Source organism: Tiliqua scincoides, chromosome 5 (assembly GCF_035046505.1).
Source record: "Tiliqua scincoides isolate rTilSci1 chromosome 5, rTilSci1.hap2, whole genome shotgun sequence".
NCBI classification, from domain to species: domain Eukaryota; kingdom Metazoa; phylum Chordata; class Lepidosauria; order Squamata; family Scincidae; genus Tiliqua; species Tiliqua scincoides.
The window spans coordinates 117,790,392-117,933,398 of record NC_089825.1 but is presented as its reverse complement, the minus strand read 5'-3'; the positions used below and the strand labels follow the sequence as shown (position 1 = coordinate 117,933,398).

General features: G+C 46.1%; 4 protein-coding genes and 2 pseudogenes across 5 annotated transcripts; 4 read left to right on the top strand and 2 right to left on the bottom strand.

Annotated features, from left to right (window-relative positions):
* Window positions 1-27,247: 27,247 nt before the first annotated feature.
* LOC136651631 (claudin-9-like) lies at window positions 27,248-27,904 on the top strand. Its single transcript, XM_066628211.1, has one exon. It carries the CDS (start codon window positions 27,248-27,250, stop codon window positions 27,902-27,904), a length of 657 nt encoding a protein of 218 aa, XP_066484308.1.
* A 12,279-nt stretch (window positions 27,905-40,183) lies between these two features.
* On the bottom strand, window positions 40,184-40,828 carry LOC136651595 (claudin-4-like). The gene has a single exon (XM_066628148.1). It carries the CDS (start codon window positions 40,826-40,828, stop codon window positions 40,184-40,186), a length of 645 nt encoding a protein of 214 aa, XP_066484245.1.
* A 25,517-nt stretch (window positions 40,829-66,345) lies between these two features.
* On the top strand, window positions 66,346-66,465 carry LOC136654446 (5S ribosomal RNA; annotated as a pseudogene).
* Window positions 66,466-68,333: 1,868 nt separating this feature from the next.
* Window positions 68,334-87,068, top strand: SRRM2 (serine/arginine repetitive matrix 2). 2 transcript variants are annotated; one of them, XM_066627857.1, is made up of 15 exons: window positions 68,334-68,350; window positions 70,690-70,965; window positions 71,467-71,568; window positions 71,733-71,912; window positions 73,245-73,322; window positions 73,517-73,579; window positions 74,087-74,113; window positions 74,487-74,537; window positions 74,632-74,721; window positions 74,833-75,025; window positions 75,149-80,070; window positions 83,161-83,424; window positions 84,212-84,337; window positions 84,476-84,592; window positions 85,972-87,068. In XM_066627857.1, the coding sequence occupies exons 2-15, from the start codon at window positions 70,727-70,729 to the stop codon at window positions 85,979-85,981; spliced, it is 6,462 nt and encodes a 2,153-aa protein (XP_066483954.1). In that variant the 5' UTR covers window positions 68,334-68,350; window positions 70,690-70,726; the 3' UTR covers window positions 85,982-87,068. The 2 variants fall into 2 exon arrangements, with proteins under 2 accessions (XP_066483954.1, XP_066483953.1); XM_066627856.1 differs by lacking the exon at window positions 68,334-68,350 and adding an exon at window positions 68,667-68,824.
* A 39,643-nt stretch (window positions 87,069-126,711) lies between these two features.
* On the bottom strand, window positions 126,712-137,685 carry ELOB (elongin B). The gene is made up of 4 exons (XM_066628553.1): window positions 137,552-137,685; window positions 130,656-130,790; window positions 128,684-128,792; window positions 126,712-127,081 (listed from the first exon to the last, which is right to left on the bottom strand). Exons 1-4 carry the CDS (start codon window positions 137,552-137,554, stop codon window positions 126,969-126,971), a joined length of 360 nt encoding a protein of 119 aa, XP_066484650.1. The 5' UTR covers window positions 137,555-137,685; the 3' UTR covers window positions 126,712-126,968.
* LOC136654920 (5S ribosomal RNA) lies at window positions 128,343-128,456 on the top strand (annotated as a pseudogene).
* Window positions 137,686-143,007: the final 5,322 nt, after the last annotated feature.

The following is a 143,007-nucleotide window of genomic DNA, read 5'->3' as shown; positions in this document are numbered from 1 at the left end:
GGTGGGCGGTGAGCAGGCCTGTGGGCGGACAGGCGACAAGCAGGAGGCAGGGTCAGGACCTGGCAGTTATGCCGGATCCTAGCCCCATTCCCACACAGCGTGGAGAAGCTTCAGGCTGCTCTGTTCTGCTTGGATCTGCGCCACCTCTTTAGGTGGCATAGATCCAAGTAGACCCATTGGGGCTGCTGCAATGCTCCCCAGGGTAAGGGGAATTTTTTCCCCTTGCCCCAGATCAAGCCTCAGCCAGCCCCAAAGTTGTACTGGATACAGCACAGGCCCGCCGGCCTGCCTGCTCCAGCACAAGTTAGAATTGCGCTGTAAGGCATACAGTACATCACCAGGGTGAGGTCATTCCTAAAGCTGTGTGCCCCTCTAGTCTTTCCTTGGCTCCCTGGCTTGGGCACTGGCACCTCTCAAAACATTAAGCACCTTTGAGAAACTGAAGGATGGAAAACAGGAGAGGTGACCAGGTGATGTTAAGTCAGCAGAATAATCCAGACCCATTGTCCAAATAAACACACTTGTGTTTGCACTGCTAAATGCGTCCTCATGTTCTGCCCTGTGGTGGCAAAGGGATTCGCTGTTGAATACAATCACCCATACACACACTGGGCTCCTTCGCGTTGGCAATCAACACAGCCTTTCTGATGTCCATATTTACCTGCAGTTGGAATCTCCGCATGGACTGGGGGGAAAGGTGAGTGAGAAAAACAACAGGTGAGAATCATGCGTACTTTGGCATAGCACTTCAGAGGAGTCTGAGCATTTCGTGCACATCTCATGCATCCTATTTACATTCCACCTCTCTCTCATCATAGAGCTCAGGAAGTCATCCATCTGAGCACTGGCCAGATTTGGATCTGTTTAGTTTCAGTGAAGTGGCTGTTCCACACACTCATGGGCCATACCCTGGGATCCTGACAGCAGTCATGTGAAGCCTGGTTTCTTCCACACCAGGGGCTTTTAGCACTGGGAAGAGGCACTGCTGTTCCTTAATCTGTTGGAAGAGGAATTAAAATGGTGTTTCCCTCTAGCATTTCAGATAGCATTGGTTGGTTGGTTGGCAACCTTCAGTCTCGAAAGACTATGGTATAAGCCTACAGCACTTGGTATTCCCAGGTGGTCTCCCATCCAAGCACTAACCAGGCCTGACCCTGCTTAGCTTCCAAGATCAGACGAGATTGGGCATTGTCATGAATATGTGCAGTTCAGGCCTAGTAACATTGCAAAGCCTGAACCAAAGTAACTCAGTAACATAGAAGTGGCTTGAATCCTAGCTGAAAGGAATTTACAACTCATGGAAGGTGATAGATGTAGCTCCTCAGCAGCCAGAGAGGCGCCTAGGAGTTTCCAGTGGGGAGGGGGAGAACTAGGAGGACTAGCATCCAGCCCCACTTCGAGAAGATTCTGACCTCAAGTGTTTCTGATTGGACAGTTTAAAATGGGTACAGAGTCACCCCATCCTGGTAGCCTGTGAAGTATAAAAAACAAAGCCCAAAGGGGTGTCTTGCCCTTTGTCTTCGTCTTTGGTCTTTGTCTTTTGGCTTGGGTGCACATCCTGCCCCAGGCCAGGACCATGTGGCCTCATAGGTAACTGAGGATCTACAAAAGAAGCTGACCCAGGTGAGCGTTAGGAAATAATAGAGATAGCCAGTTAGCTTTATTGTTTTATGCTGATATGTTCCTAGAAGTTTTATGCCTCTAGCAATTGCTGCCTTTTGTAACTTTTTGTAACCCTATTTACTTAATAAAGTAAAAATCCTTTTACCATGTTGGTTCATTGTCTGTTGGGGACAAAGGTTCAGAATCCCGCCTAGCCGTTCAGCAAGCTACCAAAAATCCTCATTGTGGACTAGAAACTTGAGGACTGAGACTTTAAGTAAAGAAAGTGCTCAGTGCCTACAAGGGATATAGTTAAGCCTAAAGGGTCTCGGTGTCCCTGGACTGAGGCACTGGCTCTTACAGGGTGGTGGCAGTACTACCGAACAGGGATCTTTGAGGGCTCTAGGGTTCAGAACCAACAACTCTGAGCACCCAAAACCCTGGGAGTGAGACCAAGTGTACGACAGGCATGTGCAGGGTAACAGTTGCTGTCAGATAGCATTATTGGTCCCATAAAAGTCTGTCTCCATGGCCACAATCCCATTATACATTTACTCGCAAAGAAGTCCAATTTCTCTCTGCAACTAACACTAAATCAGTTGCATTTACTTTTTTTAGCAGCTCTTTTGTTGCTTCCTGATCAATTGCTGTGCCCCCAGCACTCTGGAATTGTTCTTAATTGGGTCCTGTTGCATGCCGCAAATGTTCCCAAGCAAGGGATGGAGCTCAGAGGAGAACCAAACAAAACACTTGTCAGACAGCTGGAGACAAGGACTTTTAGGTCTCAAAGGGTCACCTGACCATAGCCTGGCTGAGGTCAGTTGACAGTGCTCAGCCTATCATTGCCCCCTTAGAGTAGAGGTCTTCCAAAGGTGGGTCAGGACCCAGAAGTGGGTTGCATCCCAACCTCACATGGGTCTCAGCAGTACTGCTGGTGCTGCCATTTTATGTTGAGACTCCTGCCTGAACAATTTGAAGAGTAACCTTCCATAGCTAACAGTCCTGGATAAGGTACATCTCAACAGGGACAGTTGCTGCCTTGGCTTCCCTAGTCTTCAGTGGGTTTCTCAGCCACTGTCTCCTCCTGCAGAACTTCCTCTGTCTTCCCTTGCTTCTTTGGTTGCCATGGCACTCCTTGCCATTCAACTCCTTCCACTTGGCCTGGAAGGAAACGGCAGGGCAACAGAGTAGCAGAGTACAGCGCTGGGTCACTACTGAGTGGAAGAAGAGGAACTTCCATCTTGCACTAGCATACCTCTCTTGCCTGCTGGGCTTCTGAAGGCGGGTCCCACACTGCAGACTGGGGTTTCATGTCAGTCCCAGCTCTTGACAAGTTGAAGACCACTGCCCTAGAGTTTGCTCCATGAAGGTCTGGCTTGCTCAGGAGCTGGGTGAGGTTGGTTGCAAGAGGGAAGGTGTTGGAGTCTGGCCACTGAGAGATCTAGTGGAACAGTGGTTTTCAGACATTTAGCACTGGGATCTACTTTTTAGAATGAGAATCTGTGAGGGCCCACCGGAAGTGATGCCATGACTGGACGTGACATCATCAAGCAGGGAAATTTTTAACAATCCTAGGTTACAATCCTACCCACACTTACCCAAGAGTAAGTCCCATTTACTATCAATGTTAAAATATACATAGTAGCTTGTTAAAAGTACAGGTCTGTAATACTTCCCCAAATGCAGTCACATACCATGGTACCATGAAGTCTAATGTATTAAAAAATAAAATATTCAAATGAATGGGGACCCACCTGAAATTGACTTTTGACTCATCTAGTGGGTCCTGACCCACAGTTTGAGAAATACTGTAGTAGAAGAATCCGCCCCTACCCAGTACCTTACAATTCCAGTTAAAGGCTCACCAGGAGGCCACCTGGTAAGTTCATGGCAAAAGAAGAAGAAAAGGGGTCTTTGAGAACCACTGCTAATGTGAATGGACAGAATGAGGCAAAGTGGATCAACAGCAGATCAGGGTAAGGAAGCTTCATATGTCTGTGCCTGCATCGCTCTCTGTGAAAGACGGTGCATGTTTACATATTACAAATGTTTGTTAAATCTTGATATTGTACCCATCTTGTATTGCTTCTCTCTCTCTCTCTTGGTGGGGAGAATGCAGGCAGGTTTCTGAAACCTTTCAATTTATTTGCTGTTACACATGGCAAATACTAAACTGAAATTATGGAACAAAAGTTACCATGGGCGAAGAAAGTGCAGAGGGAGAATAATAATAATAATAATAATAATAATAATAATAATAATAATAATAATAATGATGATGATGATGATGATGATGATGATGATAACAACAACAACAATAACTAGGTATTTATATTCTGCCTTTCTGGTCATCTGATTACTCCTCTGACTTTATTCAAGGCGGTTTACATAGGCAAGCATTTCTAAATCCCTCAAGGGGATTTTTACAATCATAGAGGTTCTCTCTTTCAAGAACCAACAACATTTCAGAATGGATCTTCCTGGTTTGGTCTCACTTCTGGCTTCCAGTTCTCCCACGCAGGCTGACAAGCAGCTCCATCTCTCACATGGAGGGCAGCCAAGACGCTTCTTGCTCACACCAAGAGCAGGTGGAATCACTCAGCTGGGCTTGTCAGCTGCTTCAAGGTCTCGCCATTCTCAGCTGTTCAGGGAGCTGCTGGTGTCCTCGAACTGGCAACCTTCTGATGTTATCTTTGGGCTAATGGAGGCTCTACCCTCTAGACTAGACCATATATAAAATGAGCACTGCTGTGCAGAGATGTCTAACAGATATCTTTGTGAATATGTTGAGGGGGCCTTCATCAGCATGATAAAGTTATGGAAGCCTCCTATGGTGAAGTGATGGAAGCCTGATTGAGGAGGACATGTCCAGGTAATCCAGAGGTGGGAACCAAACAGCACGGAAAAAGGCAAGTTGCACTTGTCACTTGGCTTCTCATATTTGGTGTGTAATTCTTTCCGTAAAGATTAGAGCATATATCAGGTTGCCAATGCTGGCAGGGTCATGATAGATTGATGTCATCTCTCCTGCACAGCTTGGCAAGATAGGTGGGAATAGATTCCACCCCCCCCCCAGAGCAGGCAAACAAAAGACCATGGGGGGGGGGGGAAGGAAGGAGGATATAAAATGATGGCATCAAACAAACAGTGCCTGTACAACCCCAGGGACAGTTTCATAGACCCAGAATAACTTGTCTGTTTCTCAACAACCTGCCCCTGCCCCGCCTAAACAGTTAACATTCTTTCCATTTAAGCAGGTTTTTTTTGCAGAGTGACGGTTTCAACCCCTGGCCTCTGCATACCTGAATGAAGAAATCGTCACATTCCTGTTTTTGCTGATTTGGCCAAGTCACAAGTGTGTGCTGTGGGTGTGCTACAGCGATCACTGTACAACAGGGTCAAGACTGAGCTTTTTATCGCATCTTTTGCCTTTGCTGGTTTATAGATTGGCCTATAACTAAGCACCAAGTGCTAATGTTAAATTTGCCATTAGTAGACAGACTTAATGTTTCTTTGAAAGAGCTGTTGGGTGGGGGCCCCCCTGTGGATCAGGACTATGGTGGAGAGGTTTTAACTCTTTCCCCCAGCCTTGATCTCAATCCATAGGGTGCCAAAGGGAGTGTTTTTCCCCTAGTGACTGTTGGGGCCCTGAACTGAATTAGGGTCAGGGCAGGGGGTATGTTAAAGCCCCTGCAAGGGTTCAGAACTGCAGGGGTCCTTGATCCAGCTGCTATGTGGAAAGGAATAAAGTGTCAACACTGACCAGAGCTGAATGTAATAAGTAGTTTGGCCCTGAAATGGTTTGTGGCTTGCTGTCAGATGAAGATTTGTGTGCCATGCCCAAAGTGGCCCTTTTTGCAATGCAAACAGGAAGAAGAAAAACCAGGCACAAGTTTTAAATGAGGTGATTGTTAATGGTTCGGGCAATTCCATAATCCAGTATGTTGTTTTGTCCTGTGTATGTAGTAATTTTCCCTGCTGTGATTAGGCAGGTTGCGTGCTTCGTTGCAATGGCCTATGGCAGAAAACCACAAAAGTGATTGAGCTCATCCGTAAAGGACATGCTTCTAACTGAAGAGCAGTGGAAGAAAACAAGGTGCCCTGGGCTGGGTCCAAAGAACTGTGAGTGGAAACAAAATAGCCGCTGGTGCTATTCTGCAGGACACTTGCTCAAGAGTTCAAGCACTGCCATAATCTGGGCTGGCCCATTCGTGAGGCTGCCACCTCAGCAGCAGCTGGACAGAGGGCATCCACCGCCACCTGACCACTTGTTTTCCCTGCTCCTGCTCCTTCCTGAAGTTCTAGCCTTCTGCTCTCTTTTCCTGTACACTTCTTCCACTCCATCCCTCTCTTCCTTTTCCAGTCCAGGGACTGTGAGGAGCAGAGGTGGGCACATCACCACCAGGTAAGGGGGGGCCGCAGGTGGCGCATGGCCTCAAGGGCTGGGAGGTTTTGGGTCAGCCCTGGCTGTAAAGAACAGGTTCACTGGTAGTTTCCATTCTTTTGTTTGTGCAGGAGAGTGGGCGAGCTCTGCTGCTCCCAGGCCCTGTCTGAATTTAGTGTTGCTTTTATCCAGAGCCTGAACTACCAGGGGTGGGAGAGGAAGCAGACCTCTTTTGCTTTAGTAATGGTCCCCTTGACTACTGTTGAAGACTGTGTGCAAGGCTGACCCAAGACTGCTCAGCACCTGAGGCAATGTGCCAAATGCTGCCCCTGCCAGCCTCTGCTCCTTCCACTCCCTGGACTGGAAAAGGAAGGGGGACAGAGCAGAAGAGGAAGTGTGGAGGACAGAAGCTTCCTTTCTTTTCCAATTCCGGCAGTGGTGGAGCAGTGGAGACAGGTGGACAGACTGAAGGTTGGCACTCCCCACCAATCTGAGGTAGTTACTTGGAACATCTGAAATTAATTGATGGGCCATCCCTGACTGCCTGAGGGATGTGATTGACAAGGAACGAGGTGAGGCCTGTGAATTTCATTAAGGGTCCTCCTGCCTCTTCTCCCATAATCTGAGTACTATTTTTCTCCTACAGCATTTTAGTATGAGGTGTAGGAACAGCCCTCCCAAGAGTGGAAGATGCCTTCCAGATGCATGAGGGCACCTTTGGAGCCAACCAAAATAGCCTAGAAGCAGTGAGGACCAGATCAATAGGTTCAGGCTTTAATTTCAGAGAGAGAGAGAGAGAGAGAGAGAGACAGACAGACAGACAGACAGACAGGCAGATTTGTGTCAGAGCTGTGGTGCAAGGAGAGGTGTGATCCAACCCTTTTCCCCTTCCACAATTTCACAACTAAAATGGTCACCAAAGCTATTATTTCATATGTTTCCCCCTCTGCCACTAACAACAGCTTTGGTGAGGCAATATGAATTCTGGAACCAACCCCCACCCCTATTTCCCTACACAACAGCTCTGATCTAAATCAGGGTTCTCTTCAACTGTTTTCATACAAAGAAAATTACGGTGGGAGTTCCAACCATGGAGAGCCAACATAACGTGCAATTTGGCCTTTGGATTTTTACAGCCATGGGACTAGCTTTACAAAATGGAGTCCTTTCTGTGTTCTGAAAAGGAAGTGGTGATGGCATCCAGATGTTTTTAAAAGGGGATTGGACAGATTTCTGGAGGAAAAGTCTGTCACAGTTTACAAGCCATGATGGGTATGTGCGATCTCCTTGTTTTAGAAGTAGGCTACCTCAGAATGCCAGATGCAAGGGAGGGCCCCAGGATGCAGGTCTCATTGTTGTCTTGTGTGCTCCCTGAGGCATCTGGTGGGCCACTGTGAGATACAGGAAGCTGGACTAGATTAGTCCTGGTCCTGATCCAGAGGGGCTCTTCTTCAAAGAACTTTTGGTCAAAGAAAGGAGTGGGCATGGAAAGGGAGCTCGGATAAAGAAAACTCTGTGAGCCAAACTAGGTGTGATGTGGGAGATCTGTGAAAAGGGTCGCCCACAGTTTTAAAAAATGTTCATAGGAGCTGAGAAGAGGGGCAGATTTGGGTAAGAACCACAGTGCTGAGGAAAAGGAAAGTTTGCTCTATAGGGCAAATAGCAGCTATGGGGCAAGTGAGAGTATCTCAATTGGGAAAGCAGTGTTGGGGAAAGGGTTAACCCCCCCCCCCCCCAGTTAGTATTGCAGTTCTCTTGTGGCTGCTATGGATTTTTAAAAAACAACCACCATAAGAGATCCTATCTACAGATCTCCGATGTCACATCTACATTGGCCCAGGACTTTGGACCTCTGTCCCATTGATGTCAATGGTTAGTATCAAAAATCTACAAGTGCAGCAGAATGGAATCACACACACACACACACACACACACACACACACACACACACACACACACACACACACACACACACGTCAGAGTGGACTGTACCACTTCAGACTGCAAGAGGGGGTGCTATTCTCTGAATGCTTCATCACGTAAAAAACTAGTTTAAAACTAGTAAACCGGAAAGGGAGGAGAAGGAAACCTTTCCCTGTTATGTTACTGTCACTATGATTAGCTTTCTACATGCAAGCACTTTTGGGGGGTTATCCTTCAAGGATGCGATTTTCCCCCTCCCACCCACTGCCATGGCATGGTCGATTCTGTGGCACATGTACAGCTGAAAACTCTGCACACATCCTCATGTTCTCCTTCATGGCCTCTGCAGTCTGAATCCCCCAGCCCTTGCTTTCCAGGATCTGATTTGCTTGGGCTTTTAGGAATGCTGGAGGGGAGTCCACTTTGAAAAGTAAAGAAAAACAAAGCATTATAACCCCTTGGCAGGAAAGGCCTGGTTGAGAGTTTGCTTCCCAGCCTCCTCCATCCCCACTGGTCACACCATCTCTTTCTTCCCTGGCCAAGTTGTGCATCCAGATTAATCACCAGCTCCCCCTCTGGGGTGACAAGCCAACCTTCCTCTCATTTCTGGCTGTGTCCCTTTTCATACCCTCCTATTTGCACAGCTTTGCTCTAGGTTCCCCCCCCCCCACCATCATGATATCAGTGGTTCCCAAACGTTTTAGCACCAGGACCCACTTTTTTAAACAACACTGTTTTGGGACACACCTAGGTTCGCCGGACTTTTCAAAAAGGAGATCTAGAAAGATCTAGAAATATTTTATTTATTTATTAGTAATAATTAGGAAAAAAAGACTCTCAAACATTTATTTCCCTATATTTACACATGCCTGCGAACTACAGGAGCTGAGCTCTTCGCAGGGTAGTTAGCAGCTATTGTATCTGATTTTTGAAAAGCCTCAGGACTTGAGGCAATTAGTTATCTGATCTTTCCATCACCCTTTGGTGAGCCACCAAAAATCAGGTTGCAAGCCACCAGTGGTCCCAACCCACAGTTTGGGAACCACTGTATTGATCTATTATTGCTACTTGTTGTTCAGTATGATGTGCTTTCCAGTTGGGACTCCCCTCCCTCATGCAATGCTTTGGGGAGGGAAGAGAGCACTATGCTTCCCATTATACAAGTGAAAGACTGAAAGGGAGAATGCGTCATGGCCAAGACTGCACCATGAGTCTATGGCAGAGGTAGAATTTGACCCAGTTGCTCCAACTCTCTATCCCAGAGGTGTCAAACTCATTTCATACAGTGGGCTGAATAGCATTCATGGCACCTGCTGAGGGCTGGAATTGACATCATCAAGCAAGAATGATGAAGCAATGTCATTAAAGCAGATGGTGGCCAGAAATAAGCACTTTGTTCTCACATAGAAATGCATTAGCTGCAAATGACATGAGAAAATGTGCAAATCTTGATCATATTTTCAAGATATGGGAGAGCTCACATCATACAGGCTGCCCTTTCAGCAGTGCCACAGCGTTGCTTGGCAGCTCAGAAGCTGAGAGGTGATCTGCAAAGTGGTGCTGCTGAAAGGACAGCCCACATAATTCTTGGGCTCTCCCAGTAAGCAGCATCTTCCTCTCTTACCTCTCCTGGTTCGCCCCTTACCCCATAGCGTTCCTTGTCTTCTTAGACTTCCTTCCGTCTCTCCCTCTCCCTCCCAGAGATTTGGCAGAAGCAGCACTGCTGAAAAGGCAGTGATGGGAGACCCCAATTATTACAGGGGCTGGATAAAAAGCTTCTGGGGGCTGCGTTGGCCTGCAGGCATTATGTCTGACACTCTTGCTGTATCCACTAGGGACCTATCCCTAGTGGTGATGACTGAAATTACCATTGGGAATAGAAGCAAGCTTTGCCTCTTTTCTTGACTGGGAAAATCAAATCTATTGTTCATTTGCAGATATTAACTCATTTAGATGCATACCTTTCCCCACTCCCATCACTGAGTAAGAATTGTTGCACTTGCAGATATCAGCCTCAGGGTCTAATTGCCAAGGCTTCTTGTGTAGTGTCATGGGTAGAATGTTACACAAGGACTGAAGGGATGGCTCCGTTCACATCACTGCTTAGCTGTGAAGCTCATAAGTGACCTTGGGGCAATCACCAGTCTACCTCATTCTGTGGGGTAAGACACCCTGAGTTCAATGGGGGGGGGAAGGATGGGGTTCAAAGGTGGATAATAACAGAAGAGCACATGTGTGTATTTTGCACTGATACCCTCCCTGCAAATATTTGCTGCAACATCAGGGGAGGGGGTGTGATTTATTTTGGGGGGGAGTAGTCATTTTGAGGAGAAAGGCTTAACCTCACCTTCCTCCCTTGCTGTGCCCCCAATCTGGATTTGGACCCGCCAGTGTCAGCCTGTCTGTTAATGATCTATTCTTAGAAGTGTTTGTTTCCGGTGAGCATGTTAGGATTACAGCCTAAGTCTTACTGAACACAATAGGCTTACTTCTGGGTAAGGTAAATAGCACCGTTTGCAAACACCTCTATTTCTCATTAACGTGTAGATTGAGTGGATAACAAAATTGTTTTTCAAAAAGGCATTTTTGAGAGGCAAAATGAGGGCCAATGTAGGGATAGTCATTCACCAGGACCAGAAAAGAGGAATTGTGCCAGACAGATTGTGAAAGCTGGGAGAGTGTGTATCCAGCACAAATCATTCCAGGCCAGGAGGGGCCCTGAGTTGTCATGGCCATGCTGCAGCCAAGCCAGCCCACAGCTCTCTCCTACTTGCCGCCTCCACCGCTATCCCCCCAGTGAGGCCCACTCCACAGGCCCCACTTTTTATATTCTGCCCACAAGAATCTCTTTGTGTCTACAGATCTCGGCCTCCATCCAAGCTAAACTCCGGAGCATTGCGTGATGCTCTTGTGTGAATGTTTAGGTTGGGTAATGTCTGATCCCATGACCCTGGGAGTGGTCAGTTTTACTGCTGCCCTGTGCCATCTCCTGGATCTGCACGTTCTCTTTGCGGAATGACTATAGGACTTGCTGTTTGTCTTCCTGTGGCGGTTTGCACTTGAGTGGGGGGGGGGCAGAGAACAGTGTTTTGCAGAGGGAGAGGATGTGGTGAGACATAAGAGGGTGTGAAATATATATATTCTCTTCTTTGATGTCCTGCCTTGATCTTTTGTTTTTATTCTTGGGAAGAGAAGGCAAGAGAACTGCATGTTAAAAAAGAAAAGTCTCCAAAACAACTAAAGACATAAATGGACAAAAATCCCAAAATGAAAACAGATAAAAACTGCTAATAAAAATAAAGATCAAGATGTATTATTACTGGAAATCTCTCTCTCTCTCTCTCTCTCTCTCTCTCTCTCTCTCTCTCTCTCTCTCTCTCTCTCTGTGTGTGTGTGTGTGTGTGTGTGTGTGACAGAGAGAGAGAGACTTTTTATGACTCCCTTCCTAAGCAGCCTTTATACTATCAGTTTCCTTTGAAGAAAAGAGTAGAGGGCACTTACGGTGTTTACACAATAAAGCTGACTATAGACAGACCTATAGGAGGAGCAAATATTATCACCTATGAGCGCAGAGACAGGCAGGTAGGCAGGCAAGTGTTTGTGCCTGTAACTTTTCTTCCCGGTGTATAGCAACCTGAGGCAAAGGGATTTGAATTGGGACTGGTGCTTAGGGGGGAAAGAGGTTAGAAGACCCTCCCCCATGCAGATAGGTGTGGCTCAAGGTGCATGCCAAGATGGCTTTTGGCAATGACTGCCCATTAATGCCCCTTTCTGCCTATCAATGTCAAGGCCACAGGATGGCAATTTTTCACCGTTTCTATCTCACAACACTCTGACAAGGCAAGGATAATGTCCAATGTCCGTTTTTTTACAATTGACAAGGCACTCTGCACTGCTGGTGGGGAGCTTACATCCCCCAATGACCCTATTAATAAATAACTCTCTCCAAACTTCTGAGGCACACCTGTAGGCCTTTCGCAGCACACCAATATGCAGTGGCATACTGGTTGAAAATTGGTGCATAAAGGGATAAAAACTTTGTATCAGAACATGGCACAGAACAACTGCTTCCTGTGCGATGTTTAAAACAAGCCATAAGAACTCCCATTTGTGAACACAACATGAAAGTCAGGAAAGGTGATGATTCCTGCAGAGGTTGGGCCCTTCCAGCAGTAGCTTATGGATCAAAGGCCTGATGGTGGGGAAGGTGAGTGAGTGAGTTCTGTGAGGACTAGGTGACAGATGCTGCCCAAGAATATTTGAAGGACTGAAAGATATTTTCTTGCTATAGAAGCACATTTTCACAATTTGTTTGAAAAAAATGTGCACCTTTTGTATAGCTTCAGCATTTTCAATTTCTTAAATATGCAAACATTCAGAAAGTTCAGGATTTTGAAGTTGCGATATTTGTCTTATAAGATAAAAGGCCAGGCAGAAACCTGCAACAACCAGGTTAGCTTCACTACTAAATAGACTGGCTTAGAGTGGCTGGTTTGCTATAATCTTCTGCTTGTTCAGCACTTCAGACACGACAAGCTGCACCTGCTGAAGTTTCCTTCTCTACACAATTGTTAATGGTCCAGGATCCCTGAAGTTGAAAGGTTGGCCATCCCTGCTCTAGTGGCCTCTGGAGGCCAAGCAATGGCTGTAATTATGGATCTGTTAGTTCAGACACACATCAAACCATGGTTAGCACACATCATACCAAGGTTAGCTTGAAAACTCATTTCAAACCAGGATTTCTGGATCTGGTTTACCAACCATGAGCCACTAACCATGAATTTGTGGGTGTGAATATCACCGTGAAGGTTCTTTAACTGTGCACTTGGCTTTGACCGGCTGTGTAATAAACTAAGGGATTGAGAAGACAGTACTACCTTCTACCACTAGAGAGCAGGCAAGCACTGTTGATGTGCCTGACACAGTCTCAGATACCAAATGCATCCCTTTGCTTGAAGGAACAATTTTCTCTTAGAGCTGATGAGTTACAGCAAAGTCTGCTGCTCTGATGAATCCTTGGCTTATTGTTTTGTTTCTGCTTTGTTCATCACTGTCCTGGTACCAATCCTTGGATTGGTAACTGTTTAGTCAGTTGGCAACCTTCAGTCTCGAAAGACTATGGTATTGCGCTCTGAATGGTGGTTCTGGAACAGCGTCTAGTGTGACTGAAAAGGCTGATTCGGGAGTGACAATCCCTTCCACACTGGGAGCAAGTGCAGTCTGTCCCTGCTCTGTCTCCCTGGCTATGGGCCTTCCTCCTTTGCCTCTTTTTCTCAGTCTGTTGGCCAGGTGTCTCTTCAAACTGGGAAAGGCCATGCTGCACAGCCTGCCTCCAAGCGGGCCGCTCAGAGGCCAGGGTTTCCTACTTGTTGAGGTCCACTCCCAAGGCCTTCAGATCCCTCTTGCAGATGTCCTTGTATCGCAGCTGTGGTCTACCTGTAGGGTGCTTTCCCTGTACGGGTTCTCCATAGAGGAGATCCTTTGGGATCCGGCCATCATCCATTCTCAGGACATGACTGAGCCAACGCAGGCGTCTCTGTTTCAGCAGTGCATACATGCCAGGGATTCCAGCTCGTTCCAGGACTGTGTTGTTTGGAACTTTGTCCTGCCAGGTGATGCCAAGGATGCGTCAGAGGCAGCGCATGTGGAAAGCATTCAGTTTCCTCTCCTGTTGTGAGCGAAGAGTCCATGACTTGCTGCAGTACAGAAGTGTACTCAGGAAGCAAGCTCTGTAGACCTGGATCTTGGTATGTTCCATCAGTTTCTTGTTGGGCCAGACTCTCTGTACCTTATAGACCTGTTTATAGACCTGTTTCCTTCATCTACAATTGAAGTCTCAGTTTTTATGCTGAATTTGCCACAAGGAGCATGGAATGCAGTGTGGGCTTACCAGTGGTATAGCTGGGGGGGTGCAAAGTATTAAGTTTTTCAGGGAGTCTCACAGTGGCACGTAAAAGGCCCCTCTCCCTCCCCTTTGGAGCCATTCCGGGTGGTAGTAGCAAAGCAGAGGCCAATGGAGGCCTCTGTTTTGCTCCCAAGACCTGGCATGACTCCAAAGGGGAGGGGCTGTTTGCACACTGCACTGAGGCTCTCTGCAAAACTTAGTGCTTTGCACCCCCTCTAGATACACCACTGGGCTGTACTATCTTCTTTTCTGTAGCACAGGGTTGACCGACCCTGAATAAATGCTCAATTTTATTTAGTAGTTATATACCACCATTTTAGAAATATATACAGAGTAGTTTATAGTGATAAAACAAATAAAGTCCACCATCACACAAAAACAGTATGAAAGAAAAAACATTCTCTAAAACCAATACAATATCAGAAACACACTAAAACTGTAGATTAAAACATATCAAATCAGCATCACCCATATTTTACTTTAAAGCTAGTTGATGGCAAAGATTTACAAACTGGTTTATAGAACCTGAACTCAGACTGTCTTCACTGTCCACATAAAATCCAGTTACCAGTTGCTTTACAGTCCCTAGTCCTCATCCCTTCCTGTAACTAAGCCTAAAACTGAAATACTATATATACTTACCTGGGAGTAAGTTCTATTAAACTCAGTGGGACTTACTTCTCAGTAGACATGTAAAGGCTTGCACTGCTAGTAAGAATAATTGAAATAATTGCATATCCTTCCTCTTCTCACCTCTCCCTTCATTCCCTGTGTTGAAAGATATATTGTAAGCCACTTGGGGCAGGGGCCTATCCTCTCATTCTTTGTAAACAGCTACACAGATGGTACTATATAACCAAATTCAGCACCTGAAGCTGAATTTATTTTAAACTCTTGATTACATTTTGAACCCTGGGAGCCAGTGTGGCATAGTGGGGAGGTGGGCCTTGTTAGATTAGTACCGGAGAGAACTGGGTTTAAATAATCCCTACTCAGTCATGGAGCTGACTGGGTGAACTTGGGCCAATTATGATCTCTTGATCATAGTTACCTCACAGGTAACCCATTTCACTGATATGAGGATAAAAGCCAAGAGGAGGGAACCATGTACGCTGCCCTGAGCTTTTTGGAGGAAGGGTGAGATTTTTTAAAAATGTAAGGAAATAAAATGAATGTTTTTTTTTTTTTACCTTTACCAAAAAGTGCAAACAGCCCCCTGGCTTTTAAATTGGTGCAAGACAGGCAATTGCACAATCAACAAACAGAGCCTCCTGCAGATGATGGAAAAACTTCAGCTACTTGCCACATAGAGTGATGGGAGAATTGATCCATGGCGTGTTAACCCAAGTATCACAAGCATGTCGCTATTTTCATTCGTGAAACACTGGATTCTGTGAAGCCATATGGGGACATTCTTACCTTCTGGACCACACCACCTTTTGGTGAGGGTGGAATAGGACATGAGCTCATCCTGGCAAGCACTTCAGAACTTGTCTGAAGTCATTCCCCATTTCCTGCTACAGCGGTCAGTCGTTGATGGGTTGCCAAATGCATCCCTAACCCACTCACTCTACCCCAAGTGTTCATTGGCTCCCCTGCCTGAGCTCCTGGCTCCATTTCCTTCCACCACCCTCCCTGTCCCCCAAACTCATAGGCTTCTCCTAAAACATATTGGGGGGGGGGAGCAAAGAATGTTTGGGACAGCTGAGCCTCAATGAAATATTATTGCTGTGTCTAGCTGGACCTCTGCTGAGGAAGGGAAGAATTGATGCAGAAGCGTCCTGGCTCCCAGTTTCTTTCCAGCCTCAGTACAAGATGCTGGTGTTGACCCAAAGGCCTTCATAGATCTGTTGGTCTGGCCCTGTAGAGTCTCACCCTAACAAAATTGGAATCAAACTAGCAACTTGGGGCAGCAGAGGCACTTTGGAAAGTTGTCAGAGAAAGGGCAATTATTGTTAGGAATAAGAAAGGATTAAACTTCTTTCCTCTGGCACTGTTGTCCTGACCCATATTTCCTTTCCTCGGGGCTATACTTTTAAGGGAATGGGTTTGACCCTTGATGCTTCTGAGGGAGAAATGGTCTTTTCTGCTCTTGCCCCAAAGCTATAGAAAGACCTAGAGAAGTTGGGCAACACATCTTTCTGTTTGATGTTACAGTATTATCATTGGTTTTGAATTGTCCCATATTTTTCCAAATCTTAAATCATATCCTTCTAACTTCAACAGTTTTTTGTTTTGCAACAATATCCATTCTTTAAGCCACAGAAAACAACATGATGCATAATAATGCATAAAATTTACTTTGAATGTTAACATTAAGGAAAATATATATAAGATGATCTATCGTTGGTATGTGACACCAAGTAAACTAGCCAAAATGTATGAAACTATGTTCAATAGTTGTTGGAAATGTAAGAAACAAGAGGGAACATTTTACCACATGTGGTGGACGTGTTCAAAAGTTAAAAAATATTGGTCACAAATTCATGCACAGATACAGTTGATCTTATCTGTTGAACAAATATACAATTGAAGCCAGAAGTATTTTAATTAGGTATGACAGATGAGTATGTGGAAAGAAAAAATGAAGTTTTATTTTTGTATATGATAAGCGCTGCCAGAATACTTTATGCTCAAAATTGGAAGACTATGAATATACCTTCGGTGGAGGAATGGTGGATAAGACTTATGGATTATGCGGAGATGGATAAATTAACAATTTTGCTTAGGGAAAATTCAACAGAAAACTTTTTGAAGAATTGGAGTCCAGTTATTGATTTTTTGAATCAGAGAGAGGATGGGGATTTGAGGTATTTTGGATTTGAAGATTGATTTTGATTAGTGGTATAGATTAACATTTGTTAATGTTTGGACTATATGTATTTGGATTATAAGTATGGGAATGTTTTGGCTTCGCTCGTGCTGCTTTATTAGAATTTTGTCTATGTATGTATTAGTTTTTCTATTTTATGTTTATTATAGTTAAATAAATAAATAAACAGGGGAAAAAAAAGAATTGTCCCATATTTTTCAAGACTCAGCTGCCTTGAGTATCTGAAGAGGCATCAGATAAATGAAAGGTGGGAAGGAAAAAGAGGCAAATAAATATTGGAGGGGGAGAATTAGGCCTGTCAGGGGTTGTGCCCACACTCACTGTTTTCTCCAGTATGGACAGCCTTCATTTGATAATGTTTTATGGGGGATCCAGAGTGTTTGCCCTGGGGGCTGGGGTTAAGAATAGGCCCTCAGTTTGGCTGTACTTGTCGTAAGAGGCTCATCTGAGAGAAGGAAAACTCTGATCCCAAACCTCCACTGCCTTGTGGCTACATCCAGTTGTGGAAAAGGCTTCAGGAGACAACCTCGAGGCAAAATCCGGAGCCTGAGTCCCTGAGGCAGTTCATGGCTGAACACAGTCACGTTCTGGCAACTCCTGGGACACCGCTGAAACCAACCGTATTGGCCTCTGCCTTTCCATTGGACCATTTCAGCGATGTGGAGAGGGGGGATTTGCTGCATGGGTAACAGCCTATCCTCCATACCTACTTTACCCAGGCTTCGCGCACTGGAGAGGACATTCTGTTCCAGAACCACCATTCAGAGCGTGACACCATAGTCTTCCGAGACTGAAGGATGCCAACAAAATGGGGGATCCAGACTACATCACTGCTAAACTGATGCATTCCAGTGTTTTCCATGTTGTCCTTCTGTCTTTTTCAGGCTCCTGAGAAAGTAAGCAACATTTCTTGGAACAGAAAGACTGGCCAGTGAGGGGCAGCATCCAGCTTCCTCCATTTGCTAGATCTGTTTCTGCCCTTCAACTGCAACTTGCAAAGGGGCTCACCTTCCCTCCCTCCCAGCTCCTTAGGATTTTGGCTTCCAGCCCAGGCCATACCCCACAGCAATTAGCATCTCCTTTGAACATTCTCCTCTTTAGGAAGAGTGTGGGAGGTCCCTCCTGCCAGCTCCCTTGTGTCTCCAATTATGTAGAAATCCTGTTTTTTTCCCTTCTCAGGTCTCCCTCCCACCTAGCAGGTTTGTGTATTGCATGCCAGCAAGGAGCTTTGGTATAGACAGGGAATCATATGAACCAGGGCCTATTAGGGCTCTGTCCCAACTCTGTTTTCAGTGCCAGGAGTCAACCTAGAACCATACAAATGAATGATAAGGGAGGTATAGCCCTCTGAGCATGTGCAAAGTGCCCAGTCACTGTGAAATCCCAAGTTAGAGGGATGATGACACGGGTGAGCCTAGAGGTGTTACAAATTTGGAATTCCCTCCTGGGGGAACTAAGAACTACCCCCTCCCTAATGGCTTTTCGGTGAGGGCTTAAAACATTTCTGTTTAGTCTTGTGTGTGTGTGTGATGTGTCATCTAACTGTCCCCTGTGCCTCTGTATGCCCTTATTTTGTTTTTATTATTTTATATATTGTGGTGTGTTTGTTTTTGTTTAAAGTCTGAAATTGTAAGCTGCCTTTGGCATCTGCTCTGGCAGAGCAAAGGTGGGGTATAAATAAATAAATGTGTGTGTGCTTTTTTAAAAATTTGACAATATCTGTATATTATTTTTCAACTATAGTGCTTCTGGGAATATGGAGAAAGGAATGGCTTCCAAGCAGTCTTGAGCATAGGATATTTAAAAAAAAATCACACATTGCCAGCAAGCATGTTTCGAGAACATTTCTCTTACTCATGATTATAATCAATCACTTTTGGTCCCTGTACATCTCAGATTGGGGGAGGGTTGGCTTCCAGGTTGAAAGGTGTAATTTCCAGAGTTGAACCCCTCCTGGACCTCTCATTTTGGAACTGTACACAGATTAAGCAGTTGGGGGGAGGACTACAATCAGGCTTTTGGCAGTGTTTATGACATTTTTATCCAACTTTTCCTACAAGGAGCTCATGCCCCTCCCTTGCCCCAGTACATCCAAGAGTGTACTGGCCTCCTAGTGCAGAAATTCTATTTAGCAATCATAACTAATAGCCACTGATAGACCTCTGTTCCCCAATAATTCTTCAAATCCCCTTTAAAAGCCATCTAAACCAGTGACCTTCACTACATTTTGTGGCAATAAATTCCATGGATTAATTACACATTGTATGACAGTGGACACTGCACCGAGGCGGGTAGATTGCTAGGACAAAGAAGAATTACCGTACACATTGTATGAAGATCTCTTTTCTTTTGCCTGTCCTGAGATGACTACCTATCAGTTTCATTGGGTGACCTAGTATTAGTAATACTAATATGTATTAATACTTTTATCAGGATTGCTTCTTTATGACAGAATTGTTGGGAGGGCAAAAGGAGGGGAGGAGGTATGAACAACACCCTGAGCTTTTTGGAGGAAGGAGGTATAAAAAAATGTGAAAAAATAAATAAAAATGTTCCAGTTGGTTCTGACAAAGGTGTTTTTATGCTACTGTCATTTTTGGATTATGTGCTAAAAGATTGTCCAGGCACTTTTTGCATGCTCTAGAAATATTTTGCCCTACACACAAACGCACACAGGCACCCTGCACATGCTCAGAGGAAGCACTCACTCTGACTTTAGAAATTTTTCAAAACGAAATATGGCAACACTGGTTGGAGAGTACAGTGTGTAATTCATCTGTGTGGTCACCAGGTGGTGCAAACTTGTGAGACTGTGGGGCAGTGGTGGTGGGGGGGAGCAAGGTGATAGGACACTTGATCTCTCCCAGGTGAGGTGGCCCAGGCCTCCTTGTCTCTCTTCATTGCCTGCCTTTGTTCTCGGGCCCAGTCTGTCTCCCATGGCAACGTGATCTTATCTGCCTGCTAAACTGGAACATGGGCACTGGTTGCGCACAGCGCACGACCTAGAAAGGGAGCTCTTGACGGTGTCTCTTCCCACCCTCCTCCTCCTACCCTCATTCTTTCCTCCCCTTTGGCCTGTTCCAGGAGGATGATGATGGTTTCGGGTAACCCTCCACTGGGGACTGGGCCAGGTGAAGTCAACTGTTGAGACGCCAAGCAGAGCCCAGCCAAGCCACTATCCTGGTTAGCAGCGCTTCCAAGGAGCCGCCTGTAATTTGTCTCTGAACCTGCAAACTAAAAACAAAGAAGAAACTCCTGGAGCATGTGCAGAGTGTCTTCCCCACACTATGATCCGAGATTTGGGATGAAGGATGTGACTTGCAAACTTAATCTGATGTGGGAACTCACCAGCTCTTAACCCTGTCACAACCGGTCTTGTGTCAGTGCTCAGACTTGGAACATGAACAGTCATCTTGGGAAATTTCAGAGCATGTGTAAAGTGCACTTCCTTCATCTTTGCAGGAGACACAAGCAGTGTGTCAACTTGGGTTGAGATTGTTCAGAGCAGAAGTATAACTGGGCAAGCCTGAGTCCTGGAACCGTTAGGGGGAGAGATTAATTAACCAGGAATTATTATTATTATTATTATTATTATTATTATTAGTAGTAGTAGTAGTAGTAGTAGTAGTAGTAGTATTAGTATTTATATACCGCTTTTCAACGAAAAGTTCACAAAGCGGTTTACAGAGAAAAATCAAATAACTAAATGGCTCCCTGTCCCAAAAGGGCTCACAATCTAAAAGATGCAAATGAATACCAGCAGACAGCCACTAGAACAGACAGTGCTGGGGGGAGGTGGGCCAGTTACTCTCCCCCTGCTAAAAAAAGGAGCACCCACTTGAAAAAGTGCCTCTTACCCAATTAGCCGGGGTTTTTCTTCAGAGGGCTTCCAGTTCAGGCAGTGTTTTCTTCTTTAAGAACATTTAAGAGTCCTCCTGGCTCAACTTTACAACATTGGCCACCCAGATGCTTCCAGAAAACCCATAAACCCAGGGCATGAAGGCAATAGCCCTTCCCCAGTAACTGGCATTTAGCGGCACGCTGCCCTTGAACATGGAAGTTCTGTGAGAGCCAATATAGCATAATGGCTATGACTCAGAAAATCCCTTGTGCAGATCTCACTTCTGCCGTGAACTCACTAGCTGGCCTTAGGAAAGCTATTCCTTCTCACACCCCTATTTGCAACAGGTGGACAATAATACTTAACAGACAGTGTGTTTGTAAGGATTATGCAAGAGACAGTGCATGTGAAATGTTCAGAACACTCAAAATGTTACACAAACACTATGTCCTATTATTTTTACTCCCATGACTAATAGCCACTGATAGACTGATCCTCCACAAATTTATATAATCCCTTTTTTAAGCCATCTAAGTTCGTGGTATCAACCCATCATCAGGTAGCGAATGTCATAAATGAATCATGTGGCATGTGAAAGAGTTCTTCCTTTCCTCTGTTCTCAATCTCCTGCCATAGACTTTCACTGGCTGACTCAGACCCAGTCTCTCCCACACCATCTTCAACACCCTGGCTAATCCGATGTCCTGAAAGAGAAACAGCCTGGGGCAAGATGAAAGAGAGATGCCCCCCTCCTCCAAGATGAGCCGTTTCTTCTCTGGGCAAAAAATGGCCTGGCCTGCTTCCAAACCACAGACAACAACTGGTTTCTTGCGGAGCTAGAGAGCATTGTGGGAATTCTCCCTGCCCCAGAGATCTCCCCTGGTTGTGGGGAGGGCTTGGGCTGGGCCTGCCATCCCTCTTCTCAGCTTGATAACTGAGTGGAGTGGAGGGAAAGGGCTGCAATGGGGAAAATCCAGGATCCAATGTACTTGTGGGAAAACAGGTACATTCTACCTTGGTCCAGGTAGACCCAGTTCTCCCTAATAATAATGCAACAGTGGGGGCATTATAGATTAATTTTTTTAAATGGTGCCAGCATGGCTGCCCCCGTCCACTGCTAGGGGGGCCCACAGAGGCACTTGGCTGAAGCTCCCCATCAACCTGGCACTGGCATCACTTTTGCGGGTTTATGAGTTTTTCCTTGACTGCTTTCACTTTATGGGTGGTTTTATGGGCAGTTTTTTTTTTTTAAATATATCTGCCGTTCAAAACATGCTTTGAGGGATAGATATTTAAAAAAAAATAAAACAAACTAATAAACTTAACTGCAACAATAAAAAAGGCTCCCTTCCCTGATTGGGCTGCTGACAAAGAGAGAGCTTGCGGAGGAACCAGGAGTGGATCTTTGTGTGATTGGACAGAAAGCTCCGTTCTGGAACTGGGAACCAATTATTGCATTGGGCATGTGCCCAGACCCTGGTTTCTAATTCTGAATGTATGGAGTTTTAGGAAAAAACCCAAAGAAGATCCTTCATGCCTGTCTGTCCATTCCCACTCCATTCTCTCTGTGGTATTCTGTGCTTGTTGACGGCAATAGTCTGTCGTCTATGGATGTAAAACGAAGGAAGAAATTGTTCTTTTGCTTAAAGATATACTAGAAAAACACCATTGTCCTGCAATATATGACCAAGAGTTCAAAACAGACAGCAGCAGCTGCAGTGAACAGTAAAATGGTACCTAAGGATGAAATATAAAGTGCGATAGTTGTAAAATAATTATTTTATTTATTTATTTAAATAATTTCTGTCCACCTTTTTACCACACATTGGGGCACCCAAGGGGGCTTACAACATTAAAACACAATACAAAGTAAAAGATTAAAACAATATTAAAACATTAAAACTTAAAGCAATAAAGCAAATCAAATGCCAATGGATCACACTATTAAAATTACGTTCATTAAAAAATCATTAATTAATTATACATAACAGTGCAATAAAAAAATTAAAACAAATATGGAATATAATACAAAACCCTAAAGCAGCGAACTAATGGCCCAATCCTATACTTCCCAGTGCTCAGAGGAATACTGGCATCAAAATGGTGACCACTCTATCCTGCGGGCGCTGGGAAGCCGGCAGATATGTCGGGGGGGGGGAGGGACTGTTGTCCCCTTCCTCCGAGGAAAGCCCCAGGCTCCACAATGGGGCTTCTCAAGTCTGTGCCCGTTATTTTGCTGGTGCAGACTTGAGAACTCCTGTGTTAGGTTTTTCAGCCCAACATGGAGGATAGGATCTGGTGGGGCAGGGCTCTGCTGGTCCCCCCCCCTCCCAGGCTTGGGGAGTAATACTGTGCTTTCATTTACGACACCCAGAGCCCATGCCGGAGCTCAGTGCTGGCAATAAGAGCTTTTGGGATTGGGCCCTAAGAAGGGAAGGCCAAGCGGAAAAGAAAAATCTACAGAAATGTAACGAATAGAGAAATGGAGGAGGGCTTTGAGCTCTGGAGTATAACACCAGCAATTTTCATAAAGGACATTTTAAAGGGATATCCTTAGGAAGCAAAACCAGAAACAAAACAGGGATACTGATTATCAGGGATAATCCTGATACATAGGAATAGTTGAAGGGTAGGTCAATGTATGTACAGAGGGTGGAAAAGAGCCCTCAACCAGGTGTTATGATTGACAGGGGAGATGCCATAACTCAGTCAATGGTAGAATACCTATTTTTCCTGGGCTAGAGTCAGGAAAGACCCCCCCCCCCCACAGTCTGAGACCTGGGAGAGCTGCACCAGTCAGGGTAGTAGACTGTACTAAACTGGATGGCCTACTGATCTGACTCAGTATTTGGCAGCTTCCCATGTTCTTCATATGAGGAAGCCCTCAGGTTTTAATTGTTGGCATAAGAACGAAAGTTACAAAGACAAGGTGTCCTTATTTTTATCTGTGGCATGTTGGAGGTGGGGCAGAGAGGATAAAGTGGAATTGTTAGTTTATTGTTATATAATAAGCAGTAAAACTCATGTACATTTTTTTTTAAAGACTGCAACTCATACTTACTTGGGAGTAAGCTGCACTGAACACAGTTGGTTTTATGTAAGAGTAAATCTACATAGGCTTGCACTGTAAATGGATCCCATGATTCAGGTTAGAAGTGGCTGGCAGGGCACAAAAAGGTGAATTGCTTTAGAGCAGTGATCCCCAAACGTTTAGCACTGGGACCCACTTTTTAAAACAATACATTGGGACCCACCTAACTTTAAGAGATTAAAAAATAGTTTTACATTACCAGCCACTCAAGACTCTGTTTTTATCCTTTTTATTGGGGGGGGGGGGGGCACTGTCTTCTGGAGCGTTTGTTGAGCTCACTGAACTGCACAGGCACTCTAGGTAAACAGTCTGCTATGTGTCCTGTATCTCGGAGCGCCAGTCCAGGGCAACAAGGCCAAAGGGCGAGGCAGCCTAAAGGGTTCTTTTTGTCTCCAAGTCAAACTGAGTCATGTTCCCAAAGTCTGATAAAAAGGAAGCTGAGCACACATAACTTTGAAATAATGTGATAAGATGGCAACCGCAGCTGATAAGTGAGATGTTTTATTTATTTATTTTTAAAACCAGCTCAGCTATAAATTTTCTTGAGTAGTCCTGCTTCAAAAAATGACACCATTTTCTTATAGAAAAAGCAAGGAGCCCTGGGGCTGCCTGCTTCTGAACTGCCATAGGCCAAGGCTGGCTCAGCTCAAGAGGGTGTGAAGGTAGGTGCTGGGGGCATCAGAGTTCAAGAGGTACCAGGTTAATCATCAGAGGGGAAGGCATGCCCCAACAGAGGGCTGTTTTGTAATGTCACACATGGATCTCTCTAGCTCTGCATTGTTTACATTTTTTGACAGCAGCTCAGCTTTTCAAGGTATCAGACAAGGACCTTTCCCAGCTGTACCTGGAGATGCCAGGGATTGAACCTGGGACCTTATGCATACAAAGCAGGTGCCCTATCACTGAATTACAACCGCTTAACTGATTTAACTAAATGGTTAACCAAATGGGAGGAAGTCCCATTAAACTCAACGGACTGAGCAAACCTGCATAGGATTGGGCTGCAGATAACTTTTTTGGGTGGCTTGTACCTAAAGCAAATAACAGAAAAAGTAAGTAGGCATTACAGAAATGCTAATTATGTGTATTATATTATACAATAATATAATAATGATATTATTCCAACCCTTCAAGGAGCTAAGGGGTGGTGCATACATGGGAAGGCCCACAACAGATTAGTAATGATTCAGAATATTCTCAGCAAGCTCAATGACTGGAAGGGCAGGCTGTGCACGACATGGTACCTTTCGTGTTCACATGCACGACATGGTACCTTTCGTGTTCACATGCACGACATGGTACCTTTCGTGTTCACATGCACGCACATGTATGTGCGTGTTGAGCGTTGGGAGAGAGAGAGTTAGGACAGACAAAAGAAAATATTTCTTTACTTAGCGTGTAATTAGCGTAAGTCTGTGGAACTCCTTGCCACAGGCAGTGGTGATGGCATCTCACCTAGATACCTTTGAGAAGGAATTGGACAAATTTCTGGTGGAAAGTTCCATCATGGGTTACAAGTCATGACAGGCATGTGCAAGCTCCTGTTTTTAGAAGTAGGCTACCTCTTCTAAATGCCAGATGCAGGGGAGGGCACCAGGACACAGGTTATGTCTTGTGTGCTTCCTGAAGCATTTGGTGGGCCACTGTGAGATACAGGAAGCTGGACTAGATGGGCCTTTGGCCTGATCCAGTGAGGCTCTTCTTATGTTCTTAGGGCTTTCCTGTTTCAGTGTCACAATACTGTCAGGCAGGTTAAACTGAAAAAGAATGCCTGGTCCAAGGTTACCCAGCAAGCATCCTGGCAGAGTGGAACATTCGCTCCAACTCTTTAGCAGAGACAGTGTCCATTTTCTGGTCCTTGTCCCTGGTCAACCACTGTTCCTGTTTTGCCTTTGAGGAATGTTTTATGACAGTGTTGCTAGCATGAGTTGCTAAGTCTTGTCATCCTTCAGAGTTTAGCCCCCTCCCTGGAGTCTCTAGAAGTTTACACTCACAGGTGAGCATACACATACATGTGTGTGCCCGTGAACATGAAAGATACCATTTTGTGCACAGCCCTTCCGGTCATTACGCTTGCTGAGAATATTGTGAATAATTGCTAATCTGTTGTAGGACAATTCCTTTCTTCTGTGGTACCTTTAATGACAAGGACAGACACTTTCCCTGCTTTTAACTGGTGAACAGACAATTGCAGAATGGATGAATAAACAGCATACCAAAGGTGTAGAGAACAAGACTTCAGGATTGGGGCAGGGAGCCTTGGTAGGAGAATTGGAGCCCGATCCTATCCAATTTTCCAGGGCTGGTGCAGCTATATCAATGGGGTATGTGCTGCGTCCTGCAGTGGGGGGGTCAGTCACATGGGCCTCCTCAAGGTATAGGGCATTTCTTCCCTTACCTCGGGGTTGCACTGGAGCTGGAAAGTTGGATAGGATTGGGCCCTTGGTGTGCTACAATGAGCATGCCTGCATTTGTGCAGTGTTGGCAGGTATGTTGGCGAGTGAAACCCAGCTCTCCCAAATCCAGGTCCATCCATTCCATGGCACTGGCTCTCAAAGGCTAAGCATGATGATGACTGTTATTCACCTGTCTCAACCTAGTGCGAGCCGCATTCATAAAACAAGCATGACGTGTGTGTCCGTGCAGGAGTGTGTGTTTATTTCAAGAGTCCTCACGGTGCGTGCAGTGTTCCTTGCATCACTCTGGAATGCAATCGGCCAGGGTAACAAATATTTAATGGATCTCACTTCTTTGTAATTCTCTCTGAGAGAAATTTGAGGGCACTAATTCCCCCCCCTTCCTCTCCCTCCCTCTCTCCACCCCTGGTTGTTTTTCTCTGCTTCCCCTCTCCCCCTCCTTTCTCCTGTAGAACGGGCAGCTTCCCAATGAGCCAACAGAAAATAAAGAAATATTCAAACTCCCTCTTCAACAGCACCACCCAGCCTGTTGTTACCATGGAGTCCCCAATGCCCTGCTCTCCTTGGCCTGCCTGCCCCTCCCACCCACCTGTTGGGGGTTCATATAACCCGCCCCTAAGAACAGGCTCCCACGGGATCCGTCCAGAGAACAGCAGGTACCTGTGAGGGTGAACAATTCAACAACAAGCAGCCTGTTGGAAGCACAGAGAAGATGGTAGATCTCTCCAGCTCCCGTCTCCTGCTTCTGGCTGGGCTTTTCTACTTTACTAGTTTCTCACCTGCCTGTTCTTAGACCATCCTGTCTCCAGTCAAGCTAAAAAAAAAAAAAAGTGATATCTTACGGATGGTCCCACCTCATGAACCATCTGTTGGATGCTGTAAACCGCCATCTTCTGGGCTTTGCAGCCAGGTAACCCAAGAAGGCCTCTTCTGTAGCGATACTGCCAGCTGATCCCGCAAAGAGAGTTGATTACACAGAGGAGCGCCATCAGAATCCCTTCTTCTGGTCTTGTGTGTTGCTGGAATATTCTTCCAGGACTTATAGCCTGAACTTGCTCTGCTGGGAAAGATACTGATGCCTGGTGTTGAATCTCTCAATTTGAAGATTGCTTTTTTGAATTCGCATCCTTGTCTGCGTACATAGAGGACAACCTGTCTTTCAGCATTACCGCCCCATAATACTTGCTCCCTGACCCTCCCTGAGGGTGGTGGTAGTGTGCCTCCCAGGCTAAAGAGTGAGGGCCATCCACAATGGCCTCTGCAGGGCTGGAGATCTTGGCCATGGCCCTGTGCGTTTTTGGCTGGATAGGGACCTTGATCTCGTGTGCCTTGCCCATGTGGAGGGTCACGGCTTTCATCGGCAACAACATTGTTGTAGCACAGATCATATGGGAAGGGCTGTGGATGAACTGTATCGTGCAAAGCACTGGCCAGATGCAATGCAAGATCTATGACTCCATGCTGGCCCTGCCTCAAGACCTCCAAGCTGCCCGGGCCCTCATGGTCATCTCTGTGCTGCTGGCCATCCTGGCCCTCTTGGTGGGCATTGTGGGAGCCAAATGCACCAACTGTGTGGAAGACGAGGGCGCCAAGGCTCGCATTGTAATCACTTCCGGCTCAATCTTCATCATCGCAGGGCTTCTCACCCTCATCCCCGTGTCCTGGTCTGCCAACACCATCATCCGCGATTTCTACAACCCTCTGGTTGTTGAGGCCCTCAAGAGAGAGCTGGGGGCTGCCCTGTATGTCGGCTGGGCAGCGTCTGCACTTCTCCTTCTTGGTGGGTCACTGTTGTGCTGCTCTTGTCCGCCACGAGAGGACCGCTACCCACCCCGCATTGCGTATTCTGCCCCAGCCAGATCCACTGCACCTCCAGGAAGTGGAATTGACAAACGGGACTATGTATGAGTGGCAGCCTTAGTCATTGTGTTGGTGGAGTAGGCTTGCTGGATGTGCTATGCCCAAAACCTGAGAGGAGTTGTCAACCCAAGACTATATGATGGCCACAAGAGAACATAGCCAGTTCGTCTGGGTTGAGATGTGATATCTGGCAATTCTGAAGTGAGTGAGTGAGTGTATGAGAGAGAGAGAGAGAGAGAGACTGTTTCTTTGGTTCCAGTCCTCTCTTACTTTCCAGCATTGATGCAGCTGTGCCAATGGGCTGTGTGCTGCATCCTGAAGTTAGCAATAACTTTTGTTATTATAAGCAATAACTTTTGTTCCCTTACCTTGGGGCTGCATTGCATCAGCACTGGAAAGTTGGATAGGATTGGGCCCTGAGTGTTTCTGTGTCTGGGGCAGTGACTGTTGTCGGAGACTGAGAAAAATTGAACAGACATAAATGTAAGAGAATGAAAAACAATGATGACAGCGATGTGTGCAGCCGCAAACTCAAGGCGATTGTAAGGACAGACGTGTGGCAGTTGAGTGAGCTGAGAGCAGGACAGTGACAAGTTAATGGCTAAAATGGCCGCAGGAATAAGGGCAGTGAGGAAGGTACCTGTGAAAAGCAAGATCAGACAAAACAGCTGAAGATAACATGGCCGAAACTGGAAGCAAAACTGACCATTTCATAATGCTCATTGTGTACAGTTGGACAGAGTTTGCTCAAGAATGGCAGGAAGTGATGGAAAATGGCAAGCCAAAGTATGTGGGGAATTAACATTGGGGTGGGGGGAAGACTAGGGAAATGGATACTTGGTTGTTTGGAAGAGTGGGGGAGCTAATGATGTGTGTGTGTGGGGGGGGGGGGAATTCAAGAACAAATGGGATTTAGAAAAAACAACCTGAGTCTCAACCTGACATAAGGAACAATCAAATCATGAGGAAGTGGAAATTGGAGGGAAGGACAGACTTCACCACAGGGCTCGATGTGTGCCGCCTGTATAGGAATGACAGAACTAAATGGAGAGTTAGAAACAGAGGTTGGCTTAGTGAATGCAGCTGGGGGGATGTAGCAAGAGACCCTGACCTGGTCGTGCCTCAAACTATTTGCTCTCTGGTTAATAATTTGTGAAGGATTTGGCTGTTCCCAGGGGTCTGGACAAACAGATAGAGCTGCTGCCCTCCTTACTGCTCCCTTCCTGTTGACCACAGCCGGCCTCAGCCAGCGCTGTGAGGAAAGTCCCTCTCGAAACTATGCATGTTCCGTGGGCCCCATTCCCTTCACAGAGCTGAGAACAGAACTAAGGTGTCCTGGCTTCCAGCCCTGTCTTGGGGACAGAGCGGGACCCAATCTAAACGGTACTCACTCCATGCATTAAAAAAAAAAAGACCACCACAAAAAGATCGTGAATATTTTGTGGTGAATTTCTGGGGAAGAATGCCATACGTGATAACCGTATGTGATAAGGTAGCCAAAATAAGATAAGATCAAAAGCATTAGGTGAATTGTCAACTCACCACAAGAGAGTGTATTATTCAGTTGAGGACTAAGCAGGGATAAAAGCAGGGGGATCTCACCCCTGATCCTATGAAATTTTGTTGTTGCCCTCCTCAGAAGTTTCCGGAGAATTGTGTGTGTGTGTGTGTGTGTGTGTGTGTGTGTGTGTGTGAAAGAGAGAGAGAGAGGTAATTTCCCTACCCTGAGTATAAAGGGGGCACATGGGAACCTTTTTCATCATCCCTTCTTCCCAGCTCAGAATACTGGGTTGTGTTACTGGAAATGTCGTTATTCAGATAAAGAGAAATATTTCTAATCTGATGTCTTGGCCTTCATTTTATGAAATGGAGGGGTACTGGTGGTGTGAGGGGACTGTGGGTCTTTTGTGATAAGAGGGGAGTGGCGCAGGAACAAGAGTGTCCATGTATACCGTGGACATACCGGTATACCATGGCGGGAGGTGGTGGAGTGTACCAAACAGTGCCTCATTTCCATCAGGAGTGATGCCAGGACTCAAGACTGCATGGGGTCACCTACCGTTTGACGCAGCAGCCTTTACTATTTCACTCTGAAATGTGCAATAGTTCTAGCATCCGGTTCAAGACTGGTTCTAGTACCGCATCTGAAAAAAGAATCTTTGCACATGGCTCAAAAGCAACCACTTCTTATCTCACCTCAGATGTGCCCTGCCATTCAAAAGATACTCCAAATTAAGTCCCCAGTAAGGTGATGCTCCAATAAAATGCTGGACTGCTGGTATACAGGACAGCTGGGTGCCCTTTCAAAAGACAATCTTAGGCCCCAATCCTAACCGACTTTCCAGTACTGTCACAGCTTTGCCAAAGGGGCATGTGCTGCATCCTGCAGTTGGGTGGCACTCATGGAGGCCTCCTCAAGGTGACAGAATGTTTGTTCCCTTACCTTGGAGCTGCATTGCCCTTATGTTGGTGCTGGAAAGTGGATTAGGACTGCGCCCTTAACTACGTTTTGCACCTGCCGCCCTCAACAGTAGCCTTCACCATGGGCAGGGCCGGCTCAAGACCTCCCAGCATCTGATGTGGCATACCACATCATGCTGCCCCGTTAATTGGTGTTGTGTCAGCCTCTGTTCCCCCAGGGTTTGGAAAGGGGACAGAGCAGAAGAGGAAGTCTGGGGGAGAGGAGTTCACACCACTGTCCTTTCCTCTTCACTGCCTTTCCTGCCCCACCCCCTCTTATTTTTTCAATCCAAAATATGCAGATGGAGGTGGGCATCCCTTGCCAATCTGCTGCCTGAGGAAACCATGTCAGTCAGCCTCCTGAATGGACTAGCCCTAATTACGGGTTATGTTTCAATCCACCCTTCTCCAGAATCTTCTAGTTAACCATACCATTTTATTACTGATTAAATCAAACCCACACCGTTATCCTCTCAGCTTCAAAGCACAATTCCCAAACATAGCTGTATGCCTCTAAACAGTTCCTTTTGCGGCGACCTGAAAGTTGACATACGCTCCCTCCCCAGGTGGAAGAGTATACTTCTTGCTTTGATGTTGGGAGGCTGTCGCACTGCGCTGGTTGTAGTTCTAGGCTCAAATTAAGCAACCTGGAGAGCATGCCAAGGAGCAGTGCCCCTTATAGGGTGGAACACTGTGCTTAAAAGGGAAGAAGGAGTGCAAATGCTCTTGGTGTACAAAGAAGATTCAGAGCATAAAAGCGTGTGCTGAGCGCATGAAGGAAGTGGAAATGCGTGGAAGTGCATGGAAACAGGCATGTAATGAAACAAGGTTATGTTGGGGTGCTCGAATGAAAGGAATGGAGGGCCCAAGCCCTCCTGACAGCATGCCAAATGCTGCCTCTTCTTACCCAAGGATGTACCAGCCTCTGGTCCTCCCACTGTCCAAACTTTTAGCTCAGCACTCTCTACTCCTCTTCACTGTATTTTCTTTTTCTCTCTGTCTTCCTTTTCCAATTCAAGGAATGAAGCCGCAGCAGGGGTGGCAACAGAGATGGGCATCCCCCCCATCCTCTGTCTAAAGTTGCTGCTCCAGTTGGCCTCGTAGTTTGTCTGACCCACGGCCATGGCTGTGGAAAGTCTAGCTCGCAAGGAAGAGAGGACAGTGCATTAGTGAATGCTGCTGTATATGTGGGCTAAAAGCCACAGTTTGTGAGTGAGAGAAATGAATTCTGCTCATGCTCAGAGGTGCCCTCCTCTCTATTATTATACTTCATGGTAGAACTTTGGCACTGATAAAAGATTTGCTGGGCTCAGCCCAGCTCAGATTAAAGCTGGCATTCTGGATGCAAAATACAGGCAGATAAAATTTACAAAGCAAAGTGTGCAACATGCCCAGCTGGCTCTTTATTGCTCCATCCCAATGTGCCAGGAAACCAAAGTCCTGTGTGCTCCAATAAAGATTGAAGCCTTCGTGATGCCACCTCTCCTGACCATGAAAATGTAAGCAGGAAGTTCATGACACTCCCATACCAGCCCACCAAGAAACATAAAGCCTCTTTACCCCAACAGAGACTGCTAATGAGCTTTCTAGCAGGGGCAGAGGCATCTGTGACACCCATTCTTTTGCATCACTCCCTGGCAAATTCTGGGACTTCTCCCTGTGAAGAGCAAAGAGAAAGAAGCACAGAATACTCTAGCTTTCCGCAGCCTAAAAGAACTCCACCAGTACTTAGAAACAGAGGCTTAAACTCAAGATGGAAAATTATGCCCACAGGATGCTCAATTCTTGATAGAGAGATTCTGTGGTGAAAGACTCCCTAGAAGCCTCAGCTTCTGAGATTCAGGCTTTGGCACAACACCAGGTGTATGTGTTGGTGAGCTGTATAAGGCAGCTAGGCAGTAGAAAGACATTTTGCACATGCTCAGAAACACTCATTGCATCTTATGGTTGAATACTGCCTTCAGAACAGGTTCCCAGATTGAGCCCTGTGGACCAAATTAAGACTTACTTGGACAGAACTAACAGTCTGAGATAAGAGATTATTTAAAGTAGGATACTGCACCCCTAGACAGCCTTCTGTCCTAATGGGGGGAGGGTTCATTTGGGTCAAACATGCAGCAATGAAGATGAAATTGTTTGAAGGGGGGGGGGGAAGAAAGATTAATCATTTAATCAACCACACCTCACCTTTAAATGGTTAAATGAAAACCGAATAATCCTTGAACAAGGCAGGGCATGAGTTTATATGGAATGTGTTGCCTGCATTGTATGCCAATAAAGGTTCTCGGAATTTGTGTTGTCTGCATAACCAGCCAGAGGGTCCCCCTTCAAGGGTTACCAGCCCCTGAAGTTAAGAACCTCTCCCCTTGAGCGGACCCAGCTGGCAGCTGTTCAGATGGTGAGGGGAACAGTTTGGCCAACTTCCCTCCCTTTCGCAAGCATGCAGAAGTGCGGACAGGCACTCCCCCCCCCCAGTTTTCCTGGATGTGGGCCCAGAAGTCAACCCTTGAAAGGCGAGATCCCTGCCTGGCTTCTTGGAGGGGTATGAGTACATTCCGGTGCCAGGCTGAGCTTCCCACAGCCAGACACCTAGGGACAGGGAAGCTGGTCTCCCCTGGCATACCCTGGAGCCTCCTCTGTCAAAATTGGCATGAAGTGGGATGGAAAAGGGGAGGGCTGTGTTGCAGGCTGTGATGAGCAGGCTGTTGCAATGGGTTTTCTGTGAAGAAATAGGTGGAGGGTGCAGCCCCAAACTTAATCCAGCAGGTCCCCTCCTCACAAGATACCAACTGTACTTTTAATGTCTTCTCATCCAGCAATTATAAGACACCCTCCCCCAATATTGGCTCCTTTAAAAACCCAGTAAATCACAGTCCTGCAGTGCAGAAGGTGCATGCCATATTATTTACACCCATGTGCCTAATCTCCTATACAGTACTTTTCCTCCGCTCTCTACCAATCCCCCAAACGTGCATTTTCATATTATAATTTCAGCTGGTGCGAAGGTTGCGGACATCACTTCTCGTCTAGACAGGCTGGTAGATAGTGCTGGGGAGGAGGTAGCGGTTGTGGTGCATGTCGGCAGCAACGACGTGGGCAAGTGTAGCTGGGAGGTCCTGGAGGCCAAATTTAGGCTATTAGGTAGGAAGCTGAAAGCCAGAACCTCAAAGGTAGCGTTCTCTGAAGTGCTACCTGTTCCATGTGCTGGGCCAGCTAGGCAGGCGGAGATCAGGGGTCTCAATGTGTGGATGAGATGGTGGTGTAGGGAGGAGGGATTTAGATTCTTTAGGCACTGGGGAACGTTTTGGGACAAGTGGGCCTGTACAAGAGGGATGGGCTTCACTTGAACCAGAATGGAACCAGACTACTGGTGCATTACATTAAAAAGGTGGCAGAGCAGCTTCTAAACTGATCCCTGGGGGAAAGCCAACAGGAGCAGAGGGGCATCCGGTTTGGGACTCCTCACCCCTATGGGACGAGGATGGGGTAGTTAGAGAACAACAAAGCAAAGACAGAGTAGGAGAAGAAATTGGGAATGGTAGCACAATGGGATGTGATAGACAGTTTGGCACAATGAGAGGATTCTGGGATAAAGGAGCTAATAAGCAGCCCATCCTGGGGCATTCCATGTACAAATGCTTTTATGCAAATACCTGAAGTCTCCGAGCAAAGATGGGAGAACTGGAATGTCTGGTGACAAGGGAAAACATTGACATAGTGGGCATAACAGAAACCTGGTGGAATGTGGAGAATCAGGCATGTCAAAAAGGTCAACAGGCATGTGGATGCGGGAGAACCCGTGGACATTATATATCTGGACTTTCAGAAGGCGATTGACACGGTCCCTCACCAAAGGCTACTGAAAAAACTCCACAGTCAGGGAATTAGAGGGCAGGTCCTCTCCTGGATTGAGACCTGGTTGAAGACCAGGAAACAGAGAGTGGGTGTCAATGGGCAATTTTCACAATGGAGAGAGGTGAAAAGCGGTGTGCCCCAAGGATCTGTCCTGGGACCGGTGCTCTTCAACCTGTTCATAAATGACCTGGAGACAGGGTTCAGCAGTGAGGTGTCTAAGTTTGCAGATGACACCAAACTTTTCCGAGTGGTGAAGATCAGAAGTGATTGTGAGGAGCTCCAGAAGGATCTCTCCAAACTGGCAGAATGGGCAGCAAAATGGCAGATGCGTTTCAATGTAAGTAAATGTAAAGTCATGCACACTGGGGCAAAAAATCAAAACTTCACATATAGGCTAATGGGTTCTGAGCTGTTTGTGACAGATCAGGAGAGAGATCTTGGGGTGGTGGTGGACAAGTCGATGAAAGTGTCGACCCAATGTGCGGCGGAAGTAAAGAAGGCCAATTCTATGCTTGGGATCATTAGAAAAGGTAATGAGAACAAAACAGCTAATATTATAATGCCATTGTACAAATCGATGGTAAGGCAACACCTGGAGTATTGTGTCCAGTTCTGGCCGCAACATCTCAAAAAGGACATAGTGGAAATGGAAAAGGTGCAAAAGAGAGCGACTAGGATGATTGCTGGGCTGGGGCACCTTCCTAATGAGGAAAGGATAAGGCGTTTGGGCCTCTTCAGTCTAGAAGAGACACCTGAGGGGGGACATGATTGAGACATACAAAATTATCCATGGAAAGGATAAAGTGGATAGAGAGATGCTCTTTACACTCTCACATAACACCAGAACCAGGGGACAGCCACTAAAATTGAGTGTTGGAAGAGTTAGGACAGACAAAAGAAAATATTTCTTTACTCAGCATGTGGTTGCTCTGTGGAACTCCTTGCCACAGGATGTGGTGACGGCATCTGGCCTGGATGCCTTTAAAAGGGGATTGGACAAGTTTCTGGAGGACACAGTGGGGCTGTTCTTATGTTCGGCTGCTCAGCTTTGCTTCTCCAGATTCTCCACTCATTTTCATTTGCTGTCCCCTGTATTGTACTTGAACACTTTCCTTGAATACACTTGGTGCCTCCCTCCCTTCAAATCCCTGCTCACAGCCCACATTTTCCACTTGGTTTTTGACTTATTCCCTCTTAATCTTCATTCCCAACTGTAGCCAAGTTTCAATGAGAGTAATGGCATTTGCCTACATTCCTCCCTCCCTCCCTCCCTCTCTTGTTTTTGACTGTATACTCCCTGGGGCAGATTATCTGTCTGTTTTGCCTGTATAAAATGGGTGTATGGACAGAAGGTAGATTTATTTGCAGTAATCCAGCTAGCACTGGACTTCAGGGTTACTGTTGAAAAGACAGAAGGTCCTGCAAGCTGAAAGAATGTCCATCTCCCACGGCCCACCCAAGACTTCCTGGCACCTGACATGGTGTACCAAAGGCCCCCACCTTACCTGGTCATGTGGCAAGCTCTAGACTGGAAAAGGAAGAGGGGGATGAAGCAGAAGAGGAAGCACGAAAGAGAAGAGAGTGGTGGGCTAGGGGTTTAAGCCAACACTTAAGCCGACAATTCCTCTTCTCCTCTGTGCCCCCCAATTTTCCCAAATCAGGAAGTAGGAATGAGGAGCAATAGTGGAGGTGAGTGGGTGGATGGTCATGAGGATGCCCCACCAAACTCTTATCTGGCAACTGCCTCAGTCAACCTCATGGATGGGCCAGCTGTGCCATCTCTGCTGTAAAGTGCCACTACACTGGTGGCACACTAAATAATATTATTATTATTATTAATAATAATAATAATAATAATAATAATAATAATAATAATAATAATAATAATAATAATAATAATACAGGTATTTATATACCGTCTTTCTTGGTCGTCAGATTTCTCCTCAGACTTTATTCAAGGTGGTTTACATAGGCAGGCTATTTAAATCCCCGTAGGGATTTTTACAATTGAAAGAAGGTTCTATCTTCCAAGAACTACAACATTCAGATGTTTCTTTCTGATCTGGTTTCACATTCTGGCCTCCATCCTCCCACGCTCAGAGCAGATGGAATAACTCGGCTCAGCTTGTCAGCTGCTTCAAGGTCGCACAGTGCAGGTGTGTGGATGTTATCTGCAGGCAAATGGAGGCTCTACCCTCTAGACCAGACCTCCTGCCCCCTTTTAAACATCGCCATGCTTAAAAGTATGTACCATTAACAGAGAATATTGACTTCCATTCAATTGTATCTTAATTCATTTAAATGCCCGCAAATTTAACACTGCCCATATTCTAGGTGGGTGAGGAGGAAAGCTTTAGATTGGTCAACAAAAACAGCCATCAGGAAAAGAAAACAAAGCCAACTGAACAGCAGGTGGGTCACCCCCCCCCCCAAAAAAAAAAACCCTTCCAGACCTAGGAGCAATCTCCAAAAGCCAGTTTGCACCCAAGAAGCAGGATGTCTATACAGCATAAGGAAAATACTCCACCCGTCAATCAAATCCCCACATTCTAGGTCCCCGATACCTTGATTTGCTTCCTTGCTTATTTGCTTTGCTCATTCAAACTGCACCTCATCCCCCACCGCTCGCTCCTCCAAACCTTTGTCATGCACAAGTGTTTTTATCCATTCCCTTGTTCTATACATCTGCCACCCTCCCCCCTTTGTATTTTCACATGGAGTTTCTGCAGGGTCAGTAGCATATGCATCTATGGGATATGTTGAGACACAGAAAAATTCTTCCAAGTCAGAAGTTTTGCTTCTCAGTGAGAATTCCTGTGGGTTTTCCTCATCTGCTATTAACTACCAGCACCTCCCTCTCTTAGGGCCTTGTGAAATGGTCACTTATCAGCTCTCTCACCACCCACCTCCTGCTTCAGTTTGTTCTCAAATCATGTCCATCTCTTGGAGATGGTTACTATGTGAGATACCTGACTCAGACCCGATCTGTAATAAGACCTGAGCCAGCTCCCTTTGAACCATGCCTCAACCCTAGAACTTGTTCTCACTGCAGGACCCTATCCTAGGATAGGACAGTTGAGGTTAGCTCTGAACATCTGCAGAACATTCTTTTATGTTTATCAGATCTTCATGCAAACTCAGAATAAAAGCTTCTAAGCTAGGCTGAAAAGGATACGATCTCAGTAGAGAACACAGTGCCAATATCCCTTTGTTTAGAAGTTATGCGTTACCCTACCTCTCTCTTCACTGCTTAGTGTTGTCGTAAGCCAGGATAACTAAATGGAACCTCCACGGCAATCTCTCCCTTAAAGCCAGATCTAAGGGGATCAAACAGGAAAGGGCCGCTTTCTACCTATGTTGCTTGACAGCTTCCCAGAATTACCTGACAAACAACTGTTGAAACCCAGCCTGGACTACATGGACCTTTGGGTCTGGTTCAAATAAAGTACACAAGTGCCTAGTGAATTAAAATTCTTCTCAGCCACTACCCCCTCTGAAAGACAGGTTGAAGGCATCTTGAAGTGTTTCAGCAGCTTGGAAGAGATGTGGAAGTGTTATTCCTGCTCCTGAGCTTATGAAGTTTGAAGGGAAAGCATATTGCACACATCCAGAGCTACTGCATGTTCAAAGACTGAATCCTGCCGTTGACAGCAAGGCTAGACTGCCATTAAATGTTTAGGAGCAAGTTTCTAGCCCTCAGTGCTGTATGGAATACTTTGCCTATTTCAGGCAGGTAAACAGGAGTTGTCAGCTAGTTTAGAAGAGAATAGCTAGTACCCTGTGTAAGTTTTTGCTCTTCCCCAGAGGACAATGTTGTGCAGGGGGAACAAATCCACCATTGATTTTTTAGTTAATACCTGGAGGTTAAGGGAGGCAAAACCATAAATCTTCTAGCACTTTGGAAGCAGTTAACAAATTGCTGAATAGGATACAAGTCTAAATGAGCAATTGAGAAAACCCCTTTGGACTCCAAAACCAAGAAAGTGCTCCTCTTACCAGTGGGTCATATTTCCCCTTGGTGGCCTGTAGGGTTTCTACCCCCTTTTAACTTGAAGACTCAAAATCAAATGAAAATGCCTGCCCCTCCAACCCCAAATGGAAATCAAGTCATTAACCCTTTACTTCCCCTACCCTAAAAGCCATCCAGTGGTGGAGCTGTTGCAGACTCCCATAGCTTTAAATGGGAGTTGCTAGCTTTCAGTCTAGCCCCATTTCTGTCCACCCTCTTTAGTTATCAGCTGTACTTCTTTGCAAGCTAAAGGGACTGTTAGGGGACCAATGGTTAGTCACAGGTTTCACATCCTCCCATTTCCATCAAAAGAAGGCCGTTTCAGCATGCCCTTCAATCTCCTGCACACCTGCCTCCACTGCACCTCCTCCCAAGATCAGATTGGAATATGGAGGGGAGGGGCAGAAATGGAAGCATGGCACCATTATAGTCCATTACCCCCCACACTTCCTCTTCCAGAAGAGACTGTCACGTCAGAGACAAGGGGCAAGGATTGGCACACCTTGTTCAGCCCTGGAAGGCCTTAGGACAAGCCCAACTTTGGGGGTTAGCAAGAGCCCAAGTTTCCCACAGGTTGCCCAAAGTTGCTTTAGTTTTGACAGAGTTCCTAGTTTGAGATAAGCTAGGATGGTGTAGTGGCTATAGATTTAAAGTCAGAATACAGTTCTATGCTCAGATGCCTGCTAAGCTATACCCTCACTGTGTGACCTTGGACTCATTATCACGCCTAAGCCTACCTTATATCCTATCCTCACAACCACCCTGTGAAGTAAAACAGAGGAGGGGAAAATAGCTCCTTTTCTCAAGTGGTGCTGAACATGGTCAAGTCATTTCCCAAGGGAAAGTTCACCAAGCTGGTACAGGATCTTGGGCTGCTTGCTTTGGAGCAGAACGCAGTTCTTGAGCATGAAGACCTTGTTTCTGGAAGTAGTAAGGCTTGCAACAGCTGCAGTTCACATGGTTCAGCACCTACCAGGAGCTCCTGTTCCTCCTCCCCCTTGTTGCTGCCACCTTGCAGTGGCAACTGGGCTCCAAAGCAAGGGTGAACTATGCAGTCAAGGAAGACTACCTGTAGTTGCCATCACCATGATTGCCTGCCCTCCATTGGTACCATGGCAGATCCACCATCCATCAGAGGGTCGCACCAAGATCCTCTAAAACCTGAACTGTCTTGTTGAACCCTTTTGCAGTGGGAATCCCCACCCCGGCAGACTGCAGCAAAAGAAATCCTTCTGTATATGTCTCTATAGGGACTGTACAGTACTTGTTCTAGGGATCCAAGAGGTGTTCTGGAATTCAGCTTAGATTAAGCCTTATAGACACCCCCCCGCGTGCCACACACACACACACACACACACACACACACAGGACAATTGTTATGTACAAAAACTAAAATTTATTCAATCATACTAAAAAAGAACTGGCTTACAATATGAAATGCATGCAGGTTAACTTTAACAGATTAACATCAAGAGCCTGAGAAGTCATAAGCCCTTTGCTTACAAGTATTATACAACATATCACAGCTTTGATTAAAAGGTTTGCAACACCCGTCGTCTTCCTCCTGCCACCTCCCCTCCCCCCCCCCCCCACAAAGATCCTATTGAACAGGACCTGACCTCCAAGACATTTTTGGCAATTTCACTTCCCTGTTGAATCTCCCAGGTTGCACTCAGAAATTCTCATTTCTCAGTTACCTGGAGAAAGGACTTTTGAGATCCAACACCCCTAACTATCTGCATCAACAAGGATGATGGCTATAAGTCCAAGGTGTTCTGCCAAAATCAGACTTTGAGGTGGGGAGGAAACTAGCTACAATGACTTGGTAACAGTGAAGAATACTGATGGGCCACACATGTTGGGATGTTTTGAACAAGATGTTCAGTTCTCCGTAGGGATGTTAGTTACATGGAGCACTAGAAAGAATGCAATCCTGTCCCCAGGGGACCCAACAGCAGTGTGTTTTGTGGAGGATGTCAACTTTTGTTTCCAAGGTGTGGCTCTCAGACATAGTTCTTGCTGGGATAATCGCTTCGGGGTTGAGAAGGAGCTGCTGTATATCGAGCACTGTAGTTGTTGCTCTCCTTCTTGGGGCAATTGCAGCACAGGAGAGACCCTCCAAGGATCAACAAGGCAGCGGACGCCCAGCCGATGTAGAGGGAGGGCCCCAGCTCTCTCTTCTGGCTTTCAACCACCAGTGGGTTGTAGAAGTCGCGGATGACAGTGTTGGCTGACCAGGACACAGGGATGAGGCAGAGGAGACCTGCCACAATGAACACAACACCGGCAACAACAACAATGCGTGCCTTGGCATTCTCATCCTCCACACAGTTGGTGCACTTGGCCCCCACAATGCCAATCAGCAGGGCCAGGATAGCTAGCAGCACACAGATGACCATGAGGGCTCGGGCAGCTTGGAGGTCCTGGGGCAGGGCCAGCATAGAATCATACACTTTGCACTGCATCTGACCAGTGCTTTGCACAACACAGTTCATCCACAGCCCCTCCCAGGTGGTCTGAGCTGTCACAATGCTGATGCCAATGAATGCTGTGACCTTCCACATGGGCAGAGCACACGTGAGGATAGACCCAATCCAGCCTATCACTGACAGAGCCATGCCCAGGATCTGGAAACCAACGGAGGCCATTGCTCGACAGTCCTGTAGAGACAGAGGTAAAACTTTGGTGAATACCCAAGAACTCCCCCAAGCAACAGTTGTTACCCTTAACATTTCAATGCATCTATGAAGCTGCCTTAGACTAGTGTACTATAGCCCTTCCTGCTTTTTATGGCAGGGCATGTATGAATAATACTGGGAGTCAGTTATGCAGATTGTCATCAGGCAAGCCCAGGCTTCTTCACTCACTCTGATGTGCTGATGGTCACTAACAGCTGACTTTAAAGAGACCAGAACCATCCTGAATGTACCTGCCCATCAATTGCCATGAGTCATGACAGCAAGCAAAATAGAGCCTCTGCATCCAGGAGCACTATTCCTAAGCCTATCAAGCCCAAAAGGACAAATAGGGTCAATTAACCATCTGTCATGCCCCATTAGTTGCTAGGAAGCTTATATCTAGCTGGCTGCTGTCAGAAGACATCAATGAAGAACTACTCTTGATTTGATCCAGCGGGGCTCTTATGCAGTGCAAATTGTAGTCAAGGCAAAGGCCATTGCTGTTGCCTTTGGAGAGATTCAGTGTTCATACACACTCACCCCGGACTTTACTTATGAACAATTCAATCTTGAGAGGATTCCGGTAGACCTTTTCACAGGCTACAGAGGCCACTGTGTTAAAGGCTCCCCTTGTAGAGCTGGTTTTCGCTCCCCCCCCCCTCGCTCAACACTCCCCAGCACAGGCAGGATTAGCAACAGTCACAACCTGTTTTTTACCCTCCCTTGAAGGGGACCCTAATTATTCAGTTGTCCACCCATTTGTCATGGTTAAATTTTAGGAGAATATCCCTTCAGGCTAAAGTGTCACTTGCAACAAGGTTTTGTTAGCCCAGCTGCATTTGCTCCCATGGGGAAAGGACTTTCCTCTCACCTTGGAGACCAAGTAAAGACCCAGTCAGTCCTTGCTACAAGCTACATAGGTAGTATATTGTCCTTAAGAGTTACATCTGTAGCATAGAAGACTGTATGTTGGCAACCTTCAGTCTCGAAAGACTATGGTATTGCGCTCTGAAAGGTGGTTCTGGAACAGCGTCTAGTGTGGCTGAAAAGGCCAATCCGGGAGTGACAATCCCTTCTACACTGGGAGCAAGTGCAGTTTGTCCCTGGTCTGTCTCCCTGGCTATGGGCCTTCCTTCTTTGCCTCTTTGCCTCAGACTGTTGGCCAAGTGTCTCTTCAAACTGGGAAAGGCCATGCTGCACAGCCTGCCTCCAAGCGGGCTGCTCAGACCCCTTTGACACCCGAAATAGAAGACTACCTGTTTGGAAAGTTACAAGACTCTCGCCAACACTGAACCCAATACCTCTACTCCTAAAGGTCCAACTACAAAGACTGGAGTTGTTTGTGCTTGTTCACATGCAACACCAGACCAAGCTTTGCACAAGTCCATTCTTTCCCTCACATGTTCCAATTCAATCAGTTACATCTGAACTGGCAACTATGGCTTGTGCTGCAGTAGTGAAAGCAATGGTTTTCACTTTCCAAACAAGAAAGGAAAGCCATGGCTTGAAGCAGACAGGCATGCCTGGATGCAAGAGATGGCGTAACACCACCTAATTGTCTGGGCCTAGAGGCAGAAACTTCTTGAACCAGAAAAGCATGCAAGAGAGCACCAGGCTTGTTCTCATAGCACCAAACCATGGTGTGGTGTAACATTCCAACTCAAGGCTTTGTGCTGAGAACCGGGTGAGAGTATGGTATAATGGCTAGAGCACTGCAGAGATGGGGGAAAACCAAGCTCCTTAGACATCCTTAGCCAAGGACTCTCAGGGCAATTCAAATCACACAGGTTCAGGAGGACACATGCAGCAACTTGTATGCCACCCTGCACTCTGTGCAAGGAAGATGAAATAAATGCCCTTTTATACCAGTCAATAAGAACCTAAGCAGCAACTAGGATGCTAGAATTCTGCTATTCTGAAGCCATACTTTCTTAGGCATTCCAAGCACTCAGCATTAGCACAGCTTGCTAGATATGTACCCTATTTTTCTGGAATTCCCTAGCTCGGAAGACATCCATGGGTTGTCAGAATTTCTATAAGCAAATCAGGAGAGAACTGTTGGCTCTTCATAAGCCCCACCCAACTCTGGCCCCAGCTTTACAGCTCTAGCCCCAGGCAAGCAGCTGCCTGAGATTGTATCTAAAGCCCTATTTGTACAGATTTTGCCAACTCTTAAAGAGTCAGGAGGGAGGGGGGAATCAAAAGGTGGTTGATACCATACCAAGTTGTAGCAAGTGCTCTACAATGTCTCCTAAATGCCCGATACTCCCACCTGACTCAGACAGGAGTCAACACAGAAGGGGTAGGCAATACTCCCAAGTATGATTCAAACAGGAGGATAAGCTCCTGACTCATCAGGTCATGCAACTTCTCCAGATGAAGTCTAAATAACATTGGGCCATATTTCTTCCTTTGCAGGAGAGAGACACACACAGACACCTCCTGCACAATTGTCAGGTACCTAGAATAGCAGCTTGTTGCACAACAGCAAGATCTGCTAGCAAATAAAGTTACCTGCCCCGTAGATGACCTTCAAGAGTTTCATCATCTGCCCCCAGGACTGCAAGGAGTCATCCAGAGTTTGCAACCTCTGGCACTTGACAACATTTAGGTAGAAGGAAACCTTGCTGATTTAGCCACCCATTGTAAGACAACATGTCATCTGCCCAACTGCCATAGCTCATGTTTTACACCATCTTGGAAATGGCCACTTCATCCCTACATTAGTCATGCTGCCTATTTAAAGTCCCTTTGACCCAACTTTTGGACCATGCTACCTGTTGAAATAGTTGGCAGGGAGGAGGATATAGACACATAGTTGAGGTGTGACAGGTGATCTCAGGCATCTATTCTGAGACTCCAGCCACACAGACAAGAGGAAAATTCTGCAACACCTGAACCACCAAAACAAGTTTTTGAGAGATGATTAAGAGATGAAACACACCAAGAGGGACATAACTCACAGAAAAAGTATTCTATGAGAAAACAAAGTCCTAGCTTAATCCTCAGCTACTGCTCTCACCACCAAGTCATCTGCATGTCTTGGACAGTTGCCTACATTTTTGTATAGGAGGGAGCCATGGTTGAGATGCCACCTCCCATACTACACCTACAGGAAAATACTTCTTTGAACTAGATACTTCTTTGAACTAGATGTTAATGCCAAGGAAGTTTTTCGCACGGTGCAATCCTAACCTTTTATGTCAATGCTTTCCAGCACTGGCATAGCAGTGCCAATGGGACATGTGCTGCATCCTGCAGTTGGGTGTCACTCATGGAGGCCTTCTCAAAGTAACGGAGGCCTTCTCAAATGCAAAGAGCTGCATTGCCCTTATGTCAGTGCTTTCCAGCACTGAAATAAGGGATTAGGATTGCACCCCCAGTCTCACACACATTACCAAATGGCTTGGCCTTGTGACTTAAACTGGAGCTCAAGATCCAATCTCCCAATGTTTTAACCACAGGAATCTCAGCATGATTGAACAATGGTACTGGGAGAAGGGATTTGACCCTATAAAGGTCCAATCAGAGTGTTTAATGTACTCTGCATATGCTCCAGAGGCACCACCCATTTTTGTTTTATTTCTTCCACGGTTTTGCCCCAATTCAGATGAATGCACAATTTCAGCTCCAGACCCTTGCTCAGAGGAAGCCAGGCCCATGTCATCTCTCCAGCAAGATCTGGATCTTAAGACATTTTTACACAGAGCTAGAGTATTGTTCATTACAAAGTCATTTATTCCATAGGTGGTACTTGGGTGGTGTCCATTGGTATGCATGGGACCCCACCACCTGGCAGCAAGACCAGCAATGCAACAAGCAGCAGAAGGCTGGAGGCTTAGTGGGTGGAGCTCCAGTATGCGCTTTTCATTCAAAAAAAAGCTCATTCAAAAAAGCCCTGCATCTCATACTGGCATTTGTTGTGTCACATCTAGTCTACCAGTCCATGACTAGCTAGCAATGGCATCCTCACCAGTTACTTCTGGTGGCATTTCCAATAGGTGGACCATGTAAAGTAGTACAGGAGGGACAAATATAGGTGGCTTAAATCTTTGGAAGGGCACACAGAACCACCAATGTTCATGCACATTTCAACAGCATACAACACATGCATGACAATGATGCCTGTATTTCCTTCTTGCCTCTGTTGGCTCATTATCCCAGGAAGCAAGATGCAGTTCTGCTAGAAGCTAAACTCTGCTGCCGCCACCCATCTTTTCCCCAAAACCACCACCCTTATCCGAAGAAGCTGGGTTGCTTGCAGTTTAGAGGGGAGTGTCACTCTCTCCTCATACATTTTTAAGCCTGAGCCATGATATTGTGCAACACAGGCTTCAACAGGTGGATCAAAACCCACAAGTGGGTCACACCTTAAGCTACAACCAATTTCATATCACCCTTGTATTTTTTTAAGAGACATTTTTACTGCCAGGATAGACTTTCAGGGCTAAAGGTGGGTTCTAGGTCTGGAACATTACAGGTGTAAAGTAATATAAATTTTATTACTATAAGCCTTGGTTTATAGTGACTTCTTGCTAATACAGGAGCCACCTCAGCAGCAGAGTGCATGAAGGTGGTCAAGGTTCAATCCCCGGCCTCTCCAGGGGCTTTCCCAGCCTACCACCAGCAGTCCTGAAGGTCTTCTGCCAGGCTAGACAGTGCCAGCTAGATGGACCAGTGAACTGCATGACTCAGTACAAAGCTGTTCCCTGTGTTCACCCCCCCCCCCACTTTTGTGGATTTAAGTAAATTAGTTTACATCTCCCTTGGAATGACCCTTGTTAACATAATTACAGAACCCCAAGAACACCAGCTCAGAAGCAAGATGCTATCTCCAGGAAGCCTTAGGCTAGGTTTCCATTGCCTGCCCAAGGTCACACCCCTTTATTCCATGTTAATCCAGGGTCAGTGCCACACCTGGTTTTATAGTCCTATTTAGAGGCAAACTTTTGTTCCTTACAGTAGACTGGGAGCAGGGAAAGAAGGGAACTTACTCTGCCATTCAGAGGGTAACAGGGTTGTTAGAAGGTCTTAAGGATCATCAGTCTCACTAGGGCCCCTTGGTCAACAGGGCAGTATTTTGCCCAAGACAAAAGGATTACAACCCTTTCTCAACACCAGCCATGCTGCAATGCAACATGGTAATATGTTGGTAATATGGTATGAAATGGGGAGTCTCCCAATTTTTACAGCCCTATTTTGAAGAAACATCGTATGCCATGTTACTATCACACAGATTGTTAGTCACCAGAGCACATCCAACCGAAGAGGTCATAGTACATGCAGTGCCACCTGTTTTGCAACACCCTACTTCAAATTTGAGTGCCAACACAGTGTGTGGGATGCAGTCTCCCCTTCCATCTTTCCAGAAGACAAATTTTGGGGATCAGACCCTTTTGGATCCTCAAAGGGCCACAAAGTTAGGTATCTCAGGGCCTGAACCCCTCTGTGTTTTAACCTGGGAATTTCAATTTACCTCCCACTTGCCTAGAAAGTATATATGCTAAAGATCCACTTCAAGATTTAATAGCAAAGTCAACATACACTCCAGCTTATTACCCCTCACCTTGCCTGGGGTGTGTGTGGGGGGGGGTTTGCATTCCCACAACCACATTAAAGTTTAGCAGAAGCTGCTGGCTAACTCACCCCTTGGGGAATCCTCACTCACCCCTTGGGGAAACAGAGGTGGGAGAATCATTACCTTGGGGGTAGAGGGAGAATAGCCCCTTTCACCCCACCTCTCAGGGACCCCCTCCTCACTATCTCCCTCCCAAGGACAAAAAGCCACGTGGTCACTGAGCTGCTGTGCTGGGAACAAAGGTTTTCCCCTTGGCCACCCACGTACGCCTGGGGCGGGGCTGGGGGGGAGAAGAGAGAAAGGGGCCGTGCCTTTGGCTTTCCGCCCCCTTTCAACCGAAACTACCCCCTCCCCCAAAGTGAAGAGGGTTTCTGCCATCCCAGCTCAAGACCCAAATTGCCAGTCTCCACCCAGCCCCCGCCCCCAGTAGTGGACAGGGTGCGGCTCTCTTTCAGATGGGATGAGAAAGCGCAGTGTCCCATAGATCGCCCCTCTTCTTTCCCCATAGCAGCTCCCCAGGGAAAGCAGAAGTTGGACAACTCCAGTGCGCCAGATTCAAGCGCTCCTTGTACCCAACAGGCAAAGAAACACCGCCAAGGGTCACAGTCTATCCCCGAGGACCTCGAGGGAAGGCGAACACGCGTTCCGATCTGCTCGTGTGAAGTTTCACACGCGCTCTGCAAGAGGTCCGAGTCAAGATCAGCCTCGCCAGGACTGAGCCAGGGCTGTCGCTTGGGGAGGGGCCAGGGTGGGCATTGCAATGAGCCAGCACTATGCCCACCCGTCGCATTTATGGGTCTCCGATGTTTCTCCATACATACCCTTTAGTTCTGCACACCAGTGTAGACACACAACATAACTGCCCACCCTGAAGAAAACAGTCACCCGCCCCGAGAATCCTGACCTGGGTTAAGCCCACCCACAAACCCATAATTGATCTATGCTCAAAATAAACCAGTCCCCTACTTTGCCCACTACAAGTGGAAGAGCCCAGACCTGGGCAAGGGCCAAGTTGAAGGAAGAGGACAGGAGAAGAGATCTACCTGCCCCCACCCCTTTTAAGTACACTCCAAGGCATCCGGGCTTTGCTTTCTTTTCCCACGCGTGCCTCCCAGAGGATCCCAAGTACCAGACCCACTTTTTTTCGGGAGGGGGAGAACGTAGACTAATTGGAGTTGATTAACTCTTCCTTAGCTCCCAAAGCAACAGCAACCCTTTCAATCTCCAGTCCTTAAAGAGTCCAGTTAACCTCCTTCCAGACAGAGCCCTGCATACCCAGCGCCGCCCGTCCCTCCCGCTTACCTGTGCAAGGTGGATCTCGGGAGCAGGCAAGGTTCTAGTCCTCAAGCAGGCAGGTGGCTCGATTCTAGCAGAGCAGATGAATGGTGCTGTCCCTCTCGGGCTGCCTATATACCTTCCTCGGCCCCTCTCCAGTCCCCACCCATCTCATCCCCGCGATGACGTCACCGACAGGTGAAACTGGTGACCTGGGAGAGGAAGCGGGAGGGAGAAAGAGTCCCTGGACGGGGGGGGGGAGATGAAAGTAGACAAAGAGTGGCTGCCCCACCCACGGGGAAACTGGATCCTGCTCACGTTAGCAACGGGCTGCTGCGTGGGGGCAGGTTTCACCTGGCGCCATCCTTGAGCACGTTGAGAGCTCAAGCCTGGCCATACGTACTCGAAAGTAAATCCCTTTGTAGTCAATGGGGCTTACTCCCAAGTAAATGTGGCTAGGATCGCAGCCTTACTCGGGTAGTAGGACTGCAGTCCTAGGTATCCTTTCCTGAAAGTAAGCCCCACTGAAGACAATGGGACTTACTTCTGAGTAGAGAAGCATATGATTGTGCTCTAAGGCTGCAATCCTATCCGCACTTACCTGGAAGTAAGCTCCAATGACTGTAATGGGCTTCCTTCTGAATAGGCTTGGGCTCTGAGGCTGCAATCCTATCCACACTTCTCTGGAGTGACTATTGACTATTATACCACTGACTATAATGGGGCTTACTTCTGAGTAGACATGCATATGATTATGCTCTAAGGATGAAATCCTATCTACACTGGGAGTAAGCCCTACTGCCCATAATGGGACTTACTTCTGAGGCTGCCATCCTATCCACACTTTCCTGGGAGAAAGTTCCATTGACTATAATGGGGCTTACTTCTGAGTAGACAAGTTTAGGATTGGGCTCCTAGACCCGTGAGATTAGTGGGGTTTACTTGTGAGTTGAGCCGACTTGATTTGCTCTGTGCATCGCTTTGCGAACTTTTTGTTGTTGTTGCAAAGCAGTCTATAAATATTCTTAGTATTAAACATATCCAGGATCGGGCTGAAAGAGCTTGGAGTCTTCCAACAGGAGTGTCTTTCCTCTCCCACTCTGCCTTGTTGTCCTTGTCCCCAATGGGGGGACAGATCATGGGAGGGGGGCGAAGGAAAGAGAAATAGCTGGACTTGGAGAAATGCCGAGGCCACCACATCGAACGGAATATAAATCCACCCGGAGCAAATTAATAGTCCTTCATTTCGGTCCCGCCCTTCCTCCGAAGAGCTCAAGGCGGCACACAAGGTTAGCCCTTGTAGACTAGGCGGGGCAGGGAGTGACTTGCCCATCTTCTAGGCACACTGACCTAGAACTCAATGGGGCTTACTTCCGGATAGACGTGCATAGGTTTCTGATTCCAGGTTCTTTCAGTTTTGATTTCCAATAAGTCTCTGCCCCGCATTACTGAGGTTCACTTGATCTTTTTTTCAGGCGTTTCCCCAAGTGTTCTTAGAACTCACACTCTATTTGCTAGAAACACTAATTTTTTCCCCCCAGGATGGAAGTTTGGGTTCATGATGACTTAAAAGAGATGAGCAGGCAACTTTCAGAACAGGGAACCTGATCTGTGTTGACTTCCTTACAGTGAAATGCCCTCCTCACATATATTGGCCCTGGCCCCACATCTCCTTTGGGGTCTTTTTTGCCTCCGTTGAAAAGTGTCTCATTTTTACAAAAGCCTTTGAATCATGAAATTGAAGGTATATCAGTATTTTTAGGTATTACATTTCTGTTTTTGCCTTCCTCCAAGGAGCTCGTTACGCTGTTCTCCTCCTCCACCCATCTTACCTTCACAACAGCCCTGTGAGGTAGTGAGATTCATGAATGAATTTGAACTCAGGTCTTCCCAACTCTAATATGAAAACACTATTCCCCAAACTCCTAGTTCCCGTCCCTGATAAAACTAAGCATGCAACTAAGAGCCCAATCCCTATGCATGTCTACTAAGAAGTAAATCCCATGATAGTCAATGGAGATTACTCCCAGGTGAATGTGGATAGGATTGCAGCAGGATTAAACCAGATAACTTTGGAAACTCAAAAAGGAATGCACAAAAGCAGAATACTTCACCTACTGCTGTTCCTCAGCAATTGCTATTCAAAGTATGTACAGTGCCTCTTATCTTGGAGGTTCTATTTAGCTGTCCTGGTTAATACCCGACAATAGACCTCCCCTCCATCAATTTAGGCTGCAGTCTTGAACACACTTACTAGGGAGTAAGTCCCATCGAACATAGTGGGACTTTTTTTTTCCCAAGTAAACATGAATAGGATTGCATGGTTCATCTGATTTTAAAGGCTAGTGGCCATTGCCAGGTCTTGCAGCACTTAATTCCATACGTTCATTTCACAGTCTTTGTTCTCAGGAATACACATGGGAGTGTAGGGTTGAAGTGGAGGCCTTTGGGAGTTGTGGATTCTTGAGTTACTAAGATAAGGAGGTTAAATAGAAAGAATGAGGACCAGGAATCAGTGCTCCAGGGTTCCCTTGGAAGAATCTGTAGTCTGTATCAGACAACCTTTTGGTATAGTTAAAAAAAAATAACCACCCAAGAAGAATAAAATGCTCTTATTTATTTATTTATTTATTTATTTATATGCCACCTTTCCTATGTCCAAGGCAGTGTACAATTAGAAATAAAAACACAATCATAAAAACAAATGTATAAAAACTGTTAAAAGGAATTTAACAGTATAAAAACAATGGAATAAAAGCAAGGGTAGAAATGGTCCCTAGGAGGTTGCTCTTCTCTCCTCAAAAGCCAAGCAAAATAAATTTGTTTTTAGACCCCTCTGGAAACCATATAAAGAGGGGAACTGTTCAAATATTCTGGTAACTGATTCCAGAAATGTGGTGCCACAACAGAAAAGGTCCTGCACCTAGCTGCCATCCCATGGGCTTCAGATGGCCATGGTATCCTTAGCAGGGCCCTGTCTGATGACTGAAGGGGACATGCAAGATTATATGGGAGTGTTGGAGGAATCTCTTAAACCAGATTTCCTCCATTAGGGGGGGAGCAGAGTCGCTTCAGCAGCAGAACCCCCCTTTGCTGGGAATCAACCCCAGGGAGCCTCCCACACCCGGCTGACTGCTAGTCAAGAAACACACAAACAACATTGGCTGGTTGAAGTTGCAAGAACAGATTCATTTACTCACAGTTCCAATGGTAGTACGGTTACAGCATCTGATTTAGGAATCAGAGGTACTCTGACGTAAAGATAACAAGGCCCTATAGCTGCCTCGTCCTGCATGCCTTGTGGTCAAGATGGCGGCGCCAGCAGATCCCTGCTGCATGCCATCTTGTCTCCTCAGTTGTGGTGAGGAAGAGGTAAGAGAGAGGGAGGAGGGAGTGCTCAGGAGTTATATAGGGTCTGGATCACGCCCCTCCCACATAGGTCATCCAAGGTGGACAGGTAAACTGCAAAGGACACTGGGTTATGGCTTAACCCTTTTTAGGACAGTCTCCTGCCACCCCTTGAGAGCATACAAATTCCAACAGGGAGAAGGTGATACTTGAAGTATCCTGAACTTGTGCCATATAGGGCTTTAAACATAATCACCAACACCTTGAATTTGGCTTAGAATGGAATGTGCAGCCAGTGTAGCCACCAGAGCAATGGCATGGCATGGCCCCAGTGACTGCAGCTTCTGAACTATTGTCAGGGGTCTCCAAACTTTTTGGCCAGAGGGCCACATCAAATACCTGGCATGGTGTTGAGGGCCAGAAAAAAATTTAAACATAAAATTTAAATAAATAAATTAGGGATGGAACTTAGATGAGTGAATAAATTAATGAATGGGCTCATTCAGTCAACCTCTCTGGCCCTCAGAACACCCTCCAGACACAACCAGAGCACAGCTCTGGTCCTGTTCAGTTGAGTGGGCCAGAGGCTTTCAGAGGACGAGGCTGCTGGATAGAGGCTTGCCGCTGCATCTGACCCCCAGGCCAGGGTTTGGAGACCCCTGGTCTTGAGCATAATGCAAAGTGCTCACCTTTCACCATTGGGTAACAACAGTGGATTGCCTCTCATGAGAGGTTGGAGTTAACTGCTTTTGAGTTAGAAGAGTACTTCTCATTTTAAACATTAAGCAACTGGAGGACAGGTTCCGGTTTTGAATGGCTCAGAAAACCAGTGTCTTAGGACCAGGCATGGGATTGGCTAGTTGAAAAACAAGGAAGTAGGTGGTTGTGTGCTACTCCTTCCCTGGTGTCCTCTGTCCACCTCACTCCGCATGACAATGAAGCATTGAAATGGACACTGCCAGATCAGGGCATTTCACACCTTCTCCAATTCTTCTGAGTTAGGGAGAGGAAGGAGGGAGGAGAAAAGGAGCCAGAAAGTGTGGGATGGGAGTTGCCACTTTTGAATAAAAGGAGGTTCTGTGCTCCTCACAATGGCAGAAATTGACAGGTGAAGGTTCCTCCAGTGTGCTCATGTGGTACTGAGAAAAGCCTCATCTGGGTTTTTTCCCCCTTTCCTTGCATGCAGCTGTTAAAAGGACAGGAAGTAAGCCTTAGCAGCTTGAGGGCTGGGAGCTTTGTATTCTGTGCAATTTGTACACAGCCATAAAATTGATTGTGATGATGTCATCATTTTCCCTTGCTGTCATGTGCATGGAACTTGATGTGGCGCCATCTCAAAAGCCCCCTGTTCTGTGTGACCTTTCTCTTAGCATTGAGCTGCATGTTCATTGCATAGCATTGAGCCATGCAGCTTAGGGGGCTCACTGAATTCACCAGGGAGTAAACCCCACTGAATTCAGTGAGATTTACTTCTGAATAAACTTGCAGCAGCTTAAACTTCATGGCTTTTCTTGAAAATTGCTTTGACTAATAGCTGGCTAGCATGAGATTTGGAGTACGCAACCCCCATTTTCCAACAAGGCTATGTGATATATTAGCTTGTCCAAGAACTCCATTTGACAACTGGGACCCTTCTCCGTGTTTCCCAGCCTAGCAGAGATGTGACTGGTCTGCCTAAGAGTCAGGACCTTTTCTATTGTGGAACCCAAACTGTGGACTCAACTCCCTTAAACAGCTGCGCCTGGCCCCATCACTGCCACCCTTGAGCCAAAAGCTCTATTCAGGTGTTCAGAAATCATTAGTGCTGGACCCAGGTACAGCATTCTTGCCCCTACATTGCCATGCTGTGAAACTCAGGCTGGCAGCATGCCAAATGCTGCCCCAAGTGCCAGCTTCTGCTCCTCCAAGTCTCCAGCATTTTACCTCAGCACTCTCTACTGCTCCACATTTTGCTTTCTTCTTTATTCCCGTCCTCCAGGGAGTAGTAGAGAAGGAGGATCAGTGAAGGCAAGTAGGCAAACAGAGATGAGGGCCCAACACCAATCCGTTGCCTGAAGCAACTGCTTCATAAGAGCCAGGATGGCGTAGTGGTTTGGGAGTTGGACTTAGACTTGGAAGATCCAGGTTCAAATCCCCCCTCAGCCATGAAGCTTCTTGGGGAGTATCTATCTATCTATCTATCTATCTATCTATCTATCTATCTATCTATCTATCTATAAAAGAACAGCCCCACTGGATCAGGCAGTTGGTTTCATGGATGGGCCGGCCCTATCTGAAACACTACTGATCCCTGCCTACTGCAAATAGCATTTGTTAGTCTTTCAGAGCACATCAGCCTTGGGGTTGGGTTTTCAGCCCTGCTCTCATGGATGTTATACTAGGGAACAGCATCCATAATCACTGAATGTCTGAACAGGGCTGAACCGCGAAGACTATTCCATTTCAGCAGGCTTGCCTCTGTGAGGAGTGCTTTAACTTGCTTCTGTTTTAAATTAGGCTGCTCCGACTTGTGTTTAATTTTATGTTTTTAATCAGAAATGTTTCTTTCTTTTTGTTTGTATAACTGTGCAGAAAGATCTCATAAAAGTTTTATTAAGAAACACAACCAAGCAAACTGGCAGTAAAGGATCTAGCCAGCTCTGGTCCCTGTAAGGGCTTTTTGATATGCACAAATTGGCAGCGGAAGCTTTCCAAAGGCTGGAGTTTACATGAGAATGTCTGCAACCTAAAGGGTAGCCTTTGAATTGTAGGGGTTGGTCACCTTACCTTTTGTAACAGCCTCCCCTCACCTATTGTTTTTAGAAGGCTGGGGGAAGGGATTGGTAAAAGAAGGGAGATTCCTGGGTTTTATTAAACACTTCCCTACCTGTCTTCCTATATTTGAGTGGTGATAAAGGAACCAGTTTTAAAACAAACCCTATAAGTCTGTAAGCAATCCTGTTATACAAGGTAGATTGGAATCTATTGGTAGAGGTGTTTGCTTCCTGTGAGGAAGATAGATTTTCAGCCCGGCAGCTCATTCCTAACCTGCTCTGGAACAGGCCGGCTGGCTGACCTGTGCTGTATCCAGTGCAGGGTCTGAGGTGGATCCCGCACAACTTGGAGTAAGGAGATTTATTTCCCCTTATCCTGTGTTGCACAGCAGCCGCCTCAATGGGGCTACTCAGATTTGCACCAGTGAAATTGCTGGCTCAAATCCAAGCAGCCTGGTGTAACACTGGGCTGCTTGGGAGGAGGGGTTAGGATCTGGCCTAAATGCCAGAGACCAGGCCTATCCCCCTCCTGGGGGTCTGCCCACTGTCTGATCTTACATGAAGTTTTGGGCATGAGTTGATATTCCTGCTATTTTCGCTCTGATATAGTCCATTTGCTTTCATGGCTGTTGTTATTAAGACGGGTGGCCTCTTTGACATGTAATGTGCAGTTCTCATAAATCTGTTGGCTGAGCTCCTTTTTGCATCACAATTAATATAAAAGGTAAATAAGAATTTTTTTAGCTTTATAATTATTAACTGGGTAGAAACAGAGAGTCCACTGGATTAAAATAAGTTTAATGTTCATGGTGAGTAAATATATTTAAGAATTTAAATGCTTCCTAAATATTGCGGCTCTCAATCATCTCTCTTGTGGCTGTCAAACATCGGAAGTTTATCGCATGTGGCTCTTCCATGAAGCAAGTTTGGCCACCTCTGTTGTTAAGCATTTGCCGTTTTGTTGTAATGTTAGTGTAGTGTAATGAAATGTAATGCCATTTTGTAATGTAATGATTTGCTGCTTTGTGAATCAGTATGATTAAGTAGCGGGGATTGTGACATGTGAATATTTTGAATAAAACTGGATGTGTTCCAAGAAGAAAAAAAAGGATGGGAAGGTTGAGAGCAGCAGCTATGAGAAGCTATCAGTTTCTCAAATGGTATCTGATGTCACCTTCTTTCCATTTCTGAATGTACTATTAGGCCCCTATATTGCCTGTTTTCAAACTGCTTTCAAAAAGAACATGGAATTATTCTCAGTTTCAGAGAAATGGGCCTTTCCTAGATAGTTCCTGTTTCTCTGATCTAACTGCACCTGAAAGTATTCTCCTTAGCAACCTGTGTAGATTGTTTTTATGACCTCTGGTTTTATGGAAGGTTTTTATGGCTGATTTTATTGTTTTAGTATGTTGTTTTATGTAAAAGCCACCAAGAACTTTGCTTTTATGCAAGTGCCCGAAGTCTTCGAGCAAAGATGGGAGAGCTAGAATGTTTGGTGACTAGGGAAAACATTGACATAGTGGGCATAAATTACCAGGCCTGAGGAGCGATGTGATACTGGGGGCATACTACTATCTATCATCCTCCAGACCAGAAACCGGAAGGGGACCTTGAAATGAGGAGACAGATCAGGGAGGTGACAAGGAGGGACAGGGTTGTAATCATGGGGGACTTCAATTATCCTCATATAGACTGGGTCAATTTGTGTTCTGGTCACAAAAAGGAGACCGGATTTCTTGACATGTTAAATGACTGTGCCTTAGAGCAGCTAGTCATGGAGCCCACCAGAAGACAGGTGACTCTGGATTTAATATTGTGCGGTACTCAGGACCTGGTTAGAGATGTAAATGTTACTGAGCCATTGGGGAACAGTGATCATGCTGTGATCTGTTTTGACATGTACGTCGGGGGAAGAATATCCGGCAAATCTCTCACAAAAACCCTTGACTTCCGACAGGCGGACTTCCCTCAGATGAGGAGGCTGGTTAGAAGGAGGTTGAAAGGGAAGGTAAAAAGAGTCTCCAGAGTGCATGGAGGCTGCTTAAAACAACAGTAATGGAGGCCCAGCAGAAGTGTATACCGCAAAGGAAGAAGGGCTCGACTAAGTCCAGGATGGTGCCCGCATGGCTAACCAGCCAAGTTAGAGAGGCCGTAAAGGGCAAGGAAGCTTCCTTCCATAAATGGAAGTCTTGCCCTAATGAGGAGAATAAAAAGGAACATAAACTGTGGCTAAAGAAATGTAAGAAGGTGATACGGGAGGCCAAGCGAGACTATGAGGAACACATGGCCAGCAACATTAAGGGGAATAATAAAAGCTTCTTCAAATATGTTAGAAGCGGGAAACCTGCCAGAGAAGCGGTTGGCCCTCTGGATGGTGAGGGAAGGAAAGGGGAGATAAAAGGAGACTTAGAGTTGGCAGAGAAATTAAATGAGTTCTTTGCATCTGTCTTCATGGCAGAAGACCTCGGGCAGATACCACTGCCCGAACGGCCCCTCCTGACCGAGGAGTTAAGTCAGATAGAGGTTAAAAGAGAAGATGTTTCAGACCTCATTGATAAATTAAAAATCAATAAGTCACCGGACCCTGATGGCATTCACCCAAGAGTTATTAAGGAATTGAAGAATGAAGTTGCAGATCTCTTGACTAAGATATGCAACTTGTCCCTCAAAACGGCCACGGTGCCAGAAGATTGGAGGATTGCAAATGTCACATCGATCTTTAAAAAGGGAAAGAGGGGGGACCCAGGAAACTATAGGCCGGTCAGCCTAACATCTATACCGGGTAAGATGGTGGAATGCCTCATCAAAGATAGAATCTCAAAACACATAGACGAACAAGCCTTGCTGAGAGAGAATCAGCATGGCTTCTGTAAGTCTTGCCTCACAAATCTTTTAGAATTCTTTGAAAAGGTCAACAGGCATGTGGATGTGGGAGAACCCGTGGACATTATATATCTGGACTTTCAGAAGGCGTTTGACATGGTCCCTCACCAAAGGCTACTGAAAAAACTCCACAGTCAGGGAATTAGAGGACAGGTCCTCTCATGGATTGAGAACTGGTTGGAGGCCAGGAAGCAGAGAGTGGGTGTCAATGGGCAATTTTCACAATGGAGAGAGGTGAAAAGCGGTGTGCCCCAAGGATCTGTCCTGGGACCAGTGCTCTTCAACCTGTTCATAAATGACCTGGAGACAGGGTTGAGCAGTGAGGTGGCTAAGTTTGCAGACGACATCAAACTTTTCTGAGTGGTGAAGACCAGAAGTGATTGTGAGGAGCTCCAGAAGGATCTCTCCAAACTGGCAGAATGGGCAGCAAAATGGCAGATGTGTTTCAATGTAAGTAAGTGTAAAGTCATGCACATTGGGGCAAAAAATCTGAGGTCAGGGGGAGGCGTGGTGGGGGCAGGGAGCAGGGTAGGAGGAGGGTGGGACCGATGGAGCTTGGCTCCACTGGATCCTGGTGCCTAGTTGCATGTTAGATGCCATAGCAGCCATTTTGGTGCCATGGCACCCCCGTGGACTGGGCAGCACAGGTTTGGGCTGCCCAGCAGTTGCCTCAGGAAGCACACCAGTTGGGGGCATTACACTTCTGGCCACCTGCATGCCTCTACTGATCCTCCTTCTACTCCCTGGCTTACAAAAGGAAGCGGGGACAAAACAGAAGTGTAAAGGAAAGGAGAGTAGTGGGCTAGAGTGTAGGAGGAGTAGAAACTGGTATATCACCAGAGAAAGAGTGCAGCAGTTGGCATGCTGCCTCAGATGCCAGGAGGTCTTAGGCTGGCCCTGGGCACTGCATGCCTGCAATTTGAAGGGATACAATCCCTTCCACAGTCTCATTCTTTTGCATGTGTTGACCAGGCCTCAGGTTTGCATTTTAGGAGGGAGCCATAGTTCACTAGTAGAGCACATAATTTGTATGCCCAAAACCTGGTTCCAATGCCTGATACAGTATTTAGAAACAGCTTGGCTGGGAGAGCTGGGAAAGTCCTGGATCCCCACAATCAAGCAGAGCAAATAACCTTGAGCTAGGCAGGCAGCTGATAGCCTCTCAACCCCATTTATATTCAGATGGATGAAACATCATTGAGCTTCCAGCCCTCTGGAAGGCGACTATAGCATGATTAAAAGGCGATTAGACAAATTCATTGGGGATAGCCCTATCAATGCCCATTAGAGATTTTGGACTATACAGAACCCCCATGACAAAGCCAGTGTGCCACTGATGAGTTGAGGCAATAGCAGAAGAGAGCTATTGCTACTAGCCCTGTTTGTATACTTCTCAACTAGCTTTTAACAACATGGGGATTAGCATTAGGAAAGGATCTCCAATATCGCTGGGGAGGTAAAAGCATGTCTGCCTGAAACCTTGGGAGAGCCAGCTGCTGCCAGTTGGAGGGGATAGAACTGGACTAGACAGACTAATAATCCAGCTGAAAAGCCCTTTTCAGATCAGAAAGCCAGATTCACTGGATGCGTGTGGCCAAGAGCAGGATATGAATATTGGATTTTGCCCTACCATCCATGCAATGAGCAGGTGAGGATAAACCATATACATGACCTTCAAGTGCTTGAAGGAAGGATGGAATTAAAAGGTCACAAACAGACTCCATTCAAAAGTTGCCAACTGAGATGCAGGAACATCTGCTGACCCACTTTGGCTGCAATTCTATGTGCACACTTACCTGGGACTAAGTCCCATTAAACTCAGTGGGACTTCTGAGTTTACATGCATAAGATTGTGTTGTTTGGCACCCAAATTATCAATGTGCATGTTGTTAGAATTATCATTATTAATTAAATCAAGCCAAATTGAATGTGATCTGACTTTGGGGCCTTCCATTTCAGACTTCATAGATGGATGCTTGCAAATGAGATATTTATCTTGGTTTGATGATTAGAAGCGAAAACAGGTACAACAAAGTGGTTAGTGAGTGCTGCTGTTGCCTCAAAACATGTTTTCTGTCATGGGCAAAGTGGGGAAAAAAAAGAAAAAAAACACACCAGTTCTTCATGCTTTGGGCATTATTCAGTCTGAATCAGAGAAAAGTTGACTGGCAGCAGGCACCTATTGGCTAGTTCCCATGTTATAATGACATCACCCCAATACTCAGAACTGTTCTGTTTTTAAACAATTTTTCTTGTAGAGTTGCAAACTTTTGAATTAACCTTTCCCCCCAGCTGTGCTTTTAACAGCTCTTGATCTGCAGCAATGACTGGCTTCAAATCTTCATCTCCATGCCTTGAGAAGCATCACCTGCTGATCTCTGCATATCAAAACAGCTGCAAAAGCTACCAGTTGGGTGTTTTTTTGTTCTTTGTTTTCAGTCAGTTAGCAACTCTAGTTTCTGATTATTATTAGTATTCTTGCTATTTAAAGTAAAGGATGAATGTACACAGATATATGCAAAAACACACATGTGCTGCTTTACAATTTAAAAAGGGGGCAAGGGCAAGACAGTCCTTGAGATTCATTGTAGGAAATAAAAATGGGTTAGATCAGTGTTTCTCAGTATTTGTCCCCCCACCTTGTTGTCATCCTTCAGTCTCGGAAGACTATGGTATCACGCTCTGAATGGTGGTTCTGGAACAGAGTGTCCTCTCCAGTGCGTAAAGCCTGGGTAGATATGGAGGATAGACTGTTTCCCATGCAGCAAATCCCCCCTCTCCACGTCGCTGAAATGGTCCAATGGAAAGGCAGAAGCCAATGTGGTTGGTTCCAGCAGCATTGCAGGAGTTGCCAGAACATGACTGTGTTTAGCCATGAACTGCCTCAGGGACTCTGGCTCTGGATTTTGCCTTGAGGTTGACTCCTGGAGCCTCTTCCATAACTGGATATAGCCACAAGGCAGTGGAGGTTTGGGATCAGAATTTTCCGTCTCTTAGATGAGCTGCCTTCCCAGGCTAAGGAGTCCCATCTACCCAGTGGCTGTTTAGTCGCCTCTTAGACATGTACAGCCAAACTGAGGGCCTATTCTTATCCCCCAGCCCCCAGGGGTTTACCCCACCTTACCACCTTACCACTTCACATAGTCCACCTATTCAATGACATCATTGCCAGTAACTTCTGGGTTAGGAGGCCAGATGCGACATGACAAACATCAATAAGAAGCTCAGGGTGGACAGGAGGGCTTTCTCAAGCATGGAAAAGCATGCTTTGGAGCTGGCCTGCGGAGCCAAGCTTCCTACTGCTGTTTGTTGCATCACATACCTGTCTCGCTGCCAGGTGGCAAGTGTCCAGGGGTCCCGTGAGTACCACCAGACACCACCTCAAGTACCACTGGTGGTACCTATATTACTAGTTGAGAAACACTGGACCCTTGCCTGATCCAATAAGCCAGTTTTTACATTCTGCAAGCTAGTCAAATGGCTTCTCCAGAAATATTAAGAGAGATGGCTCATAGCTGTCTTGCTTTCATAATATGTGGATGCATATCCTAATATTTCCTTACTTTTCTTTGATCTTAATTACGAGGGTCTGTCCTTTCCTGGCAACTGTTCCTTTTTTCAGTAGAAATATCCTTTTTTTCTTGTTTGTTGCCACCACATCTCTTTCCCATCATTTTACTGACAAAAACAGGATGCTGCTTGTCTTGTTCCCATGGCCCAAGTGTGGGTGGAGGCAGGGAAGGGAAGAGGACTCTTTACCTGGGCCTGGCCTGGTCTCTAAGCACATTACCAAGAAAACAAAATTTAGGCTACATTGTAGATCATGCTTTCGAATATTTATGCAAACTCCCCCCGCCCTGTTTCTAAACAAAGGGGCCATGTTGTAAGTTTGTACTGGGTCCAGAGTAAGGATGATTAGACGTTGCTTAAACCAAGGATCACTGTCTAAGGTGCACACACCCTGCCCATGGTTGCATTTTGCCAAAATCTCTGCTCAGCCTTCGATGTGCCGCATTCATATTTGTTACAGCTGCCTGTCTTCCAGTGATTTAAAAGTCCCAAGAGGGTTTGTTCTTTTGGTTAGAGCAGTGATTTTCAACCTTTTTCATCTCATGGCACACTGACAAGGTACTAAAATTGTCAAGGCGCACCATCAGTATTTTGACAATTGGCAAGGCACACCATGCTGTTCGTAGGGGGCTAACATTCCCCAATGACCTTGCCCCAAACTGCCGTGGCACACCTGCAGACCATTTGGGGCACACCAGTGTGCCACAGCACAGTGGTTGAAAATGGCTGGGTTAGAGACATTTTTTTTGGGGGGGGGGGAAATTGTCTGACAATATAGCAGCAGTTCAAAATACATCTCGGTGACTGCAGTGATTAAATTTGGCTGGCTGTTACTCCAGGATCATTCACTGTCCGTATACTGACAATAGAAAAGATGTATCTGCTCAACTTTTGTTTATTCAAGAGACATCCTACCTTTCTTTCATCATAGAGCTCAAGGCTGTCTTACATATGCAGTGCTGTCAGGCAGTCTCCTGACCTGACCCAGATTACTTCAAGGCTGTAATGTACTCTCGGGCCACACCTTCAGATCTGGACCAGTCTAGAGACTGTATGTGGGGAATTCTGTTGCAGTGGAACTTACGGCCCCAGGATGTTTGCATGAAAAATTGGAGCAGAAACACAACAGGGCTGAATCATTCGCCGCTCAGGACTGGCTGTGCGTCAGTGTTGGAGCTGAGTCAAATCTGAGTATCGAGGATCAGAAATGCATATGTTTGTATAATGGATGCATTCTCATGGACAGTCGGTCAATAAACAGAAGCTGAGGATAACTATTGACAAAGGTATCCAAGTGGGCTGGGTCCCACTGGAAGTTGGAGGAGATACTGCAGGATAAACAATGGGATATTTTTAGGGCACATGTGATGTACACTCAGAGTGATTTATTAGTTCTTTAACATACAGCCTGCTGTTGCCCATACCCCAGCAACCAATGTTCAGAGCTACCTTTCTTCTAGTAGCTACAGAAATTCCATAGCCATCATGACTAAGGGTCCAATCCTATTCAACTTTCCAGCACTGGTGCAGGCACATGCAGCCCTGAGGTAACAGAACAAATGTTCCCATACTTTGAGGAGGCCTCTGTGACTACCTCCCCACAACAGGATGCAGTGCATGCCCCATTGGCACAGCTGCACTGGCACTGGGAAATTGGATAGGATTTGGCCCTAAGTAGCTATAATAGATCTTGGTTCTCTTGGGGGGAAAGGGGGCAAGCTACCCAACACACAAATTGTTCCCTGGAGCTAAGGACTGAGACCAGCTCTGTTTTCAGGGCAGCACTAATTCAGAGAATGATGTCCATGTTGGGATGGATGGCTGAGACATTGCCTGGTTAAGCTGCCAACCCCTTGCTCTGCCATGTCCTCTTCGAGACTTGTGGCACAGCCACTGTTGTCGCTCCATTACTTTCTTTAGTTACAGGATTGCAAAATTTTATTTTGTGTCATCATACCAGTTACCTGTGCATTATGTGAAATCGTCACACAATTGAAAGGATTTCCATTTCCTGGATTATTAGTAGCTCTGTAGTTGATCTTCAGTTCTTTGTCCCCCCCTCCCCCATTCCTTTTATTTTAGTGTCTGGGTGCGGATGTGCAAATTGGTATGTCAGTGTATTTTTAGGTTGGGATTGTTTCAGGGTGTGGAATTTGCAAGCAGGGTGAGGATGGGTGGGGAGTCTCTTCCCTTTTTTCTGATATTAGTTCATTTTCCTGTTATGCATATCATAAACTTCAGTAAACTTTCAGGGATTTAAAAAAAAAATCATTTCTTTGACTTTGTGGTCACAAGGGTCTCTCCCAGGGGTGCCCAAACCCTGGCCCGGGGCCACTTGCAGCCCTCAGGGGCTCCCAATCTGGCCTGCGGAGAGCCCCTAGTCTCCAATGAGCCTCTGGCGCTCCAGAGACTTCCTGGGGCCCAACCCAACTGCTCTCAGTGTGAGGACGTCTGTTCGACCTCTCATCTGAGCTGTGGGACGAGGGCTCCCTCCACTACTTGCTGTTTCATGTCAGTGATGCAGCAGTGGCAGTGAAGGAAAGGCCGGCGTTGCTTTGTGCAAGGCCTTTTATAGGCCTTGAGCTACTGCAAGACCTTCATTCGTTCATACAAGTTGCATCTCTAATATATTCATTTATGTAATTTTATTCAATTTTTAAACGTAAATTAATTCTTTTTTTTTTTTCCCCAGCCCCTGACACAGGTGTCAGAGAGATGATGTGGCCCTCCTGCCAAAATTTTTGGACACCCCTGGTCTATCCTTTCTTTTTGGTGTTACTGTAATAGCCTGTGTTTACTTACAATCTGACTGTGTTTGGACACATCACAAGTCTTGCACAGTGCAGTATAAAGCCCCGTTCACAATGTGCCGGTCTGGAATCCATTTCCCCGAGTGCAAATGGGCAGAGAGGACTCTTTTAGCTCACAAAGAAGACAGCATCTCAGCTCAGGAGACCACACCTGCTCCCATGAAGCTGTAGCTCCTTCCTGTGGTCATGATGGGGAAGGAGACAGAGAATTAAGCAGAGAGCCATGCAAAGCACATTTACCTCAACAGCATGAATAGAACGCACTTATCTTGAGAGGACTGTGCCAAATGTTGGTTTCTTTGTGTAGGAGCAGCAGGTTTGTGTTCCACAAACAATGAAAACCCCCAGAAGGCATTTCTGAAAGGGTTGTTCAGACTTCAAGAGCTACTTGATTTGAGAGTTATTCAAAGGGGTTTTACGTGTGCACTCTTTCACCCCCCCTTTTTTTTTAAAGTGGAGCAGTACATTCCCCACATTCCTCCTTACAGGGAGGGTCAAGTTTAGGGAGATCATACAAGGCAGCCTCAGTTCTTGTCTCCTTTTATTTCCCACAATTCCTTGCAAGGTCTGGGTGACAACACATTTCCAAGGCCTTAGAAGAGTTTGTCATAAATTGTGGCTTCCCAATGCATCTTCTCACAATGTCTACTTTCCTGTTGTTCAACACTTTCACAGTAACTAGGTACATTCTTGAAATAGTTTGATGATTTCATGCCAAAAACATGTCTTCCAAATTCCACCAAAAGCCACAACATCAGGTGCAAATTAGAGCAAAGTACAGATGGGTGATAATGGTGAAAGTGTGAGGCTAGAAAACCCAGGATGCAATTCAATCTGTATCCTTCTTTGGGAGTAAGCCCATGGAACTCAATGGGGCTGACTTTTGAGTGAACATGAGTAGGATCAGGCTGCTAGGGTAAAATATTATTATTATTATTATTATTATTATTATTATTAAATATGCATGGGTAAAAGTGGTGCTTCATTTATGTAGGCCAGGGGTGTCCAAAGTTTTTGGCAGGAGGGCCAAATCATCTCTCTGACACTGTGTCGGGGGCCGGGGAAAAAAAAGAATTAATTTACATTTAAAATTTGAATAAATTTACATACGTTTACATAAATGAATATATTAAAGATGAACTTATATGAACAAATGAAGGTCTTGCTATAGCTCAATGCCTATAAAAGGCCTTGCACAAAGCAAGGCTGGCCTTTCCTTTGCTGCCGCTGCTGCATCACAGTTGTGAAAGAGTAAGCAGTGGAGGGAGCTCTCACCCCACAGCTCACACGAGAGGTCAAACAGTCGCCCTCATGCTGAGAGCAGTTGCGTTGGGCCAGTGCGGGCTTCAACAAATCTGCGGAGGGCCAGAGGCTCATTGGAGACTGGGGGCTCCCTGAGGGCCACATTGAGAGGCCTTGAGGGCTGCAAGTGGCCCCGGGCCGGGGTTTGGGCACCCCTGATGTAGGCTACAAACTCTATGCTGGAATGGCACAGCAAATGGAACCCACTGAAATTAAATTAAGAAGAGAGATTTTCCACCAGAAACTGCTGCTAGGCTTGGAAAACAGAATTAAATATGGAATTTCCTTCTTGTTCTTTGTTACTGCTTGTTCATGCGGCCTCTTAGGCCTCTGCAAGCTATTATCGGAATAATCTCTTCTCTGGCCAAATATGGCCAATGCCTCCAGCATTTCCTCTTTCATGATGCATTCCAAACTTTTGATCTTTTTTTCTTAAGTGCATGGCAACAACAGAGGTGATATGCTTGCGGGGAAATGGTGTCAGTGAGGAATGCTATGATAAGTTCCTCCCATGCGAGTAGCCCTTTCCCCCAAAGCAGATATCCTTCTTTCATGCAGTTATGATGGTGAATCCAGACAACGTCACTGCCAAACCGTTGCATTGCAGGGTTTTCCTTGTCTCCCCATCCTTTTTCAGAGCTGATATGTGATGTTTTTCTGCAACTGTTGTGCTGGCCTGGCCAGTGTGGGCTGACAAAACGTAAGTGACATACTTGGCAGGAAGCGATCTGTGGGATAATGGGTTGCATTGCTTACCCTCTCATTTATTGGCAGCACTGCCACCACTGCCTATCTCCAAACCCCTTAGTGTCTTCACAACCTGTATGCTGTATCTGCCCTACTGTTCACCTCAAGGATATTAGAAGGTGTTAAAGACTCCAGCACACCAATTCACTTCCTCTCCAATGTTGTTGATTTTTTTTTTCCTCAAGTGAATGCTACCACAGTTCATGGTTCCTGAGGACCACTGAGAATATTTTCTTTTTAAAAAAATGTATATATTTAACTACTTTATGTACCTGGGCAGCCCTCCAACCACTACCTTATTTTGGGATGACCTTGTTTTGCTTGCAATCAGATTAGCACTCAACCACCTGTCTTTACTCTCATACTAGCTTAGATTAGATGGAACTGCCCGATCATTTGGCGGTATGGCGTGAGGTACTTCCCGATCATTTGGCAGTATGGCGTGAGGTGTTCATAGAATCAGCAATATTAGTTATTTTTCATCAGGTTGAAATGTGTCAGTAGTCTGAACAAGCGTCTGCAATCAGAGGATGAATGTCAGTAAACTCAATACAGACAACACAAAAGTATAGAAGGGGCTTGATGTGTTGGCTAGTTTGGGGAATGCCTATTCTGGATCAATGGTATCATACTTCCTGGGAACATATTCACACACATTCTAACTCTGTTGACCAGGGAAACACCTTATTTTCTAATACCTTTCACCAGTGGTTTTTAACCTGTTTTGTGCCACAACCTCAATATAAAATATAAAAATAAATAAATACACTTAAATAAAGAAATACACTTAAATATACATACATACATACAGTATGAGATTGGGGACCTACCACCAATCCTAGGACCTTATGCACCCGCCCACTCCCTGCCCATGTAATGCCCTTCCAGCATGGTTCACTGTAACCAAATATTCTTACCAGAGAGAGCATAAAAAGTTACCATGAAGCCAGGCACTAGTGAAAGCTATTTCAGCACAATTGCTAAGAACCTGAGCAGGACTGGGACACTATCTCCTGCTACCTGGAGGGGCATGCCAGATGCCTCCCCCTTCACCTGGTGGAGCTCTAGTTCAGTGGCTGGCAACCTTTTTCATTCCTGTAAGTTGCTGCGATCCCACAACTGAGGCTTTGTGACCCCATTGAGGTCCCAACCCAAGGCTGAAGAACGCTGGCGTTCACTAATAAACCACTGCCCCAATTTCTGCCTTTTGGGGAGGGAATACCTTGTAGCAACTGCTACCCTGCATATGCCTGATCTTATCTGATCTTGGAAGCTAAGCAGGGTCAGGCCTGGTTAGTACTTGGGTGGGAGACCGCTGGGGAATACCGGGTGCTGTAGGCTTATACCATAGTCTTTCGAGACTGAAGGTTGCCAACCACCTTGTTAAAATAGCAGGATGAGTGGCGTGTTATTAAACATTTACAAATTCTTATAGTGTGCAAACCACCTGGGGAACATTTGTGTTAAACTCTAAATTTGTGTTAGACACAAGTGTGTGTTGGTGAATAAAGAGCAGGGGCAACTACTAATGTGAGGTTTTAAAGTACAGCCTGTGCCACTCATGCTGGTGTGTGCCCCCCCCGGGCCTTCCAGTTGGACTAGCAGGAGTCAGTACATGGACCAGACCACCTTTTGCCTGTGGAAGGTATTCAGTGTGCAAAGCAGGGGAAAGCCCTGAGTAATCTATTGCAATTCCATTGTATTGGCAACCTTCAGTCTTGAAAGACTATGGTATCGCGCTCTGAAAGGTGGTTCTGGCACAGCGTCTAGTGTGGCTGAAAAGGCCAATCCGGGAGTGACAATCCCTTCCACACCGGGAGCAAGTGCAGTCTGTCCCTGGTCTGTCTCCCTGGCTATGGGCCTTCCTTCTTTGCCTCTTTGCCTCAGACTGCTGGCAAAGTGTCTCTTCAAACTGGGAAAGGCCATGCTGCACAGCCTGCCTCCAAGCGGACTGCTTAGAGGCCAGGGTTTCCCACCTGTTGAGGTCCACTCCTAAGGCCTTCAGATCCCTCTTGCAGATGTCCTTGTATCACAGCTGTGGTCTACCTGTAGGGCGTTTTCCCTGCACGAGTTCTCCATAGAGGAGATCCTTTGGGATCCGGCCATCATCCATTCTCATGACATGACCGAGCCAATGCAGGTGTCTCTGTTTCAGCAGTGCATACATGCTAGGGATTCCAGCACGTTCCAGGACTGTGTTGTTAGGAACTTTGTCCTGCCAGGTGATGCCGAGAGGCAGCGCATGTGGAAAGCGTTCAGTTTCCTCTCCTGTTGTGAGCGGAGAGTCCATGACTCGCTGCAGTACAGAAGTGCTCAGGACGAAAGCTCTGTAGACCTGGATCTTGGTATGTTCTGTCAGCTTCTTGTTGGACCAGACTCTCTTTGTGAGTCTGGAAAACGTGGTAGCTGCTTTACCGATGCATTTGTTTAGCTCAGTATCGAGAGAAAGAGTGTCGGAGATCGTTGAGCCAAGGTACACAAAGTCATGGACAACCTCCAGTGCAATTCCATGGACAACCTTCCATGGACATTCCATGGAATTCCAATTCCATGGACATTCCAGTGCAACCTCCATGGACAACCTTCAGTTGCAATGCCAACTGAATTAAAAAACTACATCTCCCAGCATGCCCTGGAGGTGTTGTTTGCATTTGTTGCTCTATGGGTAATGTAGTTTCTAAAATTAATATTGCAGGAATAATAATTAATAGTATCTAAAATGAACTTTGCTGTATTTATCATGCAAGACTGATAAATGAACAACCACCAAAATGGCAGATGCCTACATGGCAGAAATATAAATAGCCATGCGTCCACTCACAGTGCTACAGAAAATAAAGCCTACATGTCCCATGGTGCTTTGTGGGAAAGCCCCTCTAGGAATATAATGCTCTGCCTTTTTCTTGGCTGAAATACAAGGGGGAAAGGGAACTTTCCACTGGCATCTCGCAATGCCTCCTGGCGGTTGTAGTTTTCTCGTTGAAAGTTTCAACGGACAGCTACGGCGCATAAGGCGCGGCTGAACTACAACTTCCAAAATGCAGCTTCGAAGCCAAGCCCGTATGGACGTATGACGTCAAAGCAACACGCATCTACTTTTAACGACGCAACGCTCACGAGATTTGGTCGTCGACGTCGTATTCCACCCCCTCTCACTGTGGCAACGCGCGGTGGCTGACGGGAGGGACATTCCCTTTTCGCCTTCTCCCCCCTCTTTCCCCCTCAGGTTAACGTTCATTTCTCGCGTGGGGGGGGGCGAAGAAGGAGAAGGGAGTTGCGGGAGGGGGATGAGGGGAAGCTCGCCTCGAGCCACCCATCTCTTTCCCCTTCCCCACAGCGCTGTAGAAAATGGCGGCTGACCTTCGCGCTGCTCGCGGGGCACGCCGGGAGATGTAGTCTTTCCCCTCCCCGGCGCTTAATTGCTACGCACGCCGCTCCTGGTCGGCGGGAACTACGCTTCCCACCTGCCCCCCGCGCGCCGATAGGGACAGACGGGAGCGAATTGGTCGGGAGGGGGGGCGTTCCTGCTCGGCTCCGCGTCCCCTCCCCCTTCCCTTCCCGTCGCCCTCCGCCGCGGCGGCCGCTGCTGCGTCGCGTGAGGGAGCGCGAGCCACAGCGCAAGCGAGCGGCGCGCGCCCTCAGAGCGGCCTCCCCGCGCAGCGCGAGGGGCAGAGAGGCTCCCGCTGGGGGCCGCTGGAAGGTGGAGTTGGCCAGGCCCGGAGGCCTGCGGGCGGACCCGGCTCGAGGGAAGGGGTGTGGGGGGCTCTGGGTCCGCGGGGCCTGGCAGGCGGCGGGGCTTGCCCAGGGCCTGGGGCGGGAGCCTGGAGGGGGTCCTCCACGGAGGCCTCAGCGACGGGGCCGGAACCCGTCCCTGCTGGGCCACCGGGCCTCTTGCGGGGGGGCTGAGTGGGCATGGAGGGCTGGAGCCGGTAGGCGACACTGGCCCCCGTGGAGTGGGTGGGGGCTTCTGAGCGTTGGGTGTGGAGGGGAAGGCTGCAGTGCTGCACCCTCTTACCTGGGAGTAAGCTCCGTTGACTATAATGGGACTTAGCTCTGAGTAAGCATGCATAGGATTCGGCTGTGAGGCTGCCATCCTTTCCACACTTGCCTGGGAGTAAGCCCCGTTCACTATTGTGGGACTTACTTCTGAGTAGACCTGTATTGGACTGGGTTGTAATGCTGCCATCCTAGCCATACTTACCTAGGAGTAAGCCCCATTGACTATAGTGGGGGACTTACTTTTGAGTAATAGGAGTTCTGAGTGCATAGGATGGGACTGTGAGGCTATCCACAGTTGCCTAGGAGTGAGCTCCATTTACTCCTGTGGGACTTACTACTAAGTAAACATGTATAGGATGAGGCTGTGAGGCTGCCATCCTATCCACACTTGCCTAGGAGTGAGCCCCATTTACTCATGTGGGACTTACTTCTGAATAAACATGTATAGGATGGGGCTGTGAGGCTGCCATCCTATCCACACTTAGCCTAGGAGTAGGCCCCATTGTCTATAGCGAGACTCAGTAAATGCATAGGATTGCTCCTAAGCCCTTTAAAGCAGTGTTTCTCAACCAGTGATACAGGTACCATCAGTGGTACTTGAGACTTGATGTCTGGGGGTACTCACGGAACCCCTGGGTACCTGCCACCCAGCAGCATGACCAGTAATATTGCACAACAGACCGTGGTAGGAGGTTTCAAAGCATGCTTTTCCATGCTTGAGAAAGCCCTTCTGTCCACCGTGAGTCTCATACTGGTGTTTGTCGCATCTGGCCTCCCAACCCCGCAGTTATGTCATTGCCAATTATTTCTGGTGGTACTTTGAAAAGGTGGGCTATGTGGAGTGGTGCTTTGAAGGACAAAAGTTGAAAAACACTGCTTTAAAGGGATACTGAGCAGGTGGTGGGGTATTGGAAGCTATATTGAAAAATGTATGTGCCCAGATATTTAATAGATGGAGAGAGTAGTGTGTGGGAGGGGAATATTGTGGCTGTATTTGATCCTACAAACAGACAGGGTGTAATGGAGCCTGTTGTACAGCCTGATCCTATGCATGTTTACTCAGAAGTGAACCTTTCTGAGCTGCCAAATAAAACATATAAAATTGCAGTCTTAGTCTTTCGAGACTGAAGGTTGCCAACCAGTTGGAAAGGAAGTGGGTGGATTTTGAGATGGTTTAGGGAAGGCAGGAGACTAGACCTGAATATATATTGCACAGGTGGAGTTCAGCAGAGTGACAGTTGGGAGGAAGATCTGTGTGACAAACTGGCATATGGGGATAGGTTAGGTTCTTTTGAGACCAGGTGGTGGTCTTCTAGAGATTGAGATTAAAGTTAATGGTTAAAAATTAGGTTTCTGGGAGACTATTTAAGGTGCTTTGGTGATGGAGGAGAGACAGGCACTGATATTTGGAGAGTTAGACCAAGCAGGAAATAAGGGTCAGTGTCATGACAGGGTTGGGAAGTATATATTTCACAGGTCTCTGCGTCATTATTCAAAACAAGGAGAGGGTGGTTTCCAGCTGCTCTCTGCACCCACTTCTAGTTATCATCCCTGTGTTTCCTTTAGGTATCAGAATCACTTGCAGTGCTAGCTCGTGAGCGCCATGTACAATGGGATAGGACTCCCCACTCCCCGGGGCAGTGGCACCAACGGTTACGTACAGCGCAATCTCTCAGCCGTGCGCCATAAGAAGGATCGTACCGACTACAAGTCGGAAGAAGAATTGAGGAAGCTGGAGTCGTCCTTGGTCAAGAAACCCAACCAGGACATCCTGGACCACGAGCGCAAGCGGAAGGTTGAGCTGAAATGTTTGGAGCTGGCTGAGCTCATGGAAGAGCAGGGGTAGGTTGTTGTAGGGAGGAGGGAGTGACATTTAGGTGATAGCCCTGGGAGACTGGGAAGGTCAGAAGTGAAAATGGAGATGGGCAACTGTTGGAAATGGACAAGGCTTGGACAAGGTTTGTAAGATAATGTGTTGCACTCAGCTTAGAATCTTTGGGGGTGTGTTACCCTTGCACCCAGAGGCTCTTCGTTTGTCTGTCATGGTCTGTTCAAAGCTGTGAATGTTTCTGATAGCAGAATGGAGTCTTTACAAAAAAGATACGTCCTGGGTGTAGAAACAAGATGTTGTGGCCTCTGGGCCTTATGTTTGACACTTCTGCTCTAGTTTACTTTCCGATACATAGCTGCTCACTTTATGAAATACTGAAACTATTTGCCTAGTGTTACAGGTAAATTTGTAGGGTGAGTTCTTTGTTTTCTTGCTATTCCTGCTTTTTGGAAGCATTATGCGCTGCCTTGTTATGGGCAGGACTAAGGTCCTTTCTGATGTGTGCATCCCAGGTACGGTGAAGGAGAGATCCAGGAGAAGGTAGCCACTTTCCGAATGATGCTTCTGGAGAAAGATGTAGTGGTCAAGGAGGGGGAACAACAGCAGAAGCCTACGTAAGTGAGGCACCTGCGTGGATTTTGGCTTCTGAATTTTGGTTATATGCAGTTATTCAGTTTCTTTCAGAGTCTGTTTCTCCTGTGCTACTATCTTTACTTTTAGACTCCCATGTTCTCATGTTTCTTTTTTGTCAATTGTTCCTATTTTTTATTTTTACCAGTGTCACAGAGACCCATCAGCTGGCTGAGGCCAATGAGAAAAAGAATGAGAGACTCCGAGCTGCGTTTGGCATTAGTGACAACTATGTGGATGGCAGCTCCTTTGATCCCAATCGCAGGGCTAAGGAGGCAGCAACTGCAGCCGCTGCCAAGCAGCAGCAAGAGCAGCAAAAGCAGTACAGGTATTTATTTAAATAACTTACATATAGTTTGCCATTCAGGATCAAGTGTGGAGCACAAGTGAAAACAAACAAGCAGCTATAATAACAAAGGTGTGTGGATGCCCACTGATAGGAATGAGGTTGGTGGTAAGGAGGCAGACTTGGCTATTGCTGCCTCAGTGGAGGTTGAGCTTCTGTTTTTTGTTGGTGAGGAGACTGTACAGTGGGTCCTCTTTATCTGCGAATTTGAATATCCACAGATGACTGGTAGGCCTTGAAGGACCTCCCAGATGTGACTGGAAGGCACTTCTAGTTTGCTGGAGCAAACAGGAGTGCCTTCCAGTCGTGTCTGGGACACTTAAAGAGACTGGGAGGCTGTGTGTGGCCCCAAGGTAAGTAATTGTGACACTGTGTGAACCCCCTGCCGATTTCATTATCTGCGAATTCTGTATTCCTGGAAGGTCCTGGAACAGATCACCTGTGGATACCAAGGGCCCTCTGTAGTTTATTTTAATGTATTTTAAGTAAGTTAAGCCAAGCACCCAAAATGCAAAAGTCTTGTATTAAGCACCATGGTACTTTTGAGGCATTCGTGTTCTTCCGGGGAGCTCAGGGCAGTGTACACAGTTCTTTTCCTACATCTTGTTTTCATTACCGTAAGGTAGATTGACCCAGTCACTATGCAGCAGTCTGAAGTCAGCTTGTGAATTTCTTGACTGAGTGGGAATTTGAACCCAAGTCTTCTGTCCTCACTCCCAGTCTAACACTAACTGGTAAATATTAAAAAGTACCATCTCAGAGTGTTAAAATTACACTGGAACAGACAGATGTAAAAATTATTGTAAAACTTATATTCTCTTACAATGTGTTGATTTGTTAGCTAATAGATAATTCTGTAATTTTAGTACCATTTGCTGTTAACTTGATTTGTTTTGTTACTGCTTATATCTTTAGTACCTATTTTTTGTTTCTCTTTATTAAGGTCAGTGTAGTATAGTGGCTAAGAAATTGAGCTACAACAAATTAGGAACTCCCTGGTTTGTATCTTATCTGTGCTGTGAAACTCCTTGGTGATCTTAAGCCAGCCAGTCTCTCCTTTTCAACCCCAGCTCTCCAACTGCTGTACAGGGATAACAATACTTAAGGATTATAGTGATATAATACACGTGAAGCTCTGTGAACACTGCAAGCTGCTAAGCATTGTCATTAATTATTGTGAGCCTGAGGGTTAGACAATTCTTATCTGCCACCTTAACTGCCTCTTTGGGGATTTAGTGAGCAATATGGCTGTAACTGAAGGCAGTGTTTGGAAGTTGGGCCTTCACTTTTGTCTCCCTATATCTCTTTTCTCAGTCTTGTCCGAGAGTCCAGTAGTTCCCGCTCACCGTCTCCCAAGCAGAAAAAGAAGAAAAAGAAGAAAGACAGAGGCAGGTGGGTGGGCCGAGGCTTCTGAGTGCCTTTGCAACTCTGAGATGAGAGGGTTTGGGTAGAGAAGAGTGGGTGTGGGTGGTTTGGATTTGACAAGAGGGCTGGAGTGTGAGTTAGTGAGGAAAGAGGAGATGTGACTGTGCATTTATGGATCTCCTTGAAACATGTAACATTCTTTTTTTGCTTGCGCCTTCAAGGTCTGAAAGCAGATCACCTTCTTGGAGAGAAAGGAAGAAAAGCTCAAAGAAAAAGAAACGCAGGTAAGGGACTGTCCCAAGTGCGGGGGGAAATGGGGCTTGATTCTGGGATCATTTGCCTTGCTTGGGATGATAGTTAACTGTCAGTTACCGATAAATAGTTGCTTCTCTGTCTCTGATGCATGTGAGAGAGCAGGCCCTTGCTTTCTGTGAGATAAAATTGCCTTTTTCCTTTTTTCCCCTTCGAAAAACTGTTCCGTGCTGTTAAGAGTCTTGGGACCATTTTCTGTGCAGTTTGTTTTTACCAGACTTGCAGCATAAGCTTATGTATGTTTACTCAGAAGTAAGCCCAACTAAATTCAATGCAGCTTACTCTCAGGCACCTGTTTATGGAACTGCAGCCGTAGTCTTTTATTTATTAGTTTCGTTTGCAAGGATGGGGTTGGAGAAAATGGTCATTTATTTAATTCAACATGAAACTTGAGCATTAGCCTTGCAGACTTTTTGGACATACAACTTCTAGGTGTCTGCCAAAAAGCTATAGCATGTAAGAACCTTTTTTTTTTCCAGATCAGAATCAAAGAAAAGAAAGCACAGGTGAGTGAGGCATTGACAGCTTTTGAGTGTTTTACAGTGTCTACATAACTTGCAAAGCTTACTTCCATTCACTTGTTCTCACAACCAGTCTCTGAGGTAGGGTAGACTGTAGAATGATGAATTCTCCAAAGGTGCTCTGGAAGCTTCTGAATCTAAGGGTTTTTTTTAAAAAGAGCTAGATCCTCCACTATCGGTTATGCTACAGTGATGTCATGTGGATCAGCAGGCAACATTTTTGGAAGAGCATAGTCTATTACCATGAAGCATAGGAATATTTAATGATGGGTGCTGTAAGAACTGAGGTGAAAACATCAGTTGTGCTATGCTTCTTCTGTGTTACATAAATGTTTCACAACAAACTTGTTTTCCCCAGGTCTCCAAGTCCTAAAAGCAAACACAAATCCAAGGAGAAGAAACGGAAGAGGTAAAGCCATATTTTCTCTTATTTTTGCTCAGATTCTTTCTTGCTTGAAGCTGATCTTTTCCACTCCTTCCATTCATGCTTTTGTGTGTCTCAGGTCTACCAGTGAGTCTGCATCTCAGAAAGGCCGTCGAGATCGGTCTTCCTCTCCAGATGGCTCTTCTTCATCTGATGCTTCCTGTAGCAGGTACCACCTTCAGGCATTGATTTGAGAGCTGGGCTTTTTGTAATCGGATCTCTAACCAGGACAGAGTGGGATAATGTGTGTTTCAGACCTCTGATTTTCTGTCCTCTGCAGGTCAGGGAGTGTTGCTACCCAGAAACAGTCCCTCGTAAGACAGCGAAGTAGATCTCCCTCGGCACCTTCACGAAAGCAAGGAGAAGCTGAGGCAATTTCCAAGAATCTGCCAGAGAGAGAACGTTCCTCTTCTCCTGAGCCTGCCCGACGGGGCAGGAGCACAAGTCCTCGAGACAGTAGAGAAAAGCGGGAGGTAATCTTGTGATCTTGGAAAGTTAGTGTAAGAATTCCAGTTAGATGTGGGATATTTGGCAGAGAGAAATGTTGGAGTCTGCATTGTTGCTCTCATGGCAATTTTCCCTCTTCCATTATACAGAAAACTATGTCGAAGCATTCTCCAGTACGTGAGACCCGCCAACGCTCTGCCACTCCTCTTTCTCCTGCCAAAGAGAAGGACAGAGACAAGGAGAGGAAATCTGCTCGGCATGGGGGCCGAAAGTCTACCCCATCATTTGAGCAGGAGTTACGGTCCAAGCAACGCTCTCCAGTGCCCAATGATTCTACTCGGGAAAAGGTTTTGGGGCACAGGCAACCTTCGTCCAAGGAGAGCAGGTCTCCTTCCTGTGCCTCCTCACCACCTAAGAAGCCGTTGGAGGATCGTAATGGGACTCTTCCACCATCCAAGCCTAAAGGGTCCCCTGAATGCAGGCAGCAGTTTGCAGCTTCCTCATTGTCTCCTGCTTCTAAGGCTACTGAGACCAAGCTGCGGAGGACCTCTCATGATGGCTCTCCACCCCAGCGCTCCCGTTCACCTTCAGAGAGTGGTAGCTGTTCCTCTTCCTCCTCCTCTTCTTCCTCTTCTCCTTCCCCAAAAGTTAAGCCAGGCCCAGTTTCCCATAGCTCATCCCCTGAGGAGCAACCCAGAAGGCAGGACAAGACCTCCACGCAGAGAGACAGGTCTAGCTCATCCCCTGAAACTTCTCGTTTTGGGCAAAAACAGTCTGTTAAGATGCTGTCCCGACGTGAACGGTCAGGCACCCCTCCAGCCAAGAGCACAAAGTCGAGGGCCAGTCGGAGAGACAAATCTCTCTCCCCAACACCTGTTGCTCGCAGAGGTAGATCTCGGTCACGCACCCCACCCAAGAGGGCCAGATCCCGTACTCCTCCAAGGAGAGGAAGGTCTCGTTCTGCTCAGAGACGGGCCCGATCCCGTTCACGCACCCCTGTGAGAAGGGCTCGTTCACGGAGCCCTCAGTGGCGAGGTCGGTCAAGAACACCTCAGAGATGGGGCAGGTCACGGTCTCGCTCTCCCCCCAGGTGGGGACGGTCTCGTACTCCTCAGAGGCGTGGCTGGTCCCGTTCTAGAACTCCCCAAAGGCATGGTTGGTCGAGAAGCAGAAATAGTGGGCGGTGGGGAAGGTCAAGAACGCCACCAAGAAGGGGCAGGTCACGTTCAAGAACGCCACCAAGAAGGGGCAGGTCTAGATCTAGAACACCTCCCAGGAGAAGGTCTCGGTCTAGAACTGCTCCTAGAAGAGGGAGATCTAGAAGCAGAACCCCTCCTAGGAGAGGGAGGTCAAGTTCTTCACCAAGGAGAGAGAAATCCTTAATTTCTGCTAGACGAAGCAGGTCTGTATCATCTCCAGATCAGAAGACCTCCAGAATTTCCTCTAGGAGAAGTCGGTCTGATTCCTCTTCCAAAATGAGAGAGAGGCCCAGAAGGCCATTGAGACGTAGCCAGTCTGGTTCCTCTCCTGAATCAAGAAGCCGAGTACGAGTGTCTCCAAGGCGCAGTCGGTCTGGCTCTCTTCCAAAGGCAAAAAAGAAATCCCAATTATCTCCCAGAAGGAGCCATTCAGGCTCATCTCCAAGGACAAAGAAGAAAAAATCAAGAACACCCCCACGGCGAAGTCGCTCTAGTTCTTCTCCAAGGCCAAAAAAGAAATCCAGATTATCGCCAAGGCGAAGCAGGTCTGGTTCTTCTCCAGCACCAAAAAAGAAATCCAGATCCCCTGTCGGACGTAGCCAATCCAGGACACCACCTCCACTCAAAAATAAATCTAGAATGTCACCCAGGAGCAGATCTGGATCACCTCCAAGACCCACAAAAAAACCTGAGGTTTCCTTAGCAGTTGAAGAGAAATCAAGAATGATTTCTAGAAGGAGCCGGTCAGGTTCATCCCCAGCATTGAGAAGGAAATCTAAATCTCCAGCAGAACGTAGCAGGTCTAGGTCATCTTCAGATCTACAAGAGAGATTACCAAGAAGGCGAAACAAGTCTGAGTCTTCTCCAGAACTGAAAACCAGGGCAAAGTCATCTTCAAAGTCAGGTTCATCTCCAGGGCTGCAGAAGAAATTGAGGTCACCTCCAAGACGAAGCCAATCTGGTTCCTCTCATTCATCAATGAAAGAAAACTCTGTATCGCCTTCAAGACGAATAGCCTCTCCTGAAACTAAGTCAACACCTCCATTACAGCGAAGCAGAACTGGGAGATCTGTATCAGTGAGAGAGAAACCTAGATCACCCCTTCTAAGATGCAGTAGGTCTGGATCACCATCACCCTCAAGACAGAAGTCTGCTTCTCCAAAACAAACTGCATCTGGATCTTTCTCAGAACTGCGAAAGAAATCTACTTCACCAGTGGGCAAATGCAAAATCGACTCTCTAGAGTTGAAGAAATCTAGATCACCAAGGCAGAGCAGGTCCAGCTCTTCTCCATTGATCAAAGAGCATTCAAGATCATCTCCCAGGAGCAAATCCAAATATTCTCCTGATACAAAGAAATCCACGACACCTTTGAAACAAGGCAGGCCTGGTCTTTCTCCTTCAGCAGTAAAAGAGAAGTCTGGGTCACCTGCTAGAAGAAGTGAATCCAGATTGTCTCCTGAATTAAATGGCAAGTCTAAATCTCCAAAGCAAAGCAGATCTCAAGAAATGAAAGCAAAATCTGGATCATCTCCAAGGCACAATAAACCTGGATCCTTGGCAGTAATGGAGAGAGCTCTATCACCATGCCCAAAATCAGGTTCGTCTCTCTCGGGAAAAGAGAATTCACAGTCACCCCCAAGACAAAACCAGCCTGGGTCATCACCAATACTTAAGCAGTCAGATATTCCTCCTAGTCAAAGTAGATCTAGATCTTCATCTTCATCCTCTTCTTCATCATCATCCTCTTCATCATCGTCATCTTCTTCCTCATCATCTTCTCCAGAGGAAGGGAAATCACAATCACCCCCAAGACTGAGTCAGTCTGCAATATCATCAGTCAACAAAGGCAAATCTGTGTCGTCTCCAGTACGTGGCAGGTCAGATTCTTCTCCAGAACCAGAAAATAGCACATCTGCAGTTATTGCAAAGCACAGCAGACCTGGAGCTTCCCCAGTAGCAAAAGATGCCTCCAGAATTACAGGGATGGGGGCTGGATCACCACTGGAGAAGAAAGAGGTACCCAGTGATGTATGTCGGAGGAGCAGGTCAGGATCATATTCTGGAATTAAAGAGAAATCAAGAGCACGTTGCAGTGGGAGTAGTTCAGAATCTTCCCCAGAACAGGAAAAGAAATCTGTAAGCAGGTCTGTTTCTCCACTGAGACCTACAGTAAAATCCAGAACGCCGCCAAGACGTAGAGTATCAAGGTCACCACCGCGATCTGGAGCAAAATCCAGAACTCCACCAAAACGTGGCAGGTCTGGATCATCTCCAAGACCTAGAGTGAAGTCCAGAACACCACCTAGGCGCCGCAGGTCTGGATCATCTCCAAGACCTAGAGTGAAGTCCAGAACACCACCCAGGCGCCGCAGATCTGGATCATCTCCAAGACCTAGAGTGAAGTCCAGAACACCACCCAGGCGCCGCAGATCTGGATCATCCCCAAGACCCAGATTAAAGTCAAGAACTCCACCAAGGCGTCGCAGATCTGGATCATCTCCGCGACCCAGAGAGAAATCTAGAACACCAGTTGCAAGGAGGCGAAGGTCCATGTCACCATTGAGCCCTAGAAGGAAATCTAGAACACCTCTGAGGCGTGGAAGGTCCAGGTCACACTCTAGACAGAAGTCAAATGCCAGTTCGTATCCAGATAAATCTGAGTCATTGTCCCGTCGTGACCGACCAAGGGCCTCCATGCGACAGGGAAGATCTGGCTCACCGTCGCGGAGAAGTCGCTCCCGTTCACGCTCCAGACGACGAGACAAGTCACGGGGCTCACTGCGAAGAGAGAGATCTGTTTCCTCCCCAGGCCAAAGCCGCTCTCGATCCCCTTCTCGTCAGAATAAATCCAGTTTTTCCTCATCGCAGAGAGGTCATTCCAGATCACCAACACGGAGGGAGATGTTGAGGCTGTCCCCACAAAGATCTGCCACCAGTCGGAACGCATCCCGTTCACCTCCAAGATTAGATGCTTCTCGTATGTCAGCAGCCTACAAAGGTGCTGGGTCCAGAGTATCTCCTGACTTCCGCTCATCTCCTGTGAGGAAGCATTCCAGGTCAGGTTCCCGGGAAATCTGCACCTCTCCAGGAAGGAAATCGCGCTCCCCTCCGGTCCTGGAGAAATATCCCAAGTCTGACACACAGGAGAAGCCCTCAGCTTCTTCTCTCTGGCAAAGCAAAAGCATCACTGCCATTCCTCATACACCATCTCCTCCGCATGAAGACTCTCCTAAGTCACGGAAGACTCTCTCTCCTGCTCCATCCATGCTGCAGGAAGCTGTGGTGGTGTTGAAGAATGGTGGTTCTGTGACCCTTCAGGACAGCCCAGGGGATAGGAGTCAGACCTTGCAATCTGCATTGGTTAGGGATGACCCAAATGCTGGTGCTCTTCTGTCATCAGGGAGAAGCAGTTCCCATTCAGGCTCCCCTCCTCCTACTGTTAAAGCTAGATCATCTTCGTCCTCCCCTACCTCCTCCTGTACTTCTTCCAGTCCCCTCCCAGCCCTGGTTTCTGTGCTAGCCCCATCCCACAAAGAAGAGGAGCTGGCTTCTGAAGGAAAGGCAGCAAACAGGTCTGAAGCTCGCCTCCCCACCCTTGAGGCTGAGCCACAAGTGGCCTCTGTTACCATAGAGGAGAACAGCAGGAGCAGCTGTCCTGCAGCTCCACCACTGGCTCTCCCCTCCCCACCACCCTCTGCTCCTTCAAAGGTGAAGAGAAGTTCTTCTGCTTCATCCACCACCTCTTCATCATCCTCGTCTTCTTCATCGTCCTCGTCCTCTTCATCTTCTGACTCAGAGTCCAGCTCATCTGACTCCAGCCCCCACGATCAGCCAGAAAAGGAGCTTGAGGCTGAGATTGTACTGAAACAGTAAGAGCCTTCCTTTTAACTCTTCCCTCCTGTTGCAAACTGCTAGCAATCATTACCTATGTCTTGCTTAGATGAAACCTTTAGTATCTTGCACCTGGTCTCCACTCCAAGGTCATCTGCACCTCCACTAGTGTTAGCCCATTACTGGCTCAATGTGCACCCTAAAAGACTAACTTTGTGGCACAGCCACTTGTGATAAGATGCATGAAGTTCTCATTTGGTAAATGTGCACATGTACACAGAGAAATAGGCAATAGAATAGGCCATGAAATGTAAGAGGTCCGATGTGTGTCATTTCTGTGTAGAGCTCCTATGCGTGCAAGTTGAGCTTAAACTTTTTGAGAATTGGAGTCCACTTAAATAGGTGCGTGAAGTTTTATCCTCTGACGGGGGTGCATGCATAAAATGTGTGCACATGATCTTAGAAAAATTGTAGGTAGTGAGATTGAATGGTTATGAAATACAAGAGACACAAAGAATGATTCTGTATAAATAAGATTATATAAATAATGCAAATACTACTGCTCTGAGAGAACCTTGTATTGACTGCATTTGAAACAAACAGCAATGCTATGAAGATTCTTTTTAGTGGTAATTACTGCTGTTAGGAATGGTCACAGGTGAATGGTCACTTGTCTGTGCAGAGCTGAAATGCATACAAGTTATGTCAGACTAACTTTTGCATTTCCTGGCCATTTGGCTCCATAACATACATTTGGTTTTTGTACACATGTGTGTATAGGTATTTGCCAGCTGAGGAGTGCTCCCTAGTTTGTTAAATTGCTATAAGATTCCTCTTTCTATTTTCATGTAACATTAAATGCCGAGTTTGGCCTTGTGCTTGTGGTTTGCAAGAGGGGAAGAAGCACAGTCTGTGACTGCAGCATGAATAGATATTTAACCCTTTCATGCTACACCACAGTTTCAATGAAAATCCTGCCCCTGAAGCTGCTGTTAGCTGGCAGGGGGGAGGGGGAAGAGTTTCTGTTAGCTCTAGCAGAAATTGCTTTTTTAGGAGCATGATTTTCTCTGGCACTGCAGTGCACTGGGGAAAGATTAAACACCACTTCCTGTGTGCTGTAATTCTGCTCCCCTCACTATTCTCCCATCAGGTGCTTCTTAACTGGCAATAAAACCCAAGCATTAAAGGACAAATTACATGTTCGATGTAGCACTGGATAGCTCTGAAATGCTTCCTCCTGAACATGTGGTGTTAAAATTGTATAATAGTTGCCTTTGTCCACTAGAGGTTGCCCATGTTTCACTTAGCTGTATTCTCTTGTTTGTACAGTGAACCCTCCATTTAAGGAGCAATCAGAGGGGAAGGTGTTCGATTAATGCTGGAAGTCCATTAAATCTGAATGTGTTGAAGTCAGTGGGCATGTTCAAAGTTTTTAATGATGCAGAAAATGTCCATTTTTCCCAAGTTTATTAAATGGAGGTCACTTAACTGAGGATTCACTGTATTTTATACACTGCCCTATTCCCAAAGAGCTGAGAGTGGCATATGTGGCTCCCACCTTCTTACAGTTATAATAAAAGGTCAGTTCAATAGGTTAGGCCAGCGGTTCTCAAACTTACTGATGCCATGATGCCATGATGCCACGATGCCCTTCTTTCTTGGTACCGTTGCGGTGGTGTTGCAGAACGGCACATTTATGGCCTGGGCAAGTTGGTGACACCTGGGAGAAAGATGCCACCAGGGACATCCTGAGGCGCCATAGTCCTCAATTTGGGAACCACTGGGTTAGGCTGAGAGATGGTGACTGTGGGAATCAGTTAAATTGCCAGTTAAGAATCCCATAGTCAGGCTGTGGAATTGGGCTACATGGTCTTTTGTTGCCTATACTAGGTTATCTTAAATGCCATCAAGGCACCCCCTAATGAAAATGGGTGCCAGGCTTTCTTGCAGAGTATGTGCTTACACAAATGAAAAGTATTTAGTTAGGCTTATGTACTTTTCATTATATCTGCTCCCAAGATTCTATTTCTCTGTATAGTCCCATATTTTGGGAGTGGTTGAGGTAGTAGAGCAAGCAACTAGAGAATGGAAATTGTTGGGGAGGTGGATGAGGTTGGTCAATAGAAGCTTCAGTCAAAATATTCTGGGTTTGAGTCCTCTTCTGCAAGCTTAAGATTCTTTTTTAGATATTTTCTTACTGGAGAGATAGCTGCTATAGCTCCTGAAAGTTGCTCCTATGCCTGTCTGAAAATGTCTAAAGTTTTCAACTGTGTGGGTCATTGCCCCATTGTAATCCTGCAGGGCAGCATCTAGCCCAGTGCTATTCAAACTGGGGCGTCGTGACGCTCCTGCCTGAGGGCCCTGGTCTTTGCCCACTTAAGGGGCGGGGACAGCCTAGAGGCAGGGGAAGGCAGCGGCGCAATCCTCAGGATCGCGCCACTCAGGGGGCTGCAGGTGCTTGGGTACGCTTACCCAAAGCCTCCTGCAGCCTCCCTGGGGTGTGGGGAGCCTGGCACGACTTCTGGCAGGGCTCCCCGCAGGAGGGAAAGTGGATGGGGGGGGCGATCACGCCCCGCCCCGCTAAAGTGGAAGTGGAGCATGATAGCTCTGCATCCACTTTCCCTGCTGTGGGGAGCCCTGTCAGAATTCGCGCCGGAATCCCGGTAAGTGCACCCAAGCCCCTGCAACCGCCTGAGCGGCGTGATCCTGGGGAGTGCGCCACTGACTTCTCCCCGCCCCTGCAAAGATTTACTGGCTCTCAAACTCTCCCAGAGAGTTTGAGAACCACTGATCTAGCCCCTTGGAAAGTGCAGTCACCAGCATGGCTGCCAATCATGGAATAGCAGCAGGTAATGTGAGTGGAAGGCTGTAGATGTTCTCTGATTGGCATGGGAGGAACAATTGCCATGCTGATTAGAGAAATTGAAAAGAGAGTGATTTAAGGCAACTGTATTCCCAGCTTCTCTCCTAATCAACATGACCTGACCTGTAGTTTTGAGCCTTTCCCATGGAGATTTTCAAAGACCCTAATGAGACTTTTTGTTCCTTGTATAATAGCAAGACATCCTGCATCTGACTTAACTTTGATAATATTTCTTTTCCTTCCCCTGCCACTTTCACCTCTCCAGGCCACCAAGCCCAGTGCAGAAGGAGGGTAACCGTGAGGAGCGGCCTCTGGAATTGGGCAAGCGTAAGCGGCGTTCTCGGAGTTCCAGCAGTTCCAGCAGCAGTTCTTCTTCCTCCTCCTCCTCCTCCTCTTCTTCCTCGTCATCTTCTTCCTCTGCCTCATCTTCATCGTCATCATCTTCATCCTCGGTTTCATCGCCTAAGACTGGAACCCAGGCACAGGCCAAGGTGGCCACCAAAAAGAAGTCGTCTCCAGAGCAAAGGAAGTGAGTGGTAGCAAAGAACTGGGCTCAACTGCTAGGCCTCAACTGATTTCCCTAGTGTGCAGTGGGTTGGCTCCCAAACCTAACTTTGCCACCATGAGGCCTACTACTTGTTGCTTGCGTCTGATGTTCAGGGCAGTTGCTGATGCCATTGAGTGTGTGGTTTTCTGAAAAGCACAGGTGGGTTGGGTTGCTCCCAAGAGTGACAGTGGTTGGGAAAAGATGGAAACTGAGTTATTTCCTAGAGAAGTAAGTCTCAAAGTTCTCTGTGCACAGAGAGCTTCAGGGAGCAAATCTAGTCACCACACTACTCTACTGTATCACAGCTGAAAAAACTTGGAGTTCTGCTCAAAGATACCCAAATATTTGCCAAAAGAAACTGGATTTTGCAAACTGTCTACAGTACATGATTTCAACCAGTATCTGTGTTTGCTTTGCATAACCCTTTCTCTGCTGGCTACAGAGGAGGGGGTGAGGAGTACTGCTGGGCACTGAAACCCTGGCCACTTGAAATCTTATTTAGTCTCCACCTTACTCTGATTTCTAAGATCTCATAGGCATTGTTTACACAGATTTGGGACAATTGTTTGTTTTAAGAGTTAGAATCTTGGAAAAGTGGAAGGATGCCAAGTTTGGTGCCCAATACCAGTTTGAGTTTGTAACTTGTATTATCACTCAGCTCTTTTAGGGCAGTGCATGTGTGTAACTTCCCCCCTCCTTTCCCTTGGTTGAAGGACCTTGCGCGTAGTGGATGTTATTATAACCCATTGGTCCCCTTCTTTGCTTTCAGGTCCCGTAGCCCCCGGAAGCCTATTGATTCCTTGCGTGACTCACGCTCCCTTAGCTACTCTCCAGCAGAACGACGCCGGGTTTCCCCTCCAGTCCCACCACCCTCTGCGCCAAGAAATCGACGCAGGTAGTTATTTATTTACTTCAGTATCTTTTCCTACATGTGGAGATTTAAGGATTTATTTAGTATGGGTTAGTGGGAAGGTTGGGAGAATTGGAAGTAGAAGTCTGTTTTTCAGATTCATTCTTTTATTCTGTTGCCTAGGGACAGGTCCAGGGACAGATCTTTGCAGAGAAACAAACGAAGCATCAGCAGGTCTCCAGGACGGAAACGGCGACGCAATTCACCCAGCCCCCGAGCCACCCGCCGCAGAACTTCAAGGTAGCTTTTAAAATTTTTTTTGTGTTTTCTTTCTGACACATAAGCAAAGCTGCTTATGTCTTCTGATGAATTGTAAAGGTAATAATTCAATAAGAAAACCAGAACTGAGTTATTGGCAGGAAGCAGCCCCTTTAAATACGCCTACTTAGCTATGATTTATTTGTGTCAAAAGGCTGAAGGGTGTAGGCTAGTGTTCCTGCAGTACTTTATTGGAAATACAGAGAGACTGTTCTAATGACTTTAGAGATAAGTGTATGTTCTTCTTGGGGCATCCCATAATTTACAGAAAATGCTATGCCCAGTAGCTTATGAGAGGGAGGCCTATCTAGGTACATGCTGAAGATCTTTGACTCTCAAAACGCCCCACAGGCTGCTGCTGTCAGAGATGTTGTTATGCTCCAGAGTTGCGAAGTGACTTTAGATTTTCATGTTTGCTCCCTGGGTCTCTTAGTGCACAGAGAACCTTGGTAGTAATGTCATGGAAGTGCCCCCTGGATGCCTTTCCACAGTGCAGATGAGTAGGCAGATGGGAGAGGAAGTTGCAGGGAATTGGTGAGGGGTGGAGGAGGAAGTCAGTAGGAAGGAAGGGGAAACCATGATGGGGTAACAGAAAAAAAGAGGTTTGCTGCAAAAAGTAGCTGCCTGAACAGAAGTCCTCCTTTAAGTATTTCCAGTTTTGTTTTGAATTACTTTTTCAAGAGAGTCCCTTATCTAAAAGTAGTAACTGCATAGTCTTTTTAATCAACTGAAAAACATTTGGGAGTACTTATTGAAGGAATATATTGGTTTTGGAGACTGCTTTTTTCTTTTTTTGGAGGTGTGCACATAAAGGCCCAAACACATCAAGTTCTCCAAAGCCCATTACACAGGGTGCCAGCCCTTCTGTGATTCTTGCTGATCTCGATGATCCAGAAGGCCAAAGAATGATTTGGAGGCACACATTGATGAAGCTAAACAGGTTTGGCCTTTGATGCCGCTTAGATAGGAAACTGCTGGTCTCCCACATGAAAGCTGTTCTAAGTTCTCTCATAGTGTTATTAATTTCGCCTTTCAGTGGGAGGAGATCCTTGCAAGACTCTTTTCATATCGCATCAGGCTGCTTTAAGCCTCTGTATCTTTCATCGTTAAGAAATCTTTCATAATGAAAGAGCCTCTATATCTTTCCTCTATTTGTTATCTTTATCTAATCTACTATGACTCTGGTCCTAGTGGACATGATTTCTTACAATAATTGTACAAGAAAGTATTGCAAACTAGCTTTGGGGTACCTGCAGTTGCAAAGAACGGGTACCATGTTTTTGAGGGTCAAGTTGCTGGACTGTTCCCTCATTTTACTGAGTTAATCCTGTTAACTTTTTGTTCTCCATTCTTTGTTCCAGGTCCCCCTAAGTCTCTTCTGGAGAGACTGGAAAGCCCTTGCCCTTGCAACCATAGACTGCACCACCCCAGCCTCCCACAGTGCTGTCCCAGGTGGGAGCCCCCGCCTCCTGATGCCCACTGGAAACCAGTGTGTGTGTGTGCACGTGGGGGGGCCCTATTCATTTGCCATTGGCTTTTTATTCTCATTAGTTTTTTCCTTCACTGTCCCTGTCTTTATTGCCCATCATTTGTCGGCAGCTACATTCCCCTCCTCCCTGGACATCTCTGCTCAGCATCCACCGGGACTCGCCACTTCTGCGCTCCTCTTCCTCCAACAGTTGGTGACGTTCATTTTGATTTTTTCTCTTTCCTGTGAGCATTTTTTCTGTGCGTTTTACAGCTAAAATCTTTACTTCTGTGTTTTGAGAGAGGGGTCTCCTTTTCATTGATTTAGAAATAAAAGGTTTAAAAAAAGAAAACACAAAAAGGGGTGGGTGGGGGGGTTGGGTGATATGTGAGCTAATCTGTTTGATTTAGCGTTTCTCAGGCGCCCCTTTATGGAAAGCTTGGAGCATTGTAAGAAAAAACGAAGGCTTGTATGTTGGCACTGGAACTCTCCCAGAGTTCAGTGGGGTGGGGGTGGGCCTCTACCATTCAGCAGCCCCCCTTGTTACTCATTGTTTCAGAATAGCCCCTAGATTGCAAGCCAGCCTTTTAGGGGAGAAAAGGAGGTGGTCTTTTCTAAGAGGATATAACAGTGGGATTGACTTTTGATGGTGATAAAATTGAGGATTAGACCACTTCTCCCCCCCTCCCCCGGAAAAACAGATTTTAATATGCAGTGCTTTTTCCATTTTATCCCTTCCTCAAAGCAGACTCTTTCATATTGATCAGCTGAGCCAGGTCAGGAGGGGTTGGGATGGGGACTGGAATGGGGGAAGGTGATGGAGATTTGCTGGAAAGAAACTGAGAAACCCTAAATCAGGGAGGGATGGGAACAGAAGTTTCTTCATATTTCTTAAAAGCATTTAATTTTTTTTGATATGTACAGCAAGGAGATTTTTTCTGTCAAATAAAAAACTTACGAAATGCAGAAATTGCTGTTGAGTCCCTGAAATTGTTCTCTGTGCCTTTTCTGGGGTGTGGCCATGTTAAAGGAGTCCTATGGAGGTTAACCTGCCTTTTTTTGTCCTGCAGCTTCAAGAAAAATAACAGCGCAGTCTGTAAAACTATGAAGGCCTGAGTACAGAAAGCCCTTTAAGTTTGTCTGAAAAGGAAATCCTAACTGCTCCTTCAAAAACCTTAAGTGATGGCGGTTGGATGGTGATTCTCTAGGTTGTCAGGATGTCAGCAGCAAAAGACATCCTTTGTTCCCCTGGTCAAATTTAAGGAGGTTTTCAAGCTGGTTTTCTGAGTGGGAAGGAAAGATAAGATTGATACCTAGCAGGCAACAGGCAGTACCTCTAAAAAGGGAATGATAAAAACCACCCTGACTTCTGGCAATTAAAGCATCAGCTTGAGACAAATTCGACTTGGAACACAGATTCTCAAAAGATTGGTAACGAAGACTGAACCCTGAATTCTGAGGTCTTAAATGTATTATACAAAAATAGGAGAACTGAAAGGAACTTGGGGAATACGGAATATATAGTTTTTCATTCTCCCTCAGCCCCTCCCCTTCATTTCTCCAATTCTTGTGCTGGTGGCTAATTTTGGTACAGGGCCCCAAATAACCTTCTGGTGAATAAGAATGAGAAATATTTTCCTGAGCAGCTATATATAGCCTGGCAGTAATGCTTCACCAGTGAGTTTACCTTCCTTACTATCATGTTGCGCTGGGTTGCTCTTGGTTGTGTGGTTAACAGAACTCTAAAGCAGTGGTTCCCAGCTTTTTTCACTTGCGTCCCTTTGGCAACCCATTTCCATAAACGGTACTCCTCATATTAGCCCCACAAGGTATTCTAATGCCAGCCCTGCAAGGCATTCTAATACAGACCTACCTTTTCCGCCATTATTCAATTCTTTTTCGAGTACCCCTAAAGGTCCTGGCAAGTACCCCTGAGGGTACGCATACCCCAGGTTGGGAACCACTGCTCTAAAGCATTCCTTTCCTTCCTGCAAGCATGATTCCTTGAAATCTGTTTGGGTCTGCTGCCTTGGAAGAATGCCTACTCTTTGCCTCCCTCTGCACTTACTCAGGTGAAAAAGGAATACTTTACAACTCTAGTAAACAGGGTTGCCAAATTTCAGTGCACCAAATCTGGGCCATATAATTTGTAACTTATGCCAATTAAGTGGCAGCTGTAGAGGGTTTAATCACTGTTCCAAATTGCCCTCTCTCAATACTGCTTTGCATTAGGCTTTTCCGGCACAGAGCTTTATGTAATATTGAAGATACTCAAGTAGAAGTCAGTCTCATAGATAAGTCAAGGCAGGGTTTGAACCCAAAAAATCATGGAATTTTCTATGACCCTCAGATATTTCGGGGGGGGGGGGTGGAGAAGAGGTAAACTTAGGGGGGTGTCTGACTATAATTTTGTCTGATTTTACCCTAGGCCAGATTCTGAACATTAGTAGTAAATAATACTACCAGTAATTTTTACCTGAGAACTATACGGTCTCTAATTTATTAAAAATATGGTAAAAGATCATGAGATACTTTTTAAGTTCTGGTCTTCACACCCTTTTTTGTAAACACTGTCAAAGTGCACTATAAACAACATACTAATAGAATCATCAGTCCAATCCTTCTTTAAGGTGCCAGGTGTGTTAAGCCAGAGGTTCTACATACAACATATAACACATAACTGGGAGTGTGCAGTTTCCAGGTTTGGGGGGGGGGAAGATAAGCAACAAGGAATGAGCATAAAGAAGCACAGCTACATACAGTTGCAACCCTATTTACTCAGAGGTAGATCCCATTGCTTTCCATGGGTGGAGTTCTTAAGTAATGGTGCACTGAATTGTAGCCTAGGACTTTCGTTTCAGATGGTAACAAAGATTACATCCTGTTTAAAAAACCAGATGTCTGCCAAACATTTGCAAAAAGGAATGAGGGTGCAGAAGGATTGGGTATGATCCTGCTAAAGAGAACGAGGCATGCTTGATTTAAATGTAAGCCTTGAACCCTTGTTTACTTTTTTTCTCAGGAGTGAAAATATTAACCTTGGCTGCAGCTTGCCTTGGAGCCTGGTTGCCCTTGATTGCCTGGTAGCCTGACTGAGAGCCTGATCCTGATGGGCTCACGATGGCCCACCACTGGCGAGCATTTTTGCAAATGTGCTGTAAGGCATGTCTGTGATGGTTAGCGCCGGCTGAGTACTGGAGCTGGCTCAGGATGAACCAGTGCTGGGTCAGTGGTGGTCAGAGGCTGGCCAGATGCTGCCTAGTGCTCTGAGCGAGCACCAGGTGGGGGAGAGGTAAATGGGGGTGTGGGAGGAGGCGCTCCAGGGGGTGGGAAGGACAGAGAAGGTGGGGCAGGGAGTGGGAACTGGGTGGGACCGGTGGAGCTGAATTGTGCTGGATCCATAGCCTCCTGGCCCAATATGGGGCTGAAACAGCCCGGAGGAAAGAGCAACACTCTGCATTCTCCTCCATGTCCTTTTGCTCTCCTCTGGGCTTCTAGCTGCCTTGCCAGAACAGCCCTGACCCCTGAGTGACCTGCAGATAAAGATAGGAGATGATCTATGCTTGATTTATTGGCAGAAATTTCTCACCTTATAGGTGAGTATCTAGGGCGGAGTCTCCAAACTTTTTGGCCAGAGAGCTGCATCAAATGTCTGGCACAGTTTTGAGGGCCGGAAAAAAAATTTAAATAAAATTTATATAAATTAGAGATGGAACTTAGATGTGTGAATAAATGAATGCATGGGCTCATTCATTCAACCTCTCTGGCCCTTAGAACACCCTCCAGATGCAACCAGCACAGTTCCAGTCATGTTCAGCAAAGTGGGCCAGGGGATAAGAGGCTGGCTGTGGGCCAAATAGAGGCTTGCCATGGGTGGCATCTGGCCCCCGGGCCGGGGTTTGGAGACCCCTGATCTAGGGTATATATTGTAACATTTCTAACTCGTCTTTTGCCATAGAATGGCCTCTGGTTTCCAATAATACATAGTTGAATCTTCAAAAGCTAAATAAAGACTTAATAGATTGACATCTTAGTTCTATGCATGCCTATTCAGTTCACACAAGATCAGCTTATCCTACTCTAAGGATGTGTAGAATTGAAGGTCTAATAAATTTGCAATTCTAGTGTACACACTTCCCTGGGAATAAGTCCACCTGAGCTTAGGGGGGCTTACATTAGAGTAGAAATGTACAGGATTGTTCTGTATGGTAACTTTATACTCACTGCATAGGCTGCAGTATTGTTTGAAATCTGTTCTTATGAGCAGCAATTCCTTAACCTGGGTCCTGGATTCCCAGGTGGCGGCTGTGGCTAGGGGGGCCTTTGCTCAGCTTCGGCTGGTGCGCCAGCTGCGACCGTACTTGGATCGTGCAGACCTGGCCACGGTGATCCATGCCACGGTGACATCGAGGTTAGATTACTGTAACGCGCTCTATGTGGGGCTGCCCCTGAAGACGGTTCGGAAACTACAATTAGTACAGAATGCGGCGGCCCGTGTGGTCACCGGAGCCAGGCGGTTTGACTCTGTCAGCCCGCTTCTCCGGGGGCTGCATTGGCTGCCCATTCGTTTCCGGGCCCAATTCAAGGTGCTGGTTTTGACCTTTAAAGCCCTATACTGCTCTGGGCCAGGATATCTTAGAGACCACCTACTCCCGTACAATCCGGCTCGCCATCTCCGGTCATCAGAGAAGGCCTTTTTGCAAGTGCCGCCACCCAAGGAGGTCCGGGGGGTGGCTGCAAGAAATAGGGCCTTCTCGGTAGTGGCACCAACATTATGGAACTCCCTTCCCCTTGACTTGAGAATGGCTCCCTCTCTTGAGAGCTTTCGGCGAGGCCTGAAAACACTGTTGTTTAAACAAGCCTTCTGATTTCTGGCCTTCTTAACTTTTTATACATCTTTTAGTTTTACAGGCTTGTTTCCTCGGTGATCTGCTCTTTTACTCTTTTAATCTGACTACTGTTTTTATGGCCCTGTAGTGTGTTTTTAAATGTTTTTATCTGTCTGTATTAATGTTTTTTAAATTTTATTGTTTTTAATATGTTGTTAGCCGCCCTGGGTCCCGTTAGGGAGAAGGGCGGGATAAAAATAAAGTTTTATTATTATTATTATTATTATTAACCATATTTTTTGCTGCATGCAGTTTGGTGCAAGCACCTCTGGGTAACATTTTTATCTTTTTATTCTGGTATACCTGTTTCACAGGTTAAAGTAAGGCTGTGCTTGTAATACTCCTGTTGTTTTTTGTTTTAAACCAAAGAGCACTTGTGAGTCCCATTTCCTCCATTGTTACATGTTGTTGAAAGCCTTTGTGGCTGTTGATTTTACCCTGCAATAATCTGAGTCTTAAAACTCAAGTTTTTAAACCATTCCTTTGTTGAGAGGAATACCAGAAAGACGACATTGTCCTATAAATAATACAGTACATTATTTCAAAATATACACCACTGTAGCAACTGCAGTGTGTGAAATAGCAGGACATTTAGAGCTAAATCCTGTGTTTACTCAGCAGTAAGCTTCATTAGTCAATAGGGCTTACTCCCATGTAAGTGAGGGTAGGATTGCAGCCTTATTTACTTAAATGTCTTGTATTTCCCTCTGAATGGAGCAATTAAAGCAAAATGTGCTGCATGGTGCCTTGATCACATGCTTGTGCATTCCATCACTCGGGCTGCCATTCTATACTCGCATGTCAGTAAATCCCATTGCTGCCTACTGAATAAACATGTGTAGGATTGTTGCTCTCAGAGGTTTCACTGCCAGAGACCTGGGGTAACCTCATAGCTGAGTCCTGCACATCACCACCAGCAACACAGAAACAAAATTTTAAGAAAGGATCCTTGGGAGGCAAGAATAGTGGCAAAAGAGGGATAGTGATTCTTTTTCAGGGAGAAAAACTCTTAACAAGAGGCCTGTCTCTGATAAATTTATAACAGTTGGGTGTGTACTCTTATTATTGTAAGCTAAAAACACTACCACCACTAAGTTACAAGATGTTATGCAAAATTTTTCTCCTTGTTCGGAGAACATATGCACTCCTCTTTCCTCACACACTGTACTTTGGGACTGCAGGAGTGGGAAAGAGTGGATTTGGGTTCAGGATCATGGCGTCATTAGGTGAGTGGGGTTTGGAGCTTGTAGTCCAAGAAAGCTTGGGCTAACTTGGAAAGTTGCATGTGATGTTTCTCTATGATTATCGTGTTGTAGAAGCTACTTGAAATCTAGGAAGCACTAAGGCAAAATACACAAATTAGCACAACAACTCTTTAAACAGCCCTGTTGCTGTTTCCACCCACTTGGGGAGAGCCAGAGCTCTGGTGGGCAAGAAGATAGTTCTTTTTGGTCATACAATAGACTTGTAATAGAGTCACAGACTCTTCCCAGATTTTTAGGAAATCTTTCCGTACCCCTCCCCCCGCCAGCATAAAAGCAGAGAGAGGAGCTCTTGCTCTTCAAGCTTTTTTCTTCTTTTCTGGGGCAGATGTGACTGCTATCCATATAATAACATTGAGAAATCGGGATAACTGAGAGATCAGCATAGCTGTGATTGGGAAGCAGTATTTTCCTTTCTGGGAGGGGTGGGAAGGAGTGGACCCTGCTGCCCAATCACCACTGTGCTAAAATTTTATTTTTTCCCATTATGTTCCACGGACAGTTCTTACTACTTCCCCAGGGGAGGCAGAGAAAAGCTTAACGAATCAGTAATTCCATCCTCAAAATGAACTGTAACTGTAATCATTTCCTAGCTCTGTGGGCCATGTTTATGAAAGGGAAGAAGGCACATTATCACTTCTTCCTACACCAGTCAATCCCCAGCTCTGCCTTCTTTCACTGGTTAGAATAGTGGAAGGTGGAAACAGAATATTCTCAGTGAAGGATTGTAGAGAGTGTTGCTTGCCTGTCTTTGGTCATGGCTGGCTTGCAGAGCAACAAGAACCTTTTATTATTATTATTATTTTTTAAAGAAAGCTGGTATTTGGAGCCAGCTTATGGCCAGAATTTGCACAGTGTGTCAGCCCTATCTCGTGTGAGTGGAAAGGGGAAGGAAGTGGTGTAGACTTAGCAGGTTCCCAGTTGTCTCATCTAATAGTAGTGACAAGACCGCCCCCCCGCCATTGTCCACTTTCCTTGTTCTATTGGAATTGCTTTTAAAAAGAAAATACATTTCTTGTTGTTGCAGCCATCCCTGATCATGGGTGTCCTTGTCCCATTGCTCTGCGAAGACCCCTTCCATCCCGTCCCCTCCCTCTGCACCTTGTTCTTATGTTGATCTCTGTTCTTAGGATATTTTTGCTAGCCTGTCTTCTAGACTTGTCTCCCTGTACTTTGAACCATTGTTTGCTCTGCTCCTTGATTGTCATGATTCTGGGACACCTTTGACTTGGTTCAAACTATCAGCCCTGCCACCAGCCCTTCAGTTTTGTGAAATAATTATATTTATAGATTTCAGTAATTATAATTATAATCTACCTAAATCAGACAAGTGTGGCTCTTAGAGTGTCTTTCAGTTGAGGTCCACACCAGAGGTACAGTATAATTAGGGCTATGTTGGTATCTGTACAGCTTTCCCCTCTTTTCCAAGACAGGAAAAACGTTTACTTTTTCCCCTCTACACTAAGCATACAGTTTCCTCAATACTTCCTCATGTGACTTTCTGTCTGCATCTTTTTATCATCATTATGGCTTTCCACTGAACTTTTCTCCAATATTTTTTTAAAACTTTGCAGTGCTATAAGTTGTTTGCTGATACCTATGAACAAATGTAACTGCCTTATCTTGAGTCGAAGCATTGGTCCATCTATGCCAGTGTTGCTGTCTGTGCCTGGCAATAAGACGTCACCTTCCACCTACCCCTTTTAAGTGAAGATGCTGGAGATGAATGTGGGACGTTTTGCATGGGGAAAAAATGTGCTGTATCACTGAGGCTACGGCCTTCTCTGTATAAAACGTGACATTTCACATGCTTGCTTTTGTGGCACAGGCAGACTGCTGTTGGAGAAATGAATGTCCTTAGCTAGCTCTCAAGGTGTAACAAGGTGTGTAGTTGTTTAGATTCCAGCCTGTTTCAGAAAGGATCCTTTTAGCAATGCAGCTGAAAACATAAGTGCTGTTCCAGCTGCCGTCCTCCCAGGGTATCTTCAGGTTCTCTTTTAATGCCCTTCTTTCCTTTGTGATCTGTACTGTTGTGTAATGTACCATTTAAGTTTTAAAACTGGCAAGGTTTTAAATGTGAAACAGAAAGCTAGCTATATTGTAAGTTGGAATTGCAGGACTGGAAAAGAGTTGAAGTTCAGAGACAGGGTAAGTGAGTAGAAGTGAACATGTCCCACTGCCTGAGATTATTTCACTGTTCACTGTGTGAGATTATTTATTGCTAGTGGACAGATGTAGTAATAATAATAATAATAATAATAATAATAACACAACACAACACAATAATAACACAAATAATGTACGCAACAGCTGGGTAACCCCCCATGCAGTGGTAAGTAGAAAATATGTTCAGACATATTTTTTATAAGTGCTGGCATAGAGCCTAGGGGATGAGGACTGAAGACATGGGAATAAAGAGTAAAATGGGCACTTTAGACTGAACTTATTTCCTCCCTCCACCCTCCCTTTGTTCTAGGGCAGAGAAAAATTCCCTTATGAAACACTGGAGAGTATGGCAATGGTGAGGGTAGCAAAGAGTATTCTATGTGCATTGAATATATTCAAGCGTGGTGATGCTATGAATTTGTTTTAAGTAATGGCTGCTTCTGGGTACTGCAGTGTTTAATAATTTACTACAAAGGTTAGAGAAGTTTGTAAAGCTAATGACATGTTAAACCTAGTCAAACATGTTGAAGGCTTAACCTCTTTCCCTCCCTTGATCTTCTGAGTAAATACAAAGATGCAGTTGAGATTCATTAAATATTTTAATGATTGACGTGGATTTCAAGTACATGTAGTAGTAGAAAAGCTCTCCCCCTTCTTTCCAGGACAGCCCCCAAACTACCCCCCCCCCCCAATAAGCAATGATTATTAGTAAATCTCCTTTCCATAGTTACATAAATGGAAATCTAATACTGGGGATGAGTATTAGTTGGGGCGGGTGTGGGTTCTGTGGAGTGGTTTAGTAGCTTCCATAGATCCCTGACTAAGGAAGCAAATTATCATGATAATCTGGTTCTCCCTGCCTAGTCAAACAAGTACAATAAAACTCCTGTTTTCCCAGAATTATGTGTGAGGTGTTTTGCACAAAGGTGAAGATTAAGCAAGGAAGAAATTAAGTGAGGCAAAATTAAGTGAGGAAGAAAGCATTGTCCAAATAACACCTTCTTTGCCAGTACTTTGCCTTCTTGCCTTTCTTCCTCTGTCTTTTCTCCCATGTTTCATATAATTTAATTTCTTTCATCAGTTGCGTGTTAAAAGCATTAAAAGATGGTTTGGGCCTGTTGGGTACCATACCACAAGATGGGATGCACCCTCTGGAGTGATGTTTGTGAACGGGGCTGGGTGTATTGGGTGATGCATTGTATGAACAATCCCATGACCTTGTCACCTTGTGCTCCCTTCCTTCTTTGTCCTGCGTCCTGGGCCTGGTGCCGTTCTTCCTTGTTGCCTCCGTTGCTCACAGTACACTCATCCATAAAGTAGGAAACACTACACTTGGACACAAGCGTTTAGTAGTGCTTTCTACTTTATGGATGAGTCCACTGTCCTTAAAGTGCAGCTGCAGACCACGGCTGGCTCTTGTCTTCATCCACTGCTGGCGATTACCCAGCTGGTCTCCCCCCCATGTTCATCTCCCCTGCCACCACCTACTGGTGGCTCCCTGACTGTGATATAACAGGGAGACACTAGCAGAGTGGGGTGGGTTGACTTATAAAACTTACCCTATTTTGTGGGCTGGGGGGAGGTTGAAACAGCAATTTCATAGACCAAAAAAATCCTTCCTGTCCCAGATGGACTTACAGTCTTAAGTAGAATCTATGCTGTTGCGGGGAGCAGAGAACAAATTGGTGAACGAACAGTAAATTCATGTGTATATTGTGTAGGCTCTTAATACATATAATGTAAAATCAATTAACCTAAATTCCTTTATACCCATGAATATTTACTTCTTTCTCTTCTATCACCCCCTTTTGTATGCTTGTACTAAGATGCATTTTGTCTCTTTTATCTCCCTCCATGCTTGAAGATTGGGGAAAAAAATTTCATTCACTTTTCCAATTACCACCCAGAAAAAGACCTGTGCAGAAAGAGAAGGATGTATGTACTTTGTACAAGTTCTCAGATGGGCATTGCATGTGACTGGTTTGGGGGAAAGGGCAACTTTTAATTTACATGGTGCTAGAAAAAGAGATGGTGATACCCTTTCCCTCCTGCAGAGCATGCTATAAGCCCAATTGGAATGCACAAGTATGGAATGTCACAAAATGTCTGTGATCATCCTTGCATCCCAGTGTCTCCCTTGACTGTGACCTTTGCGATCCCTTCATTCCCATCCTTGTTGAGAAATTACACCCCAGTACAAGCAAGTGGGCTGATCATGTATTCTCCACCTTTATTTCCCCCCCCCCTTTTCTGTGACTTTTACTGTGTCAGATTTTAAATTGGAAACTTCTTAGGGTAGGGACTAGTCTATAGAGCACCTGGCACATTCATAATGCTTATAAATAACCCTAGGAAGACATAGAACAACACACCTGTCTCCTGTCCTCTTGCTGTATCCCAGCCACCTTCTAGAGTTGATAGAAACACCTGGTTCTGGTTCATACAACATATTTTCCTGGAGGTGTGGACAAAGCCCAAATATTCTGCCTCTTCCAACAAATCCTGGTTGTCAGAAACCCCATTTCTCCCCCGCATCTGCTCTACATCACCAGACTCCACTAACTGCCAAGAATGTTCTATGTTAGAGATTATGTTGGGAGGATTCTATATTACAGGTTTCTACCTGTTCATGGAGTTTTATCTGAAAGACAAATTGTCAATAAGTAATAGCATATAGCAAAACTAGGAGAAATTCTGTTGCATTGCAATCATTAATCCCACATTCTGAAGTGCCTCCATAGTAGAGTCAAAGACAAGGAATTAGCTTTGTGTGTTTGGAGGACTGGATTGTGACTTAGGGTTTGGAATACGTGTTCTTTCCTGCATAGCAACTGCTGCTATTTCTGGTGAGACTTAAGAGAGGGTGAACAATCAGTGTGTTGATGACAAGTTGGCTGGGTAGAGGATTTTGTCAATGAACCTGACATTAAAGTATTGTTAATGCATAGCCTTAAAAGCCAGTCCCAAAATGTTGGATTTTAATTTGACTTTTGGTTTCTGGCATGTTGCAGTTTTTAAAATGGAGAGCCAGGCACGTGCATCTGTTTTTAACATTCTGAATATATTTAGAGGCCAGAATCTAAAACTATTTCCGTAAGCCCAAACAGGACTTTCAGCTTGTCTTTCTCGGACAGCTCTCACACTTCGGAACAAACAGGCTTTGAAGCTGAGGGGAGTTTCAAAAGGTAGTTTGAGCATTGCATGCAATGTGGGTCTTAAAAACAAAGCAAGTAAAAAACTCCACTGGGCTTTTTATGAAGCAAAGCTGCTCTTTAGATCCTCACCCAAATAAACTTTTACTCTTAATATGAAAATAGAACTGTATTCTACCCTCTTCCCCTTTTTAAAACTACAGTTTGTAAAAAGAAGAGTCTTTGAAAAACAGAGAGCTTTTAAAGGCTTTTGTGTCAAAATTTTATTTTAAATACTGTGGCCTTGTGCTGCATATTTAGTGTTACACTGACAACTCTTTCTTTAGGAGGGAATTCTGCAGGGGCTGTAATGGAGAGGGTGCTGCTTTCCATCCTGGTTGATTTTTTTTTTTATTGTAGTAATGAGGCGGGGTGGGAAATGGAGCCTCCCAATTTTTATTTGCCAATTGAGCTGTATTGTGGTGTGAGTGACATACACTGTCCCTAATGCCTCATCAGATAAGCAACACAGGCGGTAGATTGTTAATGTAATTAACTGTTTATTGTATAGGAATATCCTGCATAGCTTTTAAGAATGACATTACCATTATGGCAAGTAAACTCATCTTGCAATTGTATTAAATTCAGGTCTGCACAACTTGAATTTCAGGAGGAAAGGCAGGGGAAATCACAACCCCCCCCATTTTAGCCAAATTGGAGTTCCCCTAAAAATAGCAGCTAAAGAGACCCCCCCCCCCTTAATCTGAGAGCTACTTAGGATCTATCCACTTAAACTCAGACTACCAGCCATGCATGATGACCTGCTTCGGCTCGGATTACTGCTTGCCTGGCTCTGTAATGATGAGGGAAGGGGGCACTATCAAACACCTGGCAGACCACTGTATGTGACTACATGTTATGTCAGAATGTCAGATGCAAGGGAGGGCACCAGGATGCAGGACTTTTGTTGTCTTGTGTGCCCCCTGAGGCATTTGGTGGGCCGCTGTGAGACACAGGAAGCTGGACTAGATGGGCCTATAGACTGATCCAGTGGGACTGTTCTTATGTTCTTACTATTGAACTGTATATGTTGCAACTTGCTTAGGTTTAACAGAACCAATTAATTATATTGGGCCTTCTGGCTGTCCAGTAAGCACCCTGCACCTCCTCCCTCTGCTGGTCTATCTAGAACTAGACAGGCAACAAAAGCAGGAGCTTTGTTGAGATCTACAAAGGGAAATGCAACCCATGGCTTGGGCTCGTGTGGGGGTGGGTGGGTGGGTGATTCCTAAATCAGCAGTGTATTAGAGAAGGCAGAAATGAATCTAGGTTGTATCCAGAATAAAATGTACAGTATTTTAAAGACTATTTGGTATGGTTTGGATCAAAAAAAGGGCAAGGCAACTTTGGGCCCAATCCTGCCCAGTTTTCCAGCACTGGTGCAGCCCTGAGGTAAGGAAACAAGGTCTCTGTGACTGCTCTCTGCATTGCAGGATCCAGTGCACACTGGTTGGCATGGCTGCATCAGCATTAGAAAGTTGGATAGGATTGGGCCCTTAATTATGCAAACTTTCAAACCCAATGTGTTAATTCAGAAATTAATTCCACCGAATCCAGTGTGATTTACTCACAAGTAAATGTGCATAAGATTGCAGCCTTAATAACTTGGGGGCAATTTCCAAAACCAAAAACATCCTACCAACATCTTATAGTAGAATGTAATCTCTTTTATGTTTGGTATTGTTAACCCTTTTTATTATACCTAGTTGTTGTATACAAGCAAATACAGTATATAGACTATCAGGATAGCTAGAGGTTTTTCTAAGAAAAGATAGATAAAATGTTTTGCTATATTGATATATTGAGAAAAGTATTAGCAACAAAATGCTGTTAAATCTTACTTGCGCCTAGTGGTATGTCTTTACTTGGAAGCTATCCCCAGAGTTCAGTGGGACATGCACAAGTTAGTGCATCTAGGATTCTGGCCTCCATTCAGTTAGCGTACCTGCTTGACTGTAGGTCTATGCCAAATGACTTGGGTGCAAGCCCCATTGAAATGCAAGGGGGCTTACAGAGGGTTGGACTTGTAATATTTAGAAACTTTTCCCATAAGAAAGCCAAAAAGCTGTGCAAAGTAGATATAATATTTGTGCTTTGGTACAATTATGCACGGTTGTAAATTTGTTCTCTAGTGAATAGAGAAGTAAATTTTAGTCTCTATAAAGCTTCTCTATTAAAGGACAATTAGGAGTTTTGTCATGATGCTGGCATTTGGAGAACATTTGAGTCTTTTAAATCTGATTAAAATCAGTTGTCTAGAGGGAGTTACACTCCATCTCTCTCTTTCTCTCTCTCCTGTCTTTATCTTCCCCCTGCTTATCGTTGATTGGGAGTTTAGACTGTTGCCTTCATACATTTAGCTCAGGCAACTTGTCTCACAAGTTCTCCCGCACTTAGCAAAATGCCTCTCTCCCTTTCCCTCTGAGAACTGCTTGTAATATGTAGCAGAGACAGCAGAGGGTGCCCTTCCCATGACTGGCCTCAGTGCCACATGCCTAGAGTTGAACTGAACCTCTTTTAGAAAAGGGCAGTGTCCTACTTTTATCGACCTTCCCGCCTCCCTCTCTTAGATTCCACTTCAGTTCTAGAAGTTGAGAAAGAATCTTGTGTTTTCCTGATTTTTACCTTACCAGCCATCTTGATCCTGGCACTTGTCTTTAAAACAGGGTTCATGAAGGCAGGTGAGTGTGGGCCTCCCGCATCAGTGATACCACCAGTTCAGCCATGTTTCAGCAGCGGCCCACTGTGGGAATGGTGCAGAATTGATGTACCCCAAACTCCACATTCTTCTTCATAGAAGAGTTTTGTCCTGAAACAGGAGAGAGGAAGAATGTTAAAGGGAAAACAGTCTTCTTTGGCAAATACTGTTGAATGAGTTTGAAAAAAAAAAAGTATGCAAATAGTAGAGGGCAAGCAGTGTGCCTGAATAAGCATGAGTCTGCACCCACTGGCTGTCCAACCGCCATGTTTCCCCTTGCATAAGCTGCCCATGTGATCAGTGTAACTTCTCCATTCTTACTTCCCGTTCTAAGCATAGTTGGGGTGGGGTGACAATTTAACAGCCTAGAAACTGAAAATTCACCCCTTTTCCATGCCTCTTTTAAAACATGTGCCTTGTAATTCTAACAAGAGTAAAAGAACCTAGTTCTGGCTTCATTCATAGTTACCATCTTCTCCCCTGCGCCTTGATCTTATACTCTTGTTTCTCTGCTACTCTGGTATTAGAAATCTTAGATTACAACACACGTCCAACACTCTGTGTCCTGCTGTCTTGGTCAAATAATTTTTTTAACTCCTAGCCCTAGTTAGACAAATCTTTCCCAATTCAGTGCTCTGAACTGGTTCTGGTTTGGGGGACCCAGCCATGTGATCCTGCTATCCCCAACCCAGGGGGTCCTAAAAGCCCATAGAGATAATAGCACACTACCTCTTGCTTGCGTGGTTGTAATCTCTCAGACCAGGGGGTCGGTCGCCGGCTGAAGCAGAGAGATGGAGGTGACTTCGGCTGGCGCATATATAGCCGCCTCCCCAGACCCAGCCCACCGTACGCTCCCTCCCACTTGAAGAGAGAATCACATGACCGGTTTGCTATCTTTTCCCTCCCTACCCTAAACCACAGGAAATGTCAAGAGGCCTTTTTTAAAAACTGAGGCAGGAAATTGCAGCCCCCCCTGCTCAGTCTTGCTTCCCCCCCCTCCACTGATGTACAGCCCTGAAGAGCTGTGGTTAATCTGTTTGGGAGGTGCCTCATAGGTCTGTCAGGCTCCTCCACAAGGCAAGAGGGTCCCAGGGGCCCTGTCACCTGCATCTTCTTGTAAAGCGTAGCGGGTGCATCTTTCTCTGTCAAAAGGCCTAACAATTGATGCATTTCAAGGAACTGATACAAGTTTTTCTCTCCACTCTCTTTTTTGGGGGTGTGTGGATAAGAGAGAAGGTAGGTTCATGTAGGGCCCCTTTATGGCTGTGTTCGTGTTTGTGGAGCTATGACCTCCTTATGAGTAGGACTGTCTTGTGCATTTTTGGAGAGACTGGCCTTCAGAGCACAAGAATAGCCCTGCTGGGTGAGAACAGAAGCCCTTCTAGCCAGCTTCCTGTTGTTTCCCACAGTGGCCAGGCAGATGCCACTGAGAAGCCCACCAGTGGGACATATAGGCAAATAATCCACTTCTACTGTTTCTTCTCAGCAGCTGGTTTTCATAGGTATGCTCCCCTCTGTTTCTGTAGGTAGCACACAAACATGAGAGGTGTCCTCTTGGTAGCACGTAGCCATTGATATCCTTTGTAGGCAATAATTGGTTTCTCTCTTGCTCACCCATGCAGTCTTCAAGCCCAGGTTATTGTGTGCACCTGCTCTTGTGTGTAGGCAGGCAGACACCTTCTCACAGCTGTCTGGAGAGAAGTTAACTGGGAGTTGGATGGAGCTTGCTAAAAGAGGGGCAAACACCTTGCTGCCCCCACCCCATACTTGATCTATTTAATAACACAGGCCTACAAAATTGAGGGTCAGAAAAGTTTTCCCAAACTTTATGGTGGTTTGATATGAATTTGGGTTGCTGATTCCAAAAATGGCATCCATTTTGCCCTATCACATCTAGTTTTAGAGATATAGTATAGCCTCATTAGTGAATGGTTCAAGCAGCTTCCTCAGGAAGCCATGGTGTAGGCTTCCTCATGAGGAAGCTGCTTGAACCATTCACTAATGAGGCTATATCTCCAAAACTAGACGTGATAGGGTAAAATGGATGCCATTTTTGGAATCAGTACCTCAAATATACCCAGGAATTGGTGTAACGTTTAAGGAAGCAAAATGTGTGTTGGCCTGTGTAATCAATGGTAAAGTGGGCCTTGGATTGACCTGGAAGTAAAATGCAAGGTGTGTGTGATTGTAATCACCCTTTTATGCTGCTGCAAATAAACCCAGAGTTCCACCCTCATACAGGATTTTGGGTTTCCAGATGCTGTACTTTTCATCTCCTACCTTCCCTCCCAATTCTGCCTCATTGAGGTGCTTCTTACTGCCTGGGAGGAGTAAATGTCACCACGTGATCTGTCTTCTATTGTTCTCTCGAGAAGCTTTACTAAGATTCCCCCCTCTTTACCTTGGGGTCTCTCATAAGGCCCCTTTGCATCCTATTTCTCACTCACTTTTTTTTGTCATTGGGCACATACTATGCTAATTTCATCCTTGTGATGGATCTTGCTGGGATAATTGGAAAACTTCTGGCTTGAGATACTTGAGATGCTTTTAGTGTTTTTAGTCTTCATTTCTCTACTTGTATTATATTTTTACCTTGTGTTCATTGGGCAGCTGGTAGGTGTTTCATGGTGAGTTTTGGTATTTGGGTTGATCTGTATATCACCTTGAATGCTCAGAAGTGTCTATATAAAAAAGAAACCCCATGTGTTAGCATACAAGTGTATTTGCATGCATACAAGCCCTTAAAAGCAAGCCCCACATTTCTCTGAAAGCATCTTCACTTGCTGTCCACCTTGTCATCTGCTTGAGGCATGTTGTGACTTTGGTTTCATTGGTTGATTTCTGCAGACTTGATGATGGTCTTATATCTATGTGTTTGACACGGTGGTGTTTTGGTTCCATCCAACTCCAGGAGACAGTCAATATATCTTTAGGCAGCAGTCTTAGAGCTAGAAAATATGTATTTAAAATTTGTGACAACCTGCTATTTCCTAGGTCTGTGCTTCAGATGTTAGAAATCGGTTGATACAGGAAAAGAAAGCAGCATGAAATTTTTAGCACTTGAGCAATGTTAGATCCTGTCCTCTCCCTTTCTGTGTCTGTCTTTCTCCCCTCTTTCACTTTCCCTACTTAGAGATAATTTTTTTGTTTAATTCCCATGCCTTAAAAACGGGTCTCCAAACCCTGACCCGGGGGCCAGATGCAGCCCGTGGCCAGCCTCTGTCCGGCCTGTAACCAGCCTCTGGCTTACGACTGAACACCACTGGAACTGTGCTCTGGTCGCGTCCAGGGTTGTTCTGAGGGCCAAGGAGGCTGCGTGCACCTTCTTAAGGTCTAAAAACATCACTTCCTGGTTTTCCTGAAAAACCAGAAGTAACTTTATGTATCATCTGAAGACCCTGGGAGGCTTTCTGAGGGTCAGGAAGGCCTGCCTACCCCACAGAACACACTCCAGGTGTTTCCTGTGATGTGCTGGTTCTGAGGTATTTACTCCTGCGCATTTAAGTAAGCTGTTTATGGTGTAGGGCAGGGGTGTACAAAGCTTTTGGCTGGAGGGCCACATCATCTTTCTGACACTGTCGGGGGCCGGGGGGAAAAAAAGAATTAATTTACATTTAAAATTTGAATAAATTTGCATAAGTTTATATAAATGAATATATTAAAGATGAACTTATATGAATGAATGAAGGTTTTGCAATAGCTCAAGGCCTATAAAGGGCCTTGCACAAAGCAAGGCTGGCCTTTCCTTTGCTGCTGCTGCTGCATCACAGATGTGAAACAGCAAGCAGTGGAGCAAGCCCTCATCCCACAGCTCACGTGAGAGGTCAAACAGTCACCCGCATGCTGAGAGCAGTTGCATCGGGCTAGTGCAGGCTCCAACAAATCACCGGAGGGCCGGAGGCTCATTGGAGACTGGGGGCTCCCTAAGGGCCGCACTGAGAGGCCTTGAGGGCAACCCCAGGGTCGGGGTTTGGGCACCCGTGGTGTAGGGGAATGGGAGTTCATTTAAGTGTCTGCTTTATTTCTGTGGTGGTGCTTGGAGAAATCCTGGAAATTTGAGCCCATTTATACATTCATCTAAGTTCCATCTCTACTGTATTTATTTAAATTTTATTTAAATTTTTTTTCCGGCCCTCGACACCATGCCAGATATTTGATGCAGCCCTCTGGCTGAAAAGTTTGGAGACTGCCTTAAAAAAAAGTTTCTCCTCTCTCCACCCTCTCCCTCTCTGTCTGTCTGTCCTGCCTTTCACTGTTATCTCTTCTAGTATCTTCTTTCAGACCACTCTTTACAGTCTTTGGGGGACTCCCATGTTCTTATGCTTGGAGAGCTTCAGAACTAGAGCAGAGTTTTTCAACCTCTTTTTTTTTTTAAAGGGCTCAGGAAGTATTGTTTTTTCCAAGTGCTATTTTTTTGTGGATACCACTTTTGCAAGTTCCAGCAGGGGTGACTGTGCACAGAAGTGTGTGACTTGCTTCATAGTTGTCCCTGCAGCGAGGAAGGGGATTTTTCACTTGCTTCTGCTTTCTGAACTCTCCTCTGCTCTGCACCCCCTTAACCTGGACCTTGCCCTTTTGAAGGGTCAGGCTGCTGCACAGCCACATCATGCACAGTGATAACAGGGCCAGGTGGGGCAGTGCCATGTGGCTGCAATGGCAGTGAGGCCTAGTACCTCCTGCCTTACTGGGCAGTACCACTGGTTGCAAAACACTGACAAAGAGCAAAGTTCTTGAAGTTCCCTTTTTGCACCCTTCCTGCGTGGCTTTCTCTCTCAAGGAATTTGTGCAAGTCTTCTGTGGAACTTGAGAGGGTGGGTTCTAGGATATGTTGTCAGTTCGTGTAAGGGCCGCCATTGCCACACAAACACAGAAGTTGCAGCTAGAATGCACTCGACACTCTCTCTGTGATAGTGCATTTCAGGGGAATGGTGGTAATGGTGAATGAGCTCTCTTTTGAGCAGTTTGCCCTCAAATTCTATATTTTTCCCGGAAGAGCCATGGTGGGCTTCTGCAAAATCACTAAAGAAGCAGTTTTCAAAGCAGGGACTGGGGGGGAGGGGGAGCATGCAAGGAGTGGGAATTTGTTTGAAACCTGCTTCCGTTTGACCAGGCAGGCATCTCTTAGCACAGTGTTTCTCAAACTGTGGGTCAGGACCCACTAGGTGAGTTGTGAGCCAATTGCAGGTGGGTCCCCGTTCATTTCATTTCAATGTGTATTTTATTTTTATTATATTTTTTAAACAGATTAGCAACTGCTTGGGAGGGTTAGGAGAGTTCTTTATTTTAAATATTTTTTAAAACTTATACTTATTGTAAACTTTTAATTTACTTAGGCTGCAATCCTAACCACACTTTTCTGAGAGTAAGCCCCATTGAACAAAATAGGACTTACTTCTGAGTAGACCTGGTTAGGATTGTGCCCTTAGTTAGATTTGATTTTGTTGTATGGTAGGTGTTAAAATTTTCCTGCTTGATGATGTCACTTCTGGCCATGACATCACTACCAGGTTAATGACATCACTTCCAGTGGGTCCCGACAGATTGGCATTCTAAAAAGTGGGTCCCGATGCTAAAAGGTTTGAGAACTACTGTCTCTTAGCAGATGGCTCCTCCACCTGCTTGTGGCATGCTATAATTTGGCACTTTGTATGCACTGACCCCCCTTAAAAAATCTACCAACCCACATTCAGAGATTTGGATTGTGTGCAAAATTTATCACACCTGCAGACATTTACTTTATTTGCACAACTGCATAGGTTTGGAAGAGGTGTCAGAATTTAGAATAGTTTGCTTTTTGTATAGAAGTTATAGTAAGAGGTATAGAAATATCTCTACTACAAATTTGAATAGGTTTGATGAAGCTGGTGGTAATAGCTTTCTTTGGCTTTCTTTCAAAGAAGGTATCTGGTTGGCCACTTTAGGAAACCTGATTCTGAGTTACAGAACCATGTTCTGATCCTACACAGCCACTCTTACATTCTTAACCCTTAAAACTGCAGATTTAGGCGGATGCTGAGAAGCTGGATTACTAGTCTGTCTGCCCCCACAGAAAGTTACAAATCCCTGTGCCATTCAGTAGGAAAGAAAGTTGAAATTGGTTTACATTTTAAGTGTAGGCTTGGTACCTAACATTTTACATATTTTGAGCATTCAGAGGGCTACATATAATATAATACCTTGTGTTCTTTGCAACAACCTTACAAGGTGGGTAAATATGGTTCCTATATTGGAGAAGGTTTGAGGGTGAGATTGTGGTTTGTGTAAGGCTACCTAGTGAACTTGTGGCAGAGGTCAGTTCCTGAATTGTAGCTCAGTCTCTTGGGCTCTGCACTAACCAGCTTTTGGATCCTTGCTTTTTGTTTTCGGTAACTTGCTTAAATATGTAGTATAGGCATATTTAGCGTTTCTCTTTCAAACATGCAGAGTGCTTTGTAGACATTACCCTTGTAGACTTAAAGATATGTCGACATGAGTGACTTTCTTCAGCCACCTGGTGCATTTGCAGCAGTGACAAAAGAGCAGAAGGAACATCCAATAGCAATAAATTGCTTAGTTTGCCCAGATACAGTATCCTTACTTTGCAACCTGAATCTTAATGAAGAGAGAGCCAGATGAACCGCTGTCGGGAAGGAGTCCTACAGCCTTGGTGCCACACCTTGGAAGGCCCTGCCTTGTCTAGGTATCTGTCCTACCCTGTCTAGGTATCCAACCCCCAACTGCGTGTGTGATGCAGAGCCTCCAGCAATGGTCTGTGTGAATGGTAGGTTCAGGTGGGAGCAATGTGGTCCCAGACTGCTAAGGGCTTTAAAGGTCAAAGCCAGCTCTTTGAATTGGGCCTGGAAACCAAGTGATGAAACTAACCCCAAACCAGAGTTATTCTGGAAGGTTTCTTTATTCTGTGGTATTTACTCTAGTACTGCACGAGATCCGTGATCAGATCTCCTTCCTTTTTAAGTTTCTTTTAAAAGTAGTTTTTGGGGTATCCATAGATTGGATTGGGACTGTGGTGCTGTGGGCGGTGAGGAGGAAATTCTTTTCCTAGCCAGGCAAATAGCTGGAGAGGTATGCAAAAAGAGGTGGCAAAGGAGTGGAGTTGAGTTCACCTTTTCCAGTTATATGGTCTCTATCCAGTTTATGCCTTCTCCTGAAGTGGCAAGCAATTTCACTAAGAAAGTTTCATCTACTTCACTCCCATATTCAGTGAGTTCATGTTAACATCATTCTAAGAGCTTCCCCTGTTCTGCTTTGCAAAGAGGAAGTGCTCCTCTCAGTGGGTAGGGGTGTGTGTCCTGCAGGTGGCTGGAACGGGGTGGGGGCTCTCTGGTCATGGTACAACAATTCAGGACTTCATACACCTGACCTTGATTTTTTTTATTTTATTGGTGAGTACAGTGCTGGAGTAGAAAATGCTCTTTCAGCCTCAGTAACTGAGTCATTGTGACCTCAAGTCATTTTTTTCCTTCCATTTTTGTGTCCAGAGTGTGTCTTAAAGAGGACAGGTTTAGGGAGTGGGTGGATGGACAGTTCTGCAGCACAACTGAGAATGGAGGGAATCTCTTGGCTTCTCCAATGAAACTGCAACTCAACCTTTCCTCTTACTTTTCCCCTCATCACCTAGGCAACATAATGTTATTCAATCATCCTTCGCTGTGGCTTTCAGAGTTTACCAGAGCATCATATCTGATGAAATGAATGTGCAGTTCGTTTAGAAAGCAAGAAATAGTGGTTGAAGCGGAAACTTTGAGCTCTTGACTAGTGGGATGGTTTGGTTTTCACCTTCTGGTGGTAATTCACTATCTTACAGAAAACCATATCAGAAGAATGACTGTGATGTGAGGTATGGAGCCATGAAGCATCTGTCTTGCTCTAAAGCAGAACCAAGTTTCTAGCCCTCATGAGGCAGTTACAGTGTTATAAGAAAATATGGCTATCAATCACTATATTAATTGGTTCATCAATCACCAGAGGGAAGTGCCAGGATAATGATGGGCGGACGATGAGGCTTGGTGGTGAGTTGGAGGGGCTTGGCAGGATATGGTTGTGAGTCCCTAACAGAACAGGCCTTTACAAAGTTGGTTTTCAAAACTAGCCTTAAGTGACATCCTGTCTCTGAACATGGAGGTTCTGTTAGCCATGAATACTGTGGGTTCAGAGGCAGTGTGCCAGAATACCAGTTGCTGGGAGGCACCTTGCTCTCTGGCTCCTGGGAGCATTTGATTGGCCCTTGTGTGAGGCAAGAGTCTGGATTGACTGATCACTTTTCAGGTGAACTTTGCAGAGCCGTTCACAGAAATGGATGAAAACCATAAGCATCAAAAACCCCTACAACCAAAGTGGAAAGACCAGTGAAAGAAAGTTAACCTTCAACGAGCAAGAACATTTCATGCAATGCTCTTCAATTGGCTTCTCTGATGGAGCTGTTTTGTCTCCTCAATCCTCTGCTCAAAGCAAGGTGGTCTTTGGGACGTGCTGTGATAGCAAAAGAGCGCTTTGAACATCTTGATCAGTGCCTACAGATGCTGTTGGCCACTTTTCTACTTTGCAGTCATGAGGAATTCCAGAGATGAGTAGGAAGGAACTTGATTAAAAGAAATGTTCTGCGTTTTGTGGGTTTAAAACTCATTTGTTTCTTACACTTATCAAGTGCTTGCTACTTGTGGTATTAAGCGAAATGGTAAATGCCTCTCCCCTACTTGCTCTTCTCTCTAGAGATAAGTTTGAGTACCCAGTACAGTACTGCACTTGCTGACCCCCTTGGTAATCTCTCTTGAGGAGCCAGCTTATAATCTTTATTACTGTTTAATGGAGGCTGCTTCCCACTTCTCAGATCTGTAGCTGTTATTCTCTGTGCCTCTTCCTGTTCTGAGATACACAGCAAGCACTGTACACTTGTTTGTGTGTTCTTGAGAACAGAAATGTACAATGCTGGATCAGGCCAAAGGTTCAAGTCTTGGCATTCTGATCTGCACTGTGGCCAACCAAAAGCCCAGAGCACTCTCCCTGTTTGATATTCAGTGGTATGCTGCTCTGAAGGAGGATTTTGCAGCTAGATTTTGCTTTATATTGCAGATGTGAATTTGCACTGTGAATGTTGCAGGGGTTTTACACATGAGCTTTGATCATCTTCTGTCCATTTCTCCTATTGATTGTTCATTGCAGCAACACAACTGCAGGGGTTTTGTGTAGCTTTTTTGTTAATTTTGAGATGGAATTCATAAGCATGTTCAAAGACATTTGAGGCAAATTTTAAGATGAGCATGAGTTGTGTACAATTCTGGAACAATTCCAGGAGCCCAGGATATCATTGAGCTCAAAATGGAACTGAAGGAACCTTGACAAATGTCTTCTGAATGGTAATTCATTTTTTCTGATGGTTTCAACTGGAGCTGATAGGATCTGAAAGCCCTCTGCCTCATGCGCTCTCCTTTTTCTGTTGCACTGCAGGGCTAGCCACAGCCAGGCAGGATGTGTTTGGTGGGTAACACTTTTTTGCAACTAGATTTTGGTTTATGTTCAGAATTTTACCATTTTTCTTGTCACTTCCTGCAAGTTCAGAATTGCATGTGCTTCTTGGGATGGGAACAGAGGTGGCTGCCTTCCTCTGTGACACAAGGTTTGCCCTGATCTCCCTTCCTATATATACATGACCCCTTTTAGAGCACATGTTCAATAACAGCAGAGAAAATGAAGATAAAACTATGAATCCTGTAAAAAATGATAAAACAGAATAAAAATATAATACTAGAAAATGCACAAGCCAAGTCAGAAAGTTGCTTTGGAAAGAAGTGTTTCAAAGCCTGATAAAAGGGGAAGCTGGTGTGGTGTAGGTGTTAGACAGTGTTTGATTTGGATGGAGGGGACCTGGGTTCAAATCTCTGCTCAACTTTGAAGCTCACAGGGTGTCCCTGGATCTGTTGCTTCCACTCAGCCTGGCCCATTTCAGAGAGGTATGAAAATAAAATGCAAGGCACCCATATACACTACAGTCACTGAGTTTCTCAGATGAAGGAGTGGGTTCAGAATGTAGTAGTAGTGGCAAAAGAAAAAGGAACCTTTTCTTTTGTTGCGGTCCTGCAATGCAAGCAGAGAACTCCTCTTCCAGAGCGAGGCTGTCCCCACAATCTTGGGGCGATGGCCATATAGGCCCTGCTTCTTGCAGCAGATGTTTCTATTGCAGGAATAGGTAGTAACTGAAGCAGGGCCTCATTTGATGTACGAGGGTGGCAGGATGATTGATTTAGGGAAAGATTGTCCCCAAGTCTGAGGCCAGGTAGATAATGAAGGCGTCTTATGTTGAGTGCCAGTGATCCATCGTGGCCAGTACTATGTATACTGCCTGGCAGAGATATTTCCCAACTCTACCAGGAGGTATCAGACATTGAACCTTGGATGTTGTACATGCAGAGCAGGTATGTAGCCCCTGATTCAAACCAGCATCTTGAACAGTGGCCTATGTTACATTATTGCACTTGTAGGTTTGGCTTCCTCCTGCATCCTCTCCGTAACACACAGCAGGCACATCCATCTGTGCTAGGAATGGTTAATTTCCAAGCTTTTGTGGCTCTGACCCAAGACTTCTGGATGTTTGTGCTATGGCCGTAGGGAGAGCGAACAAAAAAGCTTCACTGTGTTACAGTTTGGGGGCAGGTTGGGTGGGCCATGACAGCTGAAAAAATGTCAGAACTGTTGTTGAGCCTGTTGCGCATGACATTTAAAAGTGCTTTGGGGCACTGTGCTGTTTGTGTGCATACATGAGGATCATTAAGACGGAGTAGTGCTCATTTCCGGTTGAACATTTATTCTAGCAAATTTAGTTTATACATTTGAATTACAGGTACAAGAAAGGCTTTTTAAGCCTAAGCTTTGAAATTTATTGTGGCTAGTGCAGGAACCTGTATGTAGCATTTTACAGTTTCATGAGCATAAGGAAAGGCAGAGAGAAGGCACACTCTTTTCCTTTAACAGTCTTACCACTGAAACGGGGAAAGATGGTTGAAGATGGGTTGGATGTGAACAAATGAAGTTATGTTTTAAGGTGGGGGGTGGGTGAGGCCTCATGGAAAAACCAGCATTGGAAACGTCTGTTTGAAAATGTTATAGTGTAGATGGGCCTTGCACCACGTGTTAATAATATCAACACCCATTACAAAAATACCAGTTGCTGAGGGCAACAGTGGGGAGGGGTTCTTGCTTTCATGCCCTGCTTGTGGGTTTTCTGCCCCACTTGGGAGACTGCCAGTTGGATTAGCTGGATCTTATCAGGCTCTGAAATACCCAGGGGTGAATGTTCATTTAGCACCTCCACTGCTGGAGGGCATGATTTGTCAATATTACCGTGACCCCCTGCATATGTGAAGTTTGGGGTAATTGCTCCCCCCTTGCTGAAAAAAAGACTGAAAGATCTTCCTTTCTGGGTCAGCTCTGCCCTATACTCTCATTCCTCCCCCCCCCCCCGTTCCCTTTGCTGGGAGCATCAACCCAGCCTGAGAGTGGGAACTAGTCAGGACTGCAGAGACCCAGAACATTGGTTAGAAGAGACAAGGCAACCACATCCTGCCTAGCACATGAGAGAAAGCAAAGGCGCACACGCACCAGTCTGTCTCTGTCTGCCTCGTGCTGACTCTCCATTGCTTACATGCGATGGCAGTGGGTCCCTCCCCCCTCAAATGCTCAAGTCTTTTTTGTGTATGCTCAGTTTGGTCTCCCACGGCCACTTTGTAACAGCCCAAGATCACAACCTCATCAGGCAGCTAGTTCTGAGTTTTCTGGAACAGGAACAAATGGGATGTATGCTTCCCCCTACAGTAGGGAACTTGAGGAGACCAGTGGAGAAGCTGAAGCCAGCAGTAGTGAAGAACTGTTTGGGGAGGAGGGCACTTATACTTCATGTCAGCACCGGGCTACTGGAGGCCTTAGACCATTTTCAACCACTGTGCCACGGCACATTGGTGTGCCATGTGTGGTCCACAGATGTGCCACAGAAATTTGGGGGAAGGTCATTTATTAGTAGGGCCAACGGGAGATATGAGCCTCCCACTGGCAGCATGGTGTGCTTTGTCAATTGTCAAAAACCTGATGGTGTGCCTTGGCAATTTTAGTGCCTTGTCAGTGTGCCATGAGATGAGAGGTTGAAAATCTCTGCCTTAGACAAAGCCCAGCACTGGATGCTGCATGGCACTCCCTGCCCACCCTCTGATGGTGCATTGAGCTGCCACGTTGCCAGTGGTCCTGAGGGTTCAGAGATTGGCCTGTCTGGATGGGCTTTCTGATGGATGCAGGGTTTTGGCTAATGCCCAGCCTGTCCAGCCTCTGATCACACTCTCACCCCTGCCTTTACCAACTGCCTTGCTTCCTAGATCTGGAGAAAGCATTTCACCTTCCAGGAGCCACATGCTAAAATTTGGGAGGCATTTAACCTGCAGCAGTTGCCTTTACATGAAAATTAGTCTGCAGTTTAACTCTAATGTATCCTTTGGTGCTGTGAACCACTTTTCCAGGAGGGCTACTTCAAGAGATTGATAGCCTGTGTGGACTACTTCAGGCTTTTTGCCACAGTCACACCCTCCCTCCGTGATCTCTTGGTTGGCAGGTGGTGGTGAGGTGGGAACTGACGCTTCTCAAGGGGTTTGATATGAGGCTGAAGCCTCTGGTTTCGGTTCCCTCAGATGCCGGTATTGGAGGAGTCATGGGCATGCAAACTTTTTGTCTGCTCCAATCAGCATGGAGCCTGCTTAATTTCTGCTGCCCCTTGCAGCTGTTAGTACCTCAGCAATCCCTGGTGGCCTCCATGATAGAACTCAGCATGAGGGAACGTGGGGGATTTCCAAACAGACCTAGACCTGCTCTTCTTCAGCAAGCCCTCAGGTATCTGGGGGCTTTGTTTCCTCAAGGTGCAGTGCATGCCCACTGTTCCCCTAAACCAGTGATTTTCAACCTTTTCCATCTCATGGCACATTGACAAGGCATTAAAATGGTCAAGGCACACCACCAGGTTTTTGACAATTGACAAGGCACACCATGCTGCCAGTGGGGACTTGCATCTCCCATTGGCCCTATTAATAAATGACCTTCCCCCAAATTCCTGTGGCACACCTGTGGACCACTCGTAGCACACCAGTGTGCCACGACACAGTGGTTGAAAATGGCTGCCCTAAACATTCACAAGAATTGCAAGCCCACCAAATGCTCTTCTGGTTGGTCTTAAATGCTCTTAACCCCTGGGGGCTGGGGATAAGAATAGGCCCTCAATTTGGCTGTACTTGTTGTAAGAGGTGACTAAACAGCCACCTGGTAGATGGGACTCATCAGCCTGGGAAGGCAGCTCATCTGAGAGAAGGAAAACCGATCCCAAAACTCCACTGCCTTGCAGCTACATTCAGTTATGGAAAAGGCTTCAGGAGCCAACCTCGAGGCAAAATCCGGAGCAGGAGTCCCAGAGGCAGTTCATGGCTGAACACAGTCACATTCTGGCAACTCCTGCGATGCTGCTGGAACCAACCATATTGGCCTCTGCCTTTCCATTGGACCATTTCAGCGACATGGAGAGGGGGGGATTTGCTGCATGGGAAACAGTCTATCCTCCATATCTACTTTACCCAGGCTTCATGCACTGGATAGGACACTCTGTTCCAGAACCATTATTCAGAGCGTGATACCATAGTCTTCCGAGACTGAAGGATGCCAACACTCAAATGCTCTTGCAACCCATAGTAATCATGTAGGAAAAGGGAGGGGAATAAGATAAACAACTCTCTCTCTGTGTTAACAAGTTTTCTAGTTTGATTAATCAGAGGCAATGCTTTCCTCAGGCAGGTGGCTATTTACAAGCCTACACAGTGTGCGTTCACTTAAAATATGTAAAAATTTCATCCTGCGATTTAAAATTACTTGAGCATGGGTGTGATCTAGTGACTAGACTAGGAGCAGGAAGATAGTGGTTCAAATCCCACCTGGCTATGAAGTTTACAGGGTGACCCTGGGCAATTCTCTCTCTCTCTATCTTACTTCATATCGTAATTATGCAGATGAAATTGAGGGATGGAGACCCATGTATACTACCCTGAGTCCTTGAGCTAGAGTTGTAAGAGTTGCATTCTTACCACTTTGGACAAATAACTAAGGCAGGAGCACAGCGAACAGAACATGACACCAGAGCAAATAAAAACATGTCTTTGTTGTCACTGAAAGCACATCCAAGGTGGTGCTTAGGGTGTCTCTTTGGAGATGGAATTCCACAAGTCAGGAGCTACTACCAAGAAGGCCCTTTCTTTCTGTAGTATCTGAAGGAAACTGGCACTGCGGTGTCATTGTGCATGCAAGTTAAGATGCGACACCAAAGCTGGCCCATGACCTCCCACCAATTGCAGCTGTCTACCCAGTCTCTGGTTGCAAGGAGGCAGAGGGGAATGGGGTGGGAGAGAAAGTGTGGTGGGTGGGCTACAGCATCTCTAGCCTATTGCACTTTCTCTTCTCAGCTTCCTCCCTTTTTTGCATCCAGGGATTGAGAAGTAGAGGAGAGCAGTGGAGGTGGGCTCCCTGCCAATTCAGCAGCTATGACCTGTTGCCTCGTGAACAGGGCCTTGGGCCAATCTCTGCAGCAGAGCTGATGTCTAGTCAGCCAACTTCAAAAATGTTGCTTGAAGAGATGGTAGTTAATTACATGAGTTTTAGTTGAGTAGCCTGTGCAGGTTTTAGTGAATGTGTATCTGGGCAAAAAGAGAGCCTTTGTATGTGACACCCACCCATCCCATCACCAACACTCCTCAGAAGGAGGCTTTCTCTCCTGGGTGTAAGGGGGGAGATACTCTTCTATGGTGTACTGTCACAGTACACTGACAGCGTACACGGTAACTGTCACCCATGGTTCAGGTAAGACTTTGTAGAAGAATAATGAACCATTTTCATCCAAATGAACCATTTTCATCCAAACCTGCTGCAGTTAACAAGGGGAAGCTTTTTAGTCCGTTGAAAGCATTTGAAACTGTCCCTAAGAATTGGCCTAGAGGCCAGTGCAGAATTACCGCTTCATCCCCCAACCCAGGTGGGAGACGTCATGGGTGCATAAGCCTCAAGCACTTCAATTTTTGTCAACTGGGCTAAAAAAAGTCTCCGCTTGCAGCTTCCCCTTCCCACCCTTCCCCCTCAGACAACCCACCTGCTTCCTCTCCAGTTATACCGTTCCCTTCACTTCCCCATTCTCTCAAAACTAGGGGGAGGGCGCAGGGGAAATAGCACAGAGTGGTCTAGAAAATGCCCGAAATCAAAACTTGTGAAAGTGAATGAGCCTGGCTGGGGAGGGTGAGCTCTGCCTTGTAACTTGGCCATCGTTATGCAGCTCTCCACCAGAGGTGGCTGCATTTTCATTTCTTGACAGTGTTGCATTTGCTCTGTGTCTAGGTGATAGGGCAGTGGGGAAAGGAAGCGTAATGGGGGCTTCTTGTACATTTGGGAAGAGATGATATTCATGGTCAAGACTGCAACAAGACCAGGGTTAGAGAATTGAATTGGATCCCAGAGGAACTGTGTTGCTTGTGTAGCTTATCACAGGGGTTGGCCAGTCTGGGCATTGGCTGAGAGCTTGCACTCCTCAGAGCTCCCCTGCCTTTGCTCCTTAGGAATCTGGTGCTCCCTCAGATGTTGACTAACATGTGGATCTAGAGGTGGGAAGAACCAGGTTCAAATCCCTGCTCGGCCACAATGCTTGCTGTGTCTCAACCTTGCCAGCTTGCACGTTTTAAATATAGCTGACAAATTAATGAAGGCTGATCCTATCAGTGGCTATTAGCTATGATCCATAAATAAAACTGGACAGTCAAAGGCAATGTACCCTTGAGACCATGGGGACAAACGTGTGTGTGTGTGTGTGGGGGGGATGCTATTGCCGCCATGTGTTCCCTGTGAACTTTCCAGAAGCATCTGCCTGGTCACTGTTGGAAACAATATTGGGCTACATGGAGCTGTGGGCTGAGTCAGGGAAGCTGTTTTTGTATTTGTAGGAACAGGGGAAACTGCAGCCCCTTCTACATGTATGTTCAAAAAGGGTGTGAGTGTTGGGGGGGGGGTGATCTTTGACCTCATTTTAGTTACCAGCTTTTATGCCACAAACATCTTTTTTGTAATTGCTTCTCCACTGACAAGGAAGATGTTGCTTAATTGCCGCTTAGAAGCTCAATTGCCGCTAGCGACTTTGTGGCTTTTTTTCTTTTTAACTTCTTTGCAGATGGAACAGGAAGGGCCCACCCTCCCCTGATAAAACTGATCTTTTGGGCACGATAAGGAGCTGCTGTGAAGGGGAAGAGAGGGAGGCTGGTTTTGAGATGAGCACAGCGGCACTGGGTGCAGACCTATGAAACTTAAGGGGCATCCTGACACACCCACTTTCCCCTTATTAGAATCTCTTGCACCCCAGAGCTGGGGAAGGAGCCTTGCTCCCCAGCTTGAGTTGTAGCAAAGTGCATAGCAATCAAACCTCTAATTCCCCTCCTTTTCGCCGTATGCCTCTAGCTCAGTTTCTTCATGCGCAAAGCAGAGGAACCTTGCCTTCCACTTTCCCTGAGCTCCCATTTTGTTTCTTTTGGGGAACCCAAGCTCCCCTCAGTCCATTTTCCTCCTCTGTCTGACCTATTAGATTTTTCCTCCCCCTCCCCCTGGCGGGGACAGGCTCTTCTTGTCTTCCTGCTGGGGCGCTGAGTTTTGACTTCCCCTGATCGGGTTGGGAGGCAGGCTGCAGCAGTGCAGCGATGGCCTTATATGGGCAGAAAGACTCCCAGCACTGGGGAAGGGGGGGGTGAACCCTTTGCTGCCATTTTGTGAGGCAGGATGTGGTCGGGCTGTGGTTGCTGCTTCTTGTTGAAAGACGTTTAGTTGTATGTCCGGGGAGGAGGGGGGCAGTTATCACCTGTGGGTGCTGCAGACTCAGTGACCTGTTCTGAAACTTTCCCGGCACTTTGCCTGTCCTGCATATCTCTTCTCCCCCCCCCCCATTCTCCCCTGCCCCAGGCTATATCCAAAAGTGCAGAAAAAATCGACAAGTGTTGGAACAGCAACTGGGAATGTGGTGAGAGACATGGCAAATGTGTGGCGTTTGCTGCCATGCAGCACAAAAACCACGCATGGAAGTTCATGCGCAAAATGTTGTGTATATACAGAAGTCAAACCTGATCACAATGAAAGAAGTGCTCCCCCCGGGCCACAAAAAGAGCCAGACTTACAACTGGAGACACGCGTGCACACCTGAATATGAGCAGACTCGCAACTGGCAATCTACAGAACCATAAAAGCAAGTGTGGAAGAACAGCTGGAAACCACAAAGGCACAACTGCATGGATTCAGCACACTTGGTGTTAATGACTGGTAACCCCTTCCCAGCACCACAGGGGAGTGGGGGAAATATCTCAGCTTTGGATTTAAAAGAGCCAGGGAAGGGGCAGAAATCTTATGGGGTGGTACTGTCTTTTTAGGGAACCTCCTAGAGGGGAACCTGCCAGCCCTATGTGGGAGAAGGTATGGTTTTCAGTTCCTTTTGTCATCTTGGGCAGATACGGGTGCTGTTGACCTGTGTAGATGGCAGTGTGGTGGGAGAGCTTTGCTGCCCCAGCCATGCCCAAGGTGTCTGAACCTCTGTGAACCTCACAAGCAAAAGCCCAAGATACATTGAGGCTCCCAAAACATCTGTGCTGCAAGGAGTGCTTTAGCAGAAGGCCCAGTAATGTTGTGCAGAGCATGCTAATATGCTTATCTTGTGTGTGTGTGTGGGGGGGGCTCTTCCCCTAAACTGTCTGTGCCCACCAGAGCGAGAGAGAGGTGGCTACTTACACCCCTCACCCCATTAGGTATGGCCCTCTTGAAGTGGACTCACAGCAGTATGGACTCCTGCAATTAAAATCTGTATGATCTATATAGAAGCAACTCTTGCGCTCTCCTGTACAGCTCCTAGATAAGTGTGCACTTGAACAGGTAATGCTGCTATATACTGGGCTAGTGCAGTACTGGCCACTCTGGCTAGCAGTTCTTCAGAGCCCATTCCTAGCTTTACTAATCAAGATCCTTTCAACTGGAGACGCTCAGGTTCAAACCTCCAACCACCTGTTTGCAAAGCATGTGCTACAGCCCCTTCCTCTAAGTTCTCTGTGTTTAACTTCTCGAGCATTTGTAAATGTTTTTGTTCCATAAGGTCATGAGTGAGTTCAGCCTCAAGGCCCCTGAGAGGAATTTTATGGGGGGGACGACGACGACAATGTTTCTTTTTGAACCCTTCCCTTCTCCATTGGATCATAATTTCATACGATTTGGGGATCATAATTTCTATGAATTACAATATATAAAACTATGTGGGCTTATACAAAATGTGAGTACTAGTTTTTACACAAGATATGCATTCCGTTTGAGATCCCAGGAAATTTCTGGCTCCCCGCCTTTGGCTCCTGGTTCCCCTTTTTGACCCCAGGCTCGGGTACAATTTACCCCCTGCAATCCCCCCCCTTTGGCCCTGTACAGCCTGAATGTTATACAAGTCCTCCTCCTTATCATCATGTGCAGGATGGCTGCCGCAGAGTTCGTCTTGGGGCTAAGAGAAGCAAAGCTTGAGTCCTCTTAGTGAGCCAGCTCACTGCTTATCAGCATTCTGTGATCTTTTGAACCACACGGGGGTTCTTTGTCAGGCAACTCCATAAGGCACACTGGATACTGCAGAAGTTTCCACACTGTATTTTTAACCAAGCTGGGTTGTGCAGGAATGTCAACTGAAGTGGTCAGTAACTAACAAGGATCACGTGTGTAGCATTTTCTGGGTATGCAAATACTTCAAGCCTGCCGTTATTAATACAACAACCCTGTTGAGTAGGCAAGTAGCTGCATGTTGCAGCTGGGGAGCCGGGACTGAGTGGCCACTTGGCAAGTTAATACCAGAGGTGAGATGTGAACTCAGGGGGTCCAGTTCAATCTCTTAGCTACACTAGTTCTCATCAATAACATATCATCATCCTGGCTAATGACAGTCACCCAGTGTCCTTTATTTCTATTTATCTCCTCATATTTTACCCCACTTCCCAGAGGAAAATCCCCAAATGCTTCAGGCTCCTAATGCCATTCTCCCCCTGCCACTCTAGTGACTTCTCCCATCTTTTCCCCCTCCATCTCTGGCTGGAATAAGTCAGAGAAATCCATGAAAGAGAGGTCCACTGACTGGCAGTGTGCCACCTCCTTCCGTGAAAGTGGGTCCCGTTGAATCATGTGGGATTTATATCTCAATCCTATACATGTTTGTTCAGATGTAAGAGACTGAGATCTTGGGTTCTAATATTGGCTGTACATTAACTAGGTGGCTAGGACAAGCTCTTCTCTGGTGGCCTCAGCTCCTGTTAGCCATGAGCATAATAATGTTGGCCTACCACTCAGGCTTTGTATAATTTATATTTGTGGTATATAATTAATAAGGGGAATCTGCAAATTTGAATAACTGAACAGATGAATTGTGCAAACTGAACACATGAAATGCATATGCATCTCTCTGATTATTTAGCCTCATTTATTCTGCCAGTGAAGGGGAGTGGCAAAGAGCTAAGCCGACAGTGAAATCCTGCCCCTTTAATTACTGGAAGTCCTTACCCTTAAAACATTTCAGTGAGATTAGCCACACTCTTTTAACACCTGTTTTGAAGCCGTAAGGACTAGAAATTTTGCTCCTCTCATTTCTTCATATTTACATGAAACCATTGAGATTCTCTGCATGTGGAAGTCTGCACTTAGTTTAAAATTCCACGTGTTTGTAACAAAACTGTGAAATATAATTCTGCCCTTTGTGTTGCTATAGCTGTGCAGCACAACCCTATGTATGTTGATTCAGAAGTAAGGTCTTTTGTATCTAGTGGGGCTTGTTCCTAAGTAGCATGGATAGAATTGCATCAGCCATATATACACCAAAGGACACACTCACCAACAGCCCAGCTTCCCATTCTCTTTGTCTGGGAACACCAGCAACCGTCTTTTTCAGATAAAAAAACAGTTACACAGATATACAGCTGTGGTCCCACAGATGTGCAATTTGACACACACACACAGAGGCCCCTCAACCGGGCAAACCATGTAGAGCAGATCTCCCCTCCATACAGAGATTCTTACAGTACGCTGCAACCACCCAACCAGGACGCATGGTGCTCTCTTCTTAGCTTTTCCGTGACACAGTTGATTCGAAACCAGACTAACGTCTTCTGCCCACACACGGCTCATTGCATGAAGCCGACCACATGGCCCCCAACTGACGACAGTGCTGTGAGGAAACTTGACATTGCCACCACCACAAAGAACTAGCTCTGGCAGAGAGGCTGCAACCGGAAACCCAGGGCTGCACAAACAAGTGGGCAGTATTTACGGTGAAGAGAGAGATTTTCTCCCTCTCTGAGAATACTCGAACAAGCGGTCATCCAAAGAAAGTGATTGGTGGGAGATCTGGGGCAGACAAAAAGAGGTCCTTTGTCAGATGGTGCATAATTGGTTTGTGGAACTTGTTGTCACACTATTTGGGGGTGCCCACTAGCTTGGATGCTTTAAAAGCGGTTTAGACACATTGATAGAGGTTAGCCATTGATAGACCTGGACTAGGTAGTTCTGCCCTACCTCCTTTTTGCTTTTGAATATAGTTGCAGGGAGAGCAATGCCAGAAGAGAGGCAGGCCTGCTTGTGGGCTTCCCAGAAGCAGGTGGTGGGTCACTCTGGGTGCTGGACTGGATGGGTCTTTGGCTGATTGAGCAGAACTTATGGTGCAGATGTCAAACCAGCAAAATTATCCTCTCCTCAGTGTTCTGAATGAGGGTGGCATAGTTAAGACTAGGCCTGGCTAGATCAAAATGCAACAGCATGAAGCTTACTGGGTGTCCTTGGGCTGGTTGGTAATTCTCAGACAAACCCATCTCATAGGGTTGGTGTGAGAATTAATTAACATGGGGGAAGGAACCATGTTTACTACCCTGAGCAGTTTGGAGGTAAAATACAAATGTAACAAATAAATGCTTTCCAAAATGGTGTACATATGCCTCTCCTGTTCTATCTCCACCATCCCTAAATAAAAATCTTCCATAAAAACCCAGTGGGGGAAATAGGGGGAAAAACTCACCTGCCTGCCATCGTAGTTGTACAAATGATGATTAGGGTGCATGTGTGTTAAAAGAAACCTAAGCACAAGAGCACATTGAGTATGCAACAAAGATATATTTTGGACTAGTAGTCTCCTGTTGAGAGGCTGTATGGTGTAGTGCAGGGGTGCCCAAACCCCGGCCCTGGGGCCACTCAATGCGGCCCTCTCAATGCGGCCCTTAGGGAGCCCCCAGTCTCCAATGAGCCTCTGGCCCTCTGGAGATTTGTTGGAGCCCACACTGGCCTGATGCAACTGCTGTCAGCGTGAGGGTGACTGTTTGACCTCTCGCGTGAGCTGTGGGATGAGGGTTCCCTCCACTGCTTGTTGTTTCACGTCTGTGATGCAGTAGTAGCAGCAAAGGAAAGGCCAGCCTTGCTTTGTGCAAGACCTTTTATGGGCCTTGAGCTATTGCAAGACCTTCATTCATTCATATAAGTTCATCTTTAATATATTCATTTATGAAAACTTATGTAAATTTATTCAAATTTTAAATGTAAATTCATTCTTTTTTTCTCTGGCCAGACATTTTTTCTCATTGTCAGAGAGACAATGTGGCCCTCCTGCCAAAAACTTTGGACACCCCTGGTGTAGTGGATAGAACCGGAGAGAGCCAGTTCAAATCCCACTTTGGCTGTGACTCACTGAAAGCACAATCCAGTGTGTGTCTACTCAGAACTAAGTCCCATTGTATCCAACAGAGCTTTCTCTCAGGGAACTGTGTATAGGATTACCTGAGTGGAGAAAGGCCTGAGTGACCTTGTGCTAGTCACTATCTGTTAACCTACCTCACTGGTTTGCTGGGAGGATGTTGGAGAACTACAAAGACCTTGAGCACCTTGGAGGAAGTGCAAAATCAAAATAAAATTATAGACTCCTGAACAGTCCAACTCCACACCCTGGATTTTAACAGAGCTGGTTTTCTGATTTTCTATATATTTTATATTCTTTGCAAGGATGGAATAGTATTTATACTCTGTTCTTCTTGCAAGGAGGCATAGCAACCATCAAGAAAAGCAACTATCTCCAACAATTCTCTGAAGCAGAGTGAATAGCCCAAAGTCAGCCAATAAAGCTTCCTGGCTAAGGAGGGATTTAAATCCAACTCTCTTTACTACTATCCCAGGCTGTTCTTCAACTACTGTATCTGGGTTTTAGGAAAAAGGAAAAAAACAAAACTACACTGCTCCCTCTAGTGGTCATGTGTGTGTAACATTTTCTTCAATCAAGGCTGCATTTTCAAAAAGTGAAATAAGGATCATGAAAACACGGATCCGTCTTTTCTTTCCCTTCCCACCATTTCATCTCGACAATGGCAGGACGGACCTGTCACGTCATGGGCCAATTCCAAGCTCTCTCCCATCACACACCAGAGCAAACATTTTCTTTTACGAAAACTCTCAGAGACACTCTAACCCCCTTAAAAAATTAAATGTAATGCTTTTGCAAAATTTTTTTATTTTGAGCCCCAAAACCATTCGCTTCAGCAGCTTAAACTGCCTATGTTTTTAATGTGGTGCATCAAGCTGCAACAAGCCTTCATCTGGAGCTGCAATGCCCATGTGGTGCTATATTAAACAGGTGGGCAGGTGAGGAGTGAGGCTGAGTCTCTATGCAGCAGAACGAGATGATGCAAGAGACTGCACCAATTCAGGCAGCAGGAGCGTGTCTCACACTTTTCAGTGCTCCCTTATGCAACACTCCCTGCCAAGAGAAAACCAGCACAAGAGGAACTACTCTCCCTGAGACACTGCTTTTCTACTGGTAGGGAGATGTCTTTTGTGTGTTTTTAAATAGAGAAATCATTCAAATTAGAATCTCCCACCTGCAGTCTAACGTGGTACAGCATGTCACATGCCAGCTTATTCTGTTGCAACTTTCTCCAGCCTTAAGCAATCCAGGCAGGTAAGGTTACTTCCCATTTCTCCAAAAGAACTCTATTCCTCACCTTACGGCTATTCCACACACACACACGAAAAAACACGTGCTGTTCTCATCCACAGAACTGCTTCCTGGTCAGGAAAACCAGTACCTGATTAAGTGTCTTCAGTGACTAGATGGCAGTTCACATCACCCAGCAGGGCCGATTGTCACATTTGGATAAGAAACACAAATGTGTTTTGGGAGTTGTGGTCTTTGAAATGCTGTTGGGGGAGGGATTTTAATCGGTTTTAGAAGAAACAAGAAAGTCCATTTAAAAATAAATTCAAACCCCATCTTTTCCATGGAGCCCTAAGCACTATCCCCTAGTCCACATGCTCACATATGCATGCATCTGAAATAATCCCACATTTCCCCCTCCTTCCTACCTGGTCATTCTTTGTGAAGTGCCAGAGGACACTGAATGTAAATAGCAGGAATAAATACATTGCAGGAAATATTTTACCAAGCTGGACTAATTCCATAAGTTGCTTAGACCACAAAGGATGTCCTCCTTTTGGAGATTTCTGAAATGGCTCACACAAGACACCCCAAAGAGATTTTACACATGGCTTCTTTCAGCATAGAAGTTCTAGAAAGCAGAGGATGCTGAGCAATCCATTAGCTAGCCTGATCCCCCCGCAGAACAGCTGTTCATAGGTTCTTTTGAGGGGGGTAAAGCTAATTCTGCTTTACGATTGCAGCGTAGATATAGCCTTAGAAGAAACGAGAATCTCATTTACATCCAGGGAACTGAATTCCAGAAGATGGCAGTCATTCTTTAAGGGGAAGGATGATCATTCCCCACAGTCCCCCATGGTCTCTTCAAACCAAGGTCAGGCATAGAATTTAGGGGCAGAGAGGAGAGCTCATGAAGGTAAGTCACATGTTCAATCTAATAGTGGCTGTAGTGACAGGTAGTCACAGAAGGAGGTTTTCAAGGGGTAGATATAACCAGAAACACAAGCTAGGCTTCCTCTGCAGCTTAGGCAACATTCAATTGGTCAGCAGAGATTGGTCATGTTGGGCACTGGCCAAGGCCTCATGCCAATTAGAAGGTGCACCTGGTGAGACCAACCTCAAGCCCTCGAGGAGCAGTGGTCCTGCTCCTGAGTAGCACCCAATGCATCATTAGGTGGTGGGCAGGGGCGCCAACACAGGGCTTTGCCCGAGAACCCCCATCCACCAGATGGTAGCACTGTGGGCCAGTGCCCTAGAAACCCAAGTCACTTAGAGCCCCATCTTTTCTAGAGGATGTTGATAGCCAAGTATGCTAAAAAAAAACCAGACTAATTCCAGAGAGGTACCTGTTGTGTATTACAGCAAACATCACAGACACAAAAACTAACTTGTGCACCTTGTAGTTAGCTTTTTAAATGAAACAAGGCACAAATTCTAACAGGGAAGGGTTGGTTAAGAAGCAAAGCAACCTTGTAAAGGGGAAGAGGCGCCTACCTGATTGAATTAAATGTACGACTGCCATCCGATTTGATAACTCTTCTTTGATTAATTGTATCACTTTTAGCTGGTTGATTAATCCAGTGGTTCTCAAACTTTTAGCCCCAGGACCTACTTTTTAGAATGTGAATCTGTCAGGACCCGCCAGAAGTGACATCAAGCAGGAAAATTTTATACGATCCTAGGCTGCAATCCTACCCACCCAGGAGTAAATTGCAGTGACTATCATTGTTAAAAACATATATACATAGTAGCCTGTTAAAAGTACAGATCTGTAACATTTCCCCAAATGTGATCACATACCAGCATCAAGGGTAGCATCAAGTCTAATGGTAAAAATAAAAATTGAAATGAATGGGGATTCACCTGAAATTGGCTTGAGACCCAGCTGGTGGGTCCACTGGATTCATCCATTGTATTTGCATATAAGGCCACACAATTCTGAAATGAGAGGATGCACACATCACAGCATGCATAATTTTGGAAAAAGCATTCCTCTTGCGTTTGAGGAGAAGTGCACTTCAAGCTGACATGTGGCATCTGCAGTTTAATGATATTTAGCATTTCTATAGTTTGTTTTTGAGTGTGAAAAATCCTCTGTGTGAATTATCCTGATGTAATCCTTACAACAACTCTGTAAGGCAGTGGTTCTCAAACTCTCTGGGAGTTTGAGAACCACTGGTAAGTTTTGGTGGGGGCAGAGACTGGGAAGGGGTGTGTGCCCTGACGGGGCTAAAGTGACTGTAGACATACCTGTGGGGGGGGGGGGAGGGAAGCCTCCTGGAGAGTCCTAGAGGCTCACTGCTCTGTCTGTGAGCCTCCCCTCTGCTGCAGTGAGCTCTGTTTTGCAATTGGAGCTCACTTCTGGTTTTCAGTTGGAGCTCCAATTGCAAAGTGGAGTCCACTGCAGCAGAGGGGAGGCTCGTGGAGGGGGCTGTAACCCTCCCAGAGGCTTCCCAACCCCTCCTCTCAGGTATGTCTACATACCCCTGGATCACTGAGGCACTGCCAGGGCACCCATTCCTAGGCCACTCCCCTTAAGGGGATAAGTTATTATCCCTGCAGCTGGGAAGCAGCGGCTGGGAGGATGTCTAAGGACACAAGGGGGGTGCCCGTGGCAAAGGTGAGATTTGAATTGAGATGTACTCCTTTGCAGCTTAGGGCGTAATCCTGAGGTGCCCTTGGTCTGGCGCAAGTCCCTTGCATTGGCCCAGGAGGGCTGAAAACATGCCATAAGGCACACTTGCTCCTCCTCATGAGTCGGTTAGGCCAACGCGCAGAGGTATGCTGGCCCGCAGAGGCTGAATTCAGCCTCTATTCAGCACCGACGGAGGGACCAAGTCTTGTGTTGGCCGAGATCAGCAACGCAAGGCTCTGGGGTGGGCAGGGAGGAGGTGGGGAGCAGGCAGGAGGGCCTGGATGGGGGGAGGGCAGGTGGTGGGCAGCCCCGGGGGTGGGCAGACAGGGAGTGAGAGGCAGTTATGTTGGATCCCAACCCCTTTCCCTGAGCAGTGCAGAGTAGCTTCAAGCCACTTCGCTCTCCTCAGGCATGTGCCACAGGAGGTGGTGCAAGTTCGAGGAGACCCATAGGGGCTGCAGTGGCTTTCCCAGGGGTAGTTTCCCCTTACCTTCGGCTGAGCCACTGTGGTATCCTATCTGATGCTGGATACAGTGCAAGCCTCCTGCCTTGCCTGTTCCAGTGCAAGATAGGCTGGTGTACTTAGTCTCTCTGCTGCTATGTGACACCAGCTCTCTCCTTCACAAAACAGGTTTTTCTTTTTCATCAGCTAATCTAACCAGTTGAATGCGGTAGTCCTGAAGAGCCCCCAGCTGTTGGGCTGGGCGTGTGGCCGCCTCCCCACCATCCTGACCCTTCATGCATTTTGTAGCCGAGGCCCACAACACAAGACAAAGAGGGGGGGAAAAAAACCAGCTGAACGTTTATTGTTTTCAAAACCAAAATGAAAACATAGCTCTCTGTGATGAGTGGGTGAGAAAGGGCCTGGAAGGGGGTGTGGTCTTGATTACAGGAAGGGGTGGAAAAAACCGGGAAGCTGGACTGGAGGCAAGGGATGGTGCCATGTCTCTCTCCACACTGGAGGAGTCAGGAAGGGTGGATAGGGATAGGAAGGGGCAGAGCGCCACCAGTTGTGCAGCCCTCTCCACTGCCCTCCAACTCTCACTGCACTGCCTGCTCGTTGGCGCTGCTGCTGGAGTCCTGGGGCTTCATCACGTCTGGGAGCTCTGGGGGACTGGAGAAGGGATCGATGCGGAGGGGCTCAAAGGCATCTTCTGGAACAGAGAAAGACATAGGTCATTTGTAGGGCTGGCTACCACAAGCCTCCATCCCCACAATCTCATAAAGTTGAGGAGATGTTTTTGCAAGCTTGCTGAGAGCAGAACGTAATGCTAATCATCCCACGCTTGGACAGCCTACCTCTTCCTTTTCCAGACAGTGGTTGTGTTTTCCCACACCAACTCCCAGAAGTCAAGGATTTTCCTTCTGTATTGTTCAGACAGACACTTTGGTGAGGACTAAACAACCTTCTGGCTTTGGCCCTCCAAGGTGAGAAGTGATAGTCTTGTATTTTCCTTCACTGGGAGGAAGCCCAGAGGAAGCAGCCCTTAAGGAGGACACTGCTCCACCAGTACTGCCGCCTGGAAACAGTTCCAGGCTAGGCTGGCCAATCCATTTTCAACAGCGCATTTAAATACAGAGAAAGTGCTGGAAGACCAGCAACACTGGGCTTTGCCCATCGAGTCGCTCACAGGGGAGACAGAAAGTTCCACAACCCTCACCTCCACAGTGTGAACAGCAACAGAACAGCACAGCAACAGAACAGCACAGCCCACCCCTTATGCACCTTAACTCCTCACCCCCTTGAGCCTGTTATCTTGGCTCACTTGTGGGATGCAGTGGCCAACTGATGGAAGCAGAGATCTCCAGCCTCTACTGCAGATCATACTATAAAAGAGTCCTTTGCTCTGTATGAGATAAGTGAATTAGGGAACAATCCTAACCAGGCCTACTCAGAATAAGCCCTATTCTGTTCAAAGGGGCTTACTCTCAGGAAAATGTGATTGCACTCTAAGGTGCATAACAGCACAGTGAAGAGGGAGAGACCCTGACATCAGGGGCAAAATGGAAAGCCTCTAGGGGGCTGGACTGAGCTCCCAAGTGCCTATCAACTCCACTGTTGTTCCTGTGGCTTTGCAGGGAATCTGCAACAGGAATGATCATTTAATGCTAGCTACTAATGGCCCTGTGTGAAGCCAAACAAACAGCACAAGGAATATGCTTAGCAGTGAACTGTAAATGCAAATAAGTCTGTTTGACAGACTGCAGACATTCAGTTCCATGTTGGCAAAAATGATGGAAAACGGAGAGGCTTTTGCTTCTCTGCTATTCTAGGTCCAGGGCCCTGATGAAAATGGTATAACTGAAAGGGTACCATTCCATAAGGAACTGGCAAGTAAAACTGGAATTAGCCTTTTAAGAGCTTTCCAACACTACAATGTGTCGGACTAGATGCTTGTTTTTAGAGTCGAATATGTCAACTGTTACCCTGCACATGCCCAATCTCGTCTGATCTCGGAAGCTAAGCAGGGTCAGGCCTGGTTAGTACTTGGATGGGAGACCGCCTGGGAATACCAGGTGCTGTAGGCTTATATCATAGTCTTTCGAGACTGAAGGTTGCCAACCATGTCAAAAGGGCGATTCACAATTCTGCACATCAAGCGAAATTCTAAGATCCAGTGTGGCCAGAGCCATGCATTAAACAAACACTTCTGTAGCCTCATACCAGAACTGTTCACCATCCCCATTCAAAGTGATGGTTCAAACACATTCAACTCTGTCCACCCAAACAGGAACAATAGCACAAAATCACTCACCACTTGCTCTGAAGGCCAAGCCCACTGTAGCTGGGGCCTGGGGTCGTGCTGTCTGACTAGTGAAGCCACAATCTCCCAAAGTTTTGCTGTCATCCAGTAGCTGGTCCTCCTGCAGGGTGGCAACAAAGCGCATAGGGAAGTGAGAGAAGCCTTCATGACACATGTGACTTTGACTCATCTGGGAGCAAAATGCAGCTACTTCTGGAGGACTTGTGGCAAAAGTAAACAGTGCATTGAAAAACACACAGACTGTTAATGAAAAGGAATTGTGGCTGCCAGGCAGTGACCCCATAACAGCAACAAATTAGGCATCAAAGGCAAATCAGGTTGCATCCAGAAGAGGCAGAATTAGGGTAGACACATACGGAGTGCTAGTGAGTTCTAACAGAGTAGCCATGCCCATGGCTGAGCTCTGGGACAGGTTAAAATGTGCTATGAAATGGTCTGAAGGGAAAGAATGACCCTTATGGTTGATGATCCACTACATTATGCCTATCAAATTGGGATGGTGGTGGCCCCATACAATACTGACCCCCCCCATTTCTACCAAAATAAGAGTAGCGAAATCATTGTGAAAGAGGAACTAAGAATATGCTGCGAGTTCTTGATGCTGCCTGTGGAACAGCTGTCAGCCATGGGGGGGGGGATCTCAAAATCATCACCATGGCTCCGAAAACACAGCTTTATCTCCGAGAGCCCAAATGACAGCACGAAGAGGGGATTGCTGGAAGGCTACCGGGTTGCACAGTTGCATTGTTCCGGAAGCTGACTGAAAAGATCTGGATGCAAGAATGAAGCATGCCTCTTATTTTGAGGGAAGAGAAGATAAACAATTCCTTTGTATCAATACTATAGAAAACACTAGCCTGAAAATCCCAGGTTTGCTAGGAATTGACTGGGTGGCTTTAGGCATGCAGCAACCTGTCTCAGAGATGGAAAAAAAATATCAGACTTATGAAGCATTTTGCCCGCTGTAAACACCATACGACTGTATTGCTATACAATTTTCACAGTGCCACTTTCTCGGTCCATCTCTTGAGCTCACTCTAGCGTGACCGAGAAAAGAGCCTGGAGAAAGGCTATGTGGCTGAAAGGGCCAGTCTCTAGGAAGACCAACCCAGATCTGTTGCATTTTCATTCTGCCCTTCATCCAAACTGCTCAGGATGACACACACAGCCCCGTAACCTCAATTTAGACTCACCCTGTAAGGGAAAAATGAAAGCTGACACAGTGAGATTCGTTGCAAAATTAAAACTTGAGTCTCTATGGCTAAGGCCAACGCTCCAACAGCTGAAGGACACAGTGGTTATCTCACTTCAAGCTACCCTGTGACCGAGTGTGACAGCATAAGACAGCCATAGGATGTAAAGAGGCTGGCTGGACCTTGAAGCAGCCTTTTAGCCATAGCTGATCTCCACATATCCAATGCTGAAAAAGGAGCTTTTTAGGCATTTCAAAGACTTGGCTAAACTGCAGCCACGTATGATCCCATGGGCTGCTTGTTGCCAACCCCCATTTTACAGGACCAAATGCTCAGATTTCAATTGCAAGTATCTGGATATGAATCTATTTCATCGCAAGGATGCTTAAACACCTGTGATACAGCATACTTCAGTGATACCAGCATGCTCCTGAAGACCTGGATCTTAGGATACGTGCCTGAAAAAAACTTCACCCATACTGGCCTCTAAAGCATTACAAGTATAATTCATTATCTTTTTTCTGCTCAATTTAGAGTCAATTTTTTTTACTCTAATCTCTGAATCCCAACATTTTGCTGCTTTTCAAGAATTTGCTGTGTTATCAAACTGATGGATGTTTAACACTTTTTAAAGCATGACGACAGTGGTACTGAATTGCCAACCTAGCAGGACCACAACTCCTGATGCCAGAGTGCCATCTGAAGAAAGACCACCCCACACTGTGCCCTTCACTACACAAATTGAGGGTGGTCCCACCTCCCCCCCATACCTTGTATAACCTTTGTTCTTCTGGGGGTCTCTTTAGGATCCCCTCAACAATTCTTTTCAGCTCATACACCGTACTAGATTCCTTCGCGTCTGTGAAGATGGTCGTCTTGTGACGTCGGATCATTAGAAAGACGTCCTGTTGAAGGAGAGGTTGGTTAGTTAAAGCAAAAACCAGTCCATGAAATCTCTTTCGCATTCTAGCTGCCCACACAAGTCAAGACATTTGTGGCTCAAAAGGGGGAAAAACAGAACCACCATCTTTTTCAGAGGATCCCTACCTGCTGTCATAAAGGCTCTCACCTGGACACCTGTGACAGAGATTTACATGCCTAAGTAAAACATCTTATCACTGAATGTCTCGAGGCAGTGTTGTGTAGTGGTTAAGAACACCAAGACTGGAGAGACCCAAGTTCCAAATCCCCATTCAGCCATGACACTCACAAGGTTATTTTGGGCCACTCCCTTCTCTCTTTCAGTCTTACTGAACTCACAGGCCTGCTGTCAGGGAGCAGAGAAACGAAAACCTTGTATAGAGTTTTTAGGTCTGTAGAGCAGAGCTCTCCAGACTCCAGCCTGTGGGCAGGATCTGGCACCCTGCATAACCCCTCCCCCTGCGTAAACCTGCACCCTGCATAACCCTTCCCCTCACATGAATGGCACTTACTGCTCCATGGGGAAACCGTGTGGTGCCTATCTCCCCTGAACAGGGCCCTGGCTTCCACGTCTGCCTGGAAATCCGGGCACAATGGCTGCTGGGGCAACAAACTCTGGAAGGGGCTCAGTTCAGGAAAGATCAGTGTCCTCATGAGGCTCCCCAGAGGAACAGTAAGCGCCATTCGTTTTGGAGAACCCTTTCCCACTGCACGGTGGCCTCCACACTGGAGATTGCTGCTACAGAGGAAAGGTGGGATAAAAATGTAATAAATAAAGCAAACGTCTGTCTCCTCAGAAAAGCTCAGTTGGAACAGGAACTATGACAGGGCAAGACTTTTCCCAAGATGAGAGCACAAGCACTCTGGGGGTGTCCATTTGTCCACCCTGACCCTGGAGAAGGCTGCTGAAAATCTTATCAAAAGACTGCATTCTTCAGAAAAGGCTTTCTGGCACCTGCCACAGGCGCACTGGCACCTCCAAACAACTTTCCACCCAACGTCATGTGCAAAGCAGACATTACCTAGTGGCATTACCACCATTTTGCAGAAAATGAAAGACAAGTGTCTTCTGCCCTCTGGCCCACCTGCAGTTCTTTCTGTCCCTCTGGACTGCATCAGCAGCTGCCAAGGGCTGTAAGACTTTGCCAAACCCTCCATGTAAACTGATTATAACTGTAACATCCTGTGGGCTTCTTTGATTGTAAGCCAATCCTAGCTGAAAAGTGGGGTACAAATGTAATACACAGACATACATAGAACTGCTTAGTGGAGAGAATATTGCATAAGCTTTGGGAACTTAAATAAACACAGTCCAATCTCTGTTCATAGCAGAACTGAAACCAGATTCAGTCATTAAAAGTCTGTAGATTTAGATCTGGACACAGACATATTAGTTTCAGAGTGTTTTTTTTTCTGGTGAAGAGGAGTCCATGCTGATCCTTTGCTGTTTAGAATTTGGCAACACATAAAAGGCTATTGACCCTCTCCCCTATAACTGAAAGAACACAATTCCTAGCTGTTGCTTACTCAACCCATTTTTAGACACCCTTCAGCTCCATCATTCCCTTGGTTCTCTCTGGGCTTTCTCTGAAACTACAGACATCTGAGCATGAATAATGTGCAGAGTGTTGGACCAGGACCAAGGAAGCCTGGGTTCAAATCCATCATAGCCCTGAAGCTCACTGGATGATCTTATATAGTCTCTCTCATCCTATCTTAAAGGATTGTTGCAGAGACAGTAAAGGGTAGTAAAAGGGTCTAGTATCCACGAGCTTTGCTGAGCATCTAGGGCTGCAATCCTATACACACTGTCCTGGAAGTCAGCCCCACTGAATACAATGGGACTTACTTCTAAGAAGACATGCATAGAATTGTGCAGTTAGGGAACTGATCTTCAATATTTCCAGACTCAGCACTCACCTTTACCCTTTCTCTCTGTTTTAAGAGAAACATCACAACATACAAAAAAATTGTAGTGGTCTGACCCAACTGACAGCAGGGCATGACCTTGTCATGGGTCATGGCCAATCAGCTGTAGATGTTGGGCAGGACAAAATGCAATAAATTTTCTTTCTGCCAACAATTGGTGGTTTCAGATGTGCTGTGTGTCAGAAAACCTTTTATATCCCATTCCTTCTCCAAAGAAAGCTAGAAGTTCCCAGGTTTCTTCAACTTTTCTGCATTGCTTCTGTACTCTTACTCCTTTAAACACAGTATCTATTGCTGTTCCTCAAATCTTCTCTGCTTCTGTCAGCATTACACAGAGGCCAGGAAAGCTTGGTTGGAGAAACATCAAGAAATTAATTTAAATTTTCCCTAATGAACTTCTTGGATAGGAAGTCACCTAATGTCAGAATCCCATGGCCACTTTATATGACAATACTTTCACATTTACATTTATACCCCACCTTTTCTCCATGGAACTCAGGAGAGCACACACTGCTTCCCTGACTCCCATTTTGTCCTTACAATAGCCCTGTAAAGTTGGTTAAGCCATTTCTGCCCAAATGTTGCATATATGCAACAGGGACCAAATGTGTATACCTGTGGGCTGGCCAGAAATGGATTAAGCGGAGAGATAGTGATAGGCTCAATAGATGAGTGCGGATTTGAATTCCAGTTACTGTAATGGAAGATCAGAAGATCATCAGGTGGATGATGTGGTGTTGACAGCGATTCCATGTTTTGACAGCTGGCTGACAGCTCTGGGCCAATGGAGACACTGATGGACACATGAGCTTCATCTGACCTTGATGGGACTTTGAATGGACATGGACTGAAGGGATGGCTCACCTGAGCCTAATTTGGACTTAATGAGGCTGCAGGAATAAAAGGCAGCCCCAGAAGACCAATGGTACCTTGGCCCCAGACCTACAGAACCCCAGACTATGGGACATGGACAGACCAGGACACAGAAGAGAGGACTGCCAGGACCCTGCTGGAGGACTCTGATACAGAGAAAGGGACTCTGCTGCAGTGGACTGCTATGGAAAGGACTGGACTGCAGAAGACTGAATTGGACTGTGCTTTGGGAGACTGAGCTGGAGTGGACTTGGACTGGAGGCTTTGGACCTTTACCCACTAAGTTAAGTGGAGTTTTGGGGAGGGAAAGCCTCTGGACAAGAGGAAGTATAGGGAGTGTCACTGTTTGTAGCAATAAATTTGGTTAATTGCTATAGATGTTCTGTGTTTATTCCTTTGCACACCACAGCTGCTGTTCTTGGAAATAAGGATGTCTTAATTAGCCAAAAAAGTGGGCATTGGGAGACGGAGTTATAATTCGGACGGGACAAATTGGCGTAGTTGACAGGATTGCAAGACAGTTACCCACGTCCTAGTTAAGCACTCTAACCAAGCTTAGCTCCATTACAATAATACTATGTATTAATTGCGTAAATATGTAAATTTGGGGTATATGGGAAGAATGAGGCAGGCTTTGGGGACAGAAAGAAGGGTTAAAGGAGGAAAAGATCTGTCATTAACTAACATGGATGCTGCTGTTTTGTTTTCTAAATGCACGGGTTCTTTTTCTTTTAAGTTTTGGTTGTGTTAGCCACCCTGAGCATCCTGTTATCGGCATGAATAGATGGGATAGGCATCGTAAAAAAGTAAATAAAATTAAAATAGTCATATACCAAATTTCCAAAAAAGCCCAAAGCAGGTTATAACAGCAAGAACATAAATGGCATTTTAAAAAGTCAGCAAGATAATATTTTACAACAAAATAGAGACAGTCAATCAAAGGCCCGGCACCAGAGGTGTGTTTTACACCCCTTCCAAAAACTGTGCCAAAGTGACTGGGCTGTGCATCATGGGAATCAGTGTAGCATACTGGTTAGAGCACTGTTTATCAGCCAGTGGAACTCAAACCACTGGTGGTACTTGAGGTGGTGTTTGGTGGTACTCATGGGACCCCGGCTCCCAGGCAGCGAGACCAGCGATGCAATGTGACAAGCAGCAGTAGGAGGCTTGGTGGGCAATGCTCTAAGCCAGCATGTTTTACACAGTCAGAAAAGCCCTCCTATCTGCCCTGAGCCTCTTACTGATTTTTGTCACGTTGTATCTGGCTCCCAATCTGGAAGTAACTGGTGATGTCATCATCACCATTTACTTCCAACAGGTGGACTGTGTATGGTAAGGGACAAATAGTGAGGAACACTGCATTAGAACACCAGGACTAGGAAATCCCAAGTTCACAGGCCACATTGGTATGCAAGGTATGCAACTTGTCCCTCAAAACAGCCACGGTACCAGAAGATTGGAGGATAGCAAATGTCACGCCTATTTTTAAAAAGGGAAAGAGGGGGGACCCGGGAAACTATAGGCCGGTCAGCCTAACATCCATACCGGGTAAGATGGTGGAATGCCTCATCAAAGATAGGATCTCAAAACACATAGACGAACAGGCCTTGCTGAGGGAGAGTCAGCATGGCTTCTGTAAGGGTAAGTCTTGCCTCACAAACCTTATAGAATTCTTTGAAAAGGTCAACAGGCATGTGGATGCGGGAGAACCCGTGGACATTATATATCTGGACTTTCAGAAGGCATTTGACACGGTCCCTCACCAAAGGCTACTGAAAAAACTCCACAGTCAGGGAATTAGAGGACAGGTCCTCTCGTGGATTGAGAACTGGTTGGAGGCCAGGAAGCAGAGAGTGGGTGTCAATGGGCAATTTTCACAATGGAGAGAGGTGAAAAGCGGTGTGCCCCAAGGATCTGTCCTGGGACCGGTGCTTTTCAACCTCTTCATAAATGACCTGGAGACAGGGGTGAGCAGTGAGGTGGCTATGTTTGCAGACGACACCAAACTTTTCCGAGTGGTAAAGACCAGAAGTGATTGTGAGGAGCTCCAGAAGGATCTCTCCAGACTGGCAGAATGGGCAGCAAAATGGCAGATGCGCTTCAATGTCAGTAAGTGTAAAGTCATGCACATTGGGGCAAAAAATCAAAACTTTAGATATAGGCTGATGGGTTCTGAGCTGTCTGTGACAGATCAGGAGAGAGATCTTGGGGTGGTGGTGGACAGGTCGATGAAAGTGTCGACCCAATGTGCGGCGGCAGTGAAGAAGGCCAATTCTATGCTTGGGATCATTAGGAAGGGTATTGAGAACAAAACGGCTAATATTATAATGCCGTTGTACAAATCGATGGTAAGGCCACACCTGGAGTATTGTGTCCAGTTCTGGTCGCCGCATCTCAAAAAAGACATAGTGGAAATGGAGAAGGTGCAAAAGAGAGCGACTAAGCTGATTACGGGGCTGGGGCACCTTCCTTATGAGGAAAGGCTACGGCGTTTGGGCCTCTTCAGCCTAGAAAAGAGATGCTTGAGGGGGGACATGATTGAGACATACAAAATTATGCAGGGGATGGACAGAGTGGATAGGGAGATGCTCTTTACACTCTCACATAATACCAGAACCAGGGGACATCCACTAAAATTGAGTGTTGGGCGGGTTAGGACAGACAAAAGAAAATATTTCTTTACTCAGCGCGTGGTCAGTCTGTGGAACTCCTTGCCACAGGATGTGGTGCTGGCGTCTAGCCTAGACGCCTTTAAAAGTGGATTGGACGGGTTTCTGGAGGAAAAATCCATTATGGGGTACAAGCCATGATGAGTATGCGCAACCTCCTGATTTTAGGAATGGGTTAAGTCAGAATGCCAGATGTAGGGGAGAGCACCAGGACGAGGTCTCTTGTTATCTGGTGTGCTCTCTGGGGCATTTGGTGGGCCGCTGTGAGATACAGGAAGCTGGACTAGATGGGCCTATGGCCTGATCCAGTGGGGCTGTTCTTATGTTCTTATGTTCTTATTGGGCAACCATGGCCAGACACTTCCCCTCTTGGTCTAACCTACCTTACAAGGTTGTTATGAAGATAACAATGGGCAGATTCTCAAACACAGAGCCTTGTACTCCTTGAAGGGGGGGGGGAAGAGGGATTCCACAAATAAATACAAAATAAGCATTGTAGGCAGGCTGGCAGCACCCAGTGTCAGGCAACAAAAAAAGAACTGAACATAAGAAGAGCCTCGCTGGATGATGCCAAAGGCGGCCCATCTGCTCCAGCTTCCTGGATGTCACAGCTGCCCACCAGATGCCTCAGGGAGCACACAAGACAACACCTGCATCTGGCATTCAGAGGTAGCTACTTCTAAAACCAGGAAACTGCACCCATCATGGCCTGTAACCTGTGACAAACTTTTCCTCCAGAAATCTGTCCAATCCCTCTTTTAAAGGCATCTAGGCCACATGACACCCCCACAGCCTGTGGCAGGGAGTTCCACAGACCCCCCATCCCCTTGTAAAGGCATCCAGGCCATACGCCATCCCCACATCCTGTGGCAGGGAGTTCCACAGACCAATCACATGCTGGGTAAAGAACTATTTCTTGTGTCTGTCCTAACACAGGGTGTGGGGTAGGAAAGGGACTGACAGGGGGAGGGATCAGAGGGCAGGTCCAGCCCCCCTTGTGTCTTTGGCCAGGGAAGCTGAGGGGGGTGTGGGGTGGGGCAGAGGGTCCTCCCCCCAAGGGGTCCTGGGGCAGGGAAGTGCCTGGAGTGCTGGGAGGGGCAGGGGGGTCTGACGTCAGGAGGAGGCGGGGCCAGGGCTGGGAGGGTGGAGGGGGCTGTCCTTGAGGGGAGGGGGAGGAAGAGGAGGAGGAAGAGCCTTGTGGGTGGCCATGGGTCACCCCAACCACCGCCCCGTCACGTCCTCGCCCCCCCGCAGGCCGCCCCTCCCCTACTCACCATCTCTGCAGCCTCAGCCCAGACCCCCCAGAGAGGAGAAAGCAGCAGAGCCCCCGATACCCCAACATGCACCGCGGCCTCGGGACAGCCCAGCCCGAGGTTCGGCTGGTGGAAGCGGAGGAGGACCGCGCATGCGCATCAGAGGGGCGAAAGAACGCACGGAAGGAACCATAGAGACCGGGAAGAGGGGGAAGGAAAATATTGACGGACTCGTACCGCCATATTGAGAAGGGCGCATGAAACAACGGCCATGTTGGAAAGGTCATGGGCTCGGTCTGTTCTGATTTCCCTCATCCCAGCCCTGTTTTCATACAGAAGCTTCCCTTATTTCTGGATCTTCGGAAGGGCAGAGGCTCTACCGTCACGTTCAGGCAAGCCTTGAGCGTCCATGAGAGAACAAAACGATAGCACGGCCTGAAAGGAGAGCTGAGCAGCCGGAATGCTTTTAGGAAAGGACACATCCGGTTTCCGGTGAGCTGGGAACGTAGCCTGAAGGCTGCCATCTTGAGAAGGTCAAGTTTTATAAAGTGCCTGACGCCACCGCCATCTTGAGAGGGTCATTTAAAAGGCCTTCTCCATGTTGTTGCATTGTGTCTCTTGGAGCCCAAGCCTGTGCATTGTCTACTCAGAAGTAACCCCCATGAAAGTCAGTGGGGCTTACTCCTGGGTAAGCATGCAGCCTTTTTGAGGGCAGGCAGATGGGGTTTTCTCACTCATGACCCCTGCTTCGCACAGAGCCTGTTGTTGGAAGGAAGCTGAGGGTTCCAGATGAATGCTTTCCCTGCATGCATGGCTGTGATGTCATTAGCCTGGAAGTGACATCATGGCTGGAAGTGACATCATCACGCAGGGAAATTTTTAACATCCCCCGCATGACAAAATCAAATCAATTAATTCAATAAATATCCAATAAATAAAGTAAATAAGTCAGAAGTTTACAATAAGTATAAATTTGTATAAATTTGTAATTTATAAATAAGTATAAATTTGGCTCTACTTGTCGTAAGAGGCGACTAAACAGCCACCAGGTAGATGGGACTCATTAGCTTGGGAAGGCAGCTCATCTGAGAGAAGGAAACTCTGACCTCAAACCTCCACTGCCTTGTGGCTACATCCAGTTATGGAAAAGGCTTCAGGAGTCAACCTTGAGGCAAAATCCGGAGCCGGAGTCCCTGTGGCAGTTCATGGCTGAACACAGTCACGTTCTGGCAACTCTTGCAACGCCGCTGGAACCAACCGTATTGGCTTCTGCCTTTCCATTGGATCATTTCAGAGACATGGAGAGGGGGGATTTGCTGCATGGGTAACAGCCTATCTTCCATTCCTACTTTACCCAGGCTTCGCGCACTGGAGAGGACACTCCAACTTTGCCATACGGCGTTGGCACAACACGGGAAGCAGCAGTTTACGGGTTATAAGTCTTCTGCTTGATTGGCGTAGAGCGTGACGCCAGGGGCTGCTTCCAGTGGTGGGAGAGGTCATTGCATCTCATTGGGCAGCTACCGCTTGCCTTAAGCTGGGCAGTCCCCAGCCAGTAAGGTGCTGCCTCGCCACGGTCCGTTAACATCATGGGGTGCATGGGGTTTAGGGTGAAAACTGACAAGCGGATTGACAACTCTGCACCAGGCAACAGAAAAAAGAAAACTCCTGCCCTATAACTGGGCACCTGGAATGTTAGGACAATGACACCTGGCTTTTCTGATTCAGCCACACTAGACACTGTTCCAGAACCACCATTCAGAGCGCGATACCATAGTCTTCCGAGACTGAAGGTTGCCAACTATCCACGCTTACTTAGTTGTAAGCTTCATTAGCTACCATTGCTAAAAGCATATATACAAAAGCCTGTTAAAAGTACACACAGTCACATACCATGGTAACATCAAGTCTAATATATTAAAAATAAAATACACATTGAAATGAATGGGGACCCACCTGAAATTGACTCACGGCACACTTAGTGGGTCCCGACCCACAGTTTGAAAAATACTGACCTATCTGATACTGTCAACAGAATCAAGTGATAAGCATTATGCTAGGACTGTACTACTTTAGAGGAGGAGGGTTCCCCATCAATGAGCACAAATACCACAATCCTGCATGTTAAAACAAAATATGGCAGGTGTAAGGCTAGTCTGACCTTTCTCCCAGGCATACTAGTTTTTTATGTGGAGGGAAATCCACCTCCCTTGCTATTTCAAACACGCAAACTCTTCCCTGTCTCATTCAGCCTTAAAGTGGTACAGGCTAGGCAAAGCTGTACTGCTGAATTCTACTGATTAAGTGACCCAGCACCCTAAAAGAAGCATCCCTGGGTACTTTCTGTATATTGCCAGAAGTGAGACCAAACCAGGAAGATCCATTCTGAAATGTTGTTGGTTCTTGAAAGAGAGAACCTCTATGATTGTAAAAATCCCCTTGAGGGATTTAGAAACGCCTGCCTATGTAAAGCGCCTTGAATAAAGTCAGAGGAGTCTGATGACCAGAAAGGCAGTACAGTATATAAATACTTGTTGTTATTATTGTTGTTGTTGTTGTTGTTGTTGTTGTATCTGCTTTTTGTATCTGCAGTATTAGAACAATAGAAATGAAGCAGAAAAGTGTATGTGGATTGTGAGTTGTTATATAGGATACAAAGAACAATGTTGTTAGGATTGAATAAACATACAAAATTAACCTGCAGATGATCCCTATAGAGCATTTTAAGAACAAGATATCTCACTATTAGAATTTGGTGACCCCCCCCCCCCGCTGTTCAAAGGCTGTAGAAGTCATCTTGCTCACTTCACAGAAAGCTGTGCACTGTTCTTGTACAGCCAAGAAAAGGGTATGAATCATATCTTCAGGACTCTCTCATAGCCTCTCGCATAGCCTTCTTTCTCAGTCGTTTTTTTTCTGTCATGAACAGATTTATCATGCCAATCTTTCTGTTGCCTTTCCTGACTAATACACTTGGAGGTGCTAACCCTCTGCCAGGCAGGGTGAAACAAGACATTTAGCTGTTGCACGCAACTGCGTCCGTGGTCCAGGGCATGCCCCTCAAAGTACACTACAATGTCACAAGTGGGCTCAAACAAGAAGCCATGCATGAAGTGCCTCTGAGAACATGCAGAGTGCATTTCCCTGTGGGATGCGAAGCAGCTTCTCCAAAGGGTACTTCTGAGCATGTGTACAATTAGCCTGCTTCCCTAAGACTCCGTGTAGTGTTATCAAAACAGGAACTAAGGGGACTTTAACAAAAAGTCAGGTACCTAAATCCCCTCACCAAAGATGTACTTTGTAGCCATTTTCACATCAAGGTTCATTGCTTGAGTCCCCACTACACTCGAGGCTAAAAGTTCTCCCCAGCCTGTTGTATGTTAGGAATTCGCTTCTTTTAAAAAGCTTTTGAAGGTCAGGAGGACAACAGTTTGTGCTCCAGCATACCTCCTTGTCTACCCCTTTCCCAAACTGATTGCCTCTTTCATCATAGCAGCAGTGACCTAGCTGCTTGTGAGCTCAGAGGAGCCTGCCCTCTCACCCTTGCTGGAGCTCAGGTGCCCAGAGGGTGGGGGACTTGCACAGATAGCAAAGACGCTTTTGGCCCCCTTTTCCATCCTGAGGCCACTGGAGGTGAGCAATAACTAGTCTGGGTGATAGGGAGAGCTGCCCACTAACCCTCAGGAGCAAAGAAACATTGGCGACAAAGTGCAAGCTTTTAGTGAAAGACAGACATGTAGATGAGGTTACCAACTTTCTTGTAGGGCTTCTGTGCCTCTGAAAGTTGTGTGATAGGCAGCAGTGAAACAGGTCATTCCTCTTGATGGGTGTGTGGCTTCACTGATACATAACTGGGTCAAGTAGATTGCAAAAGATATGCCACCTGCTAGTAGTCATGCTATAGGTCTCGTGTGCAATGTAGGTGGTGCTTGACTTGACCTGTTGGAGAGCTGCCTGAGAAGAACCAAGAGAGATATGGGGACAGTCATGAATTATAGCCAGCAGCTGCAACACATTGTCCCTGGACCTTGATGCTCAGTAAGCATTGGGTGACAGAGGGTGCTGCAATCTTGGTGCTCCTCCAGTGTCCTCCTTCATTCTCCTCAAATGCCACAATGAGGGAGAGAGTGTAGTGACTGAGACAGTGCCTCTCTATCCTATGAATGGAGTTGCAGTACATATTTCCTTCATGTCTCTTGTATGGGTAACTTGGAGAAAACGGAGGGTGGAAGGAATGGTTAGCCAATATACAGCTGGTGGGGTGGGAATAATAATAATAATAATAATAATAATAATAATAATAATAATAATAATAATAATAATACAGGTATTTATATACCGCCTTTCTTGGTCTTTATTCAAGACTTTATTCAAGGCGGTTTACATAGGCAGGCTAATTTAAATCCCCGGAGGGATTTTTACAATTGAAAGAAGGTTCTATCTTTCAAGAACCACAACAGTCCAGATGTTTCACTCTGATCTGGTTTCACATTCTGGCCTCCATCCTCCCACGCTCAGAGCAGATGGAATAGCTCGGCTTCAGCTTGTCAGCTGCTTCAAAGTCGCACGGTGCCGGTGGCCTCAAACTGGCGACCTTGTGGATGTTATCTTCAGGCAAATGGAGGCTCTACCCTCTAGACCAGACCTCCTGCCATTTGGGATGTGAGAGGCATTTGCAGAAATCAAGGCAAATGATCAAGGCAAGACATGATAGAGTCTTCTAAAATTATTCATGGTGTGGAGGGAGAGAGAGAGAAGTTTTCTCCTTCTTGCACAATACTAAAACCAGAGGTCATCTGATGCAATGGACTGCTGGGGGATTTAGGGCACAATTCTACCAACTTTCCAGCACGGACATAGCTGTGCCAATGTGGTTTACACTCCATCCTGCAGTGGGGAGGCAGTCAAGGAGTCCTCCTCAAGTTAAGCACATGTTTGTTACCTTACCTTGGGTCTGCATTACGGCTAGGTCAGTGCTGGAAAGTTGGCTAGGATTGCGCCCTTAGGATAGATACTGTCCTAAGAAAGAATACCTATACTTAAAGAAATGTAAAAAGGTACTTTTTCACATCGTGCAGAACTCACCATTCTGAGAACCAGGATGGTGTAGCGGTTTGGGAGTTGGACTAACTTAGACCTGGAAGATCCAGGTTCGGACTTAGCCATAAACGGATAAATGGAACCGGTTGCCACAAGATGTTGTGATGGCCATTAGCTAGGACGGCTTTCAAGGGGACTGGACAAATTCATGGCAGACAGCGGCTACATTTGTGTGCTGCCTCTGGGTTCAGTGGATACAAGCTTATTTTAAGGGGCTTCACTTAGAGTGCTTCACTAACACGTCTCAGGGCGCAATCCTAACTTCTTATGCCATTGTTTTCCAGCACTGACAAAAGGGCAATGCAGCTCTGAGGTAAGGGAACAAACATTCCCTTACTTTGTGGAGGCCTCCATGAGTGATACCCAACTGCAGGATG

What these genes read in the sequence shown, in the direction of transcription:
- LOC136651631 (XM_066628211.1), top strand. Translation starts at nt 27,248, where the DNA reads ATGGCCTCTGCAGGGCTGGAGATCTTGGCCATGGCCCTGTGCGTTTTT.
- LOC136651595 (XM_066628148.1), bottom strand. Translation starts at nt 40,828, where the DNA reads ATGGCCTCCGTTGGTTTCCAGATCCTGGGCATGGCTCTGTCAGTGATA.
- SRRM2 (XM_066627857.1), top strand. Translation starts at nt 70,727, where the DNA reads ATGTACAATGGGATAGGACTCCCCACTCCCCGGGGCAGTGGCACCAAC. An exon ending in AAGAAGAAAGACAGAGGCAG is followed by an intron (nt 73,323 to 73,516) that starts GTGGGTGGGCCG and finishes TGCGCCTTCAAG; the next exon opens with GTCTGAAAGCAGATCACCTT. An exon ending in ACAGTAGAGAAAAGCGGGAG is followed by an intron (nt 75,026 to 75,148) that starts GTAATCTTGTGA and finishes TCCATTATACAG; the next exon opens with AAAACTATGTCGAAGCATTC.
- ELOB (XM_066628553.1), bottom strand. An exon ending in AAGAACAAAGGTTATACAAG is followed by an intron (nt 128,793 to 130,655) that starts GTATGGGGGGGA and finishes GCCACCCTGCAG; the next exon opens with GAGGACCAGCTACTGGATGA. An exon ending in CTTGGCCTTCAGAGCAAGTG is followed by an intron (nt 127,082 to 128,683) that starts GTGAGTGATTTT and finishes TCTCTGTTCCAG; the next exon opens with AAGATGCCTTTGAGCCCCTC.